General features: G+C 40.4%; 1 protein-coding gene across 1 annotated transcript; it reads left to right on the forward strand.

The window, feature by feature from the left end:
• Positions 1 to 10,716: 10,716 nt before the first annotated feature.
• LOC127577993 (triokinase/FMN cyclase-like) lies at positions 10,717 to 79,201 on the forward strand. The gene is made up of 18 exons (XM_052029699.1): positions 10,717 to 10,806; positions 21,583 to 21,772; positions 29,488 to 29,598; positions 30,792 to 30,973; positions 35,314 to 35,392; positions 36,562 to 36,651; positions 37,867 to 37,901; positions 44,696 to 44,780; positions 53,493 to 53,582; positions 55,563 to 55,679; positions 57,168 to 57,287; positions 62,031 to 62,060; positions 65,002 to 65,139; positions 67,604 to 67,710; positions 71,689 to 71,792; positions 76,939 to 76,972; positions 77,633 to 77,722; positions 78,323 to 79,201. The coding sequence occupies exons 1-18, from the start codon at positions 10,801 to 10,803 to the stop codon at positions 78,494 to 78,496; spliced, it is 1,782 nt and encodes a 593-aa protein (XP_051885659.1). The 5' UTR covers positions 10,717 to 10,800; the 3' UTR covers positions 78,497 to 79,201.
• Positions 79,202 to 106,879: the final 27,678 nt, after the last annotated feature.

Genomic DNA, 106,879 nt, shown 5'->3' on the forward strand with positions numbered 1-106,879 from the left:
ATAATTATCTAAATGGTTAGCCCGCAACCCAAATATGGGTCCTTCAGCCGACCAAGTGCACGCCGATCATCAAGCATACTTCTACGCTAATCCTGCACTAATCGCATTCTCCCCACATTTCGATCAACTCCACCCAGGTTCTCCCACTAACTTGTACACTAGGATCAATTAACACTTTTTTTCCATTATTTGCGGAATTTCCGAAAAGGGCAATGGGTTTATGAGCATCATCCTTTGATCTATTCTTTTAAAGCTCTCAGTTTATTAAATGTTATCAGTTGGAAAATGGATTGACGGTGGAGCTGACAGTTACTGATACTGGTATCATAACGTTAACCTTGTGCAAAGGTTGACTTCTCAGCAAACTTGTCTTCCATCTAATTCACGCCATTTCATGGTTGTGCTTTCAGCTATCAATGCTAGAATTCCCTTATGAAATGTCTTCATCTTTCCCTAAACTGCTTGTTAAAACGTATCTTTCTGATCACCCTTTTAGTTCTTTGATCAAATGTCTCCTTCCTATGGCTTGGTATCTAATTTTTGATAAGACTCCTATAGAGTGCACTGGAAGATTTTGCTATACAATGGAAAGAGACTTGCTGGGTATAAACATTCATGCAGAATAGGTTTCATGGCTATTTTCTGCACTCTATATTCTACACTAATTAACTAGAACTACTATCTTTTCTGGGTGGTCATTTCCATAAAATCACTGATGGGGCTCAACATTTCCTTGCCCCTAATTATTAGTACTACCATGACACTGCACTGGGAACCTGCGGCTGTTTCTTCTGGTGGTCCTGGAGCCTGGTTTTATACTGCACTGATGTCCATCTTAAATATGTATCATTTTGATTATTACTGCGCATTAAGGATAGGTTAGCTGCCGTGCAACTAATCCTAGGCTAATTGTCAGGGCTCCAGCTTAAAGGGAAGCTAAGCACTAATGACCTTGTGAAGCTTTGCAGTTACACAGGTGGGCAGGGTGACAGCTTACCAAGATCACTAAGCGGATTGAAGCAAGTTTTGATCAACCCTTTATTGTAGAAACAGAAACCACATGGGGTGAACAAAACAAAGAGACAGACAGAAATCCCACTGGAGAGCAAAGGTCAAAATTCCTGGAACAGAAGTGGCAGTGAATTTAACCATAAATGGATTTTTTTAAAAAAATCTGCAGACGTTGGAAATCTGAAATAAAAATAGAAATCGGGGATACTGCCTTTATCCCATCCATCCCTCCTCCACCTTTCTCTGCAACTGAAAACTGATTTATTTTCTCTTTTTTTCCTATTCTGACAAAGGGTCCTTGACCTGAAACCTTAACTCTTTTTCTTTCCACAAAGGCTGCCAAACCTGTTGAATGTTTCCAGCGTGTTCTGTTTTATATCAAAATGTAGAAATTGTGTACATCAACTTTTTTTTTCCTTTATTCAATGGCTGGGTTTGACTTGAGATGTTTCTGAAAGATGAACAGGCATTATTAGATATAGTTGTATTGAGGATGATAGGTAACATTGTCTAATATATGCTTTTTGTTGGATTCAGACTTGGGGGTTTTAGATTGCAAATTTTCACTATGTCTTTACATTTCTGTTACTTAGACTGGGATCTCATAGGTATGTGATATATTTCTCTGGTTCTAAAACTGATTATATTTTATCACTTTCAGGAACACAGGAACAGTGAATGTTTACATTTGCAATATCATTTAATTAGCGTAAGCAATTTTAGAATATTGTTTTAACATATTTTAGATTATCTCATACATCAGTGTGAAGGCTCAATGGACACCAGACAGCACAGATGATGGGCATGTGGCACATGAATTGACCTAGTCCACAAGGGCATTTGTTATTGCACATGCTTTTTACCAATGTTCATTGGTATGATAGGTTCAAGCACAGTGATACAGTGCAGGTCAACAGAAGTTCAGAAGTGTCCTTTAATAACATGGTCAGTTTAAATCTGGTTAACTGACTGTAGTGTCACAAATGATGTGGTGATTGATTGCTGCTGCTGCTGACCACTTAAAATGTTAAGTAAGTAGGCAAACTCAATGGTTTATAAAAGGGTGAACTATGACACAGTGTCAGAGCAAATGAACTTAACACAGAGTCATTCACAGCTCAAATGGAGCATTAAAGTTTTGCAATGAGAGTATTTTTCACTTTAAAACAGATTTCTGATGCTCTGATTTATAAGGTAAAGTCTGGTTAAAAGCAGCTCCAGGATAAACCTTGTTTCTAATTTTGTTACCTAAAATGGTAATACTCTTGAAAATAATTAACACTGGCATTCTGGGTTCTGAAACACTTGAGGTAAACTTTCAGGTAATTGCTTTGAGGTACCTTTTCTGGCATTCTGGGTTCTGAAACACGAGGTAAACTTTTGGGTAATTGCTTTAAGGCACCTCTTCTATGAATTGCTCAGACTTAATTCTTAAGTTTCAATCAAATATGAATTTCACAATGAGGAAGCTGTAATCTGGGTTCGAGAGGCATGATCATCCACACTGAACATTTTTACACAGCCAATTGCATACATGATATTAATATTCACATTGACCATAAGAGGCACTGGAACTTAGTGAGGCTATTTGTTTATAGATTATATGATGTAAGAAAGGTTGCTCTGGCTATTGTCAAATGATAACCCTTAAATCCCATTGAGGATTCAGACAAGTCCCTTCCTGACGATGCACTCTTAGTGATAAAGAATGTTCAAATGCATGTGGGCAGCTTTAATGTTGTGAATTGAAGAATAGCAATGTATTCCACATGTGGGTGTGCATGACTTTAACTCTACCTTGCAAGTGTTACAGTACATAAATAATTGCTGCCCTTGCCCTTGGAAGTGACTGAGCTTGAAACTATGTCAAGTGTGATTGAAGAAGTTTTGACGAGTGCTTGTCTATTTAGTGGATGTCACACATTGCAGGTTGAGACCTGACAGCTGAGAAGGCCAGTTAAGAGCATTCTTCAATATATTTGGAGCAATACAGAGTCTCTCTTGAAATCTTGACTTGTTTTGTACAGATGGAACAAAGTTTTTTGCAAGTTATGGACTTAAGAACCTTGCTGGACAATATAGAGTCTATGATATCCTCTTGCAATCACACTAATTAACTGTATGTTTCAGCTCAACAATGGACAATAATCTCTTGAATCCTTTCAGCTCCAAAGCATGACATAATTCTGCATCCACATAAAACATGCAAGTAAAAGAGAATCCCTTTAAGGACCAAATGCACAGAGTACAGGACAGGTATGTTCCAGTAAAAAGGAAGGACAAGGATGGCAAGGTCAGGGAACCTTGGATATAAAGAAAAGTGGTGAAATCGGTAGCAGATATTGGTCTAAATGTACTATATTTAAATGCACGTAGCATTAGAAATAAAGTGGATGACCTAGTGGCACAGCTACAGATTAAAAAATATGAGATTGTGGCAATCACCGAGTCATGGCTTAATGACGGATGTGATTGGGAACTGAAATGTTCAGGGGTACACAGTGTATAGGAAAGATAGGCGGGTAGGCAGAGGGGGTGGTGTGGCCCTGATGATTAGTAATGATATAAAATCAATAGAAAGAAGGGACATAGGGTCAGAAGAAGTGGAATCCTTATGGGTGGAGCTAAGAAATGGCAAGGGTAAAAGGACAATAATAGCAGTTATATATAGGCCCCCTAACAGCAGCCGGGATGTGGACTATAAGTTACAGTTAGAAATAGAAAAAGTGTGTCAGAAAGACAACATCAAGATAATTATGGGGGATTTTAACATGAAGGTGGATTGGGAAAGCCAGGAAGGCAGTGGATCTCAGGAGACCGAGTTTGTGGAAGGTCTACGGGATGGCCTTTTGGAGCAACTTGTTGATGAGCCCACCAGGGGATTGGCTGTTTTGGATTGGGTGCTGTGTAACGAACCAGAGGTGATTAGGGAACTAAAGGTAAAGGAACCATTAGGAACTAGCGATCACAATATGATTGAGTTCGGTTTCTCATAATTGAAAAGGAGAAGCTGATAGCAGGTGCATCAATATTTCAGTGGAACGAAAGAAATTACAGTGGCATGAGAGAGGAACTGGCCCAAATTGATTGGAAAAGCAAGCTAGTTGGAGGGACGGCAGAGCAGAAATGGATGAAATTCCTATAAGAAATAAGGAAAATGCAGTATAGATATATTCCAAGAAAAAAGGATATGAATGGAAAAATGGCACAAATGTGGATAACGAGAGAGGTGAAGGCTAAAATAAAAGCAAAAGAGAGGGCATACAAGGAAGCAAAAATTAGTGGGAAAACAGAAGATTGGGAAACTTTTAAAAACTTACAGAAAGACACTAAGAAGGTCATTAAGAAAAAGATGAATTATGAAAGGAAGTTGGCAGATAACATTCAAAAGGATACCAAGAGCTTTTTTAAATATATGAAGAGTAAAAGAGAGACACGGGTTGATATAGGACCAATTGAAAACGGTGCGGGAGAGATTATAATGGATAACAAAGAGATGGCAGAGGAACTAAATGAGTATTTTGCATCGGTCTTCACTGTGGAGGACATCAGCAAGATACTTGATAGTCAGGGGTCTCAGGGGATAGAACTGAGTTCAGTCAAGATTACTAGAGAGAAGGTGCTCAGGAAGCTAAATGGACTAAAGACAGATAAGTCTCCCGGACCAGATGAAGTGCACCCTCGGGTTCTGAAGGAGGTGGCTTTAGAGATTGTGGAGGCACTGGTGATAATTTTCCAGGTATCAATAGACCCCGGCATGGTTCCAGAGGACTGGAGGATCGCAAATGTAGTTCCACTGTATAAGAAAGGTGGGAGGCAGCTTAAAGGAAATTACAGACCTATTAGTCTGACATCGGTGGTTGGAAAGTTATTGGAATAGATCCTCAAGGATGAGGTTATGGAATACCTAGAGGTGCAAGGCAAGATAGGTCCAAGCCAGCATGGTTTTGTGAAGGGACGATCCTGCCTGACCAACCTATTGGAGTTTTTTGAGGAAATCTCAGGTAGGGAGGATAAGGGAGAGGCTGTGGATGTTGTGTATTTAGACTTTCAAAAGGCCTTTGACAATGTGCCGCACAAGAGGCTGATTAATAAGATGAGAGGTCATGGAATTACAGGTAGGATAGTAGAATGGGTGGAGCATTGGCTGGTAGGCAGAAAGCAAAGGGTGAGAATAAAGGGATCCTGTTCTGGTTGGCTACCGGTTACTAGTGGTGTTCCGCAGGGGTCGGTGTTGGGGCCACTTCTTTTTACAATGTAAATTAATGATTTGGATTATGGAGTAAATGGTTTTGTGGCTAAGTTTGCAGACGACACCAAGATAGGTTGAGGAGTCGGGAGTATTGAAGAAGCAGGAAGGTTGCAGACAGACTTAGATAGTTTAGGAGAATGGGCAAAGAAATGGCAGATGAGATTCAATGTTGAGAAATGTGCCATTGTACACTTTGGAAAAAGAAATAAATGGGCAGATTATTATCTAGATGGGGAGAAAATTCAAAGTACAGAAGTGCAAAGGGACTTGGAGGTCCTCGTGCAGGATACCCTAAAGGTTAACCACCAGGTCGGATCAGCGGTAAAAAAAAAGCGAATGCTATGTTGGCATTCATTTCAAGAGGTATAATGTATACAAGCAAGGAAGTGTTGATGAGGCTCTATGGGGAACTGGTCAGGCCTCATTTGGAATACTGTGTGTAGTTTTGGGCCCCTTAGGAAGGATGTACTGATGTTGGAGAGGGTTCAGAAAAGATTTACGAGGATGATTCCCAGAATGAAAGGGCTTACACACAATGAGTGTTTGACGGCACTTGGACTGTACTCACTGGAGTACAGAAGAATGAGAGGGTACCTCATAGAAACATTTAGAATGTTGAAAGGACCGGACAGAGTAGATGTGGCTAAGCTTTTTCCCTTGGTGGGTGAGTCCAGGACTAGAGGGCACAGTCTTAGAATTAGAGGTTACTGGTTTAAAACAGAAATGAGAAGAAATTTCTTTAGCCAGAGGGTAGTGAATTTATGGAATTCTTTGCCACATACAGCTGTGGAGGCCCGATCATTGGGGGCGTTTAAGGAGGAGATTGATAGGTATCTACTTAGTTAAGGTATCAAGGGATATGGGGATAAGGCCAGAAACTGGGGCTAGATAGGAATAGTAGTAGTTTAGCTCATGGAGCAGACTCAATGGGCCGAATGGCCTACTTCTGCTCCTTTGTCTTGTGACCTTGTGAATTTAATCAAAAAGAAAATGTAAGCGTATGTAAGGCTTAGGAAGCTAAGATCAAACAGAGCTCTTGAGGATACAAAGAAGCCAGAAAAGAACTCAAGAAGGGAATTAGGAAAGCCAGGAAGGGCCATGAAAAGTTCTTGGCAAGTAGGATTAAAGAGAATCCCAAGGCATTCTGTACATCAAGAGCAAGAGGATAACTAGGGTGTGGGAGGGCACTCAAGGATAAAGAAGGGAAAATGTGCTTGGAGGCGGAAGATGTGGGTGAGGTCCTTTGCGTCACTATTTACCTAAGAGATGGACGTGGAGGATAGGGAGATCAGTGCAAAGCATGCTAATTTGCTAGGGCATTTCGAGATAAAGGAGGTAGTGTTGGGTCTCTTAAAAAAACATTAAGGTGGATAAGTCCCCAGGGCCTGATGGGATATACCCCATGTTATTGAGAGAGGCAAGAGATGAGAGTGCTGGGGCCTTGACCAATATCTTTGTGTCCTCTCAAGCCATGGGAGAGATCCCAGAGGCTGAGGGGTGATCTGACAGAGGTTTATAAGATTACGAGAGGCATAGATAGACAGCCAGTATCTTTTTCACAGGGTTGAAATGTATACCAGAGGGCATGCACTTAAGGTGAGAGGGGATAAGTTCATAGGAGATGGGCAGGGCAAGTTTTTGTTTACACAGAGAATGGTGGGTGCCTGGAATACGCTGCCTGGGGTGGTGATAGAGGCAAATACGATAGGGGCATTCAAGAGTCTCTTAAATAGACACATGAATGTGTGGGAAATGGAAGGAATATGGACATTGTGTAAGCAGAAGTGATTAGTTTAGAACATAGAACAGTACAGCACAGAACAGGCCCTTCGGTACACAATGTTGTGCCGACATAACTATTCCCTCCTACCTACTAAGTGCCCATATCCTTCCATTCTCCTCTCATTCATGTGCCCATCCAAGCCCCTCTTAAAAGCCCCCAATGAATTTGCCTCCACCACCCTATCAGGCAACTACAACTCTGAGCAAAAAACTTACCCCTCATGTCTCTTCTGAACCTACCCCCTTCTCACCTTAAATGCATGCCCTCTGGTATTGGATTGTTCAATAATGGGAAAAAGATATTGCTTGTCCACTCATAACTTTATACACTTCCAACAGATCACCACTCAGCTCTGCCACTCCAGAGAAAAGAGCCCAAGTTTGTCCAGCCTCTCCTGACAGTACATGCCCTCTAATCCAGGCAGCATCCTAGTAAACCTCCTCTGCACCCTCTCTAAAGCTCAACATCCTTCCTATAGTGAAGTGACCAGAACTGCACGCAATACTCTAAATGCGGCCTAACCAGAGTTCTATAGAGATGCATCATAACTTCTTGACTCCTATATTCAATACCTCAATTAATGAAAGCATGTATTCCATAAGCCTTCTTAACCACCCTATCTACCTGTGTAGCCACTTTCAATGAGCCATGGACTTGCACCCCAAGGTCTATCTGCTCTTCAACACTGTTCAGGGTCTTGCCCTTAAGAGTGTACTGCCTCTTGACATCAGTCCTATCAAGGTGCAACACCTCACATTTATCCAGGTTCAACTCCATCTGCCATTTCTCTGCCCACACCTGCAACTGTTCAGTATCATGCTGTATCCGTTGCCAGTCTTCTACATTATTCACAACTCCACCAATTTTGGTATTGTCTGCAAACTTACTAACCCACCCATTGACATACTCATCCAGGTCATTTATTTTCATCACAAACAGCAGAGGTCCCAGTTGGTATTCCTGCGGAACACCACTACTCACAGGCCTCCAGCCTGAATAAGTCCTTTCAACCACCACCTTCTGTCTTCTGTGGGCACAGCCAATTCTCCACTGACCCCATGCATCCAAACTTTCTTGATTAACCAATGATGTGGAACCTTGTCAAATGCCTTACTGAAGTCCATATAGATGATATCCACAGCTCTAGCTTCATCAATCTCTCTCGTCACCTTGTCAAAAAACTCAACCAGGTTGGTAAGACACGACTTGCCCCTCACAAAGCTATGCTGGCTTTCCCTAGTCAAGCCATTGGATTCCAGATGCTTGTATATCCCATATCTAAGAATTTTCTCCAGCAAATTCCCTACAACTGAGGTGAGACTCACCGGTCTATAGTTCCCCGGAACTTCCCATGTTCCTTTCTTAAATAGAGGAACAACATTAGCCACTCGCCAATCATCCAGGACCTCACCCATGGTCAAAGAGGACATAAAGGTACTGGTCAAGGCCCCAGCAATTTCCTCTCTCGCCTCCCTCAGAAACCTGGGGTATATCCCATTGGGCCCTGGGGACTTATCCACCTTAATACTGTTTAAGGTCCTTCTTGACCTCTAAATGCCCTAACGTGTTATGCCCTCTCTTCCAATTTCTGCATCCTGCATGTCTCTGTCCTGGGTAAATAGTGAAGAGAAATACTCATTCAGAACCTCACCCACATCCTCTGCATCCAAACATAGATTCCATTCTTTATCCTTAAATGGTCCTACCCTTTCCCTCGTTAACCTCTTATTCCTGACGTAGGTATAGAATGCCTTTGGATTCTCCTTCATCCTACTTCCTAAGGACTTTTCATGGCCCCTCCTTGCTTTCCTAATTCCTTTCTTGAGTTGATTTCTAGCTTCTTTATAGTCCTCATGTGCTCTGTCTGATCCTAACTTCCGAAGGTCTACATATGTCCATTTTCTTCTTGACTAAGTTCATCACTTCTGTGGGCATCCAAGGTTCCCTTAATTTGCCATTCATATCCTTCCTTCTAATCAGGATATACTGTAACTATCCCGTACCCTATGTATTTGATCCTTCAACACTTTCCACATGTTCATCATGGACTTGCCAGCAAAAAGGTGTTCCCAGTTTACTCTACTTAGTTCCTGCCTTATGCCTTCATAATTAGCCCTGCTCCATTTTAAAACCCTCCCACTAGCTCCAGACCTATCCTTATCTATAGCTAGCCTGAAAGTTAATGAGCTGTGGTCACTGTTCCCCAATTGCTCACCCACTGATAGGCGAGTCACCTGGCCAGGCTCATTACCCAACAGCAGGCCTGGAATGGCCTCTCCCTTTGTTGGACTGTCAACATATTGATTTAAGAACCCCTCCTGGACACACCTAACAAATTCTGCCCCATCTAACCCCCTTGCACTAAAAAGGTCCCAATTTATATTAGGGAAGTTGACGTCTCCCATAACCACAACCCTGTAATTTTTACACATTTCCCAAATCTGTTTGCATATCCGTTCCTCAATGTCCCGGTTGCTATTGGGAGGTCTATTGTACACCCCTAAGAGAGCAATTGCACCCTTCCTATTCCTGAGTTCTACCCACATAGACTGTGTCCGAGCCCTCCATTATGTCTCCCCAGAGTGCAGCTGACATATTATCTTTAATACTAATATCTTTAATTAGTATTGCAACTCCTCCCCCTCTTTTACCCCCCTCTCTATTCTTCCTAAAACTTTGAAACCCTGGTACATGAATCACCCATTCCTGTTCCTCCCTCAACCAAGTCTCTGTAATGGCCACAACGTCATAGTTCCATGTACTGACCCATGTTCTAAGTTCATCACTCTTGCCCATAATACTCCTAGCATTAAAGTACAAACACTTCAAACCATTCGTCCCATCACATCTGTTATTAGGAATCTGCCTAATACTACATTCCCTGACATCAGCCCTCCTGCCAGTTCCATCACTTACTGACTCATTGTTCCTGTTCCCATCCCCCTGCGAAGCTTGTTTAAACCTTCCCCAGTAGCATTAGCAAACCTCCCCGCCAGGATATTGGTTCCCCTCAAGTTCAGGTGCAACCTGTCCCTCTTGTACAGGTCACCCCTTCCCCAGAAAAGGTTCCAATGATCCAAGAACTTGAAACCCTGCTGCTTGCAGTTTAGTTGGGCATTTATTATTAATTTAGTTAGGCACAACATTGTGGGCCGAAGGGCCTGTCCTTATGCTGCACTTCTGTGTTCTAACTCAGTGCCAAATTCCGTGTTAAACGCTGTTTAATTGCACTTATGGGTCTGAATGGGCAGAACGTGTCAAATTTGCATTAAACTGAGATTTAGGGTGAGTGCGGAACCGCACTGTTGAATCATAAAAGTTGCAGGAAGCATGGTTTAATATGCCGATTCAGGTGCACGATCGAAGTTACCCACAAATAGTGCTTTAAATCGTGTACTACCGTGAATTTTAATTGCTCTCGCTGAACTTGGTTAGGTGTGGCATAGGCTCAGGGTACATTTTTAAAGTGGAATGCGAAATGGGAGGATTTCGGACGAAGACTGTTGAATTAATATGTTGGCAGCTCTGGTTCCACCCGCTCCATCGGCGCCCGCGCCGCTCCTCCACGCGCAATTTCAATTGCATCACCAACCGTCGCAGGATTTGAGCGGGAAACCAGCCCCGGCCCGCCCCCGTCGTCTCTCGGCCGTGCCTCCTCCTTTCTCCGCAGGTTTTCTCCGTTCTTCGTGAGCTCAACGAGTCGTTGCTCCGGTTGGTTTGGTTGGTTTGGCTGCTGTGCCCTCCGGGCTGAACCATGCATGTAAGCGTCCGGGAAAAGGAGTTAAGTGAGCAGTTCCGGGACCTGCCAACCCAATGGGATCTTTCCGGCTGGCGTGGTGACATTCGGGCCGGATTTTGCCTGACGGAGCGGGACGCCAACGCGTTCAGGACTCCGTGCAAACGCGGGCGATCACACAACCCAATCTTTGTTAGCAATCCTGTGACTTAGAAGTGTTCGGTGTTTGGGGGTGGACTGCGAAGTTACAGCAGTTCCCCATGACTGACCCTCGGGGAATGCACCTGAACAACCTGCGCCATTAGTTCCACCCGAGCCCTTTTTCTAGCGCTTTGCAAGTTTTTCTTCATACACTTGTTCAATTTCTCCTTGAAGAGCACAATGAAACCTACCACCATCATACTTGAGCGCAGTGCACTCCAGATTCTAACTGCACACTACCTTTTTTTTAAAGTTTTTTCCTCATGTCACTCCTATTTCTCTTCCCTTTTATTTATACCTGTGATCTATGGTCCTCATTCCCCCACCCCCGCCCAGACTCCCAATTATTTTACATTTGCGAACTCTCCTCTTCGATTTCTCTTTAAACAGTCGCTGCTTCTTCAATCGGTTCACATAATTATAGTCAAGAGAGAAACCCCAAAAGATTTGGCAGTCTTCATGATTCTCCCACTCTAACACAGTTGTGCTATCCAAGGATGGTGAAGTCACTAAACTTTCTGAGCACTTAGAAAGAATAGTTCTCAAAAGTGATAAACCAAAGCAAAAGCACATTAGAAGTGATAGACACAAGAGACTAGATGCTGATGGATTGGGTAATATACATGAATTAATGCAGATGAAATATCACAAACTTTATTTAATGTTAATAAAAATTAATTTTATTATCTATGGAATAGGAGGAATTGCAACCCACACATCTAGGATTAGGTCTTTTAGAACCAGGGAAGATGATTCAGCAGTATAATGATTTGCTATGCAGTCAAAATCTTGCATCTCATTCGATTAGGTTTAACATTTTCATTTATTTTAGACAGTAAGGCTATTAGGTTAAAATATTTAAATTAATTTCAAATCACAAACTTTGTATTGCTTCCAGCTTTGAGGATTGGAATAGGTCACCATGTAGAGAATTATGGTATCACTGCCAACTTTTTTTTGGATTTTCAGATTTAATTGCATTTGCAGATGCCAGAAATTGCAGGCATTTTACACTGTAATGACAATGTGCTGCAACTTTGCAAAACACTGGTTAGTCTGCACTAGGAGTATTTTGTGCAGTTTTGGTCACCACACTAGGAAGGATATGATTGCACTGGAGATAGTGCAGAGGCGATTCACCAGGATGTTGCCTGGATTGGAGGCCTTTAGCTATGGGGAGAGATTGGATAGGTCGGGCTTGTTTTCCCTGGAGCAAAGGAGGCTGAGGGGTGACCTAATAGAAGTGTATAAGATTATGAGAGGCATGGATGGGGGAGATGGTCAAAATCTTTCACCCATGGTATGGATATCAAAAGCAAGAGAGCACAGGTTTATGATGAGAGGTAGAAGTTTTAAAGGGGTAAATTTTTACACAGAGATTGATATCAGGAACATGCTGCCAGAGGAGGTGGAATCAGATACAATTACGACATTTAGGAGGCATTTGGACAAACATGTAATTAGGCAGAGCATAGGATGATACAGTCCTGATGCAGGCAAATGGGATTAGTGGTGGACTGAAGGGTCCTTTTCTGTGCTGTACAACTCTGACTAAAAAATATCAGCACTTGCCATCTGCAGCTATTGGGCTATTGATTTTATTAATAAGTTACTTTTGGGCTCAAACTATCTGACTCAAACTCTGATTAAATTCAGTCATATAACTTGTATGATTATCATCTTTCATTTCTTGGTGAAATATATTGAGGATGTATCCAATGCGTCATCAATCTGTTCATTATAAATGGAGTTTCTATGCAAGTTGCTTTGAGTGCCTCACATCCTGGCTCTTAATAATAATACTGTATAAAACTCACCACTGCTTTCAATGCATCAGCTTAGCTCTTTGTTGATTGAGGAAAACAGTATTTGAAGATCAAGAGCTCAGACCGGATAAAAAAAACTCATGGTCAATTGGGCTGCAGCGATTCCTGACTTTCTACATGCTTCTGAGACCTGGACTACCAACAGCAGGAAGGTCTGGAAAAATGCCACCAACACGGTCTCTGCACAATTCTACAACTTCACTGGAAGGATAAGTAAACCAACATCAGCATTCTCTCTCAGGCCAACACCGCTGAACTGAGACATAAGTTACTCTCAGTGAGCTTCTTGGGAAGTTCACATCATTTGCATGCCTGACACCAGACTCCTGAAAAAAGAGTGCCTATTCTGAGCTCAGTTTGGGAGGGGATTACTGGGTGGACAATGTAGAAGTACAACATCTCCACTCACTGTTGAAAACCTCCAGCTCAAAACGGAAGAGGAACATTTGGGATGATATTGAGGCCGTGCTTTAAAAGCACTTCAAAGTTCTGTGCAAGTGGCAGAAGGAGTGCACCACCTTGCAAACCACCCACCTGCACCTGCCTCACCCCACGACATCAATCATCTCCTGCCCCAAATGTAGAAGAATCTATGGTTCCTAAATTGCTCTCATTAGCCACTACAGGACCCACAAAACAAGACTGGAAGCAGGTTACCCTTGGCCTGAGGGGCTGCTTCAGAAGAAGACTCAATTAGGCAAGAATTTATGTTAGTTGTCCCTTTGCCTTTCCAACCCTTTTGAGTGGGAGGTATTTTGACTCATCTGTTGCTGACTGCTTTGAACAATTTAGTTGTGAGAGGTATCGCATGAAACATTTTACAGCTAATGAAATACTTTTGAAAGTCGTTTTGCTATAACTTGGGAAATCAGCTGCCAATTTGAGCAAATCTGGTTTCCACAAATAGCAAAATAAAATGGCCAAGTCATTTGTTTTAGATGTTAGTTGATGCATAAATGGTAACCACAACACAGCAGAGCTCTCTCGCTCTTTGAAATAGTGCCATTGAATCTTTAAGGTTTAGCATCTTGCCCAAAAGTTGGCAGCTCCAACAGTAAAGCAATTCCTCAATGTACTAAAAATGCCAGTCTAGATTAAGTGGTCATTGTGGGACTTGAACCTACAATTTTTGACTTGGGTGTGAGAATAATAGACGCAAATGGTCTTGTGGTTTATTTGATAGGGAATGTATTCACTGTGCAATGCTGAAAAAGCAGACATTGTCCAGATGAAAGTCCATTAGCTACTTTTATTCACATTGCTGGGAGAGTTTGACATCAGTCATTAATAAGGTATGAACTAAGTTCTGTGACTAGTGGTGTTCTGCAGGGATCTGTACCAGGACCTCTGCTGTGTGTGATATATATAAATGACCTGGATGAAAACGTAGATGGATGGGTTAGTAAGTTTGCAGACCATATGAAGATTGGTAGCGTTGTGGATGGCTTAGAGCCTGCCAAAGGATTTCGTGGGACATCGATCAGGGGGAGAAATGGCAGATGGAGGTTAACCCTACCAAATGTGAAGTGTTGCACTTTGGGAGATCAAATGTAAAGGGACAGTACACTGTTAATGGCAAGACCCTTAACAGTGTTGATGTGCAGAGGGATCTTAGGATCCAACTCCACAGCTCCCTGAAAGGAGCTACACAAGTTGATAGGGTGGGAAAGAAGGCGTATGGCATGCTTGCCTTTATTAGTCGAAGGATTGAGTTCAAGAGTCGGGAAGTTATGTTGCAGCTTTATAAAACTCACTGAGGTGGCATCTGGAGTATTGCAATCAATTCTGGTCGCCCCCATTAGAGGAATGATGTGGAGGCTTTGGAGAGGGTACAGAAGAAGTTTACCAGAATGCTGCCCGGATTAGAGGGCATGTGCTGTCAGAAGAGGTTGGATAAATGTGGGTTGTTTTCTCTGGAGCGGTGGAGGCTGAGGGGAGATCTGATAAAGGTTTATAAAATTATGAGAGGAATAGATAGTGTAGACAGCCAGTATCTCTTTCTCACATTTGAAATGTCTAATATCAGAGGGCATGCAGTTAAGGTGAGAAGGGGTAAGTTTAAAGGAGATATGTGGAGCAAGTTTTTTTTACACATAGGGTGGTGGGTGCCTGGAATGTGCTGCCGGAGGTGGTGGTGGAGGCAAATAGGACAGACACGTGAATGTGTGCAGGAAATTGAGGGATATGGCCATTGTGCAGACAGGAGGGATTAGTTTAGTTGGGCATGTGATTACTAATTTAATTAGTTTGGCACAACATCATGGGGTGAAGGCCCTGTTCCTGTGCTGTACTGTTCTATGTTCTAACTTTTTGGTGTTCGAATTTATTTTACCTTGCTGCTTTTTTTTTGGTGTTCAGTTTGCCTGAGTGACATCAGGAGTTGTGCAACACCAAATTTTTTTCTCCTGTTAGATTTTCTTGCACATTGGTGTGGTGTTGTTTACTCACAGAAAATAAGTTGCTTTTAATAACGCTAAAGGCTCAGACTGAACGTTCCTTAATGGGTCTGACACAACTCTCCTTTAGTCATAGGCAAAATGCTGCACAGATCTCTGCAATGTGAATTTCAGCTTGACTGATCCAAACAGAGATCCCTGTCCACATTGCTGTGTAGTTTCAAAGGATCCTTCCTCAAAATTAATGGCCAAAAATGCTAGAAGTCCTATAAAATGAGAAATTGTTTCATGTTCATCAGATCAAAAGTGAATAAAAAACAGGAGTAAGATGTTTGGCAAAAGAGGTGGCGCCAAAAACCTTTCCTGCTCTTCCTCTCTGACCTCGGGGAAATAGCCCTTAAAGGGTGACATTGCAATATAATTGTCTTTCTTTCAGCTACTGGGGAGTGTTGGCAATGAAAGGACATATGCTAGAATGACAGGAGGGGGTGGTAGATTCCTCCCAAGGAGCAGAGGAATAACAGTGCATACAGGAGGCAGACTCCTTATCCAAATGGCATCCATGGCAGGGGGTTGCCAGGGAGGTACCTATAAGAACATATCTAGACGGCCTTAACCCTTACTTTTGGGGACACTGTAGAGCAGCTAAATACACCTTACAGGTGTGAATGTAAAAGTTGCAATGACCAAAAATTGAGAGTTCCCCACTTTGAGTTTTTTTTTAAGGACTCCTGCAATTTAGCAGTGAGCAGAAAAGTTTCATATGTGGTACATGTCAGCAGAGATGGTTTGCAAGGACACTGATACAAAGTTTCTGAGAGTTTTGGTGATCCTGACTTTGACTCTGAGAGTAGCATGGACAACTCCCCCACATGCCCCTTCTGTCCATGGAAGCCGCCTCCTGAGCTCACTGTTGTTCAAGTTTTCTAAGGTTTATTAGATACAAATCTGATGTTCAATTTTAATCTGGTGTCCAAATTTTGTGTTATCACTCACCTTTAAGATGAAAATTGTTGAATAAAAGTCACAATGAGAAAGCTTTGCTTAAAAGGCCATTGTATACCTGTGCTAGCTTGAAAAGTTGATAATACGGTGACACAAGACATTGCAGATGCTGGAATCCAAAGCAAAAAACAAACTGCTGGATGAACTCAGCAGATCAGTCTGCACCTTTCAGATTGAGACCTGGCATCAGGACTGATAATATGTGGTGTACGATGCTGATATTTGTGCAGGATGCATCTGTATGGGTTTACAAGGGCAGATGTCAGAGTCGTCTCTTGGGAACAATATTCTTGCGGAAAGTAAGTGGTATTGCAAGAAATGTGTGTTATGAGCCTTGTCCAAGATAGGACCCAGAAAACATCTGGAAAAAGTCTTCATGCTGAGCTGTTGAGGGGCAAAAGAAAGATAATCATAAACTTGTCACTTTCTGTTATTATAATCCATGACCTTACATGGTGGAGCACCAAAGTCTCGAGAGATAATAGAAGTTACAGAACATGATCATCTGGGGAGGGAAGCTAGATTTCACTTAATAACAAGGAGCTAGCAGAGAACCATCTGAACCAAGACTTGCTGTATACCGGTTGTCTTTGTTAATATACTGTATACCTCATTAATGTTGACATTATACACAGTGGCATGCAAACGTTTGGGCACCACTGGTCAAAATTTCTGTTACTGTGAATAGTTAAGTGAGTAGAAGATGAACTGATCTCCAAAAGTCATAAAGTTAAAGATGAAACATTCTTTTCAACATTTTAAGCAAGATTAGTGTTGTAGCGGTTGCTACCGCAGAATAAAACAAGACTCACTCGGAGGGTTGCCAAACAGAACTGGTTTATTTTCCCGCCTTGCGCGGGCCCTTTAAGGGAGAAAACTCCCGCCCAAAAAACCGGCAATGACGTAAGTCCTACGTCATCAGGACTTTCCCGCGCGCGGGTTCTCCCCGTCGCTCGGAAAGACGAGGCCCGCCGCCATCTTGGGCCTCGTCGCTCCGACACCGCGCGACCCGACTGCCGAGCCAGTTCGCCCGACTAGACGGTGAGTCGCCACACAACCCCCCCCAGAACCGGCGAGACGGTCCCCAACTCCTCCATGTGACGGAACTCTTCCTTTGCCAGGCGGAGCTTGTCTGGAGGTAATCACCATGCTCGGGCATGAAGGGGTGGCCCTGTGGTAATGATGTGGTGTCGTACCCCATGTGTGGGCCTAGAATTTGTAAACGAAGGTGCCAAAATCGATGGGAATTCGGCTAGGAGCTTGGCGAAATCGTCGCCAGAAAGGGAAATGGAGTCCAGGCGCGGGGCTGGTGGGCTGATTTCTCCCAGGGGATAGGTCCGGAGAGTGCTAGAGTGGACTAACCGCTTCCTTCGCAGGTCGACTAACAGGTTGTGGGCCCGAAGGAAATCGGCTCCTAGGAGTGGTCGGGCGACGGTGGCAAACGGCTGCTGCCAAAGTGTAATTGAAGGGTACGGGTGCCGAAAGACCGTATCGTTGTACCATTGGCGGCATCGACGGGCCTCCGCACCCCACCTCTGATGGTAGAAGCACAGCTGGTCACCCGTGTCGTCGTCTGCGTTCCTGGGGCGTGGCTGCTCGGTTGCTGGGGCCGGACGAGGCGGGCGTAGGGCTCGCGGCCTGGTGATTTGACTGACGGACGAACCGCTCTCGCGCTTGGCCCTCCACAGGACATCTGCCCGGGCGGCCACCTCACGGGGGTTGCTGAAGTCGGCGTCAGCTAACAACAAGTGGATGTCATCGGGGAGCTGTTCGAGGAAGGCCTGTTCGAACATCAGGCATGGCTTGTGTCCCTCGGCCAATGCCAGCATCTCATTCATTAGGGCGGATGGGGATCTGTCCCCCAGGCCATCCAGATGAAGCAGGCGGGCGGCGCGTTCACGACGGGAGAGGCCGAAGGTCCGGATCAAAAGGTCTTTGAAAGCTGGGTACTTATCTTCCTCCGGAGGCGACTGGATGAAGTCTCCAACCTGGGCGGCTGTCTCCTGGTCCAGAGAGCTAACCACATGGTAGTACTTCGTGGAGTCGGAGGTGATCTGCCGAAGGTGGAATTGCGCTTCGGCCTGGTCAAACCAGACGCTGGGCCAAAGTGTCCGAAAGGTGGGCAGCTTGAGGGCCACTGCGTTGGCTGCTGCGCTGTCGTCCATTTTGCGGGTCCAAAAGCCATTTGGACCGTCGGGGTCACCAATGTAGCGGTTGCTACCGCGGAATAAAACAAGACTCACTCAGAGGGTTGCCAAACAGAACTGGTTTATTTTCCCGCCTTGCGCGGGCCCTTTAAGGGAGAAAACTCCCACCCAAAAAACCGGCAATGACGTAAGTCCTACGTCATCAGGACTTTCCCGCGCGTGGGTTCTCCCCGTCGCTCGGAAAGACGAGGCCCGCCGCCATCTTGGGCCTCGTCGCTCCGACACCGCGCGACCCGACTGCCGAGCCAGTTCGCCCGACTAGACGGTGAGTCGCCACAGTGTATTATTTTTGTTTTGTACAATTTTAGAGTGAAAAAAGGAAAGGAGCACCATGCAAAACTTTGGGCACCTCAAGAAATTTGAGCTCTCAGGTAACTTTTACCAAGGTCTCAGACCTTCATTAGCTTGTTAGGGCTATGGCTTGTTCACAGTCATCATTAGGAAAGGCCAGGTGATAGAAATTTCAAAGCTTTATAAATACCCTGACTCCTCAAACCTTGTCCCAACAATCAGCAGCCATGGGCTCCTCTAAGCAGTTGCCTAGCCCTCTGAAAATTAAAATAAATGATGCCCACAAAGCAGGATAAGGCTATAAGAAGATAATAAAGCGTTTTCAGGTAGCCATTTCCTCAGTATGTAATGTAATTAAGAAATGGCAGTTAACAGGAACGGTGGAGGTCAAGTTGAGGTCTGGAAGACCAAGAAAACTTTCCGAGAGATCTGCTCGTAGGATTGCTAGAAAGGCAAATCAAAACCCCCGTTTGACCTCAAAAGACCTTCAGGAAGATTTAACAGACTCTGGAATGGTGGTGCACTGTTCTACTGTGCAGTGACACCTGCACAAATATGAGCTTCATGGAAGAGTCATCAGAAGAAAACCTTTCCTGCATCCTCGCCACAAAATTCAGCATCAGAAATTTGCAAAGGAACATCTAAACAAACTTGATGCATTTTGGAAACAAGTCCTGTGGACTGATGAAGTTAAAATAGAACTTTTTGGCCGCAATGAGCAAAGGTATGTTTGGAGAAAAAAAGGTGCAGAATTTCATGAAAAGAACACCTCTCCAACTGTTAAGCACAGGGGTGGATCGATCATACTTTGGGCTTGTGTTGCATCCAGTGGCACGGGGAACATTTCACTGGTAGGGGGAAGAATGAATTCAATTAAATACCAGCAAATTCTGGAAGCAAACATCACACTGTCTGTAAAAAAGCTGAAGATGAAAAGAGGATGGCTTTTACAACAGGATAACGATGCTAAACACACCTCAAAATTCACAATGGACTACCTCAAGAGGCACAAGCTGAAGGTTTCGCCATGGCCCTCACAGTCCCCCGACCTAAACATCATCGAAAATCTGTGGATAGACCTCAAAAGAGCAGTGCATGCAAGACGGCCCAAGAATCTCACAGAACTAGAAGCCTTTTGCAAGGAAGAATGGACGAAAATCCCCCAAACAAGAATTGAAAGACTCTTAGCTGGCTACAGAAAGCGTTTACAAGCTGTGATACTTGCCAAAGGGGGTGTTACTGAGTAGTGACCATGCAGGGTGCCCAAACTTTTGCTTTGGGCCCTTTTCCTTTTTTGTTATTTTGAAACTGTAAAAGATGGAAGTAAAAAAGTAATCTTGCTTAAGATATTAAAGAAATGTGTCATCTTTAACTTTATGCCTTTTGGAAATCAGGTCATCTTTTACTCGCTTAACGTTTGTTGGCTCTTGGACTGTACTCACTGGAGTACAGAAGAATGAGAGGGGACCTCATAGTGACATTTAAAATGTTGATAGGAAAGGACAGAGTAGATGTGGCTAGGCTGTTTCCCTTGGTGGGTGAGTCCAGGACCAGAGGGCACAATCTTAGAATTAGAGGGTACAGTTTCAAAACAGAGATGAGGAGAAATTTCTTTAGCCAGAGGGTGGTGAATTTGTGGAACTCCTTGCCACGTACAACAGTGGAGGCCAGATCAGTGGGGGCGTTCAAGGAGGAGATAGATAGATGTCTAAATAGTCAGGGTATCAAGGGATATGGGGATAAGGCCGGAAATTGGGATTAGAATATTTTTGTTTTGTTTCCCCCCCCCCCCCCCATTCCCCATTTCTCATTTCTTTTTTCCCTTTTCCTTGGAAAAGACTCGATGGGCCGAATGGCCTGCTTCTGCTCCCTTGTCTTGTGATTCACAGTAACAGAAATTTTGACCAGGGTGCCCAAACTTTTGCATGCTACTGTATCTATTATACTCAAGTAATTCTCTGGCTTAAATAAAGAACTTGAATTGTACCTTGCAGGTCAAAATTGATCAAGAATTCTAAGTGAGATAGGTGTCCTTTGTCTCAAATCATATCCAAGGGGGGAAACGTTCTTCCTCAGTTTTAAAGTTATTGGTTGCTCTGTTCCTTTGGCACAAACCATATTGCACTTCCCCCTCAGAGGGAGCCCATTGTTATGTTTTGGAACGGGTGCTTACAATTTCCTTAATTCTAAAAATTGCTTTTTGAAACCTTATTACAATAATTCTTAACTATTTTAATCCAGATGACTTTCCAGGGCATGGACTTCTTTTAATGTCCAGACAAGAATTCATTTAACCAAAACCATAAAATGTAGCATAAGATCCGTAAATTGTTGCTGTGTGATGTGTGCTTTGTGCAAATTGACTGCCAGCTTTTGCCACAAAGCAATGACAGCTCTGCAGGAGCACTGATTGGATGTGGTATTTCAGAGCCCGCACAGCCATAAAGAGCACCATACATGCTATTTCAAAGTGTTTTGTATTTCCATTTAAAAATGTGACTTTTATTCTGAAAATAATAAAGCGTCTAATAGAGGCTATATAATAAGATAATAGACAATATTCAGTGATAAAATAGGGTTTTCAATTATCTGCTGCCCTGTAATATGAAGAAAAATAAACAACAATCTTATACAACAGACAAAAGATAAGGGGCAGATTCAGTTGGATACAAGGGTCTTATTAGATATTTTAAATATTGACAGAAGAACAGAAGTCTCAAAATATGATTCTCCCCAGACTGCAATTGAAATTGGAAATAACAACAAAGAAATTATGTTTGTTGAGTCAAAGGTGCACTCTGACTCAAAAATACAGTTCAAAGTGACTGAAAATTGATTTTCATTCTGTTGAAAGAAGTATTTTTTTTCCTGCAGCCTTCTAAGAAACTTATAAATTCTGTGGAGCATTGTGTGGATGATGCATTGGACGGCCTCGTGGCCTGCAATGTAGGAATGCAACTGGTAGAGGGACATCGTATAGTAGTCAGGTCTGATTTGAAGAACATCAAAGGCAAAGTGGCTGTGTTGTCTGGAGGAGGTTCTGGACATGAGCCAGCCCATGCAGGTAATTGCTTAAACTTTGATTGTAGTAGATCTCTGGCATATTTTGAACCTTTTTTTTGCTAGACATCTCAAGATAGTGATTAGTGAACTTGATTGATTCACCTGATAATACTTCTGTTATTGAATTAGAAGATTTTTCACCTCAATATTCTCATTCAAAGTCTAAAACATTGAGAGACTGCTACTTTGTTAAAAGTACTATCTTCTGCACAAGATGTCTTTGCTGCCTATTCAGAGAATGTCAACGATACATTCATTGAGCTTTTCTGAAGATTTAACAAAAAAATATGGATGGGAATAGTGTTGCTCATTGTGCATAAATGGACTTTCAAAAGTGTATATCAATGGCTCATTGATTAAATTATTAGACGTAATCTCCAGACCTGAATCAAGCAATATGATGGCAGATGTGAAATAAAAATGTCGTGAATTCAGTTGATTTAAAAAAATCCATGATTTAAAAAAGATGGAATTAAAAAAAAACACTCACCTCATTAATATTGACTGTGAAAATATGAGATTGTTGTAAAAATCTGTCTGGTTCACTTGTCCCATTGTCCTTGTCTGACCAGTATGTGACCAACTTTAAATGCTCTTGGAAGTGGCTGTATATTTTCCAGTTGGAACGGTGTGTTATTTGCCAAGGTGTTCCCATGCTCTTGAAATTCTTGCCCTTCTCAGTAATAGAGGTCGTGGGTTTGGAAGGTGCTGTCAAAGTACCCTGAGGGAGTAACTGGAGTGCTGTTTGTAGATGGTACAGAAGGGAATGTGGTGGAGGGAATAAATGTTTTTGGGTGGTGGATGGGGTACCAATCAAGTGGCTGCAAGTGGATAGTGTGGAGCTTGAATGAATCCAATTTAGCTAACTAGTGCCCAAAGAACAGCAATGTTATTGAAGGTGTTGTTGATAGTGCTATCAAGTGGCACCTGCTCTCCAATAACCTGTTGATTGATATCCATTTTGAATTCACCACTATCACTTGATTCCAGACCTCATTAGAGCCTTGATTCAAGGATCCAGGTTATTGATGGAGGAGGACATTGTGATGGTAATGCCATTGTCAGTGGAGTTTAACATCATAGCCAATTTTATGGAAAGCACGAAAGAAGGTGGATAAGGGGAATGACAGGGTGAATGGACTCGACCTGATGGGCAAGTAAGTTTATGAGAAAATATCAGTTCTTTGTTTTCCTCTTTATCAGACAGCTTCCTATCTACATTGCTTCATTTTCTTTGATTCTAAACCTAAAGATGCGTGTAACAAGGTTCTTGTGAGAAACAGTCAGAGAATCACCTGATATAGTTTTACGAGCAGCACAGAGGCAAAAGATGTCAACTTTCCACCCCTCATTCCCCAGCTGACTGCCTGTTTGCGATCAAATGTGGATGATCCAAAATTTCAGGTAAAAGTAGGTTACACTGAAGTCATTTTCTGTGCTATTTGTCATAAGTTCCAAATCTTGATACAGATTCCATCCCTCTCCTGGATACTGCATTAGATGTAGCTGTTGTAAGGTTAATGGATGTCATTTAATGGTACAGTTTCACAGTAAATGAACCAGCCCTGGGTCATTGATCCAGAGGTGTGAGCTTGAATACCACCATGTCAACTGAAGATGTTAAATTCAATTAAATAAAAATAGAATTAAAAGCTTGTATCCATAAAATTGACTACCATATTGTGGAAACTCATCTTGTGCACTAATGTGAAACAGTTCACTTGATTGTTTAGAGAAGGAAATCTGCCATCATACCAGTATGGCCTATATGTGACTCTACACCCACCAATATTGACTTTATTGCCCATCCCTCAATTCAGGAGCAATGAGGAATAGGTAATGAAAGCTGGTTTGCTGACATTGCCAGTGACATCAGCAACCCATGAATGAATACCTGGATGAGAACTGTAAATAAAGGAGAGAAAAGATATTAAGCATTGTTCCACAGAAGCAGTAAAAAAGAGATTTCATAAATGTTTTTAAAATAGTAAGGATTTTCATTGGAGCTAAATTAGATAGTGCTTGAAGACTGCCAGGCTCATTGGAAGCAGTGTATGCAATTTGTGGTGCATATCCATCATAATGATTTCAATGTTGAGCCAGCATCAACTGCTCTGTTGAATAGTTCATAGTCCAACGGGGGATATAATTTCTTTGGCCTGGTCAGCACTGGTAGGAAAGCTATTGGAACAAATTCCGAGGAGCATAATCTACATTTGGAAAAGCATGGATACTGCAATACTTTGTTAGGGGGAGATCCTGTCTGACTAATTCGATTGAATTTTTTTGAAGAAGTAGAAAAACGTGTTAATGAGGACATTGTGGTGACAGTTTACATGAACTTCAGTAAGACCTTTGACGAGGTCCCAAATGAGAAACTGGTTCAAAAGGTTGGAGCCCATGGGATCCTAGGCAAGTTGGCAAATTGGATTGAAAATTGGCTTGGTGGTAGGAGGCAGAAGGTGATAGTGGAGGCTCATTTCTGTAATTGGAAGGTTGTGACTAGTAGTGTACCACAGAGTTCATTGCTGGGATCCTTACCATGTTACATACATCAATGAGTTGGATATGAATGTAGGTATCATAGGTGTAGATGACAAGAAAGTTGGTAGTGTTGATAATAAAGAGGATACCTCATAAGCTACAGGACGATACTGATCAGTTGGTAAAATGGGCAGAACAATAGCAGATAGAATTTAATCCTAGTAAGAGAGATGTTGCACTTTGGGAGGACTAGTAAGTTAGGACAACGCACAATGAATAGTAGGGCTCTTGATGGAGGTTGGATAGGCTGGGTTTGTTTTCCTTGGGGTGGAGGAGATTGCGGTGATACCTGATAGAGGTATACAAAATTATGAGGAATTATAGATAGGGTAGACTGTAGGAAACATTTCCCTGTAGCAGAGGTGTGTAAAACTAAAGGGCATTGGTTAGGGTAGGGGACAGGAGATTTAGAGGGAATTTTTTGTCTTGAGGGGGGGTGGGAATCTAGAATGCATGGTGGACATAGGTATTATGAAACAATTTAGAAGTAGCTAGACAAACATTTGAATTGCCAAAGCAGAAAAAACTATGGACCTAGTAAATGATTAGTATAGATGGGTACTTGATGGTTGACGTGGACATAGTGGACTGTGTCTATATGACTATGACTCACTGCTTAAAGCAATAGTCTCCAGAACTCATTGGTTAAAGCAGGCCTGAACTGCCTAAAACCAGCCTACTGCTCTTAAAGAGATGCATTATTGCTACCAAAGAAAGTTATTAATTCTGGAAGTGATTGTGGCTTGTCAAAAGTTGCATTGCATGTCACAGAAGAGCTTGGATTCTGCAGTTTTTTGATAATACCTTGAGGCCCAAATGCAGGAGGTAGAGAGGAGGAAGGATGCATTGTGTTCACAAGAGACCCTTCAGACATACACTGAGAGGACAGGGGAAAGAGATAACCATGGCGATTTATGTCAGGAATTATATCTGGAGAACTGGTTGCAGTGCTGCAGGAAATTTAAAGATCTTGCACAAGTAATCAAAGTTGGTTAAAGCATTTTCAAGTTCTAAATCCCATTCCAAAGGAGAGCTAGGTGACCAATCTGAGAAGGGTTGTACTTCCGATAATTCCTTGTATGGCCCAAGTCATCCATTAGCAGACTTCACAGGTGTGTTTGAAAGTCTGCTTCTTCATGAGATTCCTGCAGATTAAACACATGGAAAGTCAAAGTCAAGTTTATTGTCATATACACAAGTACATGTATGTACAGGTGCAATGAAAATCTTACCTACAGCAGCATCACAGGCATATAGCATCATATAAGCAGCATTCACAAGAAAAACATAAATTAAGCATAAATTATGCACAATTTTTACAAGAAGAAACTCAATTAGAATGAAACAAAGTCCATTTTAGTGCAGAGTGACCAAAGTAGTCATAGATGTCAAGATAACCGGACAGTCACTCCTTGTGCCCTGGCCAATGTTTATCCCTCAACTAAGATGACTAAAAATTTATTATTTTCTCATTTTTATTGAAAAACCAATCTGTAAAGTTAATTCTGTTTCTCTCTTCCTGACCTCATGTTACAACTGTACAAGACGGTGTGACCCCACCTGGAGTACTGTGTGCAGCTCTGGTTACTCAGCTATAAGAAGGATGTTACTAGGCTGGAAAGGGTGCAGAAAAAATTCTCAAGGATGTTACTGGGACTGGAGGGTTTGACTTACAAAGAGAGACTGGATAGGCTGGGACGGTTTTCCCTGGAGCGTAGGAGGCTGAGTGGTGACTTTATTGAGGTGTATAAAATTATGACAGGCACAGATAGGGTGAACAGTCACAGTCTTTTCCCAGGGTAGGGGAGTCTAAAACTAGAGGGCAGAGTCAAAGTCAAAGTTGAGTTTATTGTCATATGCACAAGTACTAGTGTGAACAGGTGCAATGAAAAAACTTATTTGCAGCAGCATCACAGGCACATAGTGTCATATAAGCAGCATTCACAAGAAAAAATATAAATTAAACATAAATTATACACAATTTTTACAAGAGAACACAATTGAAACAGAAAAAAAACCGAGTCCATTTTAGTGCAAAGTAGTCACAGTGTTACTAAACTGTAGTGATTATGGTTTTGCCAGTTGGTTCAAAAACTGAAAAGTTGAAGGGGAGTAGCTGTTCTTGAACCTGGTAGTGTGGGACTTCAGGCTTCTGTATCTCCTGCCCAATGGCAGCTGTGAAAAGATGGAATATCCCAGATGGTGGGATCTTTGATGATGGATGTTGCCTTCTTGAGACAGTGCCTCCTGTAGATACTACCAGTGGTGGGGAAGGATGTGCCTGTGAAGTAATTGGGCAGAGTCCACTACTCTGTGCAGCTTCTTCCATTCCTGTGCATTTGAATTGCTGAACCAGACCATGATGCAACCAGTCAGGATACTTTCAACAGTACATCTGTAGAAGTTTGTTCAGTGTGCTCGGTGACAAGCCGAGCCTCCTTCACCTGCTAAGAAAGTAAAAACACTGGCGCGCTTTCCTTATGATTGCATCTATGTGCTGGGGCCAGGACAGGTCATCTGACATGTTAACACCCAGGAATTTAAACACTCCGCCACTGAAAATCCCAGAACTAGTGACTATGTGTCAATTGTGAATTGTTGTAAGGCAATCTGCATGTTTAGGCTCCTCCTCCTTACTGGATTTCCAAAGAAAAATTGCAGACTTTGAAATCTAATTGGTGACTACTGATTTTTATTGACATTTTACTTTTTATAGGAATTGGATTGCAAAGTACAGTGATCCAGTTTCTCAGCCTTAATGTTTTCTGTTTGGTATTGTGTAGAAATTGTGTAGAGTGCCAAGCAAAGAAATCATTGGAGAAATTAAATCTTGGAGTATCCAAAGCATTGATGAAGGACCATCTGTGGTTCCTTAAGTTTACAGCATGGAAAGGTTATATTATGGAAGTAAAAGCAAACATTTTGTGATGGGCAAGCAGTGAAATTTGAAATAAATGCTCCAGATTATCAGGTAGAAGTAGTGCTGATTATTATTGGTGAAATATGGAAGATGCTATGTAGGGACAACTTGTAGATTAGGAAGTCAAAAAATGAGAGCAGAAGAAGTAGAACAGTCTTCAGAAATACACAATACACTTAGAGTAGAGGAAGACTGTACATCAGAAGCACACAGAAAAGTGAACCCCTATTTCTGCAGCATTAAAGATGAATATAGAAATCACTAGTTGTATATCAATGAAGAACACAAGCAGAACCTAATTGATGGCAGCAATAATAATTGATTATAGCTTTGGAAAAGCTAGCAACTTAAAAATAATCCTAAATATGGCTGGTTAAACTGAAATGCAGTTCAATGTGGCCATAAATTGCAAGTATATACAGCACTCACAACACCCACCATATTTATGCTCTCATCTAATTTCTCTCTAGACATTGCTGCATTTTACACCCTCCCCAGTTTATCATGGTGTCTTCTTCATTTCCAAGTTATTAAGGAAGGAATGGGATGGGGCCTTTTGATAGGCCTCCATATGCCAGAGTTATCTGATGAAATTTACTTTCCGTAGTTACACATGAAGAAAGTATAATTAGGAAACATATTTGGTACAGGTGAAATACATGAAGGCAAATTTTAATTAATTTTACAGGTGTGACTGGAAAGGCCAACATTTATTGTCCATCTCTAATTGTGAGAAGTTGGTGATGAGGTAGCTTCTTGATCTACTGCAGTCCTGATGATTGTACTGTCATGTCATTATTGACTGGAATTTCAGGATTTTGACCCAGCAACATTGAAGGAATAGCAGTACATTAGAGAGGGATTTGCAGATGATGATGTCCCCATGCATTTGCTGCTTAGTGGTAGAGGTTGTGGGTTTGAGAGATACTGAAGAAGTAGCGAAAGTGAGTAATTGTCTAGTGTTTATAGATGGTGCACATTGCACTTACAGTGAAAGAAGAGAATATTTAGGATGGTAGATGAGATGGCAGTCAGGCCAGAAGCTTTTTTCCTCAGAGGTGCCAAGTTTCTAGAGTGTTGTAATGCTGTGTTCATCCATCAAGTTGGATATTAATCCTTTACACTCCTGACCTGTGGGTTGTACACTGTGCAAGAGGTTTAGGAGTCTGATTTGGGCAGGTTCTGATCTTGTCTTGTAGCCAGAGTATTTAAGAAAAGATAATATATCTTTATTAGTCACGTGTACATCGGAACACATAGTGAAATACATCTTTTGCGTAAAGTGTTCTGGGGGCAGCCCGCAAGTGTCACCACGCTTCCGGCACCATCATAGCATGCCCACAACTTCCTAACCCGTACATCTTTGGAATGTGGGAGGAAACCGGAGCACCCGGAGGAAACCCATGCAGACACAGGGAGAATGTACAAACTCCTTAAAGACAGTGGCCGGAATCGAACCCAGGTCACTGGCGCTGTAATAACATTATGCTAACTGCTACACTACCGTTCCTGCCATTTACATGGCTGGTTGAGTGTTTGGTCAATGGTGTCCCTCTCTCCCTACTTTTGCATCCACCCACCCAACTTTCCACCACTTGCCCCCCCCCCCCCCAACTCCCACCCCTACAGAGCTGGGATGGTGATGATGTGGGCAGGTTTTGGTTATGCTATTGAATTAATGGGATTGGTGGTTAGACTCTCATTGCTTGGCACTTGGCATCGTAATTTTTATTTGCCATTTACCAGAATGTTGTTTAAGTTTTCATTTTCTAAGGAGCAGTAAATGATATTAGATATTGTATAATCATCAGTGAATATCCCTGCTTCTGACTTTATGATGGAAGGAAGAATGTTGTTTACATAACAGAGTAATTCCTGGATCAGCATCCTTTGCCTGAGATGATTAGCCAGTGACAATTGCAATGAAATTGCTTTGTGTTAGGTGTGACAAGTAAAGTGGCCCCGGCAAATCTCAAACTGAGCATTGATAAACAGATTAATTATGTTATCAGTGGTACTTCCTGTCACTTTGCTAATGATTGAGAATGCACTGACTAGGGGAGTGGGTATAGGGTTCTGGTGGCAGTTTGGGTAATAGCCAGATTGAATCAATTCTTAATTGTACCAAAACAGGAAACAGCCCCTTCAAAATCAGAGAAAATTACAGAGAGGGGAAAAAAATATTCTTCACAGTATTTTCTTGTATCTAGAAACTGTCTTGGGTTTTTAAAGTTCTTTTTTCATACTTGCAGGATATGTTGGAGCAGGGATGTTGTCTGGCTGCATTGCTGGAGCAGTCTTCACTTCTCCACCAACTGGAAGTATTTCAGCAGCGATCCGAGTTGTGACCAGAGCAGGAGCAGGTATGGCCTTATGGAAAATACACAAGAGAAAACAAGAGAAGACCTTATGGGGATTGACATTTACAATAAAGTTATGTGCATCTCCTCATTCAACATGCTGAATATATCAGCTATGTCACATAATTTAGTGTTGTCCTCAGATCTCTATCTCCCTTCATCCAAGTCATTTATAAATACTGTTAAAACTGCAGCCCTACTCAGATCCCAGGTGAACAAATTCTGTCAGTTTGGGTAAATACCTGGTTACCTCCAATTTAATACACCCTCCTTTTGATTAGATACTTATTATGTGAAACTAAGTTTTGTTCATATAGATATCCACAGATGCTCTCTAGTCTACTATAATAGTTACCTCCTTAAAATTCATGACAATCTTTACAAATCTGATGAGTTGATATTTGCCAAACTACTTAGATGTACCATGAACAAAAACTACTAAGGCCTATTTTTTGTTTCTCCTATCTTATTTTTCTTTAAATGATGGAATAAAAACAGCAACTTTCTAATCCAGGGGAATAGTTCCTGAAACAGCAGAACAAGAATTGTTCAGACTAACATCACAACAATTTTATTTTGTTCATTGTTTTTCAAGGGTGGAAACTGCAAGGTCCTGGGATTTTGTTTATCTTTCATGTCATTAGGTTCATCATCACCGCTTTTTTAAGAAAATTGTATAGAACTTAGTTTAAGATTCCTCTTGATTTATTTTTAATTTTACTAGTATCTCTGACAAGCCTATCTTATTTAAACCTCATCCTCTGCAGTAAAGAACAATTATGAAGTAACTTTTTAAAAAGTCAGTCATTTCCTGATTTCTAATTAAAACAACCTATGTCTGTCTTGTCAATTGCCGTAAGTTTTTGTTCATTACATTTACGTGAAGCCCAGCATTCTTTAATTTGGTTGAATACTTCCCACTGTTCATTGATTGTTTTATCCTTTGTTAATTCTTCCAAGTCTATTGAAATCCTTGGCTCAATGTCCATTTATTGATTGATTTCTTTTTAATGCACTTTGGGCATTTGCTTAACATTTTTATTATTCCTATATAGTTAGAGCAATTATTTGGCTGAAAATAGCTAGTATTAACAGTGCATAGGGGATGGAGTTCAGGAAAACAAGAAAGGACTTCTCTGACACTTAAAAAAATCTTGTTTTATAAATACTTTTTTAATGTGTGTGTTTTTTTATAGCTGGTGTGCTACTGATTTTCAATAACTACACCGGAGATCGACTTAACTTTGGCTTAGCCCTAGAAGAAACAAAAATAGAAAGAATTTCTGTGGAGATGATTATTGTAGGAGATGACTGCGCCTTTGTCACACAAAAAAAAGCTGGGAGGAGGGGTTTGTGTGGTTCAGTACTCATACTCAAAGTAAGTCTGATAATTAAAAGTTCTGAGGTAAAAAATCGGAGGTTTTGTGTGAGATCATTCTCACAAATTAATATAATTTCTCAGAATATTTTGAAAGCAGAATTTATATCAAAAAATCAGTGGGCACTGAATGTTGCACTCCAAGAATGGTTAAGGAAGGAAATGATAAAATGGTTATTCTTACCTTGGCTGTAGGTGGTTTAATGGGGATAGAAATTCAACTGCACTGGAAAACATGCACTGAAATGGCAATGTCAAGAACCTATGCTACTTCACCCAGTGCTGTTTATTACAAGAAATTCAGGTGTACACCTTGTTTGAGCATGTGTAGCAGCAGTCAATTTCTTTTGCATTTGGGCATATAATGGAGAATAATTTCAGGAGTCTTGTGCATGAGTGGAACATAAACAACTGGCATTTCCAATAGCTATTGCTGGAAGACATTGCACAGCTTAGAGAACACTCAGAGCAGCCTTGTTGAGCCAGGTGTGGGAACAGGCATCTGATTGTGAAATATGGGTTCAAAATTGTTTCAGAAGAGGTCAACACCAGGAGAGAAATATTGCATGCTTTTGGGCCCAGAATGAATTCCATATCTGAGATTAAAGTGAAAATTGGAAGGGGAGGTGAATGTCAAGTACAAAAGCCCTAGAATTTGATTGAAGTACTGCAAAAACATAATGATTTCATACACATGCTAAGATTCAGTAAATGTATCAACAAAGCCCAACTATTATCAATTGCACAATGCACTGGCACATTGTTTCACACACACACACACACACACACACACACACACACACACACACACACACACACACACACACACACACACACACACACACACACACACACACACACACACACACACACAGCACAGACCCAGTCATTCAGTCTTCACAGGAACATCACTTCCCTTTCTTTTGACATAGCAGCAAGCAGCTGCTAAGTGGTGGCACAGAGGGTTCTGGCAATCATGGGATTGAGTGTTAAAGAAGCCAGTGGAGAAAAGGAGATCATGAAAGATAGCTATGCTTTGATTCTTTCTCCCAATCTACTGTTTATTCTTATTTTCAAATTAAGATGTTCTAATAATATCCTTTTTCTGTGCCCTCTCCCTTCACTATGATTGCACCCTTGTGCTTCTTCAGAGGCCTTGGTGAAAAGACAATGAACTTGATTTGAGGACCATAATGGTTGTCTCTACAGCATCGCTGATGGCTTTATTGCTGTGGTTATGCATTTTGACACTAACAAAAACCCACAAGACTGAAGAGCTGCAAAGCATATAGGCCCTGTATCCTGAGAGAAAACCTTTGGTCCCACTTGGTGGCAGTAATGTAGCAGGCACAGTGAATTGACTGAGAATGAATGAATCGTCCAAGTATTCTTGGTGTATAACACTGACCATTCAGATCTAAGAATACAATTAATAGAAACTGAAGTAGACCATGCGACCCTGCAAGACTGCTCCATCATTCAACATGTTCACTCATTCTTTTTCTCAAATCTGCTGCTGCCCAAAGCCTGCATATATCCTCTGGTGTCCATATTGAACTCAGCCTTGAATATACTCAGTGACTGTGTATCCACAGCTCTCTTGTGTAGTGAATTTCAAAGTTTTATCGCCTTCTGAGGAAGGAAATTTCTTCTTATTTGTCCTAAGTTGTTGATCCCTTATCTTGAGACTGTGTTATTCAGTTCTGAACTCTCCAGCCTGAGGAAACAATCTCTTAGCACACAGGTTGTCAAACTCTGTCTGAATTGTATGTACCTCATTGAGATCACCTCTCATTCTATGCTGCAGTGAGTTGAGGCCAATCCTATTCAGTGTCTCCCTCTCATCCCAGAAATCAATTTAGTTTATGTTGCATTGACTGCAATGCAATATCTCATTTTGAGAAACCAAAATTACTGTCAGTTCACCAAATGAGGGCTTGCCAAAGCTATGTACAATTTCAGCAAGATCTATATTTTTGTACTCCAACCCTCCTCCAAAAAAGGTCAACTTCCCTTTGTCTTTCTAAATACTTGCTGAATCTTCATAATAACTTGTGTTACAAACCAGCAACAAAAGAGACACACCGAGTCATGATTCAGTGTTTAAAACTACTTTATTAATAGCTACTTAAGATAATAAGAAAAATAAAAGTAAAAATGTTAGAAGTAAAAATGTTAAACCTTAAACATTAACCCCAAAACTAAACTCGTAATGTGTGCGTGGCAAATTCCCAAACTCCAAGTCCAGGAATGGTTCTTAAAGTTCAGTTCAGCAAGCCATAAGGTGAAACGTGAGCAAAGGCTTTTTCGACTACCACCGTTGACTGAAGAAAAAACGTAGATGTAGAGAGAAAATAGAGATATTACAAAATCCAAATGTTCCACTTTGGAACCCAAATGACACCTCAGTGTCTACTTAGCAGTGACCTCTCCCCTGCATCTTCCTCACCCCGAAAGGCACAGGAATCGTGGCTGTCCACACAAATACCTGTTTCCTTCTACAGGTCAACAACAAAGTGAACTCCACTGCTTTGTTCCGAAGTATCTGTCACCCCGAAAAGCATCCGAGGCATGGCTGTCCACACAAATACCTGTTTCCCTCTACAGGTTAACGACAAAGTGGACTCCACCGGATGACTCCAAAAATCCATATGTGGATTGTAGTGACAGGCACAGTTATTGTTTCTCATCCATCGATAGAGAAACTAGCATGCTAGTGTCTCTCTCTCTCAATCTCCTCTGACTGACTTGGACTGACTGCTTCAAAAACATCATTATGTCCTTTATCTCCTGTTGTCGTAACCACGCCAACACACACACCACTATGTTTTATCTTTAAGGGGCATTCACCAATAGTAACCCAGTTCATAACACCTCCCACCTAAAAAGAAATTTTTCCAAGAAAAAATTCAACCGTGTATACAGTTAGTAATGTTAATAATTATCATTCTACACAATTACAGAATATCAGATTAGTAAAGATACATGTCTCCCATTTAACATCTGGAAAATCATGGCTGATTGCCGACCATGTGACATAGCACGTGTTTATACTCCATTTTATCCATTTTCAAACAAGATTAATTCTCTCACATATTGACCTTGTAATTGGAACTGGTCCAATTTTGTTTCAAGGTTCTTCGATTCAATGTTGTTTACGAATCTCACTAATTCAATGTGTAGACTGCCATAAGCTTTAACCTTCGAATTTTCAGACACTTTAATGTCAACAGAATTGGCCACAGCTGTTTTTTTCACAAAACAAAATGTTCCAATTTGGCAGACTTTCTGCAGGTTTTTAAATTTCTGAACAGAGTCCAGCAAATTAACCCATTGTCCTCCTGGCAATTCTAAAGTTACTTTTTCCTGATGTCCAGACACAAATTCAAAATCTAAGGTATCCTGTACCAACTCTTACTGCAAACAAAAGCAAATGAACACCTTCATCCCAAACCTCTGGCAATGGTGTAACACAGTCCACAACCACCTTCGAAAAGGGTTCTCTCTACAGGTTAACGACAAATTGGACTCCATCGGATTACTCCAAAAATCCATACGTGGATTGTAGTGACAGGCACACTTACTGTTTCTCATCCATCGATAGAGAAACTAGCAGGATGGTCTCCCTCTCTCCCTCTCTCCCTCTCTCCTCTGACTGCTTCAAAAACGTCAGTACGTCCTTTATCTTCTGTTGTCGTAACCACACCAACATACACACCACTATGCTCTATCTTAAAGGGACATTGACCAATAGTAACCCAGTTCATAACACTTGCTGTGAACCAGCTCAACCAGTATTTACTAATTTCTTACCATGTACTGTTTTTCCATTTTTCCAACCAAAGTGAATAACCTTACATTTTCCCACAGCCAACTTTTGGCCCAATCTCTCCTTTTCAAACCCTTAGCAATCTCCTCACAGCTTACTTTACAACCTAAATTTTTGCATTGTCAGCACATTATTATAAATTGTGAATAGCTGAGGGTTCAGTCATGAGGGTCCCACGGTGCCTCACTAGTAGTAGACTACTATCCTGAAAATGACTGAAACCTCCTAGTCTTTTCTGTCCTTTAACTAGTCCTTTATCCATGTCAATGTTATCCCGATCCCACAAACCCTTCTTTATGTATATACTCTTGTGGACTGAAGCACTAAATGGTTGAATATTTTCATTGTTTTATAGGTTAATAAATTATATTTAAAAAAAACTCTTCGAGAATGTGCTGAGGGAACTTTTGAAGAGTACCCCGGGAGAGAGCCAAGCATTTTCAGAATGTTTAAATCTTCAGCCTATGCTGGCCCTTCCCCCATGTTAATGACCTAGCTTTGCTGTTGACAGATAGCGGGAGCCATGTCTGAAATGGGAAAGTCATTGGATGAAATTGTGGAGAAACTTAAGTCTACTTTAAGTAAAGTCGGTAAGTGTTAACCAAATGGGTTCCAGTTCCAAACTGTGCCAATTATTATAGTTGATTGAAGTTATTAGAGATTCTATCATCAGCTGCTGGGGATTCAGTTGATGAGAAACAGTGAATCTATAGCCCTTGCCGTTTGTTTTTCACTTTATTTTCATGTAGGTAGCACTGCTTGAAAGAGAAGGCAAAACTGACTTCAAGTGAATATAGACCAAAAAAAACAGCAAATCCTTCTGTTTCGAACAATATTTTTCGCATAGATTAGATCAGAAAATATTTCTATGTGGATGCTAGAGGATGAAGTTTATTAATGAAACAGATAGTATGTGAGTACAGCTATGTGAGGTTGTTGCTTGACTAGCTTGTGAGATAACTCTTAATTTAAATATCAGTCCCAGATGTTCATGAAAACTCATTGCAAGGTTGACTGGGTTGGGACAACTTTTCCGTGTCCAGCTTTGCAGCTTGGTTTGATGTTAGATGTTCAAAACAGTTTTATTCCTATTTTTAACATAGCTTGTTATATCTGCATCTCCTTAACCAGCACTGCAAGATTCCTCCACACCAATACTTATTAATTTTGTACAGTTTAAATATGTATTCTGTGGGTTAAAATTAACAACTTCACATTTTCTTTCATGTACATCATCTTCTTGCCCAATTGCTTCATCTGTCTGTAACCCTTCACAGGCTCTTTGTATCCTCCTCAGAACTCACTTTCCCACCTGACATAGCAGACATAGATATGTTACTCTCATTCATATCATTATTTTAAATTTTGAGTAGCCGAATGACCACTGCTGATCTCTATGGAAGAGGAATAGATTGTTGGGTGATTCCCAGAGATCGAGGTATGGTGACAGGAAGAGAAGCCTCCTATACATGTGATCTATCTGTTGAAGTGATCCCATAGAAATGAAATCACTATCAGAATTCTTGCCCTGCCTTAAATACCATTTTAACTCTGGATCATACTATAGCCCAAATAACAAGAGCAACTCACATGACTACAAATTATGTCACTGATTTTTACAGCTGCAGAGCTCCAGTTATTCACCTGACTGTTCACCCTGAGTAAAGGTCTAAATGACATGAATCTAGTGGAAGCAAAATCATGTGTTATTCTGACTGTTAAATTAATTCATTTTTTTATCCTGTGTTTTCTTGCTCAGGTACAATGGGAATCTGTCTGTCACCTTGCAGTGTCCCTGGATCTGGGCCAACTTTCAATCTGGAAATGGATGAACTGGAAGTTGGACTAGGTTAGATATTGTTCAGAGCACAGTGCCTAGAAAATATAATAGTATAGTACTAATAGTATAGCAAAATAATAATTAGCTTAGTATCGTTACACAAGAACATATCCATCTTGGAATTTTTGACTTGGAGTTGCTGTACTGATGCCCCGCTATACACTTTTTTAATATTAATAAGTGATATTTCAGTTGGTGCTATGTTCTGTGAACTGAACTACACAAACAAGGTACAATAGCCTTATTGATCTTATTTAACTTACCCTAGTAGCTTCATTTGCTTTATCAATTAATTTAACTCTGCCATGTCAGGAATCACAATGTTCATCGTGTTTGCAATATTAAGGGAATAACAACATTAGAACTCGTGCATTCAGGAGTGATATCATCTAGAGCTGGCTTAGCAATACAAGAACATAGAAAGTAGAGTACGGGTTGCCAAGATGGAATGGAAACTGAGTTGTGTGTGTCATTATCACTTCTGTTCAATCTAATTGTTTAGGAAACTGACAAAAATATGTTTATGCTTGGCTGAGTTAAAGCTGTTGTAGAAAACTTGAGGTCTGAATTTATTGATTGTTGTCTTTCTAACACATCAGGAAAACAGAAAAATACACAGGCTCTCTAGCAAAGGCTTCCAGCTAGTGGTCAGGGTCAAGTTCTCCAGGTTATTTTATTCACAACATAGTGGTCCTGATGAGAGGAAGTAGTCTGCTGATGACACAGAGTGTCACAGAAACAAGCAGCAAGAGTATGTGGATTCGGTGCCATAGGTGTTAATAACCTCAGTTAGGAAAAGTGAGCTCGGGGCAGATATGCTTGCATCCTCATACATGTATTACTCCACCCTCCTCAAACTGCTCTCTTCTCTAACATATCATTCAAATTCATCTTGCAGGTACATTCATTCCACATATCTTTTTTGCTGTCTCTCTCTGCATGGGAAGTATTTTAAATCCTGAAATATGCTTTTTCAATGTACAGGAGGTGAAATGCTCAATAATATCCAGACAGCAGATAAACTAAGAAGGGATTTGGTTAAGGTGTTCTCCTTCTCCAAGAATGATGACTTATTGTTCAAGGATATGAAGAGTACTCATATTTGAGTGAGGTAAATGGTTACCATGGAATCCTGCCAAGACAAAGTCTGTCACTTATGGAGAGAATAAACACGACAAAATTTAGCCAGTATAATATATTGAGGCATGTTTATTATTTGTTTAGGTATCCACGGAGAAGCTGGAATCGAGCGGATAAAGGTGAGAGGCTACTGGAGAGGAGCCTGCTTTTCTAAGCATACTTGATGCACTAATAGGAAATAAAGGGTGTAAGTGGCATTGTCAAATAATTTCACTCTGATACAATACTGAAAACCATACTCCCTGCATTGTGTAACAGCATTTCAAAACGCTGATCAGAGCAAATGTATGTTTCTCAGTGCTGGCCACGAAGGAATAGTTCCCTTCGGACCAGAGGTGTAATCTATATGTAGAACCAGAGGACATGAATGAGATCCAAAATGAATATTTCTCATTGGTATTCATCAGGGAGAAGGACATGGAGGCTGGAGAGCTGGAGGAGGAGTAGGCTGATACTCTGGAGCATGTCTCTATCAGGGAGGAGGAAGTGCTGGAAATATTGAGGCACATAAGGGTGGACAAATCCCCAGGGCCAGATGGGATCTACCTCAGGATGAAAATGGAAGAAAGGGCTGGGATGCTGACACTGATTTTTGCATCTTCATTAGCCATAGATGAGGTACCAGAAGACTGGAGGATAGTTAATGTTGTCCCCTCGTTCAAAAAGGGCAGTGTTGGTATTGGTTTATTATTGTCACTTGTACCAAGGTACAGTGAAAAACTTGTCTTCCATACCGTTCGTACAGATCAATTCATTACACAGTGCATTGAGGTAGTACAGGGTAAAAACAATAACAGAATACAGAGTAAAGTGTCACAGCTACAAGGAAGTGCATTGCAGGTAGACAGTAAGGTGCAAGGCCATAACAAAGTAGATTGTGAGGTCGAGTCCATCTCATTGTATAAGGGAACCGTTCAATAGTCTTATCACAGTAGGATAGAACTGTCCTTGAGCCTGGTGGTATGTGCCCTCAGGCTCCTGTATCTTCTGCCTGATGGGAGAGGAGAGGAGAGAAGAGAGAATGATTGGGTGGGTGGGGTCTTTGATTATGCTGACTGCTCCACCAGGGTGTGAGAGGTATAGACAGAGTTCATGGAGGGGAGGCTGGTTTCTGTGACGCACTGGGCTCTGTCCATAATTCTCTGCCGTTTCCTGTGGTCCTGGGCAGAGCAGCTGCCATACCAAGCCGTGATGCATTCAGACAGGGTGCTTTCTAGAGTGCATCAATAAAAGTTGGTGAGTGTCAAAGGGGACATACCAAATTTCTTCAGCATTTTGAGGAAGTGGAGGCGCTGATGAGCTTTCTTGGCCGTGGCATCTACATGGTTGGACCAGGACAGGCTATTGGTGATGTTCACTCCCAGGAACTTGAAGCTCTCAACCCTCTCGACCTCAGCAGCATTGATGTAGACAGGTGTATGTACACCACTCCCTTTCCTGAAGTCAATGACCAGCTCTTTAGTTTTGTTGACATTGAGGGAAAGGTTGTTGTCATGACACCATGTCACTAAGTTCTCTATCTCCTTCCTGTACTCCAACTCATAGTTATTTGAGATACGGCCTACTACTATATCATCTGCAAACGTGGATGGAGTTAGAGCAGAATTTGGCCATGTAGTCATGAGTATAGAGGGCATACATTTTTGTTTTCAGTAGGAGTAGAGGGCTGAGGATGCAGCCTTGTAGGGCACCAGTGTTGAGAATAATCATGCTTGAGGTGGTGCTGCCTATCCTCACTGATTGTAGTCTGTTGGTCAGAAAGTCAAGGGTCCTGTTGCAGAGGGGGGTATTGAGTCCCAGGTCTCGTAGTTTGGTGATGAGTTTGCTTGGAATTATAGTATTGAAGGTATATTATAGTATTGAATTATAGTATTGAAGGCAGAGCTGTAGTCAATAAACAATAGTCTAACATGGGTGTCTTTACTGTCCAGATCCTCCAGAGATGAGTGTAGGGTCAGAGAGATGGTGTTCACTGTAGCCCTGTTTCGGCGGTAGGCAAATTGCAGTGGGCCAAGGTTGTCTGGGTTAAGCCTGGAAACTACAGGCCAGTGAGCCTTACATCAATGTTAGGGAAATTGTTGGAAAAGGTTCTGAGGGACAGAATTGACGTTCACTTAGAAAGCCAGGGACTAGGAGGAGTTAACATGGTTTTGTGCAGAGGCAATTGTGTCTCACAAACCTGATTGCTCTTTTTGAAGAAGTAACTGGAAAATTAATGAGTGGTGGACTTGGTTTATGTGGACTTTAGTCAGGCTTTTGACAAGGTCCCGCATAGTAGGCTGGTCCAGAAGATTAAGGCACAAAGGAGCCAAGGCGTATTGGCACACTGGATCCAAAATTGGCTGGGTGATAAGAGGCAAAGAATAGTAGTGAATCAATGTTTCTAGAAATCTGTAACAAGTGGTGTACCGCAGGGATTGATGCTAGGACTTTTGTTTTTAGTGTATATAAATGACTTGGATGAGACTGTAGGAGGTATGATTAATAAGTTTGCAGGCAACACAAAAATTGGTGGAGTCATAGATAGCGAAGAAAGTTGTCTAAGGATTCAGAGGGACATAGATCAGTGGAAAGTTGGGTGGGGCAGTGGCTGATGGATTTTGATCCAGACAATTGTGAGGTAATGCACTTTGGGAGGTCAAGTTCTGGTAGGACATATAGAGTAAATGGCGGGGACTTTTAATGTACAGAGGCGCCTTGTGATGCAAGCCTATAGCTTCTTGAAAGTGACAACACAGGTGAATGGATTAATGAAAAAGGCATTTGGTACGCTTGCCTTCATAAGCCGAGGCTTTGAATATAAGAGTTGGAATGTCATGTTGCAGTTGTACAAAACGTTGGTTAGACCGTACTTGGAGTATTGTATACATTTCTGGTCACCACACTACAGGAAGGATGTGGTGGCTATAGAGAGAGTACAGAAGAGATCCACCAGGATGTTGTCTGGAATGGAGGGCTGTAGTTATTCTAACTGGAACATAGAAGGCTGATGGGTGACCTTACAGAGGTTTATAAAATTATGAGGGGCATAGTTAAGAAAGATAGTCAAAATCTTTCTCCCAGGGCAGGCAGTCTAGAACTGGAGGGCACAAGTTTAAGGGGAGAAATTTAAAGGAGATTTGAGGGGTAGGTTTTTCACACACAAGGTGGTGAATACCTGGAATGAACTGCCAGAAGAGGTAATGGAGAGTTATATATAATTACAGTGTTTAAAAGGTGTTTGGAAAGGCATAAAGGGATATGGGTTTAATGTGGGCAAATGAGATTAACCTAGATAGGCATCACAGGCTGCATGGACGAGATAGGCTGAAAGGGTCCATTTCAGTGCTGTATAACTTTCTGACCTGATGTCACCATTCACATCTGGACAATTTTGGGGTTTTGTCTTAATAGTGAGAAGGTTTGAGGATCCATTCTTGATTCACAAGAAACAGTGGAAAGTTCTTTGTATTGTATATTCTGAAGATGCTCTATCTACAATAACCTCCCTTTCAGCAGAAGATAAAGTGTATGTCACCTAATGTCCTTGTCAGTCATTGTGAAATCCATTAGCAAGTGCTCACTGCAAAGCATTGTCAGTGTGCCTTAATGTGTTGGATATTGTCATTTTTGCAGTATACTTCCTTAAAGAAAGTGGTCCAAGTACTTACCTTTTTCAAGAGTGCTGCAAAGAAATTCTCTGCTTTTCCAATTAAAGTTCAATGGCTTTCCAGGGGTGGGTGCTTCAATGTATTTTACACTTTGTGAAGAGATAATAATTTTTCTTACAAAGGCGAAGAGACTAACAATCACAATAGCTGACACACATTCTACCTTCTACTGAAAACAAAATGTATGCCCGTGATGGCTGAACACCATAAATACATAAACTGCAAAAATTTCCCACATTATCATTGCTGTTGAAAAGTCTTGTGCTCTTCCTGATTGTGTCAAATGTTTTACAGGATAGGAGTTTACCTTTAACATCCTTAATATTTACATGCCACATTAATGCTCTCAGTCATTTGAAGTAGTTTCATCCAGTTGAAGGCTGAACATAGTGTACATGGAATGTTTAGTTTTGTGCAAAACTTGCTCTTTGATTTATCTTGACGACTGGCACATCTTGCATTTTACAGCTGCTCATTTATTGTCTGTCGCTTCTTGGTATGGGCAGTTCATGCAACAATATTTAAGAAGCTTTCCCAGCCAGAGACTTCGCTGCTGGAATCATCCAGTTGCATCAAGCCTAGCTTTCTTTATGATTTCTTCTCTATGTTTGAAAACTTGCTTGTTTTGACTTTTCTGGTTTGGAGTGTTTAGTTTCCACATATGTGTAAGCACAAAAAATATGGTAAGGTTGGTGAGCTTTAAGTACAAATAGCTGTTTGAACTTGCGATGTGGTGACTATTAATTGAAACAAAACTTAAAGGAAGGATAGGAATGAGGACTTTATGTTATTGGATGCAAGGTGTTCAGAAAAAATATGGAAGGAAAAAAAGTGGGTTGCAGTGCTGATTAAGTAAGACATCAAATGTTGCAGAGTAATGATCACCTTGAGGAGTGAAGTACAGAATCCATTTGATTGGAATTAAGAAGAAAAAAATGGAAGAATGGCAATATGTTTCCAAGTCAGGAAAGTGTGCGACTTGGAAGGGAACCTATAGTTCCGATTCATTCACTGCCCTGGTCCTTGGTGTTTGGAAACTGCAGGTTTGGGAGGTGCTGAGGGAGTAGCCTAAGCTTAGTTATGGCAGAGCATTTTGTAGTTGATACACACTGCAGCCAGGGTGCACTAGTAGTACGGGTAGGAAATGAATAATTAGGGTGGTGGATGGGGCACTAATCAAATAAGCTTCTTTGCCCTGGATGGTGAGGGCTTCTTGAGTGTTGAAGCTGAATTCATCCAGACAAGTCGGGTGTATTCCATCATGGTTTGGACATGTGCTTTATCAATGATGGGGAGGCTTTGGGGTGCCTTGGATCTGCTTCTGAAGTCATAGTATTTATGTGGCTGGTCTTGTTGACTTTCTGGTCAATGGTTATGCCAGGATGTTGTTGGTAGAGTACTTGGTGATGGTAGTGTCATTAAATATCAAGTGTATGTGGTTAGATTCTCTCATTAATGGCGGTCATTGCCTGGTACCTTAGTGGCACAAGTATTATTTCCCACTAGTCAGTCCATACCTGAATGTTGCCTAGGTCTTGCTGCATGCAGACATGGATTTTAATTTATTGAGGAGTTTTGAATAGAACTGAACATTGTGCAATCATCAGTGAACATTTCTACTTCTGACCTTATGATGAATGGAAGGTCATTGATGAAGCAGCTTAAGATGACTGGCTGCTGCTCACTGCCCTGAGGAACTATCCTTGTGTGGGTTGTGGCTCCAACCACTGGATTGTTTTCCCCTTGTTTTACCAGAATGCTTTGATGTTGCGTCCAGTCAAATCCTTCCTGAAAGGGGAAATGAATAGTAAGCTGAAAGGGGAATTTAAAAGGAAAATAAGACAACGAGAGATCATGAGAAGAGAATGAAAGCTGTCATAAAAGAAATGAATAAGTCTTCTATGGGCATGCGGGCAGCAAAGAGAACATACTATTAATACTAAAGGTATAGAGGAAGAATTTTATATTATGACCATAAGTAGAAAATTAGGATAAGGCAAACTAATAGAGCGAAAGGCTGATAAGTCTTCTGAGCCTGATGGTGTGCATCTTGGGATCCTGCGTAGGTAGTGGATAAATTGATAAAATTCTTAGATGCTGGAGAAATACCGAAGGATTGGAAAACTGTCAATGCGATACCTTTGTTTAAAAGTTCTGAGAAGCAAAATGTGAGTAACTAAGCTAGGTTGCCTAACATCTATTATTGGAAAAATATTAGAATCAATTATTAAGAAAGTTGTAGTAGAACATTTGGAAATTTATAATCTGATGAAGTGGAGTCAACATAGGTTCATGAAGGGGAAATCTAGTCTGACAGATGTATTCAGGTCTGTGGAAGAGGGGACTCAGTAGATGTAATATATTTGGTTTTTCGAAAGGCTTTCGGCAAGGTGCCACACAAGAAGTTGTTTGGTGAGACAGAGGTTCGTGTTTTTGAGGGTAATATTAGCATGAGGAGAGAATTGGCTAACTAGCAGGATGAAGATCATTTTCTGGTTGGCACCCTGTAACCAGTGGGGTGCCACAAGATCGGTGCTGGAACCCACAGCTGTATCCAATATGAATAGTTTGGAGAAAGGAAGCAAATATACAGCAGCCAAATTTGTAGATGATGACAAAAATGGGTGGAAAGACAAGCTGGAAATTTACAGAGAGATATTGATACATTAAGTGAGTGGGCTAAAATTTGACAAATGGGTATAATGTGAAGTACTTCACTTTAAAAAGGAGAATGATAAAGCAGTTTATTAATTATGCAGACAAATACTGCAGGGATCTGTAGCACAAAAGAACTTGGGTATTCTTGTACTTGAAACACAGAAAGCTAGCATACAAGTGCAGTAGGTTTTCGGGAAGGCTAATGGAATGCTGGTTTTTAGTTGCTTTCCTTTAGGAGCTCAAGATTCGTTCAATATCCCAAAAATGTGCAGGTTGATCAGTTGATTGGCCACTATGATGTGGATGTGATAGAATCTGAGGGGGAGTTGATCAGAATATGGGGAGAATAAAAATGTAATTTGTGCATGGTTTGTGTAAATGGATGTTTGATGGTTGGCACAGACTTAGTGGGCCAAAGGGCCTGTTTCTTTGATAATTCCTCATTTCTTTTGTGTCATGATCCAAACAGTTTCTAACCACCCGATCCTTTTCATTAAACAACAGAAATTTACTTACCATCACTCTTTGATGCAACAGCTGATGACTCTTCACTTAATCTCTGTGATCACCATTCATCATTGATTGATGTTTTTTGTCTCCCCCAGATAATGCCAGCTGATGAGGTTGTACAAAAAATGATGGATCATATGACAAATCCCACAAATGAGTCTCATCTGCCAATTCAAGCTGGTAAGTACAAAATGAGCTGTGGATGACTTTTATTCATACATTAGTCCAGCGTGTTGGTGGAGCTACTCAGCGCTAATCTTGTGCTTACTTATGTTTCCAGTGTTACTTGCAGTATTGATATGTGTGAAAGGAACTGAAGGATGGCTTCTAGATATTTCTGGGTGCTGTGTGGGAAGGGAAGAAAAAGGGGAAGTTTCAGTTTGATTAAAGAGAACATTGCAATCCTGGGTGATATCCTGCAGTCATCAAAAACAGAATTTATTTTTTCCATAGTTGGTCAATGGAGATGCAGTTACACTGCTGGCACTATTCCATTGGCCATCAATTAGTGGGAAGGATATTAAGGAGCAAATTTGCAGGGAGGGAAATTACAAAGATGTGCAAAAGTTTTGATAATGGGGGATTTAGCGATCCAAATGTAGAGTGGGATGGCATTAACAAAAAGGCCAAAGTGGGGTAGTTTCTGAAATGTATCCTTGAGAATTTCCAGATCAGCACCATGATGCGGAAGACAGCAGTATTAAATTTGGTTCTGGCAAAACCATGGTAAAACAATGATTAGAGAAAGCCTTTGAGGTGCAGATGATTCAGCTACAGTCTAGTTACTTTGCTATGAGGGATAAAGATTGGTTAACCACAGATTTTGTTAGGTGACCAAAAGATACAGAATTAAATCAAGCAGGAAAATGTGCATATGACAGGTGCTAGGTTATTAACACAAGTGAGAACCAGCCTGGTTGTAGAAAGTTCAGAAGGGAAGATGAAAAGAAAGTTTAGAGGGAGCATGAAAAAAAACTGACAGCAGACATTGATGGGAATTCAAACATGTTCCATCGCCATGTGAATAAGAAAAAGGTCAAGAGAGGAAAAGTGGAGCTGATCAGAGACCAACATGGAAATTACTAATGGAGGCAGACAGTATGGCTGAGGTACTAAATGAGTATAAAAAGCAGAAAATGCTGGAAATATATAGTAGGCCAAGCTGCATCTGTGGGAAGAGTTACAGAGTTAATGTCTCAGGTCAGAGGCCTTTGTTAGAAGAACTAAAAGAGTACTTTACATCAGTATTTATCAATGAAGAAGATACTCCTAGAACCTCAGCAAAGGAACAAGCTAAAAATTGGCAATGGGAAAGTATTTGAAAGGATAGTTGCATTAATAAATAATCTTGTCTCAATTGTATATATTCTAGACTGCTGAGGGATGTAAGAAAGGAAATTGCATGGGCCCTGACTTGAATCTTCTGAACATCTATTTATTTGAGGATTGGTAAATTGCAAATGTTATATACTTCTGCAAAAAAAAAGGTACAAAGATAAACCTGATTACTACAAACCAGTCAGCTTAACCTTGGTAAGCTGAACCAAAATAGTTCTGATCAAAGTCACAAATAACGTCCTAATTGGTTGTGATGAAACCTGAATCTTTATCTTCTTTATCAGTTTAGAGCCTTGAATCGGGATGTTACTGCAACTGGAGGGTTTGAATTATAAGGAGAGACTGGATAGGCTGGGGCATTTACCCTGGAGTATAGGAGTAAGGTGTGACCTTATGGAGGTATATAATATGAGCGGCATAGATAGAGTGAATGGTCACAGTCTTTTTCCCTGGTTAGGGGAGTCTAAGACTGGATTTAAGGTGAGAGGAGAAAGATTTAAAGGGACCTGAGGGGCAACTTTTTCACACAGAGGGTAGTGGGTATATGGAACAAGCTGCCAGAAGAAGTGGTGGAGGTGGGTACAATTAAAACATTTAAAAGACGTTTGGACCAGTATATGGATAGAAAAGGTTTAGAGGGATATGGGTCAAATGCAGGCAAATGGGACAAGCTCAGGTAGGCAACTTGGTCAGAATGGATCGGTTGGGCCAAAGAGCCTGCTTCCTTGCTGTATTGCTCTTTGACTGTATTGCTGACAGCAACCCTTGTCTATCATACTCCAGCTGTGGCTATTTCAGCCTGGTTCTGTTCTAAACATATTCAATCATAGTTGTAGGAATATCAGAAATGGCTTTAGTTCCACACCATTGCCTCTAGTCTTGCCCAAGAATCCACTCTTGACACCATTCTGATTTTCACTCAGATGCTGACCTCAGGCAACATCATCCATCTTGTCATTTTCCATTTATGTTGTGATAATGCCCATCTTCCCTACCTCACCACCACCACTCCCTGCTCCCATCTTCTCTTAAGTTATCACACTGGTTGCTGGCATCTGGTACTAAGTGACTATCTTCAGGGAGGGCTGGAAGTTACCTTCCTTTAGTTCCCATCACAATCTCCACTTCTGAACCATTGATTCCAATCTTTTTTCTGACAGGTATTTGAAACTGATACAAAGTACACAGATCTTGGACCACATATTCCCAACATTGCAGTGACTGCCTGTTTGCCCCTGATGTGATTTTGTCTCTCCGTCTGTTCATCCATTGCTAAAGTTGTCATCCATGCTTTTGTTACCTCCAGGTGACACTTCCAGCAAAAAGCCCTCCCCCTTTCTACTCTATAAGCTTGAAGTTATCCAAAATTGTGTTGCCTATATCACTAGTTCATGTCGTCTCATTTACACATCATCCTTGTGTTTCCTAAAATGTACCAGCACCTGGTGAAGCAAGGCATTGATTTTAAAAATACAATAGTGGCGTTTAAAAGGCTTTTAGATGAATATGCAGGAACTGGAGGGATATGGATCATGTGCAGGCAGAAGGGATCAGTTAAGTTTGGCATTATGTTCAGCACAGACATCGGGGGCCGATGGGCCTGTTCCTGTGCTGTACTGTTCTATGTTCTAAAATTCTGATACTTCTTTTCTTATCCTTCCACTATTATGCCCTCCTTTCCTCTGTTATCGCCAGTCCCTTAATCCTCCAAGGTATCTGTGCTCCTCAAATTTTGCCCTTTTCATCATCCACAAACATAATTACATCACTTTTGCAGCTATTTCTTTCATTGCCAAGAAGCCAAGCTCTAGAGTTCCTAATAAACACCTTCAATAAACTACCTCTCATTCTGTCTTCAGAATGCTCCTTTAAATCTGCCTTTTTTGACTAAACTCCCTTAACTTCTTTAGGCAGCTTAATGTCAGTTTTTATTTTATAGCACTCCTGTAAAGTGTCTTCAGATCTAGTACTCCCTTAAAGGTGCTATATCAGGAGTGGCCAAACTTGTGCTTGTATTGCCATTTTCAGGTTGGACCAATGGGCTGAAGTTATTGCTGGCACCACCAGGTCAACAAAGCTGCTAAGATGTACAGTGATGTCAAACACACACAATGCTCCTTTGATGTCACTTATGCAAAATCTTACTACTTACAGGAAACCTGCAAGAACAATGAAGCAGATCATAACTGGAAGGCTGAGGCCTGCTTTGGTGTTAGAAGACCTGCTGCTGGCTGGGTTGTTACCAGGGAGACTGAGGCATCTATTTTCACTCATGCTTCTTCAGCTTCCAATTGTTTCTCAGTGGTTCCCCTGCTATTAGTTTTCATCTTCCCCCATTTCCAGTTATTTCATTTCAAGTGATTCCGTGATATCCATGTGTCCACCAATAAACATGTCCAAAGTCACCTATCTTTGCCTCAGTTTCCCTAATCAACTGCCCGACGATCTCCAAAAGCTTGACCACCCAACTGACCTATCATGCCTCACAACAGGTGATCTCGACACCCACCCTACCCCTCCACAGTGCTTTTCCTCGCTCACTAACTCTGCAGACTTTATTTCTCCACAATGTTGGTAGATTGCAGATGAAGGGGTTATTCCACCATTAATAACATCTTGGATATTAAGCAAACCAAGTCGGGCATTAATTTCTTGGAGACAGAAGAGACATTAATTTATTGGAGGCAGGGATGGATACCAGGGTGATTTCATTTCTCAATATTTTTTCATGCACAATCTTGAATATGTTACGTGGAACTCCTCATGAGGTAGAATTTTACCTTGCAAATAATAGACCATAAGACAAAGGAGCAGAAGTCGGCCATTCGTCCCATCGAGTCTGCTCCGCCATTCTATCATGAGCTGATCTATTCCCCCATTTAGTTCCACTCCCCGGCTTTCTCACCAGAACCTTTGATGCCCTGGCTACATAGATACCTATCCCTTAAATACACCCAATGACTTTGCCTCCACAGCCGCCCATGGCAACAAATTCCACAGATTCACCACTCTCTGGCTAAAGAAATTTCTTTGCATCTCTGTTCTGAATGGGCACCCTTCAATCCTGAAGTCGTACCCTCTTGTACTAGACTCCCCTACCATGGGAAACAACTTTGCCACATCTACTCTGTCCAGGCCTTGTAACATTCGAAATGTTTCTATGAGGTCCCCCTCATTCTTCTGAACTCCAAGGGGTACAGCCCAAGAGCTGTCAAACGTTCCTCATATGTTAACCCTCTCATTCCTGGAATCATTTCAGTGAATGTTCTCTGAACCCTCTCCAACATCAGCACATCCTTTCTTAAATAAGGAGCCCAAAACTGCACTCTGTACTCCAAGTGAGGGCTTACCAATGCCTTATAGAGTCTCAACATCACATCCCTGCTCTTATATTCTATTCCTCTAGAAATGAATGCCAACATTGCATTCGCCTTCTTCACCACCGACTCAACCTGGAGGTTAACTTTTAGGGTATCCTACATGAGCACTCCCAAGTCCCTTTGCATCTCTGAATCTTGAATTTTCTCCTCATTTATTTCTTCTACCAAAGTGCATGACCATACACTTCCCAACATTGTATTTCATTTGCCACTTCTTTGCCCATTCTTCTAGTCTATCCAAGTCTCTCTGCAGACTCTCCGTTTCCTCAACACTACCTGCCCCTCCAACTATCTTTGTATCATTGGCAAACTTAGCCACAAAGCCATTTATTCCATAATCCAAATCGTTGATATACAACGTAAAAAGAAGTGGCCCCAACACGGACCTCTGCGGAACACCACTGGTAATCGGCAGCCAACCAGAATGGGATCCCTTTATTGCCACTCTCTATTTCCTGCCAATCAGCCAATGCTCTATCCATGTTCGTAACTTTCCTGTAATTCCATGGGCTCTTATTTTGTTTAGTAGTCTCCTGTGCGGCACCTTGTCAAAGGCCTTCTGAAAATCCAAATGCACAACATCCACTGCATCTCCTTTGTCTAGCCTGCTTGTAATTTCCTCAAAAAAATTGCAGTAGGTTTGTCAGGCAGGATTTTCCTTTGAGGAAACCATGTTGAGTTCGGCCTATCTTGTCATGTACCTCCAGGTACTCCATAGCCTCATCCTTGACAATCGACTCCTCAACAACTTCCCAACCACTGATGTCAGGCTAACAGGTCTATAATTTCCTTTTCGCTGCCTCGCACCCTTCTTAAATAGCGGAGTGACGTTTGCAATTTTCCAGTCCTCCGGAAACATGCCAGAATCTATTGATTCTTGAAAGATCATTACTAAAGCCTCCACAATCTCTACAGCTACTTCCTTCAGAACATGAGGGTGCATTCCATCTGGTCCGGGAGATTTATCTACCCTTAGACCATTCAGCTTCCTGAGTACCTTTTCTGTTGTAATTGTGACTGCATACACTTCTCTTCCCTGACACCCTTGAGTGTCTGGTATACTGCTGATGTCTTCCTCTGTGAAGACTGATGCAAAATATTCATTCAGTTCCTCTGCCATCTCCTTGTCTTCCATTACAATTTCTCCAGTGTCGTTTTCTATCGGTCCTATATCTACTCTCGCCTGTCTTTTACTCTTTATATACTTGAAAAAGCTTTGAGAATCCTCTTTGATATTATTTGCTAGCTTCCTTTCATAGTTCATCTTTTCCTTCCTAATGACCTTCTTAGTTGCCTTTTGTAAGTTTTTAAAAGCTTCCTAATCCTCTATATTCCCACTAATTTTTGCTTCCTTGTATGCCCTCTCCTTTGCTTTTACTTTGGCTTTGACTTCTCTTGTCAGCCACAGTTGTGCCCCTGTTCCATTCAAAAATTTCTTTTTTGGAATATATCTGTCTTGCACTTTCCTCACTTCTCGCAGAAACTCCAGCCATTTCTGCTCTGCCGTCCTTCCCGCTGGTGTCCCTTTCTAGTCAACTTTGGCCAGTTTCTCTCTCATGCCACTGTCATTTCCTTTACTCCACTGAAATACCGACACATCAGATTTCGGCTTCTCCTTCTCAAATTTCAAAGTGAACTCAATCATGTTGTGATCACTGCCACCTAAGAGCTCCTTATTCTTAAACTCTCTAATCACCTCTGGTTCATTATACAATACCCAATCCAGTACAGCTGATCCCCTAGTGGGCTCAACAACAACCTGTTCTAAAAAGCCATCTCATAGACATTCTACGAATTCTCTCTCTTGAGATCCAGTACCAACCTGATTTTCCCAATCCACTCGCATGTTAAAATCCCCCATGATTAACATAACATTGCTCTTTTGACAAGCCTTTTCTATTTCCTGTTGTAATTTGTAGTCCACCTCACGGCAGCTGTTTGGATGCCTGTATATACTGCCATCAGGGTCCTTTTACCCTTGTGATTTCTTAACTCAACCTATAACGATTCTACACCTTCCGATCTTATTTCACCTCTTTCTAATGATTTAATATTATTTCTTACCAGCAAAGCCACGCCACCCACTCTGCCTAACTGCCTATCCTTCCGATATACCGTGTATCACCTTGGACATTCAGCCTCCAAAGACATCCATCCTTTAGCCACGTCTCAGTGATGGCCACAACATCATACCTGCCAATCTGTAGCTGTATTTCAAGATCATCCACCTTATTTCTTATTCTGCGTGCACTTAAGTATAATACTTTAAGTCCAGTATTTGGTACTTCTTGCTTTGATTGCACTGCAACTCATCTCACTGGTTGCAAATTTGCCCCATCACCTGCCTGTCCTTCCTGTCCTCTTTACTGCGCGCTATCTTTGATTTATTACTGTTTTCCCCTTCCTCAGCTCTACACTCTGGTTCCCATCCCTCTGCCAAATTAGTTTAAACCCTCCCTAACAGCTCTATTAAACCTGCCCACTAGGATATTGGTCCCCTTTGGGTTCAGGTGTAACCCGTCCTTTTTGTACAAGTCATACTTCCCCCAGAAGAGATCCCAATGATCCAAGAATCTGAAGCCCTGCCCCCTGCACCAGTCTCTCAGCCACGCATTCATCTGCCTGATCCTGCTATTCTTGCCCTCGCTAGAATGTGGCACAGGCAGCAATCCTGAGATTACTACCCTGGAGGTCCTGCTTCTCAGTTTCCTTCCTAACTCCCTGTATTCTCTCTTCAGGACCTCGTCCCTATTTCTACCTATGTCATTGGTACCAATATGTACCAAGACTTCTGGCTGCTCGCCCTCTCCCTTCAGAATATCCTGGACCCAATCCGAGACATCCCGTACCCTGGCACCTGGGAGGCAACACACCATACGGGTGTCTCTATCAGGCCCACAGAATCTCCTGTCCGTTCCCCTCACTATGGAATCCCTTATGACTACCGCATTCCTCTTCTCCCTCCTTCCCTTCTATGCAACAGAGCCAGGCTCAGTGCCAGAGACCCAGTCACCGTGGCCATCTTCTGTCAGGTCATCTCTTTCAACAGCATCCAAAACAATATACTGATTGCTGAGGGGGGATGGCCACAGGGGTGCTCTCCACTATCTGGGCATTTCCCTTCCCTCTCCTGACAGTCACCCAGTTATCTGACTAGGGATGACTACCTCCCTGTAGCTCCTGTCTATCACCTCCTCACTTTCCCTAACAAGCTGCCCCTCCAGTTCCCTAACATGGTCTCTAAGGAGCTGCATCTTGGTGCACCTGGTGCAGATATGGCATTTGGGGAGGCTGGAAGTCTCCCAGGATTCCCACATCTGACACCCTGAACAAAGCACTAACCCTGCAGACATGCCACCTAATTCTACAAAGAATATAACAAGGAAAAAGAAGTCAACTTAACCACTTACCTCACCTCTTGCCTGTTGAGCCAAAGCCTGTTGAGCCAAAGCCTTACTACTCTGACTCGGACCATTCTGACAATGGCCACTCCACAATGGTCACTTTGCTTTACACGACCTCCTTTTTATTGGCCCTTCTTATTTCTGCAAAAAAAAGCCCGTGAAATCACACAACACACATGAGCTTTTTAATCAGTTAGCCCGTACCTGTGAGGGACCGCTGCTCCTCTGTCTCTCTGGGCCGATTCTGCAAGAAAAAGCCAATAATAGAGATGCAATAATAGAGATGGACCGGAAGGTTGATGAGACAGTTTCATTGTGCCTGTGATGCTGCTGCATGTAAGTTTTTCATTGCACCTGTGCATACATGTACTTGTGCATATGAGAATAAACTCCTTTTTTTTCTTCCTTTCATTAATCATCACTATTGTTCTTCTATCTTGCAGAAGCTTTTTTATTGTAATAAATTTGCAACTATTGCTGAATATTTCTCAAATTTTCTAGCAGATCATGGATTTAGGTCTCATTTGCAGGATTTAAAGTGAAACCATCTAAATTTTGCGTGGGTACTAGATAGAAGTTCAAAGTTGGTGAGCCGGGTTAGGATTTAATTAAAAGATAAGGAATTATTATCTCAATTCTGATGTGTGGGTTTGCAGTCTGATTCATGGAGATAATGTCAACTTGGTTTTCTAACTGAATTTAGGTTGAATGGCTGGATGTGTTGGTTACTTGTCTTGTTTCCTGGTCTTAATACTTTTTTCTGCCTCCAGGCGATCATATTGTGTTGATAGTGAACAACCTTGGAGGGTTGTCCTGCCTGGAATTGAACATTGTGGCTGGTTCTGCAATTAAATATCTGGGTAAATTTCATCTTGGACTTGCTTACAATGAGTACACAAGTAGCCCAATGGTTAGCAGACTGTTTATAAAACAGAAAGAGTAGGGGTCAAAGATAATTATCTAGACTGGTGTTCCAATGTAATCATGTTTGAATCATTGCTACTCACTATTTACATAAATATATGATGTGTGCATCAGAAGCTTAATTACCAAAATTGGGAATGGCACTAAACTGTTGGGCATAAATACAAAAAGACATGAATAAATCTGCAAAATAGGCAAGTGACAAATTTGTAAAATTGGCTGGAATTTCAGTATGCTTAAGTGTAAGTTGGTACAATTACATATGAGGAATAAGGAGGCCACATACCCATTTGAAGACAAGCTTTATGGATTGGTGGAAAAATGATTCTAATGATATCCTTACACAAATGATGAAAAATCTAGAACACGCTTAAACATAAAAAATGCAATATCATGGTGATTAATTTCTAGTGGAATAGGATTGAAAATCATGCAAGTTATGTTAAGCTTGTTTCAAAATCTGGTTAGGTCACACAAAGATACTGCATAATGTTCTATTTTCCATATTATAAAAATCTCTGTGAGGTTTGGCGAAAGGGTAATAGCTGTAGGTTGTTGTTTCTGAATTCGGCCTGCACCTGTCTGAATGGGACAAAATTAAATAAGGCCTACAGAGCAGCACAATCCAGAACTTTTTTAAAAGTGTATTAAGACTGAACAAAAATGCCGGAAATGAAGTATATTTTTAATACTTGTATTTATAAGAAACTGTTGAAAATGATTTGATCTAAAATGTTAAAAAAATAACATGCGCTACTATAACCTCCGCTGTAACAACCTTGCACAGCCTGAAACATTGACTGTCCATTTCCTTCCACAGATGCTGCCTGACCCATTGAGTTCTGTCCCTTGACTGAACTTCTATATACACCTGCTTTTCTCTAACTGTCTGAATCCATGTCCTCTAACTGTCTGAATCCATGTCCTCTAACTGTCTGAATCCATGTCACTCCAGTGATCATTCAAAGGAGCCTATCCCCATCTGTTTAGCAATCACTTTTCCACAATTGCAAGCTGCCCTTGAATATTAATTATTATTTACATTTACAGTTCCCTTTCATTGTAAATGCTTTAAAACATACCTGATTCCAGTGATCACTTAGAAGAATCTGTTCCCAAATCTGTACAAGGGATCAATCCTGTCCTCAGCTCCTTGTAATTTGCCAGAGGTTACCCTGAATCCTCCCTATTTTAAGATACAAACCTCACACCTCTGACAATGTGATTGATGCAGTCGCCACCCCACTGCCTACCTCCCCACTGCCACCTTTGTTCAAACCGTCTTTATCCTATTTATTGTCAATCCATGAGCCACTCTACTTGATATTTGACCGTCATCACAACAATGATTTTATCAGCATTATGAAAACTTGGTGAATGGGTTTTATTCTAATGATAATTCTGATATTTACCACTTTTAAAAGGCTAGTGGGGACACATCTGGACTTAGTTGTTCATGGTGGGAACACATAATTAAATTCCATCTGTAACTTGTTTTTGATTGTATAAATAGCTTTTTTAGCATTTCCTTTCATTTCTTTTAAAAGCTTATTTTTAGTCTCGGTGTGCCATAAGTTAACGGTGCCTTTTTTTGGTGATTAGCTACAACCATGACTTTAATGTGAGGGAAGGCTGAACAGGCTGTGGCTAGCCTCTTGTGGAAAGAGAATGCAGAGGGGTGACCTTTGGTTGTCTTTATTGTGGAAAATATCTCTGGTACTACACACACACACACACACACACACACACACACACACACACACACACACTCTCTCTATTTTATATTTTATAAAATATAAAGATATGTATTTTTAAAATTTGTTGAATTGCAGTGTTAACATAAAGATTCTTTAAGAACAAGGATAATACATTACTTTGTAGTGGTATACATAATCTTTTCTGGGTATCTCTTTCAGAGAGTAAGAAGGTCATTATTGAAAGGGCCTATGTCGGGTCTTATACAACGTCACTGGAAATGGGAGGAATCTCTCTGTCCATGATGCATGTGGATCCTGAATTGTTGAAACTTCTGGGTGAGTGCTTTGGGGTAAAAACTACCACAGAATATACAAAAGTAAAAGCAAAATATTGCAGAAGCAGGAAATTTGAAGTAAACAACAAAGTGCCCAAAATGCTCGGCAGTGTTCAGAACCATGAACAAAAAAAAGAGGAATATTTAAGATACAGAACAAAAGGGGGAGAAAAAGAGAACAAAAAAGGACTCTGTTATGGTGGAAATCAGTATAAAATATCAAAAAGGATAGTTATAGAAGGCAAAATGGGATGGTAATGGGACAAATTAAAAAAAAACAAAGATGGAATTGTTGAGTTTTGAAGACTATACAATGCCTCATCAAAAGATGAAGTACTGCTCCTTGAGTTTACATTGAGCTTAAGTATAGGTGGCCCTGGTTGGATCAGAAAGGGATGGAAGTATAATGTCACAAGCAAGCTCAGGATCATAGTTATGGATTGATTATAACCTAATGATAACCATAATGATAACCTAATCTGTGCTTGGTCTCCCCAATGTGTGGACCACATTGTGATCAATGAAAATAGTTTACTAAATTGAAAGACGTACCCTTGCCCTTACTTGCTCCTTTTGAAAAGTTTTAGGGACTATATATTGTCAAATGGAAGGATAGGTTCAAAGGACCAAATGGCCTAATCCTACTATTAATTTATATCACACTTCCTGCTATTGCCTGAGGAGATGCCTTCAATAGGAAGGTAGTTTTGGTGATGGTTGAGAGATGCACTACATTGTCGTAGAGTAAACCATCCCTATGGAATGCCAAATGGGTATAGAAATGGATGATGTGACTGGTGATTACATCATGGTAGCATGCTACATCAGAAGTGGAAAAGGATAATCTGTTAAATTTTGTGGCTTCTAGGATGGAAGATAGTGGTGAAGGGAGCCCTATTGTATTTCTGGGAAGTGGGAGACCGAATGAGGGAACAAGTTCAGAAATACTAGAAATGGAATAGGCGCTACTATATGTGCTGGAAAGAAAGAAAAAGATCTAACAATGGAACTAATTTGGAAAGCAGCATTATTTGAAAAATATGTGACAGATGAACCGGAAGAATGGAAGAATATCCACAAAAAAAAGTAGAATGATAATAATTATAGTTTAGATAGTTGAGGGAGTCAGGTTCATAGTAGATTTTGGTCATTTGCACATGATACTAATACAAGCCTCGTCCTTAACCAGCAATTGTGTCCACTTGCTTTCTTTTGGAAGCAAATGACAAGAAGGTTCAAGCTACTTTAGTAGCCCCTTCATGACTCTTTGCCTGAGATTGTACTCAGTATATCTGAGTGTTTAATCACCACAAAAGGTTAAGGTTAAGACATTGTGGAAGGGATGGGAACTCCATATTCTTGACCTAGTTTTCAGATTGTCTTACAATTTTAAAGTTAAATGAATAATAATGGGAAATGCATTGTTCCTGTGCATTATTTTTTCAGTTTGCTTTCCTGTACCAAGATTCTGCTCTTGTTGTTCCTTCAGACATGCGTACTTCAGCCCCTGGATGGGCCAATGTATCAAAACATAATCTGGTACGGAAATGCAGGACTCTGAGTGTCCCACACTTGGAACCCGAGAATAGAGATACACCTGCTGGGTCAGGTAGAGACTATCCCTGCTGTTTATGGAGTATCTAAAAATGATCATGCGGAGTGAATTGAATCTGCACCGTAGATGTTAGTTTCAGTAATGTTGTAAATTGAAAGACAAGTTAACAGAAAAGGATGATAATAGAATCAATGCAAGAGCAAAAATGCGCAGAATCAGTGAGAGCAAGAATGACTAGGGGATGTGGGAAGTGAGAGAGAGAGAGAGGAAGTAAGTCTAATCAAAAACTGTGAAAAACAAGCCTATCTATGACTATTTTGTGTCATATATTCCTTTCAAATGCAGTAAGAATTAAATATTATTTGGTTCACAGCATAATGATTATTTAGGAGATATCCAGGATGTATAGTTTATGTTTGATCTTCCATCAGGTAACTCTTAATTCTTTGCCTCATTGTTTAAGTATGAGTTTGGCTAAGTGATAGCACTGTTGATTTGAGGATATAATGAATGATGACACTTTAGGTATATTGGTAAAGTTGTTTTGTATCATTGAGAGTTTTCCTTTTGGATAAGTTGCTAAGTTAAACCTCTTTTGTTCAGTGAATATAAAAGGTATGCAAAAGAATAGGTTTTTTAATGTTCCTTTTCCAATTAACACTGAAACAGGTTATCCAACTAATAGATTAATTTGTCTGCTTATGGGGCCTTTAAGTGCACATCAGCCGCTGTGTTTGTCTTCCAAATAACAGGAACTGCTTCATGAGAAATTAACTAATAGGAACTGGATTGGGTCATACAGTCCCTCAAGCCTGCTCTGCCATTCAGTGAGGTTATGGCTAAGATATTCCAGGCCTCAACTCTGCTTTCCTACATGATCTCCAAAACCCTTAATTCTCCTAGACAACTAAGTTATCCATCTTAGTCTTCAATGTACTCAATGACTCAGTCTTCATTGTCCTCTGTGTTGAGAATTCACACCGTCTTTAAGGGGTTGTGAGAAATACGTCTACATTCCAGTCTTCAAAAGTTGATCTCTTATTGGGATTGTGTACTCTAGTTCTAGATTTCCCCACCTCATCAACAGCAGGTGGAAAGAATGATGATCCTGCAAAGTGACATTGAAGGAAAGCCCTCACTTGACTACATAGTCTTCTGAAGACCCTATCCCATGGGGTTTTGACTAGTCAGTGAGATACTCTAGCATGGAACTAAAGGATTGCACACAAAACAACAGACATACCTAATCATTTGTCAAAGGCCCATAGTGAGAGGTCAGTATAGCAGGGTCAATTTCTTCCCTTAAATTTCAATCAGACCCATACAAAAGCTTCCAACCTTGTTTGCAGGAAAGTATTTAACAAGGTTGCAGAAAACTGGCGGTGATCATAGCGAAGCTTCAGCTGAAGGTCACAGCGTTACTGGATGTATGATGCAAAGAGAGGGAAGAAATTGAAGGCATGCATGCAAAATGTTATCTTCCAAACTTCTCACTGCCTCAAGAGATTAGTCTGGAACACTTCTTCATACTCAATGGGTACAAGACTGTATTTTACTTTATTACTTACAGCTGTGGTTATTGTGGCCCCTCAACAATCAAAGAAGATTCATTCATTGTAAGCACTCAGTTCTTTTAAGAATCAGAACATATTTCATCAAGTGTTTTAATGTTGGATTATTTCTGGAATCTGGTATGATTGATGCATCAACACTTGCAAACTCCATGCATCAATGTAATTGAGTAATGAACACCATGAGAATTATTATAATGCTCGGTAGTTTTAACCTACTGCTCAGCTTCTTGGCACCCTTCACTGAACAAGGACAGAAGGAACTGCAGTTAATGCCATCATCTAATAGAATACTGACCTGAGCATCGTCAAAAATATCTTTGATTGTCAATAGTGGTAGTTGCATTTATGGTACTACATTTCAGCCCAAGATAATGCTAGTGATTGAAATATAAGTTCAGAAATTGTGATCAGCAAGATCTCTGTAAGCCCAGAAATGTATACGTAGATCATAGACAGATTTTGGAGGTGCTGTACATCACCACTTGACAAAGACCTGAGGAACAGACAAACTAGGAAGGAAATCCATTCAATGGACCATCTTACTTAGGGCTTGATTCATGCGGATTCATCTTACTATCTGTACTTAATAATTGGGATCTCCGTGGATGGATGGGGGGTGCATTCTCAATGAAAAAGTCTTGTGGGAATCAAGAGGTAAATTTGATTGTCTGCAATATCAATGCAGAATCAGAATTGGTTTTGTTTTCAACTATTGATGTCCATGCAACATTAATCAGAAATGAAATTGGGCGAGGATGAGAGGTATTCATCATGCATTTCCTCCAAGAGGTGTGAGAGAATTTGCTGCGAGAGCTATAAGGAGCAAATATGCATCTTCCTGATACTTGTCCCTCTGGATACACCAGTCACGTGACTCTGGAGAAAAAAAACTATATCACTTGAATCTTGTTGATGGAAGTTGTTTTACCTATAGGCTCTGAATCTCACAGGGTCATCCATGGTGTCTGCAGTTTCAAGAGCCTTAAACAACTGAAAGAACAATGAAAATTCCAGTGAGGGAGAAGATTGCAGGATGCATTAATCCATCTCTCTTGGGGCTCCACAGCTTCTCCATTTTCAATTACCATTTGGTTCTCAAACCTCGAAAGTAAAATTTGTAATTGGACACCTAATTTGTGATCAGCAAATTGTACGTGAAAAATTAAATCTACTGCAACAATATAAACAATGACTAAACATGGTTATCTGTTTTATCTGCCGTTCAGCTTGGCTTAATTGGCATGCTAGTATTCCATGTTGTTCATCTGTTGCTGCTGGAAGGCCACTTCCTTTCACTTCAGGCAGCAGTGACTAGTGACCACGATGAGCTCTTTCCCTGAAAGGGCTGGCTTCTGACTGCAGCATCTGATTTTGGATGGTGGTGGTGAGATCACGGTTTCATTTTAGGGTATTTGCCTGTGGTGTAGAGGTGAGGGCATTGCCTGAGAACATTGCATGAGAAGGTTGACATTCTGAGGGAGGAGGGCACTTTCATGCTCCAAAATGCCAGTGAAATTGCTCCAGGATTGGGAGGCTGTGCGCCTGTTGTGACTTGGATCACACAGCTGCCATTAAAGTCTCAGGACGCATGCTGATGCTAAAAGCAAATCCCACAATATAGCTGTTTGCTCCCTATATTCTTGCAGAACACCTATTTGCTCCTGGTGGAAAGCAAGTTGTTCTCAGGTATTACCACTCTGTTCCTGATGGAGAGGTCTGCTCCTGGCCTTAGCAATCTGCCCTTGGTGATAATAATCTGTTCCCAAGTGACACTTCTGTGTTATGACATGACACCATGTACTCCCAAGTGACTGGAAGTTGAGATCTGATGGGATCTGCCAAAGATTCCACAGAGGCACAATGACTAAATAGCCTCCCTTCCCTGTCTCTTCCAGAGTGGAAGTTATATGCTTCCTGCCCTGTATGAATTGCATAGAGTTGTTCTTTGCTCTGTGCTCTTTTGAAATATGTCAGGCTTGCTGAACAACATATTGGGTCACACATCTGCATACATGCCCCTTTATTATAGTCCTTATTGAAGTCCCCCAGAGCAGTAATAATGTGTACCCTCTTCCTTTGAGGAGCCATTGCTCCTGGTCTGTCTGCAGTTCAGCAGTGCTAGGTAACACTCTATTTGCAGCACACACCTCTTATCTAGCTTCTTCAGCTCTTTCAGTGGCACTGTTTTTTAGTATCTGTTGTAATGACACAGACCATTCCTTCTCCTCGTCAGTGTTCTTTGTGGCTGTATGGTGGATAGATAAATTACATACCACTTCGAATAGCCTTAAGTGATAAAAACAATAAAGAGAATAACAAAGGTACATACACAGGGCTGTTTGTATATGTGACCAAGATACATGCAAAAAATAAAAGGTAGATCATGAAGGAAAGAAGATACAGAGTGAGGCTGAGGTCTTTTTTCCAAAGCATTGTCTACATGAGTCTAGATTGCCACAATGAACAGTAGAGGAGGACCCATTCCTCCAGTCTGGTTAGGTTCTAATTTCTCATCAGGTTACACTGACATGAACAGCTGTAGGTGAACTGTGCAGCACTGAATCCTGTTAAGGAACAAAGGAATTTAAGGCAAATTTACCTTGTCTAATCAGATTGAGAGTATAAATTTAGTGTTAATTATTTTTCTTTGAATTCTCATTTATGGAAAATTAATAGAAAACTTGCAAAAATGTTAATTAATTTCAGTAATTTAATTTCTTACAATTAAAGATTCCATCCAAACAGTGGAGGGGGTTATTGTTCTTGCAGTGAATATTGTGGAGTTTGACTTAATCATTGACTTAAAATGTTGATTCTTGTTCTCTTTCCATAGATGCAACCTCACCTGAATACTTATAACATTTTCTGTTTTTGTCACATATTGTTCAAGTGGGACTTTCGACTGTAGACAATAGCATGTGTGATTTATCAGGGTGATGTTGTGAGACACATAAGAACCGGAGAGAATGTGCTGGGGAATTCAGGGACATTCAGAAATGGAACATTAGGACTCCTGTCCAATGCAGCAAGAGTAATGTGAATGTGCTGGGAACTTAAACTGGAATACATAATATAGACAGAGCCTAATTCTCATAATAGAAATGATTAATGAATTGTGTATTCTGCTTCATTTATTTTTGTTGTCAATCATTAACGTAGACAGCACTCTGAATACAAATAGAAGCATTCACCTCTGTGCCACTTTAGATGGTGCCGTTATTAGATTCAGCTGATACTTACCATGGGAACATAGGTAACAGATACCCCATTTAAACATGGATCTGTTTATATAATTTCATCTCCAGATTGAGAGCAAAACCGGTATTCTGAGGCTTGTGTGATTTTTCCATGTACAGGGATTGATTGAACTAGCATAACTTATTGTGCTTTTATTATTAAACAGGTGTAAAGAAATGGATGACTTCCATTCATTGTTTATAGTTTTACGATAATTGAAAAGGCTACTATTCAATTAATGTATTATCACAATAGATTTATTTTATTTCCAAGGATTACTCAAAATATGTTAATGCAATCACATGATTCCAATATGTAAACGTGTTCAGTTTGCTCACAGGAGGCCTGGATCATTTGCTGCAAATATGACTGATGAAACTGGCTGCATCTCCATAAAAGCTATGCAGTGATTCATATTTGATAGGCAAAAATATAACAGATTGGACAGTTACAGAGCTACATTGGATAACTGACAAAAATAGGGACTGGGATTGTGGTATGTTATTAACCCACACATGTTGATTGCATGCTAGCCAGCCAGCTGCTCAATATAATTATTGCAGCTGGCAGCCAGCACTAACTGCAGTATTGATTGGCTGAATCCATCAGCATGGATACCAATATCATTATTTACTAGCACCTTTAAAAGGGGAGGCACAAGTTATTGGATCAGATGTTGGGATTTGTGCAGGAAGTATGACATACATTAAAGAAAATAGATTCCTTAGGTGCTGTTCTGGGGGCCTTGAGGGAAGAAGCAAATCTGGCCTGGAAAAGAGTGACAAATGGCATACATTGAGAAATAGTGCCACTAATTTGAATTGGAGGAGGAAGTGAAAAGCTAGAGAGGGGTGTAGTGTTTGCAGGGGATTATTTTCAAAGTCATGGAGATAGTCATGGAGCTCAATGCCAGGTGTCATGCTTTGAGGAACTGGCTGTAGATTTCAATGACAACTGTTATTTTGGATCAGTGAATGTTTCTTCATAAGCCATATCCTGTTATTGTGCTGGTAGCCTTAGAAATTACTCATTTGTATACCACATAATATAATTAACTGTACTTAGCGAAGAAATAGAATGAGCACCAGGAGATAGAGGGTAGGGATAGTGGACATTACACAAACAGGCAGGATGCGTTTCCACAATGATTTGTATTGTGGTTGTAACAATTCATAATATTTATAAATGACTTGGAAGTTGGCATAGAAAGCCATCTATCTTAGTTTATCTATGACGCAAAGAAAAATGGTTCTGTTGGCAATATCAATGAAAGTATTAAATTACAAAGAAATGTTAATAGAATGGGCAAAGTTGGAGAGAATGAAGTTCAGCAGAGCCAAATGTGAGGCTGTTTACTTTGGATCTCTAAAGTTAGCACAGAGTACTTTCTAAATGGTGAACATCATAAAGTATCAGTGGTCCAAAGAGACTTCAGGGTCCTTATATAAATAATTAAAGTGCACAAGTACAGAAAGTAATCAAAATCGCTAACATTACCCTGGCTTTTCTATCTGTAGGAATGGAGTACTTTGAGGATAGAAGTTATGATGTGGTGACAAAGCACTGGTTAGGACTAAAATAGTCTGATCACCACATCTTTGGGAGAATATTTTGGCCTTGGAAGGAGTGTAGTGTAGATTTACCTTCCTAAGAAGCATTATTTATAATAAAAGCATAACCTCCACCCTCCCCCCACTCTTACATTCTGTACCTTTTTTAATAAAGGAAAGATTCCCATTTGCCTTTCAATTGCCTTCTCTACTTATCCACTTGTCCTGAATTTCCTAAAGGATCCAGAGACATGTACACCAAGGCTCCTGTACCTTCCCCAATGACCTTCCGTTTAATATAATTTAAGATATCTTCCCTTGTCTATTTGTACTTCATTCTTCTCTAGATTAAATTCCATTTACCATGTTTCTACTAAACTGACCAGGCTATCCATAACACTCTGAAGTTGAAAGCTTTCTTTCTCCCTCTCAACCATACAGTTAATCTGTGTATCATCTGCAAACTTCTTTGACATGTTCCCTATATTTAAGTTTAAATCATAAATAATTACAAGAGGAAGAAAAGGGTCAAGTACTGAACCATGATAATCATTTACCAGACATGAAAACATCCATCAATTATTACCTCTGCTTCATGCTGCTGAGCCAATTTTGGATCCAATTTGTTCCTCACCTTTGATTCCATGTGCCTTTACTTTTTGACTAGCTTGCCATATGAGACCTTTTCAGAAGCCTTGGTGAAATTCATGCCATCTGCCGTCATTGACCCTCTTTGTTATCTACGCAAAAAATTCAATCAAGTTAGTCAGTCGTGACCCTGCCTTAGCAAATCCATGCTGACTGTCCTTGGCTAGTCTATGTCTTTCCAAATGAAGGTTTGATATTGACCCTCAGAATTGATTACCAAATTTAAAACAAATTTCTTAAAGCAAAAGAGTGTGCACAGGGTTACAGCTTTATGAATTTTTGATTTCAGGCACAAATGTGAATGACCAAGGTTAGTACAGAGGCTCCCCAGATTACCTGTGACCTAACTTCTGGAAATCCAACTTTATGCAAATTCTCCCATATACTTTTAAAGCATTTTTCAAGATAGTAATTAGAATAATAAAATGTTTTGTGATGCTCATTAATAACTGGATATAGCATATATTCCATTAGTTTAATTGTGGATAGTGTTAGGATGAATATTTGATAAAATGAAAGAATTATAGCAAGTGTATGTAGTGCAATACAAAATTAGGTTGCTATAGAAAAAGGATGTTTTTGACTTGAGAAATCATTTTACAAGCAGTTCTCAGGGATGGAACCCTTGTGTAATTCGGGGTCTGCCTATATTACATTTTTTTAATGGATTTAATAACTAAGATGAACTAGTACATGCAGATATTACAGGGAACAAAGACTGACACCCATGCTTTAGATTTAAATTCAACTACTTTATAGGTCCTTTCGTGGAAAAGGTACATTCAGTTCTGGATGTGGTTTGCACCACTCTGATTCAAATGGAAGAAGAACTTAATGAACTGGACCGGGAAGCAGGAGATGGTGATTGTGGAAGTACACATGCAATGGCAGCTCATGGTCAGTTTCTGACAGAATTTAACTCTGGGAATTTGAGAATAAATGTTATTGAAAATTATCAGGGCTAATTGATGATTTAGAATCAGTAGCTGTAACAGCAACAATTTATGAATGTAAATCACTTAAAAATCACTGAATGCGACTGCACACCACCTGGTGGCCCTCAGCATTTCATTCACAGAGATCTCTGTGTGATAATGTGTTTTAATGATTCCGTCGTCCATGATACAGTAATCCTGTGTCTTGTATACTTTTTTGGTTGAGTAAGTAAATAGCTAAGAGAATAAATTGCTAAGAGAATAAAAATTTACAATTGAATCAACTTCATTGATAGAGAAAATACAGCCCATTTCCAATTACAAGTCTTCTTCCCCCTTTCCCTCCCTCTTTCCTTATCGCCAGTAGCTCAGGACCATAATTATTTCACAACCTTCTCCATTAAATTTTGTTCCCAGACATTTATCCTGCTCTTTTTTCAGAAATATTCTGCCTTTTTGCTGAGTTTTCCAGAATCTGTGTTTAATTCATTACCCCATGCTCTTAGGCACCATCTGTGTATAAGTGCAGAAAGTAAATCCTGATGAACCATTCAAATTGGAGGATTCTCCAAGTTTTTTTTTGTCTAATATCCACATACATACGCAATGTTTGCGCCGAACACAGTGCTGAATCAAACTGATTTTCTTCTGCCTGTACGTGATCCATATCCCTCCATTCCCTGCATATTCATGTGTTGCTCTAACAGCCTCTTAAACACCACTATTGCATCTGCTTCCACCACTACTCCCAGCAACCTGTTCTAGCTACGTACTACTCTCTGTATAAAAAAAACTTGCCCCACACATCTCCTTTAAACTTTCCCCCCTCACCTTAAATACATGTTCTCTTGTACTTGACATTTCTATGCTGGGAAAAAGATTCTGACTGTCTACCCTACCTCTGCCTTCATAATTTTCTAAACTTCTATCAGGTTGCCCTTCAGCCTCCGATGCTGTGGAGGAAACAACCCAAGTTTGTCCAACCTCTCGTTGTAGCTCATACCCTGTAATCCAGGCAGCATCCTGGTAACCCTCTTCTGTACCCTTTCCAAAGCCTCCACATCCTTCTTGTAATAGGGCGACCAGAATTGCACACAATACTCCAAGTGTGGCCTAACCAAAGTTTTATATAGCTGCGGCATGACTTCCTGACTGTTACACTCAATACCTGACCAATGAAGGCAAGCATGCCATATGCCTTCTTTACCACCCTATTTAATTATGTGGCCACTTGCAGTGAGCTGTGGACTTGGACCCCCAAGATCTTTCTGTACATGAATGCTGTTAAGAGTCCTGCCATTAATTGTATACTTTTCCTTACATAGACCTCCCAAAGTACAACAACTCGCACTAGCTCAGATTAAACTCCATCTGCCATTTCTCCACCCATATCTGTATCCTTTGACAGCCCTCTACACTGTCCACAATTCCACCAATCTTTGTGTTGTCTACAAACTTACTAACCCACCCATCTACATTTTTATCCAAGTCATTCATATATATCAGAAACAATAAAAGCCCCAGCATTGATTCCTGCAGAATACCACTGGTCGTGGACCTCCAGTCAGAATAACACCCTTCTACCACTACCCTCTGCCTACTATGGGCAAGCCAATTTCTAGCAGCAATCATTTCTTTGTGATCAGGAGCAGAAACCGCAATTGATTATTAAATCGCCAGCCAGTTGCAGTGCTTCCATTGAGTCTACCTTACCTACCACAAGACAGATTTAGAAGTTGTAGGTTCCTTAATTGGCTGGTTGAGTATATTAAGCAGTGAATTTACAAACCAAGTCATCAAAGATATTTAAAAAGTTTTGATCAAGGTGACAATAATTTTTCAACCTATTTTGCACTTACTTAACAGAATGAACCATTTCTTACACATTAACTTAATTGCCTTGCTGTTCTTCCAATGCAGTCTCTTGGAACATGGAAGTAATTTTTAAACCTTTGGTCTTTGCCCATGAAAATGATATGATTATTTATGTGAAAAGGTTAACAAGCCATGCAAGATCGTAATGGATGGACAAATTTCTCTGACTTCCGAGTACATGGTTTCAGTAGACAAAAGTCCACAAAAGGAATGTGAACCATTAAATTTATGATTTGGAAGTCCATCAAGTATGCAACAATATGATTGGCCACTAAGATCTGATTTGAAGTATTGTTTGCCAATTTTGTTATTGTACTTCCAAGTGAAGGATATGAAAAAAAAATTCAAAAGAGTGAATGGATATCGATTGAAAACAAAGAGTAGAAATGATAAATATCAATACAACAGTGAAGAGGTTGTATGTCAGAGAGAGTTAAAATGGGAGATGTAATATCATGTAAAGAAAAGGATGTAGCTTAAATCTGTTTTACACTAATGAGCTGGAAATGTGTTTGTAAAACATGACATCTGAGAATCTTCCATTATCCAAGCCATCAAGAACTTGTTGAAATCAGATGCAGTTCCTGGCCATGGTCATCAGCTCCTATTGTGCCTGGGGAGAGTGATTCGAGATCATGTGGGTGGGACTTCGGGCGCGGTAAGTCTAAATGATAGTGAAGAAGCAGAGGACAATTTGACGGTTAAGCAGCCAGTAATCAGGTAACACAACAGAGATTTTAGTGATTTAAAATATGGTGGCCAAGCAGTTAGATTGTGTAGCACTGTTTGTTGAAGATCTGTATGTTTAAAGAATGAACCTACTGTGGAGTAAAACAAAATAATGAACATTTCTGGGTCTTTGATATATACGAATATGACTGAATATGATTACACAAGACCCTGTGTTCCAGGAGGGGGGTGGGTTGGGTTCCTAGAAAGTAGTGTGTATCACAATTTTCCGTACCGCAAAATCTTGTTATCTGTGTGTGTGTCAAGAAGTGCAAGGTTAAAAAATTGAATGCTGTGTTTAGTTTTTCACATAAATTCCATGAAAGTGAATTTTATTCTATATCAGAAATTTTTGGCTAGTGATTTGTGAATTCTGCAAGGACGAATTGTTATCCCTCAAATGGCTGTAGTACAAGGATGTGATTATGTGGTGTGATTTTTTTGATACATTGATATAACAGCCACAGCTATCAGCTGAGAGGTGACTGTCTTCCATTAAGTTTCTTTTGTTGGTATTTAGTAAATGGCAACATAAAGATCCTACAGCCACTGTTGCATGAGGAAGTAGTATTACTGTAATTACACTTCTGAGGTATGGGAGAACAGGAATCTCGAGGTGGAGCAGTGATGATGACAGTCAGTGGACATGGCAGATATGTTGGAAAGCTCAAGAAGTAAGAGGTCACAACCATTTGTCTTGTATATGAAATGAATGCTGTCATTCCTGAGAGTGAACAATATCAACAAGGTCCTGGGGAGGACACGGAACAAAGTAATGTGACCATTCACCAAAAGAGGAAGGTGATATTCTGGTGAGTAGCAGAGCTGGAAACATGAGACCTTGGTGTGTTTACAAGCACACAAACTATGAATGAGACATTTTACAAGGATATTGTAAAAATCTTCAAGGACGTTTTACAAGTTTGGCATGTCCAATCTAAAACAAGAGGAAATGATTAACAAATGTGTGGTCAAGTTAAAGATATTGGCACAACGGTGCAATTATCAGACCATTTTGGATTGGGTGTTGTAAGAATGTTTAGTCTAAAAACTGGTAGATTAAAAAATTGGACAAAACCTTTTGATATGGTACATCTAACATTCAAGAAAGCATACAGAATATCTGCCATTATGGAGCTGGCATGTAAAAATGTGAAGCCGTTTCCTGAGGTACAAGGAGGTAACAAGCCCATAGAGATTGGAAAGGCAGCGGGATCCCTTTTGTAGCCAAATTACGAGGACATGACAAGTGAATGCTGTTGGTAAACCAGTAGGTCATGTGGCTGCAAAGCCTAGAAGGTTGCAAGACCAGAGGACTTGCCATGGATGTTAAGAAATGGCCAATGGTATTTACTGCTTGCAAATAAAGGACAACAATGTAGTATCTTCAAAGCCACTTTATTGAGAAAGAAATAAAAAGCATGCTATTGATAATGGGGCATCAGTCTGTTGCAAGCCATGGGTATCAGAAATACCTTATCCACTTTCTGTTGAGGTGGAGCATAATGGTGTTACAGAAAAAGGATTCTCCCAGGTTTTTAATGAGGTAAACTGTTGGATTGCCAGTGAAGACAAATGGGTCCGGTTATGTCTCAGAAGTGATCATAGGCATAGATTAGGCTGAGTCACTTGATTTGAGAACTGTGTGTTTGAGAGAAATATAGTATAGGACAGTGAAGAAATCCAGGAGTCTTTCCTACTTCAATGCTAGTTGGGTGGCTCTCAGAAGTACCAAGAAGTCTAGAGCTCATAGACATTGCCAGACCACGCTCAAGATGACAGCTGCAATGAAATGGGTGCAGAAAATGAGAGATCAATGGCTTCCATTCTGCCACTTGAGATAATGAAAGAAAATATAATCTGGAGAAAATATAACAGGATCATGGTGAAAATTTTGCATACCTCTGTGAAGGCAAGTCTAGTGATCAAGGCATGGGTAGCAATGCGCCGGCGATTGGAGTTTGACTTAAGTCCATCTGAAGAGATGGTGGACATCAGGAAAAAGAAACATCCAGTGTCTACAGAACGTCAGAGTAGAATGCAAGATGCAAAACAGCAGTAGCAGTCACAGTATGTGTTAAGTATAATGTTAACTCTCGATGTTTAGAAAATAATTGTTACGGACTCAGTGAAAGTCCCTTTAAGATAGAGGGACGAGCCCCCAATTTTGTCACAAACCAGCAACAAAAGAAACACACTGAGCATGATTCAGTGTTAAAAACTATTTTATTAATCACTACTTATGATAATACGTAAAATAAAAGTAAAAATGTTAGTATGTTAGAATTCAAGAATGTTAAACCTCGAACGTTAACCCCAAACCTAAACTCTTCGTGTGTGTGTGTGTGACAAAGTCCAAAACTCCCAGTTCCTGAATGGTTCTTAAAGTTCAGTTCCGCAAGCCATAAGGTGAAACATGAGCAAGGGCTTCTTCAACAACCACCGTTGTCTGAAGATAAGATGTAGATGTAGAAAAACATAGAGAGAGTACATACGAAATCCAAATGTTCCACGATGGAACCCAAACGACACTTCAGTGTTTACTCGGTAGTGACTTCCTCACCCCGAAAAGCATCCGAACCGTGGTCGTCCACACACAAATACCTGTTTCCTTCTACAGGTCAGCAACAAAGTGAACTCCACCGGATTACTTCCAACTTCCATACATGGATTTCAATGGCAAACACAGTTATTGTTTCTCATCCATCGATAGAGAAAACAAGCAGGCTGGTGTCTCTCTCCCTTCTCTCTCTCTCTTCTTCTTCTTCAACAACGTCATTACGTCCTTTATCTTCTATTGACGTAAGCACGCCCCACACACACATACACACACACTCTCTATCTTAAAGGGACTTTCACTGAGTCCGTAACATAATGCACTGTATTCATAGTTGTGCATAGTCATGGAATAATTGAGTTAAAGTAATAATAGTTGTACTGAATATGAGATTAGTTATATTAGTCTGTTTGGAGAAGTGATCCATTAGGATTATTGGTACCTGAAGTGGATATTGGGGAGAAATTGATCATAGGTTATAGTACACAGCTATGGGCTATATGGTAGTGTAGCAGTTAGTGTAACACTTTACAGCGCCAGCGACTCGGGTTCAATTCTGGCCACTGTCTTTAAGGAGTTTGTACGTTCTCCCCATGACTGCTTGGGTTTCCTCCAGGTGCTCCGGTTTCCTCCCGCATTCCAAAGACGTACAGGTTAGGAAGTTGTGGGCATGCTATGTTGCCGCCGGAAGCATGGCGACACTTGCGGTCTGTCCCCAGAACACCCTACGCAAAAGATGTATTTCACTGTGTGTTTCGATGTACACGTGACTAATAAAGATATCATATTATGTACGTGTGATTAATAAAGAAATATCATATCTAATTATTTACAGAGACACAGTCAGTTTTCAAATCAAATATCATATATAATCAAATAATCATATATAAATTACTTACATATAAGTAATTGATATAATTTATGTATGTAGATAGTTGATTCCTTACAAGGGTTTTATTACTTTCTTATAAGGAGGAGCAGTCTTGTACTGTGTACATCATGTGGTATAACTTCTGATGTTTTGCTGTTAGCTCACCTCTAGGTACTTGCCTATTACTACTGTAAGTTGTGGGGTTGGGAAGTACTGCTCGAGTACTCTGCAAGTATCAGAGTCTATTTTGTAGCTGGTCCATGCTGCAGCCACTGTGCATTGGTGATGCAGAGAATGAATGTTTAGGGTGGTGAATGGGGTGCCCATCAATGTGTTGTTCTTAATTTCATCTCAATGCAAGGGTCATTCTACTTTAGCTATTATGAATCATTTGAGATTTCCTTGCTTTTCTGTATTCTGATAATTGTTTCATTGGTTTTGGACAATACATCCATGAAGAGATGCCCTTTCTATTGCAGTTGTACAGTATTGCTCTGATGGCAGCAGCACCAAATGTGAAAAATAACAACAATCCTTCTGCCTGGGCACTGGCATTGGATTCTGGGATTGGAGCATTGAAAAGGTCAGTGGGTGCACAGTCTGCAAGTTAAAAAGGGTTCAAAACAAATTGCATTGGTGAAGAATATTTATTCAAGAGTTTGAAAAGTGAATAAGGAGAACATTTGTGAAGCAGTGATGATCATTGCATGGGAATAACTAGACACTTCCTCAGGCATTCTAACATCCAGTTTCAAAAATCCTTCATTACTGCTGGATTTAAATGTGGGAACTCCCGACCTATCTCCATATGAATGCCTTTATCACACAGACTTTTTTTTTGCTTATTCATTTTCAGAAATCTGGGCACTGCAGAGTAGGCTAGCATTTAAAGCCCATCCTTAAGTGCCCATGGGAAGGTGGTATGAGCTACTTCCTTGAACTGTTGCAGTCCTTCTAGTGAAGGTACTCCTACAATGCTGTTGAGAAGGGAATTCCAGGATTAAGAAGAAGCAACAGTGAAGGAATGGTGATACAGTTCAAAATCAGAATGGTGTGCAGCTTGGAGGGGATAGTGGTATTACCATGCACCTGCTGCCCGTGTCCTTTTGGTTAAATAGCTCAGATATTTGGGAGGTACTGTTACAAAAGCCTGAATGAGTAACACAGTGCATTTTGTAGATGGTACATACTGCAGCCCCTGTCACTGGTGGTGGAGGGAAGTCAAGTCAAATCAAGTTGAGTTTATTGTTAGATGCACAAGAAGATGTATGCACAGGTGCAATGAAAAACTTGCTTGCAGCAGCCTCACAGGCACATAGCATTACAGAGACAATATTCGCAAGAAAAACATAAACTAAACATAAATTATACAAAATCATACAAGAAAAAAGCAAAATTACAACAAAAGTCCATTGTTAGTGAAAAGTGGTCCGAGTGTACTGAGATTAGGGTTGTGCAGGTCGGTTCAAAAAGTGAATGGTTGAAGGGAAGTAGTTGTTCTTGAACCTGGTGGTCTGGGACTTAAGGCTTCTGTACCTTCTGCCTGATGGTAGCTGCGAGAAGATGGCATGGTGGGGATCTTTGATGATGGATGTTACCTTCTTGAGGCAGGGCCTTGTGTAAGTACTTTTGATGGTGATGATGGATGTGCCCGTGATGTATTGGGCTGAGTACACTATTCTCTGTAGCTTCTTACGTTCCTACACATTCCAATTGCCATATTAGACCATTATGCAACCAGTCAGGATACTTTCAACAGTACACCTGCAGAAGTTTGTCAGAGTGTTTGGTGATATGCGGAATCTCCTCACCTTCTAAGAAAGTAGAGACACTTGTGTGCCTTCCTTGTGTTTGCATATATGTGCTAGGCTGAGGACAGGTCATCCAATATGTTAACATCCAGGAATTTAAAGCTGCTGACCCTCTCAACCACCGATTCACCAATGTAGACACTTTTGCCCATTTGCCCTCCACACCCTTCATGAAGTCAATGATCAGTTCTTTAGTTTTGCTGATGTTGAGTGAGAGGTTTTTGTTGTAGCACCACTCAACCAGGTGCCCTCTCTCACTCCCGTACATTGACTCATCATCACCTATAATTCGTCCAACAACAGAGTTGTCATCGGCGAATTTGTATATGGCATTGGAGCTGTGCTTAGCCACACAGGTTTGGATGGTGGATGTGGTGCCAATCAAGTGGGTTGCTTTGTTCTGTCAAGTGTTGAGTTTCTTGAGAGATGTTGGAGCTGAATTCATCCAGATTGATGGAGGATTGTCTGTCGTGCTCCTGACTTGAGCCTTGTAGATAATGGGAAGGCTTTGGATTATCAGCAGGTGAGTTACCCAAGTATGGTAATTGGGACCAACGCTATTTAATTTGATCATGACTTGAATTCAGAAACTTAATCAAATTAGTTAAATTTGCAGATGATGCCAAACCAAGAGAAGCAATTACTTGTTATAAAACTGTAAATTTGCAGAGGGAGTCACTGGTAGATTCAAGTTTATGCATGGAGTTGGATGAGAGCAGAAGCTCTGGTTTGCTTTAGTAATGATTGTGATATTGTTGTTTCTGATAAAATGTACTCAGCAAGTGGTTAAGTGACTTCTCTGGCAATGTTTCAATTAGAAAATGGTCTAATTAATGATTTTGATAGACTGATGTAAGGAATCAGAGCAAGATACATTTCTCCAAAAACCTTGCATTACCAGAAAGAATGTGTAATTAAATGTGGCAGAGATGGACATCAAATCTATTGTGTGTTTTTCCAGTTTGTGCAAGATATGCTATCCAGATCAGGAAGGGTGTTTGAAGCTATCTATTCACTTTTTTCATGTTCATCTTACCTGGTCCCCCATTCTATTTTACATTCGTTCTGCATTTGCAAGCCTGCTCTATCATAACACTCTTCACGGAAGGATGTGGGCACTTAATGCAAATGCCCAAATCTTTTTGTTTCTATAGATTCTCCAGTATTCCCATCTGTACAAACACTGTTGACACTCATCCTGAAGCTCATTTTGATGCCACCTCCTGACATCTACAGTGCCATCTCCAAATGCACTGTAGCCATTGGTTGAACACACACCACTATGACACTTTAACATTTCATAGGTCAGTTGTATTTCCTACTTCAGCCCAGCCATATTCTTCCAGTGACCCACTCCTCCCCAACCACCCCAGACTTCATTGCTCCAGTCAAACAATTTGAGGAGAAGAGAACACTCGAGAGGGAGGTCCAGGGAAACATCCTCCACACATCTCAAAGTCATCAACTGCAAAGGAAAAAGCACTGGAGATCCTTGCTTCTCTGGCCATTGGCAATGGGAACATCCTATCTGTTTGTCAAGGGGTTGGACCACAAGACAAGTGCAGCTTCTTCTCACCTTTATGTTCTCTTATGCCACTACCTGACATCCTTTTCCTGATCAACAGTCAGTCCCTACAAAGGCTGTGGATTAAGCAGTCTTTAGCACAAGGATGTTTGTGGCACTCAGACTCCAAAGTCCATCTGTTTTCAGTCAAGAGCCTTACAGCAGTCAAAGCTGTGAATGAGAACAACTTGCATCTACCTCTGCTGATATCACCACAGGAGGGGTAGGAGAGTAAAGCTCACTAGCTGAATAAAAATATACAGGCGGTTTTATGAGAAAACTTTAATACTATTCTTTCTGGTTTTTACTTGTGATAATATTATTTGTTATCACTTTTATCTGTTTTTCGTTACTGAGTGACAACCTGCCTTTTCAGTCAATTTTGTAAGAAAATCAAGGAGCTTAATCTTCGCTGTGGACCTGACCCCTCACTACTGGTTTCCTCTACATTCACAACATGGTTATTTCCATGGTGCTCCTTTTTCTGCCAAACTACTCAATGACTTACTTGCAGATTTCCTCATAGCAGTTTTTTGCTCTTCTATTTCCCATTCAATGTTGATTATGATTTTTAAGTTTGATAGCATTAGCATCATGATCAAGGTACTGGACTACCAACCAGAGTTCTGGATCATTTTTACAGAAGCACAAGTTCAAGTCCCAGTGTAGCATATGGGTAATAAATTTGTGTAATTAACTATAAAATTTTGAATTAAAAAAAAATTGCGTTCTTGGAAACGGTGGGCATGGAAGTACATTTGTTTCAAGAAAGTAAAGGAAGTCTGCCATCCTTACCCAATCCAGCCTACATGTGACTCCAGACACACTAACGTGATTGACTCTTATTTGCCTCCCTAGTTCAGCAGAAATTAGGGGTGGACAATAAATGTCCACATTCTATGGACTAATTAAAATTATACCTCCCAATGCCAGGATTCTGATCCAGAGGATTCGCCAAGTTCTGGATAATCCAAAAAATAAAAGCCCGTGGGATCCAAGAGAGAGTGGCAAATTTGATTCAAAGTTGGTTGAGTCAGAAGAAGCAAAAGATAATGGTTTAGAGTGATTTTGTGACTTGTTCATAGTAGCATAGAAGGAAGCTATTCAGTCCACTGAACCTCTGTTAGCTCTCAGAACTATCCCATTTCCTCACTTATTTCCAAGTAACCTTGACTAGATTGCTGTTATCAGTGGGGATCCACAGGGCACAGTACTTGGTCCTTTGCTTTTTGCAGTACATATTAACAATTTAGAGCTAAGTGTAGGGGTGTGATAAAGAAATTTGTAAAGGATACAAAATTTGGCCTTCTGGTTGAAGGTGAAGAAGAAAACTTAAGACTGCAGAAATGTATAGAAGGTATGATCAGCTGCAGAGAAAAGTGGCAAATGGAAATTAGTCCAGAATAGCTATGAGGTAATGCATTTGGGGAGGTGAAACAAAGCAAAGGTATTTACAGTAAGTAGCAAGGAATTGAGTGCAATGGAAGCACAAAGGTCTAAAGAGATGGTGGGACAGCTCAATAAGACAGTCAAAGAGTGCCGTGGGATGTTTAACTTAATTAGCCATTAAATAAAATATGAGGAAATTATACCAGAATTATATAGAAAATATCAGTTTGAGTACTGCATACAGATCTGGTCACCACATTGTAGGTATGATGTGATTGTACTAGAGAGGAAGCAGTTTAGATTTACAAGGATGTTGCCACGTTTGGAAAATTATAGCAATGAAAGGATAAGATAAGGTCGGGGTGTTTCCCTTGGAAAAGAGAAGGCTGAGGGAAGATTTAATCAACGTGTGTAAAATTATGAAGGTCTAAGATAGAATAAATAGAAAGGACCCATAACCTTTGGCAGAGAGGTCTAAAAACAGGAGGCATGGAATTAAAATAATTGGTAGGAGTATTAGAGGGGAGGTGGGGAAAAGTTTTTAACCAGAGGGTGATAGGCATCTGGAACTCGCAGGATGAAAGCGTGGCAAAGGAAGAAGTCCTCATCACAATCAAAATGCATTGGATGTTTACTTGAAGAGCTGTGGCTTGCAGGACTATGAACCTAGTGTTGGGAAGTTCTATTAGTCTGGCAGCTATATTTGACTGGCCTCTCTTCGTTTCATAGGACTCTCCATCCAGACTCTCAAAACTGTGTGATTGTAGACCACATCTTATGCCACTGCATTTGATCCTGGGACTTCCTAAAATAATCCTCATCCTATGATTCTAATATGCTTTCTTATAGTGTTAAATATAATTGTTTTCTTGATTTTTACCAGTTGTCCACTTTATTTCCAAAGTCCTAATGTACTGGTGATGCATGGTGAAAATTGTTCAAATGTGTTATTTCTTGTTGTACAGGTATGGAGGTGCAGAGCCAGGAGACAGAACCATGGTGAGTCCTGTATGAAGAATTTGAATTTTGGGCAAATGCTGAGAAAGGAATATTAGATGTACTGAAAAATACTAAATCTGGATTGTAGATACTTTTTCTACATTGTCCTTGGAAGGATTTTATGTCACATGGACAGCCAATAGCTTAGTTGTCACTGCTATTCACAGATGATTAGTGCTGAGTCATAGACCAGACAGGACCTAAATTTAGTCAGGGTTTTGAACCCTGAACAATATTAATTAGGGAAACTTCAATGTGAACTTGTTGGATTCACTTACTCTTGCCCATCAAAAAATGCAAAGCAGTGGAGGTGTTAGCCCTGTTACCCTCAGTCTCTTGGACCTTGTTTCTATCTATTGAATTTCTTTCCAGACAATGCTATTGAAGCTTCACAAATTGTTCCTTGTGCCTGTAAAATCACCCCTAACTCATTGGCTCGTTCTCTCTTGTGCATGAATCCAGATACAACCAATGAGGTGACGGTCAGTGGAAACAAAACTAGCTATGATTTATTTTATTAAAGAGGTGCTGTTTGGCTTGGAAAGGCTTGACTTAACATCGTGTGTGGTTGTGAGCTGAAGTTTTACTCTGGATATTAATGTTGTACTGGGTATTTTAAATTCACACATTGATTATACAATTCTTAACTTTGTGTCCTAGCTTGACCCACTCTGTGCTGCTGCAGATGAGCTACGCAAGGTATCAGATGAAGATGGTAATCAACTGAAGGTGCTAGCTGAGGCTGTGCAGGTAAGGAACAACTCTTACCAATTGGGAGGCAAGCAATAGCCTGAGTTCCTGGTCCTGATCACTATCCAGTACTTTTGTTGTGTGTTTTCACGGTGAGGACAGGATTGGATTCAGCCTTCACGTTTCATTGGCTTGTTCAGAGTCACCAGCTCAGATAGCATGAAGGATAATTACTTAATAGGGAAAATCCCTGTGAAAACCTACCATTCGACCACCAAAAATCACCAACTTTAGAGGTTGTGCAGTATGCACTTCTTTTCTTTCTCCACATAATGCAAATCACAGTCAATGGCACGAGTGTAAGTACCCAGTACATGCTTTGAAAGGACACGATAGTGGATTTCTCCTGGTAACTTCCATTAATGTTCAGAAACGTTTGCCTTCCTTTCATGCCAAAATGATAACAGATGTTTTCTGCTGTTTATGAATCCACATCATAGTTAATAATTACTCAAGTACAAGTGGATGGATCATAAATTAACATAACGTGAGCTGTATGGGATCCAAGATTTTCTGAATGTGCTTTGATCTCAAGACTAGGATGAACTCTGCTTTGTGGAGTGAAGACTATTGTCTTTTCATTTCCCTCTCTGTTTTCAGAAAGCTGAAGCAGGCGCAGAAGCCACCAAGGATATGTCAGCAAAGGCAGGACGGGCAAGTTATATCTCTTCAGCCCAGCTCACCCGACCTGATCCTGGTGCTGTTGCCTGTGCTGCCATTTTGAAGGCTATCTTGACAGCTCTTGAAGGACCTATTTCAGAAGACCGGGTCTGAGGATCTTTTTGGTGCAGTGTTTTGTCTTTGGAGATCTATGTTTTCTACTAGAGTTCTAGTTCCAGTGTTTACCTATTGTTGGCAAAAAAGTTTGAAGTAAACCCTGTGCAACCTTCAGATACTCATTTTCAATAAACCCCTCAGTTGCAATCTCTCCCCACGATGCTGCAGAGCTACTTGCACTCACTCACCCATTGGCCATCACTGATTCTCACTGCATCTCAATGATCAGTACTCTGTGCATCTTGTGCTGTGTACATGACATATATATTGTTTATCCTGCATCCATCAATACCCAATTTAGACACTTCACCTGCTATTGGTCAAAGTGAATTTTATACCTATTTTACAGGCATGGATCCCTAATTTACACCTTAAACCCATATGTATACCCACATTTAGCTTATGTCATCACATCCCATTCACCCACTTTGAAAGTTGATAGCCCATCCTAAAGAAATGTATTTTCAAGTTGGTTGTGCCTTTCACTGAGCATTTCGACACTTGATATATATGTTTGATTCTGGGTTAATCAGATTAACTCCAGATGGTCTTTATTCACTGGACACTTCCTTTACAGATAAACAGCTAAAGACACAAAAGCCAAGTGATTATTATATAAAAGTTGCAGTCAGAAGCCAAAGCGAAGAGAATATTAGGTTATGGGAACATTTTGAAATGTACATCAGAACAAAGGACTGCAGAAGTTTTGTAACCATGGGTCAGCTGAATTCATTATCAACATGTAACTCATATTCAATAAAGATCTAAATGTTGAGTATTACTTGATTTGCAAAATTTCCCACCATAGTTTTATTTCTGAAAGAGACGCATGAGAGGAGCTTCCTCATCGTCAGCCTTTGATTAATTCTTTAAAGCTAAAATTTGAAGAGTTTGAAACTGTATTGACCATTAGAAAATGGACTGATGGTGGAGCTGACCAACACCAAAATGTGTGTCAAAATTTGATAACATAGTGATTTTTGTTTTTTGCACTGTGCGATGGAAAATTGTTCTAAAAGTGGATTGGAAAGCAATTACAATCATTTCCACATTGTATTGCACTACTCTGGAAATTTTAACTGAGATCTGTGCTGGTGTATCTGATACACTTTAAGTGCCATGCCATTACTCATGCAATACTTCTTTAAAAATTAATTGCATATATAAGTAGGAGCTCCCAAATCCAGAAAACATCCGCTATTTAACAGTCAGGAGCAAAAAGCTTCTCTGTCGTGCTTCATTGCAGTCCCGATGGCCAACACGGAATGAATGGGCTGAATAGCTCCTGTATCTTTTTAATGTGTAGATTTGCCAGCATTACTGGCTTATCCAATGTTCAGACTGTGACTAGATGCACTCATATGGCAACCCAATCTCCTCTTGAACTTGGGGTCCATTATGAATTGAAAGGGTTTCAACTAACCCAACATCTAAATGGCTGTGGTTATTGACCATAAGAGAAATTTTACTCACAACCAGTGCCAAATAACCTGAAAACAATCTTAACTCCTTCTTTTCACTTAGCCAGACTTCCTTCACAAACAACATTGCCCAAGGACTGGCTATCTACTATTTCCAAAACTTTTTGTATCTGCATGTGCACCATTCATTGCAGTTGCACATTGCTACAATGAAAGCCATGGGACCACCAGATTCTAAGCAGAGAGTACCATCAGCTGCCCTAAAATGAGATTCCATGTCTACATCAGTTTAGTGGCACATTGCAGAATATTCTAAACATATCCGAACACTTCATTGTGTTGTGGTGCATCTTGAGCAGTCTGCCTACCAGAAGAGCTTAGCTCTTACTGTATTTGGGATAATATAGCACCCGAAGAGAATACAAGAGGAGGACAAGAGTGAACCCAAAGAGGAAGAAAAGCAGTATGAAGATTAGACATTACAATGCAGTGACATCCTTATCATGTGGTTTACCACAGGAGGTAGCTATCTTGCCATGTCATAAGGGAAATTTTATTAACCAGAAGGTTCACCTGGTGAGCCCACCCAACCTGTTAACCATCGCTTCTTTCAAAAAAACCTTCATACAGTCACATTGCGTTTTCCATTATAAAGTTATCAACTTCCACATAACAAAAGCAAAACAGAATGGAGAAGAGAGAGTGTAATCGTGGTTGGATCTCAAGGAATTTGACCTTATGCAATTGATCATGTGACTGCGCTAACCCAATCAAATATTCAGCTGCTTTAAGCACACATAGCCTTCTCAAGTACAGGTTATGCATTTTGCAGCCATGGTTACACATTCCAGAGAGGTCCATGTAAAATATTTTGATGAAACAAGTTATATATCAAAAAGAATGAATGGCTTATAATAGTAGTCGCGTAGCAGTTGTGATCAATAAGCAATTTAATGGAGGGAGCCACATTGTCTCACAGGACCAGTTCTAATATAAGGGTTCCCAATACTTGCCCAATCAACTATGAAAGCACCCTCACAGAAATCTGACTTAAAAGCAGCCATTACAAATTTGTCATTGTAAGGGAAGTCATGAGATCCTTTAAAGTAATTGTACTGATTGGTGCTAGGTGGCAGCATAATGGGCACTTGCTGATCTAGCTGAAAAAGCTATTATTGGCAATGGCTATGTCTTTCACACCAATCAAATGGATATTTAGGCTAAGTAATGATCCCTTGAAAATATATTTCCCCTGGCCTGCCATTTTCAGATTGAAGGACGACACTGAATCTTGAAGTATGATGATACTCCATCTGGACCAAGACAGGAAAGGTAGGATAATAATGTTCTTATATTTAATGCATGTTGGCTCTCCAAAAAAGAGCTTAGTTGATGCACAAGTTTTTGCAATGCTTTGAGGAAAACTTTGTAATTTAAGTAAACTATCTGGGGAATGAGGCAGCACTGAGATCCAAATAACAGTATGAAACAAAAAGCAAAAACTGCAGATGCTAGAGGTCTGAAATAAAAGCAGAGAATGTAAGAAACAACAATCAGGCAGCATCTGTTGAAGGAATCAATGTTTCAGGTTATTACCCTGATGTCAGAATAATCTCTCACCATAGATATTCCCTGACCTGAGTATTACCTACATTCTCTGCTTTTGTGCATGACCTTAAATTTTGAGAATCAAAAAAAAATGCAGATAATGGAAATCTAAAACAAAAACAGAAAACGCTGGAAATACTCAGCAAGTCAGATGTCTTTTGTGGGAAGAGAAACAGAGTCAATGCTTCAGATGGGACCCTCTTCGTCAGTTCTGATGAAGGGTCTCCGACCTGAAACGTTTGCTCTGTTTCTCTTTCTACAGATGTGGCCTGACCTGAGTAATTCCAGCATTTTCTGTATTTATCATAAAATGTTGCTTCACTTGTTCTTATATTTGCAGCATACGGTATGTAATAAATAATGCTATACTGCAGTGCTGTTTTTTCAAGACTACTTGATTCAAAATTGAGATTACTTAGAATAAATTGTCTGCGTAATCATAAATTGTCTGCACACCAAGAACAGTGCGATCCAATTTCTAGAAAATTGTGTTTTGAGCGAGAGATTCTTTATGATCATCAAACAATGATTTTCTTTTGCAATACAGAATTTACCTCAGTTTCAATATCAAATTCTTTAGCAAAGATTATCTGTATTGGTATTGGTCAACTGAGGAGATCCCCAATTGCATAATTCTCTATCAAAAACTGTCTTGCAGAGTGATTGGAAATAGAAATTTTGTGATGTTCATCAGGACATGATATATTGTAATGATGGCCAACTGCAATAGCTCCTCAGGGTTATGGTCATGAGGATTAATTATTACACAATTTTTCTGCTGCACCACAGTATCTGTTGATTGATATTCCCAGATAAAGAAAAATAGTACAAGAGATAGATTAAGCATCATCTGTATATTCTGCACAAAGTATTCACCATTTTTTGGAAGGAACCTTCTGAATGATTATACTGTGTATCTATCTGATTGACTACAGCACAAATCCTAGTCAATTTCCCATTTTTCATGTCAACTTTCCTATCGAAGCAGTCTGTATCAATGGTGCTGAGGTGGAGATGGTTGTGAGCTTCCAAGTTCCCAGGTATAAATGTCACCAACAATTTGTCCTAGTTTGGCCATTTAGACACTGGTCAAGAAAGCATACCAGTGCCTCTACTTCCTCAGAAGGCTCAGGAAATTCAGCATGTCCCTGATGACCTTCACCAGTTTTTACAGATACACCATAGAAAGCATCCTATCTGGATGCATCACAGCTTGGTATGGCAACTGCCTCTGCCCAAGACCGCAAGAAGTGGCAGAGAGTTGTGAACGCAGCCCAGTCTAGCATGCAAACCATTCTCTCCTCCATTGATTCTGTCTACACTTCCCGATGCCTTGAGGAAGCAGCCAACATAATCAAGGACACCTCTCACCCAGTCATTTTCCCTTCTGCCCCCATTCATTGGGCAGAAGATACAGAAACTTGAGAACACGTACCACCAGACTTAAGGACAGCTTCTATCCCGCTGTTGTAAGACCCTTGAATGCACCTCTAATATGATAGAGATGAACTCTTGATCTTTATATCTACCTCATCATGGCCCTTACACTTTATTTGTCTACCTGCACTGCACTTTCTGTGCAACTGTATTCTGCATTCAGTCTTTTTTTTTAAATACCTCATTGTACTTGTGTATGGAATGATCTGTCTGGATAGCATGCAAACAAAAGCTTTTCACTGTATCTCATACATGTGACAATAATAAACTAATTACCAATTAAAGATATACATAGCTTCAACAAGCTAATCGGTATCATCTCTTCCATAGTGAAAACAACAATTTCATGAGGCCCATCTTGCCACTTTTGGAGAACAGCACCCTGGCCCTGGGAGCAGAGTTCCAACTGGATCAACAAGAGTTTGCATTAAAGCACCCGGGCTTTGAATGGCCTCTGTATTTCCATGCAGCTACCACTTGACTGAATAATTGCTGTGGTATGGGCTTTTTGCAAACATTTGCAAAGAAGTGTGTGCCATTTCCACACTGAAAGTGATGTTCTCCTGGCTTCACATGACCTATAAGAAGAAATAGGCAATGGACTTCTCTATGTTTCTTGCAATAAAATTTTAATATTGTGATAATGGTACACCAAGGGGGGAAAATTGGTATTATGTCTGTGCTTGGTAAATTTTTAAATATTGTGTTTATATTTTCACTTTAATATACCAACCTCTGTCATTTCTGTTTATTAATCCTTAACATAATTGCTTAGGAAGATATACTGTTGGAAGCAACACTTTGAGCAAGAAGTAACCTTATCAATCAAGACTCCACTGCTAATGATTTAAATGTATAAAGAATAAGAGCATGTAAGATTAGAATGTGAAAAAGTAATTTCAATGACGCTGAAGAATAATTGAACAAGAAATTAGAAAACCTATGGACTGGACAGATGAACAGCAAATGAACTTTACCATAGATAAATATGAGGTGAGGCACTTTGATAGGAAAACTAGAAATATCACAAACAGGTTAATAAGCAACAATGAATAGAAATAGAAAACCATGCAATCTACTGAAACAGTGAAAAAACTTAATACAACATCGCAATTAAAAGTGGGAACAGGCTATGAATCTCCAGAACATTCCAGACAGTGGGAACCAATAAAAGCTGTAAATTGGAGTCTGCAAAGCCATGCACATTTGTTCAAAGTGCTGGCTGCTGAGGGAAATAAAGGCTATGGTCAACCCAGAGCAATAATTATTGAAGGAAATATCACAAACTACCCACCCTCCCCATCAGCTACTTCCTATGCCATCTATGGAAAATATAATTATTGTAATCTGATAAGACCATTACTCCCTGAAAGTGAATGTAGTGCGATCACCGTCAAACTATTATGTACCCAGGAAACTTCCCTGACTCTCTTTTATTCAGAGGCATACTGTGCCCAACACATTTCATCCAACATGCTGAATCAATGCAATGTGTGGCAAGATGATGATAAGTGGCAAGTTAATATTGTGTCACACAAGTATCTGACGGAAACCATCTGCAACCAGAAGAAGTTTAGCAATTTCACCTTGGCGATGGACTGGATTATGATTGTCCAGTCCTCTGCCAGCCATGTCCTGTGGATCACCGTTGACCATAAACTGACCTTGTACCTATCTGTTAGCTCACTAGTGAAGTTGAAGCTGCTCACTTGAGTGACCTTGTATATGAATCACTGAATGCTAATGTTGCAGATAAAGCAAGCAATTTGGAAAGCAAATGATTTGTTGCCCTCTAGTGCAAGAGGATTTGAGCAAAAGAGTAAAGAGGTTTTACTGCATTATAGGGAGCCCTGGTGAGACTCTGACTGGAATATGGTGGACAAGTCTTGCCTCCCTACCTGAGGGAGGATATACTGGTGATTGAGGGTGTGCAGAGAAGATTTATCGAATTGTTTCTTGGGATGGGGTGAGTGTTTGTTGAGGAGCGATTAACAAGACTGGGTTTATTCTCTCCAAAGCACATCTTATTGAAACGTAATATTCTTCTGGGGCTTGACACAGTAGATGCAGGTTTGACTTTTCCTTTGGATGGGATATTGAGAACAAGAGTCACAATGCCAAAATAAGGGATCAGTCCATGCATGACTGAGAGGTGAAGATATTTCTTGACCCACTGGATGATGAATCTTTGGAATTTTCTATCCAAGTGGGCAGTGGATATAGTGGGTATATTACAGGCAGAGATTGACAGATTTTTGGATGTTAAGGGGTTAATACCAGAAAGGGCAGTTGAAGTAAAAGATCAGTCACGATCTTATTGAATGGCAGAGCAGGTGCGAGAAGCTGAATGGCCTACTCCTGCTTCTGTCTCATATGTTCTTATGGTTAGTACTAAAGTTCAGCTTGTTCATTCTCCTCAGCAAAGTGAAACCTCTGGCTGACTTAATTCCCAATGAACAACAGTAAGAATGTGTGTGTGGAAGAATGGAAAGCAGGGAAATGAAAAGCTGCTGGGCTCGGCTTGGCTCAGTTTGACTTGCCCTGCAAATCCACGCTGCTTGTTTTCCCTTAGTGATTGCTCTCCTGAACATGGTTGAGGACTGCAGGGGCCAACAGATTGTTGGAGGTACTGCAGGACATTGACTCAAAGCCCACATCTCTGCACACATCGAATAAAGAATTGGGAAGAGCCATTAAATATTAGAACAAGTTTGATGTGATCTTTCTTTCACCTCAATGATGAGAAGGTGCATGTAGCTGTTCATGACCAATTACCAGGCCTTGTATACATCGGGGATTACAGCTAGAGTTTGGGATGTGTTTCTATGTAGCCAGTGGTAATAGAATTGGGAGGTTGTGGTCCAGTAATGAATTCTGAATTCCATATAGATTTCATACATTTTTGTGGGTGCATACTGTAAGTATGAATTGTTCTCTTGATTAGTATTAAATAATTTTAATTCATAAAATAGGTCTCACAATGAATTCTGCTTGGCCCTTATTTAGAGCAGTTCCATATTCATTTGGCATCCTTATGAAACGTATATTGAAGCCTCCTAAGCTGAAGTGAGTACTTTTCTGACGAAGGTCTCGATTCCCCTCACTCACTTCCACAGTTCTCTCCACACCAGTTATTTAAAGGACTTGCTCCATAAGTCATTTGATAGTTGGGTTCTGTTCTATATAAATGATATACTTGCATCTACCGAACTAAACTCCACCAACTTCCTCCCTGCAACCCCATCCCTTGGCATGGAAAAAGCATGGCATTTGCTATTTGGCAACCATTCAGAGCAGATATCCAATCTGGCACTAAGATTGTCTATTTTTACTTTCTAAAGTTGCCCAATTCCTCTCTTGCCATAGTACATCATTGCTGAAGCTTGCATCCATGCCTTTGTTAAGTACAGATTTGTTAATGCCAATGCATTCATTGCTGCATTCTGTAAACTTGGAGCCATGAAAAACTCTGATGGCTTTGTCCCAACAACAACGTGGCTTTTTTTCCGATGGTATGCTTGCTGACCTACATTGCTTCTCAATTAGACACCATCTTGGCTTTTAAATTTTCAGCCTTGTTTTCAAATAATTTCTTTGTTTTGCCCCTTCAGATCATAACTTCCTCCAGTCCTATCATACTTTAACATATCTACACTTCTTCATATCCATTCTCATGATCATCCCAGACCTTAATTGCTCCACAGTTGCTGGCCATGTCTTCACCTGGCAAGTCTCCAGGGTCTCAAATTTACTTCCTAAATCTCTCCATCTCTTTCTCTCCCTGTCCACCTTTGATGCTCCTTAAAGACACCCACTTCGACTGGGTTTTTGATCATTTGGCAGAATATCTCCTGTGGCTCATATTTTGTTTGATAATGCATATGTGAAGCAAACTGGGATTTTTGTCAGTGTAAAGGATGATATGTAAATAGGAACATCTGTCCATGACCACTCAAAATGGAGAAAGAGCATTCGGGATGATATTGAGAACCTTGAGGCCATGCATCAGGAGCACACAAGCCCTGCATAAGTGGCGGAAGTAGTGCACCAGATCGCAAACTTCCCACCCTCCCCATTAGCCACCTCCTTCACCCTCTATGGAAAAGTCTGTGGTTCCTACATTGGCTTCACTAGCCAACTCTGAACCCATAAAACTGTGGAAGTATGTCATCCTTAATCCTGAGGGACTTCCTAAGAAGAAGATGGAACTATTTCTGCATTTTATATTTTGCATGATCAAGCCTTCTCTTCCACTGTCTGTGTAAGACAGGATTCATGATGAATTTGTGCTCTCCCTATCATAGTCTTGATAAATGTTGTGAGTAAGATACTTCTGCTAATATCTCTGAGACTTAAAATGTGTTTTTGAGAGATCTTCATCTAATTTATTTTTAAATGAATTTCAATTCAGCAAAACTTGCTACTTTTTCATGTGGTCATTTCCATTAAGCTACACTTCAATTTTAGGAAACCATATTGCCTGATAGTATCCTGAAAAAATTTAACAAATAATCCTCCTCCTTATAATTTTTGCTCTATGATCAGTAGCAGCTAACTCAGTACAAACTGAGATGAATCAATCTTTTCTGTGTAACTCAGCCAATAATCAAATTGATTTCTAATGCATTGCTAAGAGCTACTGTTCTCTAGTTTTCATTTCCTCTTATAATCCACTGGCTTTTAACACAATTTTGCCTTCATATAATCACTGCTTTGTGATTAAGTTCATCTGCTCTCCTACTATTAACAGGATTTGTTGTCTTCCTAAGCCTTGAATTTTGACTACACCATTTCTTTCACTGGAAGTGCAATGGGGTTTGATTTCTGGATGGTTGTCAGCCATATTTCTGACCCTAGCCCAGTTCCCTGAACGTGAACTGGCAAGTGTATTCCATAAAAATGTAAATGGGTCCAGAGGTAGAATGGTCCATCCATGGTAATCATGGATAGTATAAGATTAAAAGAGGGGATTTATAGTTGCCAAGAGTAGTACATCTGATGATGAGTAGAGTTTTAGAAAAAAATGAATGATCAGAAAAATTAATAAAGAGGGAGAAGCTAGGTCATAAGAAAACATTAGCAAGAACATAAAAAATTGTGAAGGCTTCAACAACTTGGAAAATGAGTGATTTTATCTAGCAAGAATAGAAAATTGAATATTTTGAAAATGATGGGAAAAAGTGTTGGTATTCAGAAACATCTTGTTGTATTGGTTCATAAGATGAAGGAAGTAAATGTGCAGTTGAAATAAGTAATTAGGAAACCAAATGGTATATTGTCCTTTATTAAAAGTGGATTAAATCAACAAAAGTAAATTACTTGATGATATTGTGCAAGGCTTTGGTGAGACCTCATTTGGAGTTCTTTTGCAGTTTTGGTCTCTGTATCCAAAGAGTGATATATTTGCCTTTGAATCAATGGAGCACAGATTCACTAAATTGATTCCTGGGATGACAGGGTTGTCCTATAAGGAATGGTTGAGTAAGATTGGCTATTACTTGTTTAAGTTTAAAAGAATGAAGGATGATCTCACCGAGGTAGTTCATATTTCTGAGAAAGATTGGCTGGGTAGGTGCTGAGAAGCTCTGTGCTTCAGATGAACTTTCCTGAACTCTGGGTTGGTCTCAGTTTAAAGAATTGGTCATTTTGGATAGTAAAGTTTCTTTGTGCAGAAAGTTATAAATCTGTAGAATTCTCTGCGTCAAACAACAATCAACGATTAAGCCATTAAGGATGAGATTAATGGATATTTGAATACTAAAGAAATAAAAGGGTACAGGGATCAGTTGGGAAAGTGGATTGATGGTAAAGATTCATCCTTCATTTTTATTGAATTGTGGAGCTGAGTTCTGTTTCAATTTCTCATAATCCTCATGAAAGCCAAATAAATAATTGTGCACAAAGGATCGGCAGATGTAAAGAGCAAGACAGAGTACAGTTTTACATCATATTCAAAGAAATGGTGAACAAAATGTCTAACAGGTTAACTGAACGTGTACATGAAAGCACAGAATATATTAAACAAATTTGGCTTGCTACAGATACAACTAGCTTGTGGATTATGTTGTGACAATGACAGAGATTTGGCTACAAACAAGGGTAGGATTAAATACTAAATGTTTCTGAATAGTGAAAGTTAGGGGCCCAATGAAGAAAGAAGTATTACTGGACAAGGTTTTGGGAAATGAGGAGAGCCGAGTAGAATATGTGTCACTAGAGTAAAACTACAATAAGATTTAGAATAGGTAAGGAAAAGGAAATGGACCACTCCAAGGTAAAAATATTAGTTGGAGAAAAGTCAGTTTCAGGACAGATCTGGCCTGGGTAAATTGGAAACAAAGATTGTCAGGCAAAACTGTAATTGAACAATGGAAGTTCTTTAATGTGGAGATGGTTCAATGTAGGGGCATTCCCAAAAGGAGAAAGGCAGGACAATGAAAGCCTGAGCTCTCTGGATGATCAAAGCAGGAGAAAGTAAAACAAAGCAAACTAAAAGGATATAATATAGATGTCTCATTATTAATGCATAAGAATCAAGCTGATTATAAGATGAAGTGAAAGGTGAAGTAAAAAAACTATAAAAAAGAAAGGTAACTCGAAGAGGGAAACCAAATTATATTTTTATTAGCACGTGAACAGCAAATGGGTAGTAAGAGGATAATAGGTCTGATAAGGGACCAAAAACTAGGTTGATAAGGAAAATAAGGGTGGAAGCTGCAGAAGTATTGGCCATAACATTCCAGACATCCATAGATGCATGAGTAGTGTCTGAGGACTGGGCAACTGCATATGGTACAGTCTGGTTCCAAAAAGGTTGTCAAAATAAACTGAGAAAATACAGATCTGTCAATTTAACCTCTGAGCTGGGGAAATTGAGAAACAATCATCAGGGACAGAAATATCAGTACTTAGACAAGTGTGGATCAGTTTATGAATGCCACCATAATTTTTTAAAGGCAAATTGTGCTTAACAAACTTGATAGATGTTAAGCACAATTGCCAAGCAGATTCAATCGTGGTTCAGAAGGGAGCTGGATAGACACTTGAAAGGAAAACAATTTGCAGGATTATAGTGAGAGGATTGGGACATGAGACAAACTGGATTGCGCTTGCATGTAGCTGGTGTGGGCTCAAAGGGCCAGAAGGTCTCCTATCGTGCTGTAATCTATCTAATTCTTTAATTAAGTTTGCAATTTTTTTGTACTTCAGTGAATTCAGGAAACACAGTTGAATTCTTAAATTTCTGAATATCACATACAGAAAATGTGAAGTTAAGATTATAAAACTGAAAGGAAAATTGCTCAACTTGAACATGCGCGTCTTAATGTGATCAGGCTTTTAGATCTTGCATATTAGCATATCTCTGATGGGAAAGAAGAGGTTTAATATACTGTTATATCAGATTGCCACATGTATCCCAGAATAAGAAATTAGTCCAGCAACAGGTGTTTTAGCATTGAGCCTTTCTCTTATAAGGCAATGTGTCTGTAGTATTTGTTTCCCTGGTGTATGCCACAGGCAAGCTTCCTACTTGAGTTTCTGTGATGTTATCATTCCAAGTAGCTGCTTATAGCAGCAATAGCTCCCTCTGGAACTTAACATTAGGTTTACAGCTTCATGTACAACCTCTGAAAAATGCAAACAGCTGATCCAGCCCTGTGGGATGAGCTAAATGTTTTAGGCTTGTTACTAAGAAGCCAAAGCCTTAAATATTCTCAGCAATAGTCAACTTATGTTGTTACAGCAATTTGTTCTAGAGGAAAGGTTGTTGGTAAAATAAGGGACAAGATCTTACCAGTGAGACCTTTTGATTTGTTTTGCTGCTGTTACAATTTTATTCCACATTCAATCTTTTCCCCTTCTGTGCAGTTCTCTTATTAGTTATCATCAGTAACTTTTGTGTTTGATTGATGGGGAAAAAGTGCCAAGTGTTAAGAAGTCTTAGTGTTTGCTATTTATGGAAGTTCAGAGAGCTTGTAAAAACTTTGGGGAGAAGGGATCAAGTATGGGCTTATTGAAATAATAGTCTTGTTGGCCCTATTAACTTTCCATAGAACCATAGAACCATATAGCACAAAACAGGCCTTTCGGCCCACCGTGTCGTGCCATCCATCAGACCACCCTCACACTACCTAACCCCTTCCTCCCGCATATCCCTCTATCTCACGTTCCTCCATATGCCTATCCAACAAGCTCTCGAACCTGTTCAATGTATCTGCCTCCACCACCACCCCAGGCAGTGCATTCCATGCACCAACCACTCTCTGGGTGAAAAACCTCCCTCTGACATCTCCCCTGAACCTCCCACCCATAACCTTAAAGCCATGACCTCTCGTCTTCAGCATTGGTGCCCTGGGAAGGAGGCGCTGACTGTCTACTCTATCTATTCCTCTCAATATTTTATATACCTCTATCATGTCTCCTCTCATCCTCCTCCTTTCCAGTGAATAAAGCCCTAGCACCTTAAGCCTCTCCTCATATTCAATACCCTCCAATCCAGGCAGCATCCTGGTAAATCTCCTCTGCACCCTCTCCAATGCCTCCACATCCTTCCTATAATGAGGCGACCAGAACTGAACACAGTACTCTAAATGTGGCCTAACTAGAGTTTTGTAAAGCTGCATCATAACCTCGCGGCTCTTAAACTCAATCCCGCGACTTATGAAAGCCAACATCCCATTGGCCTTCTTAACTGCTCTTTCCACCTGTGAGGCAACTTTCAATGAACTGTGAATATGAACCCCCAGATCCCGCTGCTCCTCCACACTGCCAAGTACCTTGCCGTTTACCCTGTACTCTGCCCTGGAGTTTGTCCTTCCAAAGTGTACCACCTCACACTTCTCCGGATTGAACTCCATCTGCCACTTGTCAGCCCAGCTCTGCATCCTATCAATATCCCTCTGTAAGCTCGACAGCCCTCCACACTATCCACAACACCGCCTATCTTAGTGTCGTCCGCAAACTTACTAACCCAGCCGTCCATCCCCTCATCTAAGTCATCTATAAATATCACAAAAAGTAGAGGTCCCAGAACCGATCCCTGCAGGACACCACTAGTCACTGCCTTCCAATCCGAGGGCACTCCTTCCACCACAACCCTCTGCTTTCTACATGCAAGCCAATTCCTAATCCACACAGCCAAGCTTCCTTGGATCCCTCGGCCTCTGACCTTCTGAAGAAGCCTACCATGAGGAACCTTATCAAATGCCTTACTAAAATCCATGTAAACCACATCCACCACACTGCCCTCATCAATCTTCCTCGTCACCTCCTCAAAGAACTCTATCAGGCTTGTGAGGCAAGATCTTCCCTTCACAAAGCCATGCTGGCTGTCCCTAATCAGTCCATGATTCTCTAGGTGTTCATAAATCCTATCCCTTAGAATCCTTTCTAACAGCTTACCCACCACAGACGTGAGACTCACCGGTCTATAATTCCCTGGCCTATCCCTATTACCTTTTTTGAACAAGGGGACCACATTCGCAATCCTCCAATCCTCCGGCACCACCCCCGTAGACAACGAGGACTCAAAGATCCTTACCAGCGGTTCAGCAATCTCCTCCCTAGCCTCTCGAAGCAGCCTGGGGAAAATCCCGTCAGGCCCCGGAGATTTATCTGTCTTAATATTATTTAACAACTTCAACACATCCTCTCTCTTGATATCAACAACCTCGAGAACATTACCCCTACCAGCACTCCCTTCCGCATCATCAAGACCCCTCTCCCTGGTGAATACTGAAGAGAAGTACTCATTCAGAACTTCTCCCACTTCCGCCGCCTCCAGGCAAATTCTCCCACCTTTGTCCTTAATCGGACCTACCTTCACCCTAGCCATCCTCCTACCCTTCACGTACTTGAAAAAGGCCTTGGGATTTTCCTTAACCCTACTAGCCAAAGCCTTTTCATGTCCCCTTCTAGCTCTCCTCAGCCCTTTCTTAAGTTCCTTCCTCGCTACCCTATATTCCTCACGGGCCCTGTCTGAACCTTGCTGCTTATACCTCATGTATGTTACCTTCTTTTCCCTAACAAGTCATTCCACCTCTCTCATCACCCACGGTTCCTTCACCCTGCCATTCCTTCTCTGCCTCACTGGGACATATTTATCCCTAACATCCTGCATAAGATCCCTGAATATCGACCACATCCCCATGGTACATTTTCCTTCAAAAAGGACATCCCAATTTACACTCCCAAGTTCTCTCCTTATAGCCTCGTAGTTAGCCCTTCCCCAATTGAAAAACCTCTTGTCCTCTCTGCACCTGTCCCTGTCCATGACAATTTTAAAGGTTATGGAGCAATGGTCACTGTCCCCCAGATGCTCACCCACCAATAGATCCTTCACCTGTCCCGGTTCATTTCCTAAAACTAGATCTAACATGGCATTCCCTCTACAACTATTTCTCTGGACTGTTCCTTTGGATTTTCAGTACATGGGAACATTGAGGAAGGGGCCTGCAGAGTGGGGTGATATTGTCAGAAGAGAGTGGAGGTAATATAGAAAAGCCCTCAGCAAAAAACCGTATCCCTAATGGATGTTCGGGGAGCATCTCTCTGTGGGATATCTCTGTGAGGAGCATTGCAATAGAGATCTCATAATATAAGAGATCTCCATTACACTAAGGCTACAACTGAGATTTGCCACATGCTGGAGCCAGAAGTGTACCCACAGAGATGGCCAGAATTGCAGTGCCACTGGTGTTAAGGTGTTGCAGCCTGAGAATCTCCTTGCTTTTGGATCTTTTCAAGGTGATGTTGGGAACATCAAATATTTCTCAAATTCTAGCACTCTGCTGCATTAAAAAGGTCATGACTCCTATCTGGACAAGAGGTGAATTCATCTCCTCCATTGAAAGGGAGCAGCAAGCAGTTGCGGGTGGTTTTTGACAAAATTCCTGGCTTCTCAGTGCTTCAGAAAGCCATCAATTGCATATTGCCTGGAGGGCTCCACATGATAATCTAGGAATGCACTACAACCAAAAAGCTTTAATTTCCTGAATGTTCAGTTGGGCTGCATCTATGTCAAGATTTTGATAGTTGATTCCGGATATCTAGGGAGTGGTCATGGCACCTTCAGCCCAAGTGCCCTCTATGTTTCAACCAATATCTCTGATCATAGAGTGCTGCTCAGGGATAAGGGTTATTTTTTTTTATCTGTTAATGTTCTCCACTTCCAAGTCCATGCACAAAAGAACACTCCTAAGATGAGAGCCACACTGCTCCCTGCAGCATGATTGAGCAGTTAATTAATAACCTCAAACGATGTTTCCACCAGCTAGAAATAACTTGTACATTTGTAATTATGCTTACTTAATACAAAACATTCATCCCATTGGGTCCATACCTACTCCTAACAAAGAATCTCGTCAGTTCCATGCCCCCCCCTCCTTATTTCACTGTAACCCTGCAACTTATTCATATTTGTCAACTAGACGTTTTGCTTTATTTTGCCACTTGGCTACATTAGGGGAACATTTATTCATATTTGTCAACTAGACGTTTTGCTTTATTTTGCCACTTGGCTACATTAGGGGAACTTATTCATATTTGTCAACTAGATGTTTTGCTTTATTTTGCCACTTGGCTACATTAGGGGAACATTTATAGGAGCCAATTAACCAACCAGCAGTCTTTGGCACCCAGTAGAAACTCAAGTGATCGTGGGAAGAATTGCTAACTTCCCTTTGACCACACCCAATGACAGTATCAATCATGGGTCCCTGGAGCTGTGAGGCAATAACACTATCTTTTGCACCACTGTGTCACAGCGAACCTCATGATTTGTCATCATATACTGCATTTCCCATTAAAAAAAAAGGCACGCCAGCATCTTTGGAGCAGGAGAAGGAGAAGGAAGGGAAAAGGCACTGTTAGTAGTCCTAAGGCTAGAAGGATGGGAAAAGGCACTGTTAGCAGTCCTGAAGCTCTATTAGTAGTCTTTTTCTGGCTGACTTCAGGGTATATTTAATAAGACTGATTTCAAAAACAGTTTTCAAACTGCACCTCATTGAATTTCCCATCTTACATTCCCTCTGTTACTCAGAAAACCTTTCAACAAAATCATAGATTCTGCTACATGTATAGTACAAACCAGGTCATTACTTCCAAACATGATAAAAGTCATAATTTACAACTAACCAAGTGCTTTGCCTTCCCTTGGTGCCTGACTTATGTTTGCCTTTGTATCTCATGATATTCCTGTGCAATGCTTCCCCAACAGCTGCAGCATGGCTGGTGGAAAGCTGTTGACTTGTTGTGGAAAAATCAAAAAAATGATCATGCTGGAAATCTCAAACAAAACTAGAAAATACTGGAAACAGTGAGTTTTCAACCTGAAATATTAACTCTGTTTCTCATTCCACACATGCTGCCTGACCTGCTGATGTGGAGACTGATTGAGAGTGATCATTCATAGACGAGGATGGAAAGAAATTGCATGCTTAGTATTTTGGGCTTGCAGTGCATCTGTTGGAAGGTAGGACTTGAAGTTTGATTTTGACTGCAAGTGTACTGTTATTAAACATCTTTCAACACTGCATCTGGGCCCTTGGACCTTCTCACATTCACTATGAATGTGGTTACATGTCTATCTGCTTTTATATCTTCTTTACCATGTGGAGAGGACCTCTGTCCTCCTCTGCATCTCATCTACCAATGCCATCAGTGTGGTGTCTGGGGGGATCACTTTCAAGTGGTGTACTATCCCCTGCAGCAGTATTCTGCCCATAATAGAATGATTTTTACCAGTGTTTGGAAGCACAAAGCCTACACCCTTTAAGTGGACACAACCAGTTTTAATTATACCAATCATTCTTAAATTGATCCTTCTCATTTTACAATAAAACCAGAAACAGTATATAGAGTCACAGAGCACGGAAAGAGGCCTCACAGCCCACTGAGTCCATGACAACTATCAACCATCCAAATATACTAATCCTATTTTTTATTCTCCACATATTCCCCCCAGATTCTACCACTCATATACACACTAGGGGCAATTTGCAGTGGCCAATTCATGGGAGGAAACCGAAGCGCCCAAAGGAAACTCACGCAGTTACAGGGAGAACATCAAACTCCACACAAAGAGCATCCAAAGTTGGGATTGAACCCGGGTCTCTGACTCTGCGAGGCTGTGGTTCTGCTCACTGACCACTTTACCCCACCTGACCTGGTTAATGCTACCTGGTCACCACAGTCAGTTTAATGAGGCTTGCAGAATGATTTTTTTGTGCATCTGAGCAGCATGAAACAAGTGTCGGTTAATCACCCACCATAATCCCCAAACATATTTTCTAACATTATCCATTTATCCCCATAGAGATTCTGAAGCCTAGAAGTTGGTTTTTGCTCATTGATATTGTACTAGTTGGGTACTACATTTTACCCTAAAACCATATCAGTTATTATCAGAAAATTTGCTAAATTGGGACATTTTCACTTCTTAAAGTGTATTTTGTTTCTCTTTCCCCACTTAAAATGTTAGGAGCTGACTTGCATATTTATAGATGGCAACTGCTGCCCAGACTCAAAGTTGTAGTCTCATTTGTGGCCTGCCTGAAGGGAAGCAGGTCACTGATGTTCAGGATGTCACTCTATGTCTTCTAAGGAGATGAGGGAAGTTGTTGGGCATGTGGAAAACTGGGACAGGAAATTGAAGGGTGAGTGGATAAATCAGGAGGAGGGTAAAATTGGTTGGGGGGGTGTTCATTGGGCTGGAGAAGGATTAAACTGTGTAATGTTGGGTGATGAGGGTTCACTTGCCATGGAGAAGCCCAATCAATCCCCCTGTTATCTCACCTATGCTGCAATGTGGCCACTTCACTGTGATCTTTGGGGCCATACATAACACTGTTTTTTCACATGTGCTGTGAATATGGTCAATACTGCCTGTCTATAATAGGGCAGCACACTGAAATCAATATTGTGGAGTTTGTAAAAATAACAATGATATCCCAGTGGGGGACCATTTAATTCATGTATGGTTCTTCACTTTCTGAGTAAAGTATTCCTAATTTTATCGTGAGTGAGCAATGAAGGTTGCAGGATGCAACCTTTTGTTCCTATTTCAGTAAGTCAGAAACGAAAGCCCCACAGTTTGAAAATTTCATTGAGCCAAAATATGCCAGGGAAATGGTATCTGCATGAGAATGAACTGTGACAGTGAGTCTCTGGTCCAGTTCTCCATTGGGTGGGACTTCAACAAGAAATAGTCACAAGTATTTCAAAACATGTTCAAAATGCTCTTTTCTGTATACAATTTAGGCATGAAAAGGCACACATGTTCTTTTTAAATCCAATTTCTAGGCTTGAATGTTCACTTCCATAGAAATGGGTTCTATTAAAATATAAAAAGTTAAAAAATAAAAAAATAAAAAGGACAATTAAAACACATTAAACACCAACAAATAATAGCATTAAAATAAAGTAAAATAACTGAAGCATTTAACTGCACATGCTTTTTCCAGAGTTGGCAATCCCACAACAGTCCACTCATGTTCAGGGCCAGATGCAAAGTGCATCCTGATCAGAGTCACTGCTCCACCACTTGGTTCATTCAGATCCACGACTATCATTCAGCAAGGTCCAGCCATACAAATGTTGATGACTGAGTGCAGCATTTAACCCACTATCAAAATTCATCAGAAATGTTGCATAACTGAATTCTATGTGAACATTTGCCTACCCTACATCATTATCTGTGTATCCCTTTCTCTCTCATCTGCTCACTGAATCATTATGACATAAAAGGAGGTAATTTGGCCATCAACTCTGGATCAGTTCTTTGTTGAACAATGACAGCAGCTTTATTTCCCTGTGTCTCTCCCCATACCTTCCCCCTCCACCCCCCCCCCCCCCCCCCGCCCATAACTGTGCAAACTATCAACATGGTAATTCAGATAATTACCCAATATATTGGGAGGAGACTTGAGGAATGAACAAAGAATGGATGTGTTACATTATACTGTGAGGAATAGAATCCCAGGAATAATTACATGAACAACAATAGAGAAAGGAAGTGTGTGATAGATCAAGGGAAAGGTATCTGGATGTGATTGACCTAACCATGAATACATGGGAGAGAGCTAGTAAAAGCTATTGAATCAGAATCAGATTTATTATCACTAACATATGAGTGAAATCCTGGGATAGAATGTGATGAATATACTGAACATGATCCATATCTAGGTCTGAATTACAACAAATAATCATTTCTTGGGAATGAGTTACAGAGAGCTGCAACATTAATTATCTTTTAAGCATTGTACTCAGTCTCTCCATATAGGGCAAATTTGAATCCCATGAATCAACCCACTGAACATTGTTGCTTCCCTTCTAAGTAAGAATATTCCTCCATAATACAGCCACCCAACTTTATTTAGTACTCTAGGTAACATCTTATCAACATTATATAATTTCAATAAGATTGCAAGATGCAAACCCTTAATCAACTTTTGCCTTTTTCCATTACCACAAATATAATTAGTCTGAATGTAGCCTGAAACAGCCTGAAATGCTCCCACAAAACTGAGTGGGATATGAGTGACAAGGCCTCAGGTGAAGTCTGCTGTCAAATGCCTTTGAGCTATTTAAATATCTCAGAGGCATTTAGAAATAGTTCAAATAGAGTAAAACTAATTTTAAAACATAAAAAATATACTAAAAAACTTTAAATTTAATTTTAAACATTGAAGTACATGCAGTCCCCGGGTTATGTGAGGGTTCCATTCCTGAAAACTGTAAGCCAATTTTCTCCATATGTCAGGAATATCCACTCTCTATAGCTACCCATATCATACTGCTCTACATACTTTTTGCTATAGTTTTTTAAGTTCATGAAATATTCACCCTGACACTATCCATAATTAAATTAATGGAATATATACTGCATCCACTCATTAATGAACACCACAAAACATTTTATTATTATAAGTACTATCTTGAAAAAACACGGCAGAAATGTTTGGGAGAAAATCATATTTCTGTAAGTCAAGTCATCCATAACCAAGGGACCCCCTGTGATTGAAATTAATTAAAATCAGCAAGGTAGAGCAAAATAAAGAAAAATAAACCACTTACCTCTTTACTCAGATTTGGCAATTGAATGGGGTTATGCTACATAATACAATGGACCATGCAGTCAAATGTACTAGTACCTAACCTCCAGTTTGTCTCTGACTTCCATGTTTCAGTTGAAGTCAATGACAAGCTAACATGAAAGGGGGACATAATTTATAGTTCAATAGGGAATTAGCGACCACATTTGAGGACTGTCCAGCCCTTTATCAATGAGACAAATTGGCATTTGGAAGAGAATATGAAGAAATCTTCAAGGCTAAAGGAAATTGGGGACATTTTGAAATCACTGAGAAGGCAAGGGAAATTTTGAGCATAATTGGAATGTAAAATGATCTCAAATACATGGGCAGGGAGAATACAGAGAGTGTGAGTGACCTATCAGTGCTGATCTTAACATTTAGCTGCAAATTACCAATGGCTGAACTAAGCTTCTTTGAAGTAAGTGAATATCCCACAGGGGGATTATGCATTTATAGAATTTTAGCTCATGCGCCAAATTAGACGTGTTTTCTGATCTTGAATGCTTGTCAGAGATGGGGGCTCTTAGAACTCCTAATGGTTTTTCTTTAGAGCAGTGACAGAGTCTGCGGCCGCTCTGACTAGAGCTCTGACTCCTTTAGGACTCCACAGCAGCAGGTAAGATTGCTTTTCCCAACATTAACCAAACATTGAAATAAACATTACATGTAAATTTATGTGAAATATGACTTAAAACATACTTTGTAAATACATCTGACTCTGTGGAGACATTTTACCAGTCTGTTTTCTTCAATCTGCATGTGATGGATGCTCTCCTTCTACAGCTAAAATCAAAAAGAGAAACAAAAAGTTGTAATTTTTATGTGTATTGTGTACTTCTGATTATTCTTTGGAATATTCAACTTTAGATGTAAACAAACATTTTGAGTGTTACTTTTGCTAAGTATCACTGTGATCTCTTCACCATGTAGCGCTATTTTAATAATTTATTTGGAACATAGCAAATTATGAACAGGAGTTTGCTTCAAATTGGACAACATAACTGCAAAATAATTGTAAAGGGTTTGAAAGAGTTCAAGAAAAATCACTTGAAATTGGTTAATGATTACCTTTCAAGCTTAAAAGTATGTGTCAGATTGAAGATCTCAACTTGTCATATGCAAAGAATGCTTTTGAGAGACATTGTGCACCTTACTGTATCTGGATATAGAAAAAGCATATTTAATGCTGAGAATAATATCAGGAATATCTGATCTTGGGCACAATGAGATGTCAGAAAGTTTTGGAGCTGTGAAAAAGTTCCAAAGTTCCAAAATGTCCAGTCTGAGGAATAAACAAAAAAAAGATTATCTGGTCTGTAGGTAACATAAGGAAGTGGTGAGAACAACTGGAAAGTGTCCTGTTGGGTATTAAGGGCATTTGTGAAGAACATTGTTGCATTGAGGGATATGGTGAGGGATTTCATAGTGATGTTACTCCTTGGGCTGGGTAGAACCTGCCTGGTCTTTTTTTAAAGATAAAGGATATTCTGTCATTTTGTTGAAGGCTGTATGAGGGTAACACATAAAAGGCAGAGAGGAGCCTCAAGAATAAGCTCATGTTCCTTGGAATAAAGCTTGTGTGCATTACTCAAAGAATATTTTTTGCCTTTTAGTTTTTATGGCCATGAAAATCAATGACTGGGCATACCTTGCTGGAACTTCTGTCACTAACACCAGAATTTGGGTGGTAGATTCCCTGAATTATAAGATTACATGAAATAGTAGTACACTAGATAGCCTCTTGAGCCTGCTGCACCATTCAACCTTACTGATCTTCTACCTCAGTCATTTTCCCACCCAATCCCTATATCCCTAGTTTTGAAGAACCTATCATTCATTCTCTTGAATATGTTCAATGACTAAGCATCCACAGAACTCTGGAGTAGAGCTTTTCAAAGTTTTGCAACCTTCCAAGTGAACAAATCCATTCTGACCTCTCCCACTTATCTATTACTATTTTTTTGGATTCATGACCTCCAGCTCCATACTCATTTTCTCCAGTGATGGTTAGTTGTATCAAAGGAGGTACACTGTAATAGATAATGGGGTGAGACAGTGAGTTGGAATTGGGAAATGGGATGGTTGCTGGGGAACTGCACTGAGATTTCTCCAGAATGTTAGCATTCCCCATAGTCTCTTTTGAAAAGGCACCATTTTACATTTTGTTGTTGAAGTGTTTTTTTTAACCTTTGTGCTCAAAGCCATAATCACATCCTATTCCTTGTGGTCCCTGCAAAAATTGGTCAAATTTCATGTGAAACCAGATATATTAATGCATAGAATCGAGTTTATGGTAATTCATTGAGCTCATTGCAAGGTTATGGAAGGTTATCCTGTAATAAAAAAGATTCATATATGAGTAATTAATTTCTGTAGCAATTTTTTGTATTTTATTGTATATTTTGTGGAAATATTGCACTGGTTTGTTGTACGTTGTGTTTGACTGATGATGATTTGGAGCGGAGTTGTCTGGAGGTCATGCAGGTATTTGGCATATAAAAATGTGGGAAGAATGAGTTCAGTGAACCATATGACTGTTTTACGTTCATTGTTTTATGTTCTCGGTGCTGTTGGTTTTCATTATCAATCATTAAAATGCAGGTTGTCTTCCCAATAAAGAATTAACTGTTTTTTTGTTGTAGCATCAGCAAAGCAAACAATGCCACCTACAGTGGTCAGTAACAAAAGACCTCATCACATCTTTGTAAGGGGAGCCATGTAAAATCTTTCAAGTTGAATGCCCTTTTATAATGATCCAATGCATCTTCTGGGGCTGTTGAAAAACAGCTGGGAAAATAAACCAGAAAATTACTGAGAAGTCAAGAGCTTATTGATCTCTGTACTACTCTAACTGCCTCCTGGACGTCAAGAAAATAATTCCATTTGCGAATATAAAATTAAATGTCACAGGTTGGCAATATTTCCCTGAAATTACAGGGTGTTGACCTGAAAAGTCAACAAATTCCTCTCCCCCAATAGATGCTGCTTGACCTGCTAAGTTCCTCCAGCATTTTCTCTGAAATTAATAAGCTTGTGGCAGGATGTTATAACTAGAATGGTTCAACAGTTTTGCATCAAGTTCTCTTTGGTTCTCATGAGCTTTGTCAGAAAACGCCAATCTGCAATTATCAGTGTCAGAACTGATTACTTCGTTGTTGTTAGAAGCAATATTTACTGCTTTGGATGTAGAAATCACACCAAAGAGCAACTGGATTTCATGTACAGGTTAGGGCAGGGGGGAGTGGTGCAATTGAATAAAAAAATTACAGGGAGTTGAGACAAATGGGGCAATGGGACACATTATCCTCTGTCCTCAGAATGCCCTGAATCTCAGAAGTAGAATCCCTGTGTGTGGATACCCAGTGATCTGTGGCATGCAATAGCAACTGCCCACTTTTACCTTTTAATTGTGCCTATTTGTTTAAAGGTTCCCTGAACACTGACCCCAGAGAAATCAGTTCTTTGATCTGCCTGGCCAAAATGTAAATGAAGAGTAGATCTATTGAACTAAAAGACAACGTCAGTTTCTTCATCAAGGTCAAATTATGCATTTTAATTAAATAGCAATCATAGTCTGTCTAGCCTGATATGAATAATCAGTTAACTTCAAATTTGACTTTGACTTAACTTCACGAGAAAAGTTTCAAATTGAATTGGATATTTTTCCACTCAATAACTAACTCCCCCCCCCCACAGATATATTTTCATCCTCCACTATTTGCTTTCTGATCCAACAGTGACACAGAAATTCACTTGAGTTGCCAACTTCCACAGACAAGAATGGTGATTTTATTCTGCAGAACAAGTCAAGATAGTAGCTCATCATGAACAGAGGATGTACTGGAATTAAAATCTTAAAATAGTCAAGGAGACCTTGTTTACTGAGTGAACCTTGCTAACATCTCAATAGTCTCCTTATTTGTCTGTCCATTTGTTACTTTGGTCAAACATGGAGAACTCCCGTGTTTCTATCAATTCCCATTGCACTTATCATTCTGAGATTAGTAACTGCTAAAAGCAGCCTAAGTATACAGACTCCTTGAAGACCTTGAAGGTCATGTACTGACAGGAAATGAGTATTTCAGTCAAGTGGCAAGGACCCACCAGCTGCAGCAGTAAAACTCCCAAGTCCAGAGATTCAATAGCACTGTTTTTGGAGGGGCTAGTCCAACACTTTGTAGTTCAGCTACTCCAATGCTGCATTAGGCTTGCAGTTTAGATCACAATCTGCTGTAACTGTGTTTTCACTGGGCAGTGCCTCCATATAAGGGAAATAGTGTGGATCCCAAATGATTTTCATTGAATTTCACACAGCTTCTGGCATTTAACTGCAGAGCAACACATTAGGGCTTGAGCCCTTGAAGGGCTCTCCTCCAGTGAACCAGACCATTGTTGCAAATGGTGTGTCAGACAATTATATACATCCCCAACTCCGGACACAGAGGTGGGGATGGGAAACAGACACACACTCATACCCAAAGACAGGCAAACACTAGGATCACCTACAGTCCTTTTATTGAACTGGATATCCCGTCTTTAAATGGAGAATTGGCTGTTGCGTTGAAGATTAATATGGGATGCACCAATGATCTTTTAGGGCCAAAAACATGGAATCCTCAACTCAAAAATAAATTTAAATCCAACAGAAGCTGGAGCAATCCTCAAGGAGGAATTCTCCACTGTGAGATACAAGCCTCTCCCACAACATGTTCTACCCACAAGGGATTGTGAGATCCTTGGACTCGGAGTCTAATCATTCTAGAGGAAAAATCCTCCTGATGGACGTTGGGGCAGCCCAGATGCATGCATCAACTTTTGATGAGGAAGCCCTGAATTTATGTTCCAAGTCAGTATCTTATGGTACCTCCATCATTACCCCTTTGTCCGTTATTGAAATGATTATTCCATCTTAATATATCACATGTGTGCTTGCCATTTAGCAACAAAGTCCCAGTATGGAGCATATCCATGCTCTTTTTGTCTTTTTTCTCATTGAAGCTCTTGAGAGATCCGCACAAGTCCACCAACACTGCAACCCCTCCACTCATCACTGCAGAGCCACCAAGACTAGGAGAGCAAGCAATATCCAAGGAAAAAGATGATTTAGAGGATGAAGAGCACACTGCTTCTTTCACCACCATCACAGATCAGCTCAGATGTTGGAGGAAGGAAGAGAAAAGGATAAAGGAAAACTTTTGACAAGGAACAGAGACATTTGACACTAGAGGGCTGCAGTCAGGCAAGTAGTGCAGAAGCTAGTGTGCTGGCTTGTCAAAAGGGAGAATCCACACATTAGCACCATCCATGGCGATTCATATAACCATGATCAGGAAGACTAGTGTGAAGGCATAGGCCCTGGATCATTCCTCTTTTTCATTCAAATGACCCAGGGGACCCATGCAAGATAGGCTTCACCAATTTGATGGATTGAATGGACAAGTTCATCTCTAAATTCACACAGGAATTTGTGTGAATCTAGAAGTAGAATGCTCTTTGCTGGCCGGCATTATCACTTTGAGTTCACAATGTCTGAGAGATCAGATTTATCCTTCCATGGAGACAACGGGAATATCATTCAAAGTCTTACAGGTTCTGTGGCATCTCAGACTAATTATTTCAGAATTCTATTGGCTGTCACCTGGGAACAAATTGCTGTCAGGAGAAAATTGTGCGTCACTATTGGAAGATAATGAAAGCGACAATGCTGCCAAATCTAAGCACTGCTCAGCTTCACTTTCTCTGCAGAATGTAAGAACCTGCAAAGAGTAGTGGACTCTGCCCAGTACATCACAGGCACATCCCTCCCCACCAAGAAGGCAACATCTATCATCAAAGATCCCCACCATCTGGGCCATGCCATCTTCACAGTTACCATCAGGCATGAGGTACAGAAGCCTGAAGTCCCACGCCACCAGGTTCATGAACAGCTACTTCTCTTCAACCATTCGGTTCTTGAGCCAACTGGCAAAACCCTAATCACTACAGTTCAGCAACATTGTGATCACTTTGCACTAAAATGGACAGTTTCTGTTGTTCTAATTGTGTTCTTTCTTGTAAAAATGATGTATCATTTATGTTTAATTTATGTTTTTCTTGTGAATACTGCTTATACTATGCTATGTATCTGTGATATTGCCACAAGTAAGTTTTTCATTGTACCTGTGCATACATGCACTTGTGCATATGACAATAAATTTGATTTGACTTGAAGGAAAGTTGAGGCAGCATATTTTCCTGGAGTAAAGATTGTCTGTGGTCCTCATAATGCTACAGAGTCATCAACCTGTGAGATGTGGCTTAGATCAACTGGTGCAGCTTGTAATCATCCAGAGGCTAGGAAGTTGGGGGTGAACCTGAACTCTGCAGGCAGAGATTTACAGGCATGGCCGCATGGTTGGAGGAATGATGATGGAACTTCACAGATCTCTGTCACAGGTCACTTGGGTCTCTCTTGACTCTGGCAGTGGGGCTTAGGGTTGGAGGTGGGGGCTATGGTTTGCAGGTGTGAGCCCTTCTAGGCCTGTGTCCTTGTAACATGTCAGCTCTACCTAATGCAACGTACCCACTAGAACCATAATAGAAACATCTGTTTTAGGAAGGCGTTAAGTGTGCAAAAGACTGCGACTCATTGAAAATCTCTCTTGTAAGTAGAAGCAGGCTTCAGAATCAGCAATTAATTTCCACAGTGGTCTGTAACAGATCATTGAATTTTGTGCAATGTGTGTGAGTGGAATACATTGTTCTTCTATGACTGACCAACAACAGATCCAAATTGGATCAACATAACCAAATTTCTCCCAGCAATGCTCTAGTTGAGAGTTGTACACAGATTGACATCATTACGTCCATGCCCTATATGGAAAGCAAGTTTTTTGCACAAGCGTACATTAGAATGGAAGATGCTGGGTCTAATTTCCAAAGTAGTGTGATTCAGACTGCGAAGCTGCAAAATTGCATTTAACATTGGAAAATACATTTTTTCAATGTATTGCCAGCACAACATGAAAACATTTCTAGGTACTCATGTCTTCAGAGTTTCTCTGTAACAGCCTTATGTATATTGTAGAAAAATTCTCCAATTTTTCAAACATAGTTTTCTTCCTTTATCCTGAATGCATTGTCTTCTTATGAGGTTAGAGATATATTGGTACTTCTCCTTGATTAATCATCACATGTGAGCACACCGGGTATCCAGTGATAGAAATAACAATAAGAAGTGCTGGAAATACCCTCAAGTCAGGCAGTTTTTGAAGACTGAGACAGTGGAATGTCAGACAGGTGAATTAATGTTGATTTGGCATTCTTGGCCACCATCTCCAAAGAAGTCACAAATCTACATGCCAAATCAAACTTAAAGCTTTTTATGTGAAACAGTTTCAGCTAGATCCTTTTGTTTCTCAGACTATACTATTTAAACTCTTTCTAAAGTTATTTTTCTTTGATAAATCTGAGTGTAACAATGTGGAGCATTCTGTTGCTCTTTGAGTGCCCCCCTGCTCTCTTCAGTTGCTTTGTAGTTTTAAGGCAGTGAAATAAGTTAACATCCCTTTCACCTCCAGCACGTAGGAGCTAGGTGCTTTAATGTTAACTACTATTGAAAATAAGTTGATTTTACAAATCATGTGACACTGATACATGGACATCTGACTTCTCGAGCACAGTATCAACATATGTGGTCCATGGATTATCACTATGACTGCAGAAGTATTCTTGGGTAATAATAATTACAAACAAACAATCCATCAAAGATTACGGTTCCTGTTCAGATAAATAGACTTTTGGTAGCATATGAAAGCCGTATTAAAAAATTAGCTGCAGTA

Source organism: Pristis pectinata, chromosome 14, assembly GCF_009764475.1.
Source record: "Pristis pectinata isolate sPriPec2 chromosome 14, sPriPec2.1.pri, whole genome shotgun sequence".
NCBI classification, from domain to species: domain Eukaryota; kingdom Metazoa; phylum Chordata; class Chondrichthyes; order Rhinopristiformes; family Pristidae; genus Pristis; species Pristis pectinata.

Excerpts from the sequence above, each read along its gene's own strand:
- LOC127577993 (XM_052029699.1), top strand. Across the intron at positions 37,902-44,695 it reads CTGGAATCGAGCGGATAAAG|ATAATGCCAGCTGATGAGGT; the intron begins GTGAGAGGCTAC and ends TGTCTCCCCCAG. Across the intron at positions 62,061-65,001 it reads TACTTACCATGGGAACATAG|GTCCTTTCGTGGAAAAGGTA; the intron begins GTAACAGATACC and ends ACTACTTTATAG.